General features: G+C 34.5%; 2 protein-coding genes and 1 non-coding gene across 5 annotated transcripts; all 3 read right to left on the reverse strand.

Annotated features, from left to right (window-relative positions):
• Positions 1 to 27,660: 27,660 nt before the first annotated feature.
• Positions 27,661 to 58,170, reverse strand: LOC102805447 (glycine receptor subunit alpha-1-like). 3 transcript variants are annotated; one of them, XM_078013755.2, is made up of 10 exons: positions 57,211 to 58,170; positions 56,531 to 56,687; positions 53,422 to 53,492; positions 53,118 to 53,185; positions 51,874 to 52,097; positions 46,879 to 46,961; positions 38,784 to 38,921; positions 36,906 to 37,135; positions 34,162 to 34,275; positions 27,661 to 30,005 (listed from the first exon to the last, which is right to left on the reverse strand). In XM_078013755.2, the coding sequence occupies exons 2-10, from the start codon at positions 56,608 to 56,610 to the stop codon at positions 29,691 to 29,693; spliced, it is 1,323 nt and encodes a 440-aa protein (XP_077869881.1). In that variant the 5' UTR covers positions 56,611 to 56,687; positions 57,211 to 58,170; the 3' UTR covers positions 27,661 to 29,690. The 3 variants fall into 3 exon arrangements, with proteins under 3 accessions (XP_077869881.1, XP_085352899.1, XP_085352900.1); XM_085496773.1 differs by having other exon boundaries at positions 53,422 to 53,507; XM_085496774.1 differs by lacking the exon at positions 57,211 to 58,170 and having other exon boundaries at positions 53,422 to 53,507; positions 56,531 to 56,840.
• Mir4836 (microRNA mir-4836) lies at positions 33,423 to 33,514 on the reverse strand. The gene has a single exon (NR_038800.1). It is a non-coding gene; the product is annotated as a microRNA mir-4836 (primary transcript).
• A 221-nt stretch (positions 58,171 to 58,391) lies between the features above and the next one.
• LOC144362636 (glycine receptor subunit alpha-2-like) lies at positions 58,392 to 107,828 on the reverse strand. The gene is made up of 9 exons (XM_085497289.1): positions 107,707 to 107,828; positions 107,501 to 107,571; positions 68,377 to 68,414; positions 65,960 to 66,183; positions 65,614 to 65,696; positions 63,357 to 63,491; positions 62,339 to 62,568; positions 59,225 to 59,350; positions 58,392 to 58,655 (listed from the first exon to the last, which is right to left on the reverse strand). The coding sequence occupies exons 1-9, from the start codon at positions 107,826 to 107,828 to the stop codon at positions 58,392 to 58,394; spliced, it is 1,293 nt and encodes a 430-aa protein (XP_085353415.1).
• Between the last annotated feature and the right edge of the window lie 36,351 nt (positions 107,829 to 144,179).

Genomic DNA, 144,179 nt, shown 5'->3' on the forward strand with positions numbered 1-144,179 from the left:
TTATGATTAATTCAATCATTACATTTAGTCGCGAAATTATATATGTTTATAGATTCGCGCGAGAGTTTTAATAATTACTAGGTTCAATGTGTCAATTATGATACATATGTACTAAATAATACATACGATTAACCGGATCTGTTTGCTACTTGAAAACGATTAGCAGTAATTTAATTTTGAATGTTGGGAAATTTAACAAGCTATGACATGAAAACATTAAAACGTAATACTCGAAATTCGTCATTTACTATATCTATAAATATAATCGTAGCAAATTACAATTGCGTTAAATAACGTTTGGGATAGACTTCTGGTGACATAATTTAATGCGTCACATTGTTTTTTCATTTCCACTTACGACAAACAGGCAAAGTTATACTGTGCTGACGAGGCTTCAAGACAATTATAAAAGGAAGGTAAAAGTTTTGTAAAGTACAACAGGTGCTATTTGAACTGGCGACTACACACTCCAACGTGGCTTCTTTCACAAGTATGCTCAGTAATCGAAATTATTCCACGCCAAGAACGTGTAACCCAACCCCGAATAAACATATTGCACCCGGACGGGGTTAGTCTATCGGGCTTGTTTCATTTACAGCAAGGATTAGTAACACCATCCACTGGAGAGAACATTTAGCCAGGGGATAGATAATTATAATCAGGCCAATTAATCGACATTGAAGGGAGTTAATGAACGTTATGCATTGTTAAGCTCCATAAATCACACGGCTCTTCACGCATTGATAGATAGACTAGATCTAGTTGTAATATCCACCTGCAAATAGATGATACAATCATTCTATGCAGTTGATGCAGAACAACAAAAGATGACAATCGCACAGTCATGCGATCACAAATTGATGTGATGGGAATTACAAAACATAACAGGAAAGGGAAGAAAATTACAGGTAGTACAGTGAAATACATCTGTATTTTTAGAAGAATGTGTTATTTTCGTTCTTCAACAATCACAAACCATTGACCATTTTCAGGGGAGGAAATGCACAATTCTAAATCGTGAAAACATTTTTTCTTCCAATGCGACGAGTTGACCCTTGGTATAGAGTAGTTCGCTACTAATAAGAGGAACTGAAACACTTTAATTGGGGCACATCAAGTGGATTCTGGGAAATAGATCACGTGACATGAACAAACAATATACGCGATGGCATAGTTCACATTATTCTGATTTCCATCGTCGATGCTAGTAGACGATCCTAATCATTTGTCTATTTTTACATATTGCACACGAGACCTATAAAACCATACATCTATGTGCTGTAATTGGGGTATCACTCCATATGTTCGCACTGGCATGCAATTGACGTATAATATATTTGTAAATATTTCAATAATTTGCACTTACTATTTCTTCAACACGTAATACAGATATTGGTACCAATTAAGGAGTATTTATGTAACATTGTGACAATCGTAATATGTCATACAGCTAAATTTTTTTTAGGTCAAACATATTTCACTGGGTATGAATACGCAGCTAATTTTGAAACGTATATAGATGAAAGTGCCTTCTAAGCAATTCAACAATTTGTCATCGGTTTGTAAACTTCGTGCACCTCAGTAAAGTTTCGTTCAACTTGCATACATGCGTACGTTAAACTTTAAAAAGAACGACTAATTTCAAGAAAATTTGTAAGCTATATTTAAAAAAAAAATATGGGAATAAGATCACATTCACATATTATATCAATATTGTTTTTCATATATTTGCAATAGCCAAAGTACAACGTTTTACAACGTTACACAGATTACTATAGCAGCTTACTTAGATTCACTTCTATAAATGTTCACAAATGTTTTCATAAACATGTTAATATAATATACAACATCAGAATTGTATGCAGTTAATCCACACTCACATTGCAAGGTACTTCATATATAATAAATTCACCATCACTGTTACGAATTGTGTTCTTATGTAACCGCCACCAAACAACTTCTCCAATCTTCCTTCACCAGCACACTAAAACTAAACAAAGAAAACTAAAACATATAAACAAAGAAAAAAAATACTAATCATGTTACTTGACATTTTTCTAATTAACGAGCTGCAAATTACTCACAAAACCCTCTCAACCGAAAGAATCTCACTAACAGTAGGTGTCAGACGGAAACATATGCTCTAGGCTAGTACACTAAGTACCATTATTACTCCTAATGGAAGAGTACTGGCGGAAATGCATATTCTCACTCTAGAATAATACATTGTTACAGCTCAGACCGTTTTAAAGCACCTTGAATATACATATGACTAATATTGTACAATTGTTGATGAACTTAAATTCTTAGCAGGTGCACAAAACCAAGTATGACGTAACATATAAAGTGCATCATAGTATCAGCTCTGTGACAAAAATATTTATTCAAACAAAACAAAACAAAATATAAATTTCATTTTATGAAAATTCCCTTTTCGCAAAGGTTCTGCTCTTCTGAAGCTGAAGGTGGAACATCCAGCACACAAAACACAGGACGTCGTAATAGTAAGCTTATATTGAAATCGAAGAATCGATCAACTTTATAGAGTTTCCTTCAATTCCCTGGTTAATGGAGCCGATGAGTAAAACATCAGGACGTTAACTGCACTCAAAAACAGTTGTCGTAACACTAGGACACTGTGTACGTTGAAAACCAATACCTTTCAGCTGCGTTTGGCAATCGGAAAAAGGTATACAGAGACATCCTAACAGGATTTTTGCTCTGACTAATGTTATTTAGAGCAGAATGTTGAGACGACGAGCGTGAATACACGTACTGATCACATACATATCAACAACACTAAGCAGTACAACTTGTCACGTTTTGTCGTGTTTTAGTATATTATTTAAATTCATCCTACACGAAACATAACTTATGTAACTTATATACTAACATTTTGAGAACTGTGGGAAAGAACATGTCACAATACTATACTTCAGACTAAAGGACGAGATCTCTTTTAGAGTGCGATAGCCACGAGTTAGCCACGAAGTTGTTGTCTATTGAAATGTGTTCTGACTAACGTAACCATGAAATTTTGGATAGAGGACTCGATGACGAATGAGAATGAAACACAATTCGAGGGACAAAACTAAGTCTCGTGCCTATTTCACTCTCTAATAGATGGTGACATCATTGCGTCTATTGAGTTTGTGCTTGTGACAGAGTATATACGTGTGTGTTTATTGTTCCAACCCCTCGTATAAAGCAGCAATGACTGAATATTTGCTCCATTATTATTCAAATGTTTTATTATTCTCAATAAACTTTATGAAAATAAGTGTTTTCGTTAGCGTTGACAATATACCTTTACAGAATGTGCAAATGTGTTTGATCTAAATTTTGAAACAACAGAAGTCATGGGTAACATTGTCTCCAAGTCTAACTGCTATCCGTGCAGATATTATCACACTGTGAGTTATCACCCACACGAATATTGTTGCCATACCATGCTGTTGATGTGGTAAATGAGATATGTTTAGCAGACGTTTGTTGACTAGTGTTTACTTCTTAGACATCAAATTTTCTACACCAAATATGAATGTAGGTAATCATTGTATATGACTTAGTTTCTAATAAAAATAATTGCCAACATCTATTCAGCCAGGCTGTCACATGTATTCAATCTGACTATTTTAGTTCACTCGACATAACAAACTATATGACGCCATACAGCTTAAAATATAGTACGTTTTGAGATCTACATACCCTATCTTTGACTATTTTCAACGGCTCGGGTTCATTTGCGGCGGATCAGGTCCCGACGGGTCTAATCGGTTTGGGAGATTTGCTGTCGTGACGTATATTATCATTAAAGTATAACCTATAACCTACAGATATTGTAGTGTCGTAACTCAAGCTCTGCTTCTGTATTACACCTTAAAATATAAATGCGACGTATATAGACGTGAACACACAATTGTACGTTGACAAAAAAACATTGTTATTTGTTCTAAGTAACGAATTATACCTCTGAGACTAGAAGGCTAAACACACTCTTCTATGTACACTGCCAGTTGCATTGGTGAGTGAAAATTAAATCAAGCTAATATGTTTATATTAGTTACATAAACTAAATAAAAGTTATTTCAGTACACGTAACAGTAAATCAGCCATAAGGTGTTAGAGCGTAACATCCCGTTGCATTAATACAATCACAGTCGTAATGCCTCAGTCCATCTGAACTGTTCCATTATTCCAGAAGTGAAACAATTTGTTGAAACTATTTGTATAATTCTGGTTATTGATGACGATGTCATTTACTAGAGTTAACGATTAATATGTGATCATATTTTGAACCAATGAGTAGAGCGTCTTTTTTCTCGGATATTGTCAACACTCACTCGCCTACTATCAGGTCATCATCTCGTTTGAAAATAATGATCGAATATACATGCCAGACTTCTTTGCCTAATTGCAACGCACAATTATTGTAAGCACTACCAAATAATGATCAAGTCTTTCAGTGATATCTTTTAGAGTGTATCAACAGTGTCAAATAGCAGTCCATTCTGCAATTAATGATCGAATCTTAATGTGCGTCGTCAAAGCAAACGACGCATGCTGTAGTGCACTTTACGAAACATCAATTCTAGTAACAAGTGACTGATAAAACATGGATTCATGCTTTTTGCAGGAAGATCACCTTTCTTGACAAGGAGGATTCTTCTGAAGATGATTTTATGGAAACTATATCCGGTCACAATGACACTCGAACGTCAACACCAATATAACGATGATCTTTCACAGTGATCAATTCACAGTATCCATAGAATGTTAATGGGACAAAACGTACAGTATAAGACTGAATATTCCAATGATCAACACATAAATTCAAACACTAGTCTGAAGTCATAGCTCAAGTTATAGTTGTTTGGATTTCGACATTTAAGCAGACAATATTCCATGGCGGTTGTAATACGAGACCCATGTGCACAACCAATTAATTAAGTTAACATTTAAATTCTATCCCTATTAAAAGTATGCTGGTTATTCCATGTGGATTGTGTTTCTCTCTTAATGATTGCATGTTACTATCACTTATAACCATGGATGCGTTACATTGTATAACAAACTCTCGATGCAAATTTTATTTAAATCGGACAGGACATACATTTAAAGACAACATTTAATTATGGCAATGATACACAGATACAAACACTAGTGTCGTAAACTTAAACTGGGACTATGCTATCATACAAAAAAGAAAATGATCCTGGTAATACTATATAATTCATCTAATTAATATAATAATCCAATATATAATTTATCGCATTTCAGTCAACTAAAATATGTTGTAGTGCCATTTTTGTCAGTATATGTACTACTTGTATATATTAGTATATGAGGTTATTGACATAATTCACTTGTTTGTAGAGATATGTTGGTATGAGGTAATAATTGATGGATATCGTACACAAGGATGAATTGGGCCATACATAATTAACGTTAGTTTAGACAACTAAAATAACGCGATTGTTGGGTAACTCTTCTATGTGATGTCTGCTAAAATTCAGTATTCTATTCTATTCTATTCTATTCTATTCTATTCTATTCTATTCTATTCTATTCTATTCTATTTTTGTACGATGGAAAACAATATAAGTTATAACAACAATATCTGACATATTGTGCTGTTACATGAACATATAAATATATAATAATGTTCCATTTGTAAAAATGTTTGAGCAACAGACTAGCCTGGGCATGAATATCACCCAATAATACATTTTTAGTGCTAAACAAAATTCTTATCTATGTTGCCGAATATAACAATTCTCTAAATGAATTCCTGAATTAGATATACTTCTATAATCCCCAAATTAGTTAAAATAGTTTTTATTTCCTAACCAGACACGCATAACGTATATATGTGAACGGTATCATAGGCAAACTGATAAAATACGTTTTTATTGTTTACTAGTACCGTCAGTGAATGTGTAAAAGAGTATGTGTGGAAAAGCAATATTTCTTTATTTGGAAAGGTTTAATATATATATATATAACTGTTTAGTCACTAGTTAAGATACAAATTTTCATAGCAAGCGTATCTACGCGTTAATTTATTTTTAAGGAATTAATTCTCACAAAAAAGATAATTAATACATGTTCAGTAGCAATAGCATGTTATATTAGTAAATTCTTGCTTAATATTAATTATACTACATCTATGTGAATGCATTCTTTTATTAAGGATATTTATAAACCAGTTGACCGACGACTGCACTTTTTGGTGCGGTGTAAATGGTTGCCAATGTGTTCAGCTAACAATAGGAGCATTAATATTATTCGAGAAATATATTGCGAACAATACGAGTCAAACTCAAAAATCAAACAACATAAAGCAGTTCCAAATATATAATAGTACTTGTTTGGAAATCCTTTTCTACTATTCCAAAATGTAATGATAATTCAGCTTAATATTCCACAGATCCTTGCCACAAGGGTAGCATATCGTAATTCTCTCAAACCCCTCGTAAATATATGATACTGATCACAGAAAATCTACTACGGTCGTTGGAACTAGTAAATATGAAAGCAGTCATGCATAAAGTTACGGTCCATCCTATACTAACAGATCGTTATCGCCCAAAGTTTACTGCGCTTTTCTGATATGTACCTTAATTTTGAAGCCAACAGACAAAATTAGAGTCGAATTTCAGTTTTTATCCCAAAAATTGGCTATTTTTCCGTCCCGATCTTCTGAAGGAAAATGCAGACTATACATGGGATCATTGTAAATTTGTGATTAAAAATAAGGAACTGGTGGTGAAAAGGTTAGTGTCCGGCTCACTTTTGAAAGACATACATACTAAGCAATTAGTATAGTCCTGCAGCGTTGCTCGCATACCGATGAAATTAGATATGCCCGCCGTCGTCGTTGCTTTTTAGCAGGAAGCATGATCCTTTATCATTTAATTGGAATGGGTTAGTCGAGTTACTGTAGTGAACATTGATGTTCAAGGGCTAGATTCAAAGACTTTTGAATGTCCTCTTATTAATTGAAATAATGACCATGACAAAAACATGCACACATGTACGTGTGCTTCGGGTAGTTGTTGCAACGTCACAAGTATTCCGAAGTATCATGGCAACGCTAAATACAACCGTCGAGATCACGTTATGAGCCAGGGAGTCACGGTATTTATTTCTGCTGCCTCTATATAGTATTGCATGCTTTGCTACCTTCGTGCCTGCTATTCTACATTATATGGCTACATGTGAAAATTCCAGCTATCTTCACATGATATGTCTATTGGTAAAAGTCAAATTACCACAATGTGTCAATAAAACAATCGAATTTGATTTATATATAGTATATTTCGATGTTTCTGGCCTTCAAAACTTAACAATTGTGTCTATTTTATAACAATAGATTATAATTTTACAGTATCCATAATACGGTCCTGAGTGTATATCTATTTCTTCTATGTACCATGCAGCATGATTGTGATATAAATTACTGACATTTTACGAACACATGACTCGCGCTCCAAAAAGGCTAATAAACACTGACTTGCGTGACTAGATGGTCACACGCAAGCCGAATCTCCGACATCACAAACAATCTTCGACGTCTCTGTTTGACCACCCCTATATCAAACTGAATTTGATTGAATCTATGACGTCATTTCCAAAGATGACTCAATTAAAGCCTTATCAATTCTTTTTTTCTAAGATATCTGTTTGAAATATTATGCGTATCAATGCTTCCGATATCTAAATCATGTGTGTGATATTCACAATGCGTTTTCGTGTTGAAGTCGTATACCGTATTCACCGTTACTAATTTCTCCGGGATTCGTTTCCCGTTGTTACGGTTGTCAAATTATCACATGTAAAGAAACCTTTGTATAATTAGTATAACAATGTATATTATAAAAATGATGCCAAGGTGACCCTGAAATCAAAAACTTATTGATATGCAGCAAATCGTTTATCATTGGTTTTGAATTGTCGATGAACGGCGTTCAGGGAATGAAGTATTTGTATGCAAATGAGATATGGAACATACTAGGTACATGTACGTACAATCAAGGATTTATAAAGATAAGTAAGTAAGGGTATGATATTCGATGAAGATCTCATTTGAATTAAAGAAGTCACTATAATTGCGAGCTGATCACAAAATACAAGACAAATCCACATTTTTTGAAATTCTAAGTCTGTGACTGTGACCCGTATTTTTCTCAGACCGTTTTAGGTAGTGCCATTGCATATTTGACAATTCGTCTAATACGTTTTTGGATACGGCGATACTCGCACTTATTTATATCGAACATTTATAAGCTAGGACAATGTTCGATTGATTCGCATGGCATGTGATCGCTTTCAAACGCTCGCAAAGCGAAAAAGTTCACTAGTCTGAAGTTCGCTTTACATGAGATCTTCATCGTATATCACAGGTGTATATGCTTATCTTATAAATAAGATATAATATAATATATATATTCATATCTTGAATTCGCGACCATGTAAGCTTGTTTAGTATTGTCCAAGCTCTTATCGTATATACTTTTCATAGCCTTTCAGTACTAGACTTGTATTAGAACTGTCTCCGACAAACCCAAGATTTACAAGCAATTAAAATCTTGTTTTGGATGAGGGCGTCAACATAATTCGGCGTCTTATAACAAGACGTCTTACATATTCCGTAAACAAGCCATGCATAATTACGAACGTTTCATCAAGGGACTCAATAAACTCAGATCTTTTCCCAATTGGATTGAAAAGATTATAAACGGTGAAGTGTAACCGATGTATGTAAACACCATCAGATTTTCTGATCTCTTACAACTTGAGAACCAATCGAATTTCAAATTTGAGTAGAATATATACAAATATCGAATGACAAGCTGTATATCACGATAAAAAATGAACGTTGCACAATACATCATTTTCATTATTAAAGGTTATTCGTAACTCGTAATTGTTGTAGAAATCACAAATATTTGAGGTTGGGATTACTGTCAAACATCAATCAATTTGCTTTGCCAAATAATTGACTTAAAATATATAAAACTGGTGGACGGTGAATTTCTTGCAAAGTACTATTTGAATCTGTTATGTTTGATTGGCAATTTTGAATATACGCATAATTAAAATATTCACATTTGGGATTGGAATCGCCGACATTGTTGTCATAAAGGTCGTGGAACCGGGCGATGCGACAAATGGTTGTCTGAAAACGATTTTTTAGACGACGTTGCCACACGCATTTTTGCGACACAAATCGTACACACTAGACGACTTATTAGGCAACTTGCGTTGTTTTTGCATTGATCACCGCGTTACTCCATGAATGCCTCTCGTAAACAGCTATTACGTAAGCAAGAGGTCATTGTCCCGACTCCAATTTCCGCGTTATGATTATGTAAATTTATAATACAAAATACAAGAAACGTTTCAGAAACAAACGGAAGTTACCAATGGGTTTAAATTTGCGCTACGAGTATAATAATATGAGTTTATTTGAGAATACCGCAAATTATGCACGAAATCAGTACGAAGACTGTATCGAACGACGAGCAAATGTAAGCATTCGAATGTGACACTTTCGAATACGTCCGTACGGCGTTTTACGGACATGTTAATTCTGCCGTTTTCAATACCAGATTTATAATATTGATATGTATTGATGTATAGTCCCTCGTGTAGCGAACTAGTTTGGTATCATCGTAAATAAGTGGATTATCGTAAAGCGGACGTATCCGATCCGCAGACGAGGAACGACACAGCTACACAAGGAAACAATAGTCAACAATGAATGCGCTCAATAGTTGTTATAATCATCCTCCATGTAGAATAAGTTTAACTTCAACAAAGAGATAATCATTGAAAAGACTTTGGGAACATTAGAATGGAGAGGGGGAGAGATAGCTGGTACAGGTTACGGGAAGTACAAACGGCATTTTACGTTTTCACAGGAAATAAAATGAAAGTTCCATTTACAGTAAAAAAAATAGGTTTTTACGCTTTTTACACTTACAGATAAAGCAAATTCCTAATTACATTTTACATTTTTAAAATAATTCAACAATTTGTGTTTAAAAATCAAAATCGGAAATTGCGTACGAATTACGAAACCAATTTGAAAAAAAAGTTTTATATGATTACAAAAATAATATCTTTGTACAAATTTCGGACAAATAGCTGATTACATTTTACACCTTGCCCATGTCTACGAATTTACGTGTTTTATTTATTTAAATTACATTATTACGAAAATAAAAACAATTGATTACAACCCTCTAGAATTAAGTGGTTTGAGGTCATTGAAAATGTTTTGCTAACGAGGGATCAAAATATCTTTATATTTGTTTTATTTGTTTGGACACAATACCAGTACATACGTTCGTACGACACAAACGAGCAAGTGATTCGAATTCCCGACTCAAATACAAATGCATAAACTATACCACAATATATTTCCATTTAGTCTACATCGCACATTTTGTTTCTGTTAATATTTTCAACTCGTGTTACAGTGGCGTCAGCTCACGTGATAACACCAAATAATTTTATGTTGACTATGTTAGACGAGACAGTGTAATTATATCATCACATGCGTATGATTTGTGTTTAATTAATTAAATGGTGGGCGTATAATGGAAAAATCAAACAAAATAATAAAACCGGTATTCGAAGGTAGATACCTGAACAGAATAAACTACGCAACAATATTGCGTGTGCATCTTAATTTATCTTAACTTAATTAATTCATCGCGTGACCACTAAAACCGCGATGAACCCGGTGAGACAATATATATTTTTAACATTGTGAAAAATATTCATACAGATTATAACAAATATACTGCATTCTGGGAGTAGGTAAATGGTAATTAACATTCGATTGGAACCATTTACTCCCCGTAGAACATAAAAAGCCACATTTTAAAATAAATAGGGGTTGGTAGACAAGACAGCTGCTATTACGAGGATACCATGTTTGTTTTTATTATTAGAGAACGCTTACGCACATAATCATTCCATATTTGGAATTAGCATTTCCTAATATGGTATGATGAAAATACCCCGTAAAATACCGCAAAATTACGGCACGCTGTAACTTATGACGTTACGGTGACAGATGTATAATAATAGTAGGTATTCTTAAACACTGTATGGAAATACATAAACCGCATTATTGAAAAAAAAGTGTTAAACAAAAAGTCCTGGATACTTCTTTACGTGAAAAGACTCCACCATCATTTAAAATGGTCAAACGTAATCTCTTCAAGACACCAATTCTTTATCTGATTTGTTGAGCAAAATAATTTCCTACCCCTTGCATTCCTTCTTTAAAATGGACCTCTAGTTGTATGTGCGTTTACACAGTGGCCAACATTTAAAGAGCTGGTGTGCAAACTGGGTACATAGTGTGCAAACTGGGCAAGGTAGATACGAAAGAAATAGTAAACAACAAACCATGTCGGGCTAGGTCATAGTTGAGTGTTTTTTGCAACCATAAAGTACTAGTTGCGACCATTAGGTATTTACATAACTTTACGACCACACCGTGTGGCTAAATATAAAGAATAATAAAACAGTGGAATTCACACAGTTCTGATGACGGTGTTAATCTAGGAGCCAATCTAATTTGTGATATTTATTTTGAAAGAATATCTATGAATTTTAGCCCAAGTGTAGGCATTTGTAGGCGAAGATTGTATAACCCAATACTGACGACATTTTGAAATATAGAAAATTGTTTTTAACCGACAAATACAAATCTTCAAATAAGATGTCATATTAAAGCGTTGTTGTGATATTGAACCGGCATTTCATTTACAATACATTTTATTTCTTGCATTATCTTTATTACGTTTTTCTATTATAAATGATGGAATATATAAAATACGCGCCATACAATACATTAGATTAGAAACACTTTTGGTAGTTTTGTCTGGCAGTGTGAATAACGTTTTGAGCATTTTCAAATACTTTTGTTTTTCGATAAAACATTTATAGATAAGAAATTCAGGTGAGGTAAACCTAAATCGCATTTGTATTAGAAACATTCTATATTTCGAACGAAAACTGTTCTCTGCTTGTTCAAAAAAAAATCAGTTTGTTTTTGGTTTATTTTTTAGCTAATGTATTTTCAATGAGTAATAGATAATTTTTTATTTTCGACTCATTATTAAAAACTTTTAGTGAACATGATTTCAAATTTTGTACATATATATACCTTGAATGATTTCCTTTAGTCAGTCCTATTGCTTGATATCGGTGGACCTTCATTCCGTGTCTCTAATATTTGCTTATTTCAGAGAGACCAATCCAAGCCTGAGTACTACATTCAAAATTAAAGAAATACACTTGTCACGGATTGTAAGACTACCGTTGATGTCAAGCCCTCAAGTATGCACAAAACACGGGAGAGTAGACTGCAGAGATATCTCTCATAACTCTCTATGGGGTAAGCAAAATTTTGGTGGACAAGGTTCGTAGCAAAATTGTTCTCATTGAACCAGATAAGAATCGTTGTCGTAAATGGTGAGCAATTTTTTCACATGAACAGATGAAATACATTTGAGGTGGATAGAAGTCAGCTGCTACTTAATATATCGGTGAATTCTTTAAAACTTCGCATAGAAATATATGTACCAATTACAACTGTATTTCAACAGCATATATTTTATATTAAAATATAACAATCTATTTTAATCTTGAGTAGGCAATGGCATTATTCGGACAAACTCAATTTGCAGATTTCAAACTCCTAAATCAAGATTTAAATTATGGATATTGCTATACGGCAAATATGTATTATTGAGCGGAGACTACGGAGGAGTGATGTAAATTTACATGTCGTACCATCTGTATTGTTATATTGTACGTGTTAAATCATGCTGCATCAATATCCCAAAACCACTGGGTAGATTGGAATGCATTTTAGTCTATAATACATACACAGGTTTAACCTATCGTACATGGCCCATAGGTTTACAGCTTATGTTTCCTGTATCACAATGATGATTTGCTCAAATGGATTGGAAATTTGTACATCTCTAGATCTCCATTAATAACATATCACCGAATACACAGGCTTCAGATTCATTTGACACTTCACGTGCTTCTAATTTAAAAATGATAAGCGTTTAGTCTGGGCATTGCAATAAGTTATGAAACCCTTTATGAAAATAACACATTTTGAGAATTACATTTGTATGCTTGTTTCTATAGAAATGGTGATTTTATATTTCTCAGGGGATGTTGTGTGTCTTGGTTCAAAGCAATGAAACATTTGTTTTAGTATATATTCATGAAACTAAATTCAAAAAATTGCTGTGACAGAGTCAAATGGATGCGCGCGTATCCCACAATACAATGCCACAATGACGTCATTGTATGGTAACCCATCTCTGGCATAACATCCTATATCTACCCCTGAATTGTACGACAATTTTTTATTACTAGATCAGATTACCACATTTCACATCTAGGTAGGCAGTTTATACCAACCCTCAGAAAATCCGTGGTTCGTTCGTAACATACCCTTCGTTCAGAGTACGCATTCGCGAGTAAATTTATGTGTTGGGGTGTAATATCAGGTTATCGACTAATATAACGTTTTCGTAAACCAGGCTGGTACAAGGGACGTCATGGGATAGTAATAACAATATAGCCAACGACAGCACGGGTAACACCCAACTCTAGTAATAAATCCCTTATCAGGCGATAAACTTTTTATTACACGACCAACAGAAAGAAAAGTAGTAATTTTTCAGAACTAGTCTTACGAATACCAATTTGCAGTAAAACACTGCTGCTCAAGCTTATTGGCAGAAATATTTACCTTTTTATCGATAACTTTTCGAAATAGACTTTCAGTTGATATTATTACGCGTTAATATCATTTCACCATTTGAATAATTGTTATTGTTCAGTCTGTTTGAACACGCATAAAACGCCTAAACGTAAATACTGTGATCATTATTATATCATACCATATAAATTACTGATACTTAAATGTCACATCTGTGAATAATAGTCATGCGCAAAAATACGGTGTGTGAAACACCAGTGAGTACAAATAATGATATTGATAACACTTTAAACACGAAAGGCGATGGCCTTTTGCTGATTGATTGTGCAACCAAGGTATATCCAAGTTGTATGTTATGTCTTGGAGCTTTTGACACCGACTGTGTCTAAGCTCGTCAATTTTGAGCACTTAGTTATATAGCGGTCTGATTGGATCCATTAAATGAGCCGTCGGTTAGTGATGATATTAGGGCTTTATTTTTCCGTCCCGATTAGAACTGACCTTCCGATGTAATCACTGAGATTAACTCTATAATTCTAAAATGCACGCACATGTTGTTTTACTTCCGATTGTAAAGAGCAAACAACAAGGATTACGCCCTGATGTTGCCAAAGTGACAAAAGAGCGTCACAACAATATGTTGTGAGATTTGGGTTCATCGATGTTTTTCTTAAGTCACAAAAAATCCAGATGTCACGTTATTCAAGGTTGATGCCATTTCGTGTTTCAATAGTGTAGTTTTTATAATAAAAGAATCGATAATGTACTCTCATTTTGTGACAATTATTAGGAAAATGTATTACTGAGTTACGATTGTTTGAGGTCCCAAGTATCTTATTTTCGGGAAAACCCATAACTGCTCAGGTAATATATTATGTAAGATCTAATTATATTTTAGTGCAAATCATTGCCTACTGATTACCAAATTAGCATATTTTCATTTTCAGCATATTTCCCCAAATTAATTTTGACAACAACATTCAAATCCAAAGAGCAGTCTTACAACGAGAAAACTATAAATTAACTAAAAACAATATTTAATTCATCACTGTACATACAACTACTGATTTATTTCATTGGTATCCGGGAAATCGACGACATAGGCATATTCTGGGAGAGAACCGTGAGATTCAACAGGTTTCTGATACAAGTACTGTCATTATTTAGTAGCATAATTTATACTGTAAAATTCAGCAGATCAAGGAGTTGGGGTATAGTAGACACTTATCACTATTAATTAAAAAAGTAAAAATATACAAATGTAATAAACTGAGTGATCTAGTTACTTGAAAACAAAACTATCGTTCATGTATATTTAACTAGTTAGCAGCATTTAACATATTGTATTTTCACATTACCTCGTCGTCAAAGTCGGGATTCTTCATTTGTCCGTCATAAGTTTTCAAGCAACGTTAACATGTCATAATATTTGAATTTTTAGTTTTGTGTGTTAATACTAATAATACAATAACAAGTATCCTGGCTTAGTTGTCCAATCCAAAGTAATGCGACCTCTATGGTCGTCCGAGCACAAGAACATATCACCATTCTCATTGCACACGCCCTCTATGGGTCGCAATCGACCACTAGTATTTGATTATATGTTCCATCGATTTACATTAAATTATTAATGGAGTATTGTCTGAGATTCTGTTATGGCAAATATTAAGTCAAAGCGGCGTCTACTCGCGTTGTTTTATCGTGGAAATATGGCTAGCATGCGATTTACGAGAATATTAAAATTATATGTTATTTGATGTGTACCAAATTAGAGTTGTTGATGAGGAGGGTGGTCAATGAGCCGTGATAATATGGATAACGTGGAGGCTGAGTAAATATATTGTTTTGCTTTATATTAAAGACAATACTTTTATTCGTATGTTATGCTTCTCACCGTATGTTATTGGCAACAGCTTGTGTTGTATAGCCTAGCAGCTATACGGATTACCGAGGGTGACACGCTTGTGACACGGAATACACTTTTTCTTCACAACAATAATATAATAGAATATAATAGAAGTACGCCACACGACTCGTATCAAACCTTGACGGGAGTTAATCGACACATGTTGACTAGTAAATGAACATTTAACAAAGCGAATATTTTTCACATGTTTGCGTCACGTGATTGTAACGCAGGTCAACGAACTTCATCAATAAAGCACCCAGCGAACCAGGCCTAACGAACTGCTTATTGTATTATAAATGAAAACGTTGCCGTTGTTAAGTGTTTCATGGTTACATCTATTACACGTTGATTCAGTGTTTGTGTTGCGATCAATAAGTTTATACAAAAATATCGACATGTACTATTCACATCGGCAATTGCATATTCGTATTAACCATCGTATTTTTTCCCAGAAAGCATAGATAAATTGAAAGTAAGTAAAGTAAAGTAAGTAAGTAAGTAAATTGAAAACAAATACAATGTTTTCGCAGGTAACGGTATTATCTACTGACAGTACATTTGTTGAGGTCAGAAGATCGCGCTGTGTATATGCACATTGCACATCAAGTTCATATAAGATAAGGTTATTATCTGATATCACCTATCTGTAGAGTTGGTTGGACAAGTAAGTGAGTTCCAAAAGACAGATATATCGATAATCGGTAGAAATATTACCCTTCTGTCAATATGTTTTCGAAATAAACTTTCAGTAACGGTCGATATTATAACACGCTAGTGTCATTCCACCATTCGAGTGATTGCACAGACTGCGATGAAAATGATACCGCCAAACAATTTAAATTATTTCGCATAAATGACGACTTCGAATATTGTGGCCGTACTGCATTTGCTTGTGGTTTTTCACCAAAAACTTTACAGAAGTGAATCTAATAGTAGTGAAGTGGTCTCTATTAAGAGTAGTGTATAGGCCCTATATACCTGCTGCCCGTTAAATTCACATTTCATTCTCCGACGTTATTATTTGGTAAAAGATGAAGTTGAATAATACTACACCGCTATCTAAATGATATACTGAAAATTGACGTTGATGACCTCTCAATTACAGTTATCACAGTCGGTCCTATACACTTACTCCTGGTATAATTTGTTGTGTAATGAATAAATGCAATTGATCAGGAGTTTATAGTTCACAAAATAATAATACTAGATACGAATATTAGTACATTGCAGAAAGTAACGTTGAATGTAGGTATTCTTTACTTTGAAATCACTTAATCTTGCTGAGTATAATAACTGCGTGTCTGTCATATACCGTGTTAATACGTTCCACGCATTAAGCTGAAGCGACGGTAGTACAAATTAGTAGCTGAACGGATTAGTTTATAACTACCAATCCCCTTAAATTGACTGACCTATCTGCATACCAATTAACGCGGTTTCTCCCTGAGGTATCTGAACAACGTTACGGCATTAGGGACAGACCTTTTAATTTATCTATAAACACGTATGAACTCAATCGGCCTCCAGTGCTTAGTTGTTATATTTGAAGAGTTGTGAACAACTTGCACGAAAGAATGAGGCGATATATACGACTTCAATCAATAGCGGTGGCAAATAAACAAAGTCATGGCAATACGTTAACGTTGTCCAATGTCAATGTGTGCATTGGAAGCCCATTCAGTTGTTTTGTGTTGTACACATGGATTTGGGTTTGACGAAAAATACAAACACCGGATGATCACGCGTGTTGAATTTCTTCTGGTTTTAGTTCTTTTAAATGTTATTTAATCTTACAGTTTTATGCAAATCTATTCGAATCGGCAGTTAGAAATGCACACTAAACTCACACACGTTAATGTGACGCGAAATAAGCTAGGACTTACTAAGACATTGTTCTTCTTTGTTGTGAATAATTATAAATTAACAAGGGCAAAGGAAGTGTTAACATTAAAGACAATACACTGAATGTATGCCTGTTTCCACGCTGTTCACAATATAAAACTGGAGTTCAATGTATGGATAACCGATTAACAAAATAGATCCAAACACTATCTGTCTATGCAAACCGTCACTGTATTCTGTGTTTATTTCAGCCAATGTTTTACTTTATACTTACATACAACAGACATTTGACCAAAAAATCAAATGTTATAAACATAATACTGAAGACGAAGCCAAACTTACATTTGTTTTTCTTTTCAGATTCGATGCTCCTTGAAAAGCGTTTTCATGATCTTCCATACTTATGTTCAGGCAAAATAACAAAATACGTAACTTTCAATGTAATAAATATTTGACATATTTGAAAATTACAAACAACATGTATCACGACTCTGAGGTTAAACAATGGAAAGCTATCTATCATTAATCCTTCAATAAAAAAAATGAAACACGCATGGCATTTTCGGAATACTTCGACATCTGCTACTCGTGCTCCAGCTGCGCCACAGTACTTACGTAATATATTGAATAACAGCTGGTTGTATTGTGTTGGTCGATGTGAATATTTGTTCGACGTAAGAACAATTCAATATTTTGTTGTTGAATGTACGGAATATGGAATGAAATTATCGATACCCTGTTCGTAAATATTTTAAGAAATTGTATTAAATATGACCAATCGACCGATCGAGCTACATCCCATTACATTCATTCATTCATTCCTTCATTCCTTCATTCATCACACAATTTGACACTGTATTTATCAAGTGAGCATGTAGACATTTACATATTTTACTCTTCTGATTAGTTATTATTATTTTTAATAATTTCGGAGAGAAGCATATTATTGTGAGCTTGCTTAATTTGTGAACAACTGTTGTATCTTAAATCTTGTATCTTATCTTAAATGTAATGTAAATGTAAATTTTTTTGAATGTTCGTTTTGAATATTATTATACTTTCGGTTTCGGTCTTTGTATACTTGGGATGTAATTAATTTGAAGATTTTCACTAATTTTTGTGTACAATGTTGTGTCATCAGCATAACCATTCCATAACTTATTTGGTTTGTCTTCCCGCCGAGCAGATACATCTCCTGGTGCTGCTGTAGGAATGTTGAATTCAAAAGTTAATTTCCCTTTCTTTAAGCGTGCCTCGTAAACATGCATGACATTATCGAAGAATAAATTGAAAACAAACGATGTCTAACTTCGATTTATGTGTCTTAAATATTTCTTAAACTTGCATCTGTAGTTCCTGTATTTGTATTTTTTCCATTAATCATATTATAGTGGAGTGCACACCAAGTGCTTCTTGTTCATTAGTTCCGGTGGTTGTTGATCTGGTATCTGTCCAGCATAGTGATTCTTAAAATCATTTCATCTTGATGGAGTCAAAGCCTCTTGTTTTGAATTTATTAAATGGGTTATATTCTACTATTTCCTAAACTTTCCTAAAGTTATCTTAAATTTAAATTAAATTGTAGATACTTTCTTTTTATCGTTTTGTTGATGTATTTTTTGTAATGAATTTACAAGATTTTTCTTTCCATAAAGTGTAAAGTGATGTCATATTTTCATGGTATAATTTTTTTATTAATAATGTATCTAGAATTTAATGGCTGCGTCTCTCAGGGCTAACATTCATAGAATTTTTCAGTCATAATGTTATTGTTGTAGAATAATTTGCGAATCACTTTAAAATGTTAAAATGAACAAAACTAATAATATATCCAAACAATAATGACAGCGGAACTGAAAAACTGTGTGAAATGTTAAAGGTCGTTTTAGAATTCAACCAATTAATTTGAAATTTGATTTGTAACACCTATGAGTATTTACGATAAAACCCGCCACGATTATTTACGTGACATTGCCACCGCATCTTCTCATATACCATCAGAACAAATGATCTTCTAGTCAGTTTGTTTATGATGCAACAATTTTATAGGAAAAAAAGTACATTTTGATTGATCATCAGGTTAGATGACCTCATTTTGCTTATTTAGCCACTGTTTTCCCTATGCCACATATTTATCGGCTTTTATAATAATACAGATTACGCAAGTGGTTGTGGTTAAAAAAACAAGTTTTAAAATATTCTTTCTATGAACTACGTACACAAACGTTATTGTACCAGCTTCATAAACTTGAACGACAAATCATTTGCTGTGAACATGAGTACTTAATTAAAAAGGGCATATACACACTGTACATATTGATGTTATTCAATTTAAAGCATTCACAAAGAGAGAGACTGCTTAGAGGGATATCACTTTATTCGACTCTGCACTAATCAAGTGTGCATGTGTTGACCTATTCCATTGCAACGACCTTGTTTTGAACTGCGTAACCAATATATGTTATATCTTCAACGTTATGTAAATCGAGGCTATTCGTTAAAAGGCTGTGATCCCTTCAAAGCTGCTTCTTACTTTAATTATTTAATTTAAATTTTCTCTGATTGCGCATTATACTGTCTATCGAATGAATAAATCTGCAAGACTAATATTTGAATACAAGTCCTTGAATGAATGCCACTGTGTAAAATTGAATCGCTGTGGCAATTTGATCAACATGGATCAACGCATATTCGAGAAATGGCTCCAGACGCACGAACGGAATCAAAATTACTTTATATGTTGAACGTACATCTATTAGGAACTCGACCATGTTCGCACTTAAATCACACCTAATTTATTAGCTGATAGAACGTAACGCCATCGTGTCCATCAACACGTATAAATGATATCGAAGAAATATACGAAAGTGTAGAAGTGTGGAAATTCCAATCTCCAAGGGTCTGCACATTTCACCAGACGTGTCGAACTCAATATTGTACTGTAATATACAATTGTTGTCCATATTTTGGCACTGCATGGCGTCAGTGATGTACATTGTTATATGATATGTCCTGCATAAAATTATAAAACAAAATAAAAATAGTAACATCTCGGTCGCAGATTATTTAATAAATCCTGTCTTTAATTTATAATTATTCAGGTAAAACCTTCTGTTTTATAAATACGCATAAATACGCACGGCACTTTAAATGCAGATGTTTATTTCAACAAATATGAAGAATGTTTAAGAAGAGTTAAGTAATATAATATGATACTGTGGACCTGTGTGTTTGTATTCGTTGAAATATTGTGTAGGTGAGCAGTGTTGTATATTGTTTTTCAATTTCAGAGTAAAAACGCATTTAGACAGGAACTTAAGTCTAAATAATGAGGTCACGTGTTATGATTGCTAACATTACGATTTCAGCAAATCGTAATGGGCATTTTCCTGGAAGCATACCTGAGACATGGCCCAGTTGAAATTTTGAAGAATGAGCCCCACAATGGATAAAATGCGATTGAAATCGTGGTCACTTCCGCAGTCCGGAAATCAATTCAACATATAGTATTTAAGGTAATTGCAAAACGGGTCTATACAGAAACAAAAGCGCTGGTTTAAAGGAAGTACTGAAGCGCATTAGGAAAGACAATAAGCGCATTAGGAAAGACATATAACATAAAAAGCAATACACATGTACATTTTATGATTAATGAGACAATTATGAGTTGCAGTACGAGTAACTAATGGTATTTTTACGCTGATTTTTCATAAGTAAAAACAAATGTCTAAATAATTTACTACGCAACGTACCAATAGTTCGAAGCGCGTGCGCATTTGGATAGTTAGGTATGTCATCAAACGAACATAATTGGGCGCGAAATAATGCTCTTTATGCTAAATCACAATTTTTTATGTTAAGGCTCATGTATACAGTGCATAATGCTGAGGACGGGCGTTAGTCTATAATGTAAACTCAATGAATAAATATGTTCTAAAGGTGCAGTTCCACTTTTTATGACCTGCATGAAATCTTTCACTGGCCCATGTAAGCACCCATATAAGCGCCATAAGTTTTTGTATAGTCCATGAGAAATATTATCCAACCAAATTCTGAACTCGGATTAGAAAGAAATTTATGAATAAGATAAGCCATGTAAACGTAAAAAATGTACGCAAACAAATGGGTCTGAAAGATTACAATGATAAAAATTATGTTTAATATGGGGTTTAGGCACCACGAGATTTAGCTTCAGTGTTCTAATATTTCAGGATTTGTTGCCAAACTATCTGACTTGATTATTTCTCATCTTGATCAGTTGCAGAGTGTTCTACATATAATACAAATAATAATAATAATAATAATAATAATAATAATAATAATAATAATAATAATAATAATAATAATAATAATAATAATAATAATAATAATAATAATAATAATAATAATAATAATGTTTAATTATTCAAACGTAAAAATATTAGCATCACTTTATAAGTGTATTATTATCGAGGACATAGTTTAAAGTATATCGTACTCATATAGATGTGGAGAATAAGTAGTATTGACTTGTTTAGGCGATCGATGATCTAATGTAGGTGGCCCGTGTCGCACTGGAGAGCTGATTTCATTGCGTATTTCTTCAGTCTCCGTCTCTGAAATATGAAAGACGCAGTTATTATATAATTACGATAATATTTGTCAGTATCCAATCTAATTCCCTAAATTTACCAAAGTCATGTGTGTGTTGCATGACTCCATATAATAGAGACATTATTGGAGACTGGGATTCGACAGTATCAATATGCTACTTGTGTAATTTTATATTTGTAAATGTGTCACGAATCTCGACTTTTGCGATGATGGAAATAGAATATTGAATGATGTAACTTTCGATAGTATGCGCAAAAGTATTTTCAAGTATTCACATTGTGGTTTACTTATACTGCCCGACCTCTAAAATTCTATCCAGTAATTTGTATAGATTATTCCCGAGAACTGCAGGCACAGATTAGGAAATGCTAAAACAGAAGTTGGCAATTTTCATTTAGAATGGCGCCGCCAGGCGAGAAAGCTCAAATCAATGACATTAGAAGCGCGTTGGTCGAAGTATTTATTGTGCATATTTGTGTTAAGTGAAAAGTAAATTACAAACTTATGATGAATGCCAATTGCGTTACTGTGTGACTGGAGATATTTTTGTTATCTAGAGAATACGAGCTGTGATGTATCTTTCATTAATGCGTTTTTTATTCAATAAATTCAATGTGTCAACGTCACACATGGATTGAAAGTGACATTTGTCATTCCAGCTAACTTTTCAATCATTTACTTGCAGATTGATTTGTCAAAACAATTTAAAAACAAAACAACAACAGTTTACTTTTCAATAATTTGTTCACAGATTGATTTGTCAAAACGATTTATGGAAAAGGGACATACAAACACAGATAGTACAGAAAAAAACGATATGATCAAAGCTCGTTGGCTGCAAGGCGGCAATCCTTCTGCAAGCATAAATGTATAGAATAAATTTGATATTCATGCCGATTTTGATACTCGGTTATTGTGATCTACGACAATATGCCATGGAAACAATCTCATCTGTCTTAAATGGAAACGTGGGTATCACTTTGACATTAGCTACAATTTTCACGTGTATCAATACTATATCATTTTGGCTTTGTGGAGATTTATTACTTTCATCGAAATATGAGAACTGTTGTTTGGCGGAATACGCCCTTGATATCATGCCACTGCATGTCACGTTCACATCAAACAATTTCGCACAAAACTGAAGCTGAACCCGGTTTATTATATTCACAATTTCCGCGCATGCGTGTTTTATTTAGCTAAGAACTGATCAGAGTATATTGCTTAAACATGTACTTTGGAACTTGTTATTGTTCATTTTTTTCCTCTCGTCGTTTGTGAAAACGGCTAGTATGTGCTGATGCATACCAATGAGAACAAATGCACCTGACTTCAAAATGGCGATCGGTCAATAGTTTGGTCGTTATGTTGTTTTGAAATTTTCTATTGCTTCTCACTCAGACAGTTTTATTTACTAATGCTTGTTGCGCAATGTCATGCAATATGAATATGCAAAATTCCGACTCATTTCGTCTAGCGGGTCTTGAGAAGAAGTCGATTAAAGGATCCAACTATGACGCAATGTGGGTATGTTTTCACAATTACAGCTACATTTTGGAAACTCATTGAGCACCTGGATGGATGTCTGAGCTACGGAAATCTGCCTCCAGCATTCCAAATCCATCTTTAATTTAGCCAAATAACAATAATTTGTAATAAAAAGTTTAGCGGCACATGACCATGATTTTTCCCCTAAAAACGGCAAAAAAACACACTTGAAAATCCATTTCTTCAGAAACACTGTTTTCAAATTTTGATATTAGCTTATATGTATAAAGTGAACCAAAGTATAATGAGCTTTTTATTATTGATCACGTGGGTTGGCCGCCATCTTGGATTTCTTCTAATGATGATTTACTGAAATGAAATAATGTGGATCAGTCACGTAGTTTGGCCGCTATCTTTGATTTTTGACAAAAATTTTTTTCTCATGAATGTTTCAACCAATCAACTTGAAATCGTGTATATAGCATGTACGACAAAACCTCCTTACGACAAAAATAAAACAATTTTGATCAGTCACGTGGTTTGGCCGCCATCTTTGATTTTTGATAAAAATAACCAAAAGTTTTAGCTCATGAATGCTTCAACCAATCCATATATCATGTATGACCATAGCTTCTTACGAGAAAAAATAATGTAATTTTGATTAGGTTTTTTCACCATCTTTCATTTTGTGTAGAACAGAAATTGTACAATTGCGTGTGTTGTGTTGGTCTGTTTGGTTTGAAATTGTGCATGTGCATCCCACTCCGGAAATGCATTCTTTCCTTGGATTATGATTGAGTGGGTCACGTTGTTCGGCGCTCATGGGGTAGGGTCGTCTGACCTCATCAATATCCATAACTGTAATATCTCAAGCACTGATGCAGATAGCAAGGGGCAACTTGTTTTATTATGAAGACATTGGACAGGAAATATGACTAAACTAAAATATTACCATATATGATCATGTGAACTCATTGACATGCATAACTCTCATATCTGTAACACTTGCAGACGTGCACCTACAATCAATGTCATAATCAATGCATTGAATAAAAGAACTAACAACATATTTATGTAACCTCATTAATATGCATAAGCATATGGCCCATTATATATTCGAAAAGTCAATGACCAAACTGGGTAAATACATGAAACTAGCTGCATTTTGACCTCATGGTACTGATGATTTAAACTTCCTAATGGTGACCTCGTTAATTATGAAAAAGATGTCGTTGGCCCAGCTAATACCACTTGCAGCTTTAATTAGCCTTATTTTCTTACTGACTCAGATAACCCTTTTTTGCATGCAATATCTTACGCATCAGATTGTGTTTAAGTACTTAGACTTCTTGCAAAATTAAGACTTGTCGCGTCATCACTTGTGTTCGTTACCGTGACGACTGACAGTTATCAGTAAACACTCTTCACTGGCAGCTGCACTGTTCATGCACTGAACAAAACATGGAAAAACACCTTTAAGTAGCATGTGCATTTTTTTAAAAAAAGGCAAACAATTCGTACATGACTTGTGAGGCGACATCCATTACGTTTGTGACCAGGTGTCATTCAATTGCGCAATCGTATATTTTGATGACGTAGACGATTCTGTTGGTAATCTCTGGCTTGACGTCATCACTGTAACGGTGTACTATTTCCCTTTTACAGTTTTAACAGACTTTACGTATATGAAAGGGCGGCATGAACTGCTCTTTTCATCGTTTACAAACAATTTAATCCGTGAGCCAAAATTATCTCCTGCCCGTTTAAATTTTCTTTTAATATCACAATTTGACTCGTTGTCGGTCGGTACATTGGTACACGGAATAATTGGTTACTTTATATTGTATTGAGTGTAAACTAGTGTCATAGCATTTGTTCATCGAGAAACCCCGGCTGTACGGTCTTATTTGCATTCAATGTTTGTACGGGTAAATTTGCACAAGATAAAGTAGGACATGTATACGTATATGTTTTAGTAAACGCACACAGGAGATTGTACGCAACGTGTTTGTTATAATCTAACTTATCACGCCAATGTAACTGTGCCATGCGTGATATCGGGGGATGGCAGCTGCACATGTCGCGGCGACCCAATTATGATGGATCGAGCTGAAGAGCGCCAAGAGAATTATCCTTTAACAAAATCCTTGTACATGCATGAATCTTAATCATAACCAGTATATGTCTGCATATTCCTCATTATTTGGTGATAAATGTGAATTTCGATTGTTTATGATCCCGTTTCTACTTTGTAACATTTATTTTACATATTATAACACGCATACATATGTATCAAGTTGATCAAAACATTACAGTCATCCGCCCGAAACTTTGACAATAACTTAAGTATTTAAGTAAGTAACTTAACTAAACACATTCTTGATGATATAAAACACAAATGTGAATGCACTTTTAAATTGAATCAATAGTACATACAGGTGTTCAAAGAGCATGCGCGGTATTTCTACTTATATCTCATTCCGATAAATCGATATATGTTCGTGCACTGCTAACGCAACTGTTTTATAAACCAATTGTAATGCATCTGAAACAAGGTACTTCGATGTATTTTCCGATGCCCACTTGTGATTTGAATAATTTAGAAGTTCGATATGTTTCAGTAATATGAATATTTTGCTAGCAATATATGTAGATTATATAGACGTTAAATATACAAAATATTATAGTTTGCTTTACGCCCAGAGACGCCAGGAGAATGAAAGAAAGTGTTCAATGACAAATTACGCATCTCACAATAACCAGTAGAAATAAAAGTAACTCCTAAAGGTCTAGTACTAATTTATTCTATCAAAACACACATAATTAAAACACGTTGAGGTGCCGAAAAGAAAGAAAAGGTCTCATTTTAAATTACCTTTTTTGCAATTCGTTTATTTCATACCCACTGGGAAACACGAGACATGTTTGTTTCCGGCGATAATTTGTTTTTATTTGTCGTCGCCGAAAAAGTGATGAAGAAGATGAAATCCACTTCATATGGTAACGATCACCAAAGATTAACAATTATGTAACAAAGCCATCTGAATATAAAAGCGTGTGTAGTGTCTTTCGTATCCTGCCAATGCATGTGGTCTACTCTATTAACTTGTCAGTTTATCGTGCGCGTCGTAACTCCTCGTTTTACTGGAAATAAAACCCTAATCATTTTAAAACGATTTAAATATTTGAATAGTCTAACCGAAGCTCGATACACACCAGAATATTATATTAATACATCACAGTCGTCGCGCCCGTTGTCTTCGATATGAGTTCCATAAAACGCATGTAAATAATAAACAATTATTCACTGCGACTGAGGGGTATGTGACAAATCTTCATATTCCCTTACCCTCACATTTAATAATTGTTTCCTCGTCAAATTCGTGTGGTGATTTGAATATTTGTGGTGTCAGCTGCAAGCACTGCGTCGCGGAGTGCAGCAGCCTGGTAGACCAGTTCCGAGACAAGAGTCGTGTCATATACTCGTCTGCATATCCGTTTGCGTTTGCTTACGTGTACAAATTGTGCACGGGAGCGATCGTGTGAAATATTGTTGTGGTTCTCTGCATCCGTATTGATGAGAATTTTCGAATTGTCATAGTTGTCAAGTTTGTCACGCCTGTCTGTAGTTTAACTTTCTAAACATTTTCTTTCGAAGTCCCATTTTACTTCTGTAAACTGGGCAGCCAACATGGTGTGTGGCTCGCGACACAAGCGCAGTAAAAGCGACACAAGCGCAGTAAAAGCCAGAGTGATTTGCATACACGGAGGGGTATATTCTGATTTATTCAATTCCACATGCCAAGCCCTCCTCCAATCTGCTCGACGTATTCGAAATGCGCTGCACGCAAATGTGTCAACTTTTACCTATAAGTAATGTGTCTACCCGTCATTACAACGTACTAATCCCAAATGCAACTCAAAATCGCACGCGTACAGAATAATATAAATTCGACTCCAGCCTAAAACTCGTGGGTCGATAAAATAATGTCGTACACTGCTGGAGTCGATTGAAGCGAATGATAGAAAACACAAACACCAATAATTACAAAAAGAAAATAGTGAAATGAAAGCATTTATTTCATATTTAAGTCATTGTAAACTTAAAATCAAATATTTTTAATCGATTTGTAAAAATTATCAACTTCATAAATAGTTGCATTAAAGCCCGTCTCCAATAAAAAAATAGTGTGCCCATAAGTGAATCTTTGCATGGAAAATAAAACCAATATTATTCAGCTGGTAGAATTGATTATTTCGTGTGACTAAGTGGTTCTTTAAAAAAAAGAAAGAAAACAAGAATATGTGTGTAATGCATATACAATACAAATACACACGTCAGTCATATACACACAATTGGGGGATTTATTTATTGTTTATACTTTTATGAAGGCAACTGTCTTATACATTATCCAACGGGAATTAGTACGATGTAGTTCTCCTTAATTAAAGTAAATGTCGAAAAGACCAATCCTAAGTAACTATTAATAATTGAAGGACATGGAGGATTACCACTTTATTTGTAATTGAAAATGCCAACTTTTTGTTAATATTGAATGTGCATATTTAGTGATTTATAGTGTAAATTGGCGACACGGGGCATCCGTGGGAATTAGAATTAAGAATAGAGAGACTCCCCGGCACACGTTGACGTTAGTAAATGTAATGCACTCAATATAGTATTTATGAGAAATTTGTAATTTGCAACACTAATTGTCAAGGAGCCGTCGTTAACACGTATTATATTGTGACAGTATTCTACAATGTGTCCGTAGAATCAGAATTAAATGGTAAAAAAACGGCGCAGGGGAATAGAATTGTTGCATTCACCGTAAAGGTATGGTAAGTTAATTTAGTTGCCAGCGATTATTATTGGTAAAAATTTAAGTCAGAGTCACGCGATAAAAGAACGTCGATCGAATGAGAATATATTCTAGATTGTTTAATAACACTGATAGATCTATATGTATCGACTATTTGCATTTTCCCATTGTTACTACATTGTTTTCTTCTGCAATCCGGCAAATGTATTCCATTGTCTATATATCCGATTCTGTCAAACATTTAAGTTTATCATTATAGAAAAACACAATAACGGCTAAAATAAATATATCAATTGGTTCTCCTATATCTATGTGTCAAATTACTTCCCGGAAAGCAATTACTGCATTTGATCCAACTATGTGGAAGTAAAACTTCCTCACAGATTAATTGTCACTTGAATTCGTATTTAGATTCCAGCTGAGGGAAAAAAATTCAATACTGTCTGATTGGAAGAAAAAAAGACTTTACAGGAAAGATGCGTCGAATTCAGAATTATCTCTTGACAAGAAATGGGTAAAAAGCAGACGAGAACCGTCATCGATCGGAAGTCAGGCTACTTTCGAAGAATATGACATCATTTTCGTGAACTGTCAGAGAAAAGCAAAACTTGACTGGCATCTTTTCTTCTATACATACTTGTAGAATTCGCGTTTTTAAACTTAGAGAATGTGCTGTATTTGATACCCATGAATATTTTCTTAAGGACCCTCCCATTACCGGTGGATTTCGACTTCCAGCTGAATCGGCATTGCAATTCAATAGATGCCATCTGAGTTGTTCATTAAGTTCATAAACGTCGTTTGATCTCGAGTGTGAATTGCAGATATGCATAGACATTTCAAAGAAAGACATCACTTGCTTGTCAGTTTGGATGTTTTGAATCTATGATTGACTGTGAGCGTATTGCAATATAGTAATCCCCACTTCTAACACGCTGTCATCATTAGGGTGCATCTACGGCACTTAAGTGTTATATGTTTTTTGACAACGTTAGCATATGTCATATGCGAAACGTCCAATTTTTAATACAGAAACAAAAGCATCCGTTCATTCTTTAGAGAGAGAGAGCATGAACGCCATTTTTACCTTTGTCGGATTAAATTGGAATCGCTGATTTCTGCGGGAACACAATTATCGAGAAAGCTGTGCTTCCACGAAGAATTCACCAGAGATGGCGGATTTAGCGTTGGCTGTCGATTTCACACCTGCGCCACGCGGCATGTCAATCGCCCACTATACATTATGGTCATAAATCGGATAAATCTAGCTGTCATTTGCAGCCATCTCCGCATAATACTTTTCCATCGGGTCAGTCCCGTAGTAATTGTGCAGATAAAAGGGCCAGTAGACAGAATTAAAGAACAAGAAAGCTAAGGGGAACAATCCCCTGGAGTATTTATCTATCGTCCTAGAGAGTCTCCTGAAACTTCTTTTTCGGGCAATCCTCGGTGTTTCTGGCGGCCTCCCGTCTTCGATGTTAATCCGTAGTTCTTGGTGGTGCAGTATGTCTGATCTTACTGGTGTGTAGTCTTTTAAATCAAGGCGACGCAATGGTATACTACTCTCCGAGTAATAATCCTGAAACAAGAAATGTAACTGTTAGAATACCATATCTAAATCAACTAGAGATAAAATAGGCGTTACTAATCAAGACTTGTCTGAGGGCGATAAGTAATGTTTTACGTCACTTCTGTTTTTAACCCTATCATCGGTTGGTAAAAAAATATATCTCTCTGACCCGGCCCTAACATTTTGTCGCCAGCAAGGATATCACTTTAACAGTTTATGCAATAGAAGTGTGCATTGTACTGGGTTAAAATACTGGCAACATATGGATCTGAAACGATAGTTTAAACGAACGACCGACTTTTACTGCGCATGCGTCACAATTAACAATAATAAAATAGATTTATTCCGTTCTTTTGTGCAACAAAGAACATAAAGCCCCCATGATAGTGTACATGCACGGAAGTATAATCCCGCCAAAGTACATTTCATATACATGTTAGACCAAAGAACTAAATCGAATTTTAAACGAGTCGAATCTGCGGGCCACTGGGCTGGGGGAGCATGACAAAACAACATTTTAGTTAGTTGGCGCCATCATTTGTGATATTTTGAATAGGCATGTAAGAACAGATCTAATAGTGATCACTGAAGTAGCATGAATGTATTCGAGGGATATACTAAATTTCACAATTATCTTCTTAGCAAAATATAGGGAGACACAAAGCTAGTCTTGTCGGCACAGTGGGATGTCGTAACTCCAGACAAGACAGCGCGCATAGAAATGACATCGATTTAGCCGTGTTAACGTATACATGAATTCAACCCATATAACATAGACTAAGATGAAACCAATATTATAACGGCGTAACCACACATTGAAGTGCCATTTATCTGGCCTTATAAATGAGGTGGCATTGGTATAACCACGTTAACACGCGAAATAATGAGGTTGTTCAGCCATGTCAACGCTTTACAGAATATTTATCTGGCTGTATCTAATCATGTTACTATGCACGTAGTACTGGTATACCTCTAATCGAATAAAAAGATAACATCTAGCAGTGTTACCAAATATAAAATGCACCAATCCAGCCGTGTTAAAACAGCCGGCGTGGAACCTACCCTGGCCATGCTAACTTCAGACAAGATTATTAGTCGACGTCTTAATACACTAAGATGAAATTGACATAGTATTTTTAATAGGCACGTATCTTTGGTACCATGTTTACCGAGTTAAACGATGTAAATCTAGTTGTGTTACTAAAATGTAAATTTGGACCAAATCAGCTGTGTTAAAACACAATGGTTTGGAATTTATTTGCACGTGTAACCGTGCACTAAGATGAAATTGAAATAACATAGTAAATATGCACTAGCATTGTACACTGTGAAGATTGAATTGATGTATTTGGCTTGGCACTGGAGATATGGCACCGACCTAGCAGCCGCGTCAAGATGCATGTTGGCATTGACATTGCTGTATTAACATAGAGTGCAATGGCATCCTACCAATAACATTACTCTAGAAGGAACGTCATCCCATCTCCATGATAACCCACAGTGATGCCCATGATAACTCACAGTGTAGCAACACAGATCTAGTCGATGGAATGGCATCCATATGGCAATGCTAAGATCGTGAACGTGAAATAATGTCCGAATAGCCGTTATGATAAAACATGGTGACATACAAATTCCGTATATCTTCTGCAAGCAATTGGACGGCATTTTCTCCTATTTATTACTCTATAATTTGGTTTAAATATAAAAAAATAAATTGCCGTGAAATGTTTTTGTTGAATAATAATTCAATGACATCATAAAAAGTGAGGTTATAACATATAGCTAAAAGGACGACAGTAGCATCAGTTATATCACATATTGAATCATACAATAAATAATGGGAGAGTGGGAACTATGACGCGTGAAATTGGCTAATTACTGGCATAGTGTAAATCTAATAACTTCTGTCGAGCGATGTTAGTAAATGGGGATGACAGTTAATGTTTCCAAACTTTCCAGCAATCTTAGTCAATGTCCTTAAATAGTGTATGACCTGACTGTCGGAGGCATATCTCATCTCATTCCAATGCTAATGACAGAAGTGTCCAACTTTTATGCTTTATGCTTATTCTTGTTAGCGCAATTGCCGCAGGTAACCATTTCTCATATAGGATTTAAGTCTATGTCTGTGCATATCTATGTCACCCAGTTATTAGGGCTATTCAATGAGTAATGAATAATAATTATATTTTTATTTTTCTATTCAAGTTAAAATAATTGATGCGTTTTGTTAATTTTCTAAGACCGGTAGAAAACGTCTGTCGGGATTACAATTACAATCACATATTTTTCGGTTGTCACGCAAGCCATGATAATGAAAAAATTACAATACACGTATTTTGGCTGAAATGATATGTTTCTCTTTATAATTGAATGCAATTTCTCTTTGAACCCATTCGCTATGTACATCTGTTGTGAAGCGATAATGGGATTCATTGTCACAGTTTTTTTTATGAATTTTATAAATAAACTAGCGTAAAATAAACAGCATTTGTGTTTCTCGTCTAATAACCGGAATCGCGGAGCAGGGAAAATGACTCGTTGTTATTACGTGTATGCATTAAATGCATGCACAATTTCTGAACGTATCTTTCATCACACGATGACGCCTCTGGCCATTTTCAATTGCATCGATTCAACGTCAAATGTGTGGGTATCCGTATTATTGTTATCGATAGTAGCTATAAAGGAATTTATAATGAAAAAATAAAGTGCAATTCCATTCATTTCAAGTTGTGTTGGCAGTGGCGATCATCGATTGGCAAGTCGAGCAACTTGATTGAGGTCAATCTAGGTCAACTTCAAATCACGTGGGTCAGTACACACAAAGAGATGAAAACAAGCCTTCGAACGTGTTTATAATTCTTGGGTGAACAACTTGGAAACGAGCCTTGGGAGAATCGTGCAGTATCATGTAAGTGTAAAAGTGTGTTATTAACTTTACCTTGCAAGACTTTTAAAATATTAGCTTCATTAAAACATTACGTACATACTACTACAAGCGAGGAAGGTTGGTAAGTGCTCATCATTATTAGTATCGTTATTCAGTTTCGCGAGAGGTGAATATATGAAAGTTAATAATGGCTATGTAGTCATGGTTTCCGTATTAATGAACTTCGAAATTACTCGACTTCCTGATAAGCGTAAAACTGCCAACCACTATTTCACATAGTATAAATAGGTACACGTGCCTTCAACGTTGTCTCTATGGTACCAACACGGGGTAATAACACTCATGTTGCAAAATCATACATGAGTAAATACTCAACAACAAACAGATAATATTTATATATATATACATCAATCAAATAAATATATGTCAATATCTTCGGTTGTATTCAACTGCCTCGGTTGATATCAAATAAACATCTGAGAATCACTGTCTTGTCGGGTCGATCAACGCATGCGCAGCGAACCGATGAACGGTTATACGAGTGTCCGAAAAGTTTCAATACCTGAGAAGAACTCTTGCGAACTTCTTCAGGGACCAAAACTTTTGAGACACCCTATAAAGTGGTATTTTGCAGTCGCTCAACTTACAACGTTGTTATCGCTCTCAGAGTAGAACCATCAGCTGGCTTTACATTGCACACACAAAAGATAATACATAAGCTGTGACACGTTTTTTCTTATTGACAATAAGCCCCACATTTATCCCAATTTTATCATTTCAGTCATCGTTTCTAATTCAGCAGACGCCATAACACACTTTGTGTTATTCAATATGGAATACAGCAATACACTTATGTTGGGGATGTTGATCTATGAGGGACTGGGAATAAACCACGTACTCCCAAATACAAATAACGTATAAAAGAGAGAGGACAGTTTCAAACCTATAGAGATACGACATGCATGCATTGCACACGGCCCTTAATCTATTACACGGATTATATTCACAGCAGTCACATCAATACAACAACGCCGACAGCGTGTAACCACAAAACTGATATTCAGTCAACATGCCATGTTCCGGCTAAGCGCAGCAATGGTCACACAGTAAATATGACGAAATAGATTTAACATTTCAGTTTATCAAAAATTAATTAGAACTGAAATGACTTTAGTTATTATTCTATAACACCGAGAGTGGTCACAAGCCAGGAAACCGACTCTAGAAGCGCCTGTAATTATTTATATGAGAGCAAATTAATTGTTTTACCGAGGAATTGTAATACATCGTCTCTGACTTCTTGTGAAGATAACTGGCTACGGCAAACTCCAATAATGCAGCGAAGACGAATATCAAACATACCAGCATCCAAATGTCTATAGCCTGTAACAAAACAGAAATACGCCTATGTCAGTCATTTTTTTATAAATAGCAAATCATATGCGATTTCATAGTTGTTATCTGTACGTGAATAGGACACACAGAACTTGTAACGCGGCGGTGAAAATAACGCTGGGAAATTTTGAATTATATTTACATGAATATATTGTTCATCGATCGAGAAGAAAGAGATAACACATGATCAAAAATCCCCAGTAACAGCAGTACTAATGTAAAAAATCTGTTTATGAATAGTCCTTGTTTATTTTATAATGTTCTCATTGCGACTTAAAAATATATCAGTATCGCTTTGTTAAGCAGATTTACAATACGTATTAGTACGTCACGAATTAAAATGTCGACCGAATATATTTCCTTTTTGGGAAAAATGATACTGAAAAGGCAAGTGTCTGTTTTGAGGAGGGGGCAACTGCGCTATTTGAGTTATCCAGGCCGAATTGACACCCATCTTGATACGGAAAACAATGACATTTCACATTTTATAATCCGTTATTGAATTTCCTTTGCGCGTTTTTTTTCTTCAAATTAATTACTGAATTTAAATGAATTGTGCAAATGGTATACGGCGTGGCAGTCAGTAATAAGTGCATTAACGAATTATAGCACGATGTATTTCATCTCATTTCTTGATCTACATGTTAGTTGGTATTTACCGTATGGTGAACTTCGAACTTTTTTGGATGAACGGGGGTCATGCACTTTGAGGCTGTGTAAATATCACGATATTTGAAAATAATCCACTGTGGCGTACACCATGCTCCTATATTTATAACAATAACTAAATCTAGCTGACTGGTTATTCATATCACCGTGCAGTAATTATGACACGATGATAAGTACGGCGGTCCTTGAACAGTACGTGGTGAGTCGTGTCAGGGCAAATTGACATGTATCGTTGTTTTTAATCCCGTAGTGTTTTGCTGTATATATGTATCTCCCTCGCTGTGATCGGGCGTGAAGGCATTTTTGCAAACTCATAGACTATTTCCTACAACGTGATATTGTTAGAGATATGATTCCTACTCCGCGGTGTGGGCCAATGACATGTTCTTTTCCCATCAGGTTCCCGACTCGAAACTCATTATCCTATCTTGAGTGTCAATTAGTTCATGAATGCTTAACCCGCCCGTGTGTAACAACATAATAATTGCAATGAACACGGCAAGGCCGGACTACTGCTGTTTAATACAAACATATGTTCCGTACTAACCGAAAAATTATAGCAGAAACCGTTAGACGGTAAATATCCACCACGTGCTGTTGCGAGACAGTATGACATTATTCACACTCACAATGTCGACCTATTATGAGCTCCATTCTATTTCCAGTCTGAGTGGTATTAGATCAGTAATAGCTGTTGTTCGTGATTTACCCACTGCACACGTGTCAGATAGTCGGTAAATCTACATAGTGTCTTGCTACATGTGTAAGACTAGCAGTCCCTTAATATATCAAGATTATACCAAGAACAATCTTGACATTTTAGAGCTATAATGTTTTATTCTAAAATATAAACACCAACGTATTATTACATGCCACGCGAATTAAATTAATAGATCAATTTTCCAAACTGAGAAGGGCCGGAATTACACTTAGTTAACCAACAATACAATTGTATACTCTCTGGAAACGGATCTTTATTTGATTAACTACAGTGCCATGTGTCTGGTTTGTGAGGAAAGTCTGCAAGTCAGAACACTGGGTCTTGAATTGTGTCATCTTATTAAATTATCGAGCTTTACATAGTAGAGGGATTTGTATAGTGTAAAGTGTAACTATGGGCTTCCAGTGACAGGAGATGCGTCGTGTGATACATCGAAGTGGTGCTAAATAACGCCAAGTGAATAGAAACACATAAATGACAGCGTTCTGAAGTGAGCGAGTTGGACGTGTGTGATATATGTACTTTTATGTCTTGCATAATGATACTTCTCATGTTTTTGCGAGGTTTATTTATTTGCATGCCGGAGTTGATAAATTAGCAACACGACTCTGTAATTAAGACAGTAAATTAAAACAATCAAACACGACTATTGCGATCGCCAGTAGCGACAATGTTACCTTTGATAAACCACTTATATTGCTCTGGGGATCTGTTAACTCTAACCGCCACTACGTTATATTAATTCAATTTATCTCGACATTCAAAAGTTATATTAAATCATTATCGATTATAATGTAAGTTGACAAATGATTAAATCCATTTAATTAGAAAGCGTCGTGTCGTAATTGCATTTTGGGGGTTTGGTCCGTTTTCCTTAGAGAGGATTATGTCAGGCAGATCAAAAAAGCAAGTGAGGAATTAACTTGTAAAGTAACATATGCGCCGCAAAGTTTTTGCAGTTTTTATAAGTATATGAATTGCCGAAAGATTACAACATTTGAATACGACATTTGAGGATTACACGAATGCATTTACATGCCTGTAACATGATTGATAAACATTTTGTGTAGTTCTGCATACTATTTTTGTAACATGTTTATATACAGTACGTGACAAATAATCCGACACGAGTGGAAAGTTCTACCTATTTACATACGCGGGGACAGTTCAGCGACCCATATAGCGGCGTAATCATAGTGACGTAATTATATATTACAATATGACTCACCTTTGTGTATGATACTCGCGCCATCTGTGCCCTGGCTGACGAGCTTAATGTAGTTAATGTTAGAGCTGTTGTTATTCCCAGACTTGCCCTCGCAGGAGTAGCTTCCACACTTAGCCAAAAAGACACCCATGACAGTATAACGAGTAAAAATGACGGTGCGTAATGTTCCATAACGTAGAAGATTAGTTCACGGTGAAGAGAGAATCGACATTCTAACTGGTCGAAGAAACCTGTCAAAATAAACAACTCACTGTCAACACGAAATCCGATATCCATTAAACATGTGAGCCATTGAATTATTCCGATTCGCAAGGTAATGGCGACACTGCAAAGCAGGTATATGGACAATGCAATTAAATCAGAACTTCCTATGAAACGTGAGATGCATAAAAACGTTTACTGTATATTAGTTCAAAAGAGACTCTTAACAGCCAGTTTGAACTATCTGAACGACATGTTTTGAGGCGAGGCAAATTAAAATGACAGCAACTTGTCAATTTTACGCGTAACTGGTGCTTGATATTTAAATATGCAAAACAACATTTTCATTGAGTAAGATGTATGACCTATGTATTTCATTAGGAAGCTTCTCCTCACATAATATTGACATCCATAATGTACATTGCGAATTATAGACATTGTATCAGAGTACGTTTGTAAAAGTAATTATGTTGACTCTAGTCTAGAGAAGAAAATTCATGTTGAAAGCGAGAGAACATGTTTTTCCAAGTTTACGTACAAACATAAATAATAGTAATAGAATAAATGATGCCGCAGCATAACATAGATCAGGCATCTATTGTAAAAATATCTCATGACAACATCCTGTTAAGACAGAATTATAGAAGACATAACACTTAAAAACAAAGTGTCTTATAGCATCTGCCTATAGCAATAACATCCCTTATATCGTTGTTGATTATATAGCTCATCAAAATTCTGATGAACCAGCCTGTAGTAAAAACATTAACAAATTTATTTGAAGGTCCCTCGTCGTCGCGTCGATTACTTGCTAATAGACAGTCTCGTGGGCGATGGAATAAATGAATTGCACAGCCCGTCATTTATGTATATCTTCAATATATTAAACGACTCTAAATCAAGTTAGGGAATAGTTAGCTGCAGCTGGGGGGAAACTAAATAAGATTCTGCATGACTCGGTTTCATCTATATCTCTTGTCATCATCAAGCGCAATGCATAAACCAGTACGTAGGTAAATCATATAGAGTGTTGTAATTTCCACCTTCACGAGACAGCGTGTATCTGAAAAACATTTGGTCCATCCAAACGTTTTTCAGATGCTACTATGCATCCAAATGATACTATAGCAATTTAGTTCAATTAAGACTTTGCATTGGATATAAGTGATGAATTGTAATTATTTAGTCGAAGGATAGCATAATAACAAAATAGAAATGATCGAGATGAACCAGTGATTTATATTCGCATTATTCCCATCTCCCAAACCCTTCTATTTAATTTTATAAACCGATACACACAAAATATAATCAATAAAACAGTCAAGATTTGATCAAACGTTTACAAAGCTGCCCATTCTGCAACTGAACTACTGATCAAATTTATTAAAATGGAGTTTTCTTTGAAAACATGACGACAGTGTTGACGGACAGCAATAAACATCCCCGCCATATGAAACTTGGGTTTAATCTAAACTCAACCTAGCGAGATGATTGAAACATTGCAGCAATCATTTGTTTCTTAATGGCTTTTTATTAACTTTCATTGAAACAAGGTTCCAATTTGAGTATACCAGCATGGTACCTTTGATTGTTCAAGTTCATATTCATCCTGAAGGCGGGGAAGATGAACAATGTTGATGAGTATGTGGAGTAAACCCAAACAATACAGATACCCACCGACTGTAGGGTAATTCAACGTTTTCTTGAAGACAACCGGGTCACCAACTTGAAATTCCGACATGATCACTTCACTCGCCATGACTGCTGCGAAATCGTCATTCCAATCCAGTTGCATGTCTCGGGTAGTATATCCAACTGTAAGATAGACAAATGGGTCAAAGTCAACTTTCGTCTGCTTTCACAAAATACCTCGCTATAAGGGGGACATTTTAGAAATATCTCTCTATAAGAGGGACATTTTAGAAATATCTCGCTGTAAGAGGAACATTTCAGAAATATCTCGCTATAAGAGAGAAATGTTAGAAATACCTCGCTATAAGAGAGAAATTTTAGAAATACCTCGTTATAAGAGAGAAATTTTAAAAAATACCTCGTTATAAGAGAGAAATTTTAGAAATACCTCGCTATAAGAGGGACATTTTAGAAATACCTCGCTATAAGAGGGACATTTTAGAAATATTCATGTGAATGTGCAAAAATAAAAAAAAAATAGCCGGTGAAAGTTGGCGGGAATAAATAATAATGGCGTTCGTATGACCGATACAGAAATGCGTGTGTGTTAATGGTGGTCGCATTTAAATCTTTGATTTAGCCACTAAAGTATTCTATAGAAATAACAAAAAACTAACGGTGTTGACTCAAGTTGACATGTGAGACGAAAGTGTTCATGTATTGAGTAGACATGTGATGTTAATAATACAATAAAGTCGAAGACACTGAGTGCCCACTTATACAGAACGGGATGCATTTGAGTAGGAAAAACATATACTCGTTGACATATGCCATTTTTTTTTACAAATTTAACTAATTAATACATATGATCTGATAAAACCCACTGTGACGTCATTTGAACTTGATGCACAGTTCTGATTGATATTAGTTGATTTATCCTCTGAACTTACAAAGACATTTTCGACAGGGAAAATATAATTATAAAACAAAGAAAGAGCTTGTCAACAAAGGTGAGTATCCGCTGTTCATTGTAGCGGAAAGACGAGCCGATGGAATTGAACACCCTATCCGTAATCTAATAGGTTAGACAGTTGAGATATGTCATTGAGTACTTGATTTTTTTTATATAAAACTGTCACGGAAATCGATTATCACAGTAAATATTTCCAGCTGTTCTCAAACTGAGATGTTTACCCTGGAACAATTAAGCCACCGTAGTAAGTAACAGTCGGTCGCGTGCACCGTAGAACGACTGTAAGAAGATGTAACACTAATCAACCAGCTCGGCGCTTTTCATTCACACATACACTTATATACAAAATATATGTGTGTATGCGTCGTTGGCGTCGCATTTTAAAGTAGTGGCAGCAGTAATAGTGTAATATGTAAATTCAAAACACAAATGCTTCATACATTGTACGTATGAAATAAAATAAAATAAAAAACGCAAATAATCCTCCCGGGACATTCGCAATTTATTTAGTGGAGAAGCAAACTGTGTACAACCATACTCGTGTGGAATAAAGGTGACTTCGTCAGTGATCTCTTGCTTTACAAACATAATCAAAGCGATGAAAAACAACATTCGCGAAAAATAAAACTATCGGATTATTGGAATTCGGTTTCCATTAATCATACGAGATTAACTTTAGATGGATCGCACGGAGAATAATGATGGATAGGCAGAATTGTAATAAATAACCTAGGCTGAATACAACCCGCAACAAAAGAAAGATGTGTTGGAATTACTGCAACTTAGTAGAGACTCTGTGAATCATTATACATGCATCAATTGGCTCATCTATTTCAGGGTGCATCTTCTTTTAATATTGCATTTCTGTTGATTTTCATATATTTATTAAATGTCTGTTTCAGTTTTATTAGTACTCCTCCGTAAACGCCATTGGTTTACATCTCTATGGGTTCCAATCGCAATCTCAGGATGTTGATCTCTGAAATACGACTTGATTACTTTGATGCGTGTCATATTGAGTAAAAACAAAAACAAACACGCACTGTTTTGGGTGGAGTAGCGTGGAGGTTTCATAATCCAATAAAGCTGTACATGATAGCAGCAGTTGAAACGGTGCTTGTTTTATTTAAATTGTGATGCTCATTACCATTGGTAATTTGGCGTTTCTAACGACAGAAAAAGCAATCAATATCATCTGCACCATAAAAGGTCAACGCTACAAATGTAAGAAAATATACTACGGCTTATGTCGGCTATTCTATAGAGATTAACGCTTCGGTAAGTTTTTAAATAAGCCAGCTACTTCCTTCAACTGCCTGTTCAGTTTTCAATAGACTTGTGACGTAGTTACTGTGTATCAAAACCTCGGAAAATGGAGAATTAACAAGAGTACTGAAGCATGAACACTTTTTCGAGAAGAAATACACAAGTCTATTGTGGATGTATTCACAAAAAGCAACTAACAGTTTCGCGATATGCAATCAAGAAAAAAGACGGATGTCACATTTAAAACTTTTGTTAGGGTGATTTCTTCATCGATTTTGCTGCTGTTATCTGACCTAAGATATAATGGTACATCTGCACGTGTTGTGGCAACACACCGCAAAGACGAAATGCTAATTCTAAGATGCGTTTTCCCAACAGAATTATTGATTAAGACCTGTGAAAAGCAATTAAGTTATAAGATCCATGTTGTTACATTTACCTCGCGGTTGTGACTTTGATAATATAAATTTGAAAAGGTGAATCGGACTGCAGCTGCACGTATCTGCGAATAATAATGTTACAGCATTCGACAAAGAAGCTATATGATGGATGGTTATAGATATGTAGATATCACACAATAATATTGATGTTGTTGTCAGCAAATTTAAATTTTCCGTATTGCAACAAAATATCAATTATATGTTTGCGGCCACGTGTCCAATGACGTCATTGCAACTGGGGCGTTTGTTCAACATTTGTTGTGATACCCATCAGAGGTTCACGATATCCGGGAGATGTCAAAGTTCACCTAGTCCTGCATGGAACTGCAAATACGACGTACAGGTAACATCAGAGGTGTAAACAACCATGAAAACCGAAGGTATATTTAGAAATAAAATACATGACACGCCTAAAATGACATGCGTTTTTTTAACCTCGACCCGTGAAACATTATTCCGGCCATATTGTGCCCGCAGATTCATATTTCAAAATGATCGATGAATATGAATATCATAAATAGCTCCAATATAATTCACATACAGATGTTTAATGCATGTTGACTCTGAATACGGTATTATGCTATTGTAGGTCTGAGAGCTCAAAAAAATACTGCGCGTTTGATTTTCACGAACTAGCAAAAAACTTCAGGACAGAGAATGATTTGTACTAAGGAAAGATGTCCAAGGGAGATTGTTAGGGAGAGATGAAAACACGCCACGGGGTATGAGTGTAGCAATACGCCCCGAATCGATAAACAACACATGCTGATACATAGATTAACACGGTTCTACTGTTGGTTGTCATTTCCCAATGCCATGGAAACAGTCAATTTAATATCTCTGTAATCGACGCAATTGTGCCGAGGTGGCAACATAGTGACTTGGGCCGTGAAATACGAGACGGTGACAGGTAACGGGATGCGGTAATATAATATTTCCCAATTAGTTGACATTGCACTGATAGCGATGGTAACTCGTTACGTGGTTTGGTAACTGAGAGACGCGGTAACATGGCAATTAGTAATGTAATACATGCTGTAACGAGCTTACAAGTGATGTTGTAAAAGGGAATTCGCAACGCGATTCACCATTAGAAATAACACCAGTTGCTAGGACGACCAAGTGCGCATTTTACACCATTCTGTAGTAGGCGATGTACTTGACACCGTATTTGTGAAATCGATTGCATTTATTGTTTTAACTGGAAGGCATGGCTGTCATCAATTCACTGATTTACAGCAAAATACATTCCCCACAAAAATGCATTGGGTAAAACGTATATCTCGCTTTTAACAAAGACTACTACCATTAGCCATGGACCATTAGGCACGTTTATCTGTTGAGTAGCAGCAAGATAAATACGGAATATCCACGTACTCAATATCATACAACATATGCTTGTTTCGTGAACGTGCTGAGCTGATATCATGACATGTTTTCGGGTTTTCAGATCTTTCCCAATTTGCGTTACACCAATAGATGACAACGATGCTCAACGTTTGGTCGACACATCATAGGACGTCTTATATATAATTAAATAGTCATTAATCTGATATATTATCGGAGAATATAACTGTGTTTTCATTACACTATTCCTATTACCGCTGATTTTCAATGTAATTTTTATTTTCATAGCAGCACACGAATGGAACCCGCGAACGTGCATGACAAGTGAGGAACAATGGAATTAACCAGTTAAAATGAAATAAAACGTTGAATGGGGATATTCCTAATATTACTTATATTGTTTGTCAAGCTACTGACACACAAATATACACGATACAGGATTCATCGGGATTTTCGGTGCATTTGATAATGCCAAAATAGTTCATTTCTACAACTTCACCAATTACCATTTTCAGTGGTACTAATATCAAGTACATTCAATCAAAACAGATTTGGTGACGTGGACAACATAATTAAACGACTCTATTGCTAGTGGGTCTTTTATTAAGGATTCGCCATGTTCAACACTAGCCAAGGCGGAGCCAGTAAGATCATATAATTTAAATTGGATATCCACAACGACCAGCGTGGCATACACATCAAAGTCCAGCTGGCAAGGTATGACGAAATGCACAGCGTGTGTATATATTAGATCAGGTACGGCATTTACGCTGCCACTATTTAGTTATATGTATTGACTCACGACCACGGTCATGCAAACAGTCTAATAGCTTAATATGCAACTGAAATAATTTAAAAATTCGATTTTCGCCAAATTTGTACAAGGTATGTCGCAGTACAAACCAGAAGGATGTATGTATATATGGAAGGCCTTATATTTGGGGTAAGACAATATTGAAAACACTTTGTAAGGCACCAGGACTGAAATATGACATGTAGATGTAGGGTCCATGTGCTATAATCTACGTACGCCAGGCATACAACATCATTCCTAATGTTTGTCCACACATATAACAACAAAGCAAATCGCTCAAATCCTTTTGCGACAGTAATTCTGAGTGCTATCTAGGTAAATACCATTAAGCAAATCGTACTATCGTTTTGCAACAAGTTACAATATCTCATCTAACGATCGTATAGTGTTGTTAAAAGCATGGGAGTATGCCTATTTTGTGAACAATATTGATATTGCAATCATTCGAGCGATGGTATTTAGAGAAACAAGAGTCTCGTTTCAGGAAAGAAAAGCAACTTGATATAATAGGGCAAAGCAGTGAAATTGACGTGCACATTTTAACATGTGTTTCGAAACATTACGGATCACTGGTTTTGATGTCAATAAAATAAAATGTCAATGTCACCAAAGTAAAATGTCAACGTCAAAATGACAATGGAAAAAGTAGATAATGGAAATGTTGAAAATTACACTTTTAGGGTATAATGCCATGAGACGATTTGCGTTGAGTTGGCTTTTCAAGCTTTCCTTCCTTTTTTCAGAACTGAACATAATTGGTACATATTTGTAAAGGTTAAAGTTTATGTTCACAAAATCGTTTCCATATGTTATCATTTTGCTTGTTTGGTTGTTCGTTACTACTTTTTAAAAGTGTAGGTTGACTACGGTCCATGTAAAAATAAAACCGAAAGTTCAATTTTTATTTTTGAATCAGGTTTATTGATAATTAACGTCAGAATATAGACATGTATAAACAAAACATGTTAGTTCATCTTTTTATTTAATTTAAGTATACATGAGTACAATCTTGTAGGTATCTAGTCTCGGCAGTCACCGCAAAATACGCTCGAAACTATTCCCAGAAACATGACCAGAATACATAACTGATCTTTTTAAAACGGTACTTAGTAAAATTTCATTTGCAGCTCTTGAAGACATAAATCACGTCACTTCCGTTGCAAGGAAACGTACAGCTGGTGCAACGCCGCGCTGATTTACACCTGTCTAACTATAACGGACATATATAACCGTAAGAAGGCAGCTCATGATGCATATTAAATACTAATATCCTCAAGAATATCCTAAAGTAATAATACAAAGTTTCCCTGAAACAGCGCATCGAGAATCGGTGTAACAATAATCAACAGGCACAGTAAGAGTCCTTCAGTGGGTATTCCCAATAATGTTTATGCATTAGATAAGAATATAGCATATTATGTATAAACTGTAATGGTATCTATGACCCTAAAGTGACTTTTTAAGTACGTACCAATTAATATATGAGATGTTCAATATATGATTGTGCGTGTGTGTAGCTTTATTTAAATCTTAGATACCATCTCAGCCTTTCAATGTAGGTGAATTTAAATAAAGAAAACGAGCAATTCAAATTACAATGAATTCAAACATAGTTCCGTTGTTATTAAATATATCTGACATATTTTCAACCAAATAACCGGTGGATATATATACAACCATTACTTTGCATCATCAATATTGAAATATCTTTTACGTTCATTGAAATGTTTATATAACCGGAATGTTCTATGATTAAATCTGCTACAGATTTAATCAAGAAATCAAGAATAATAGAAGACATAGCGAAGACAATTTATTATCTAGAATTATGATGTCAGTTTGTTTAAGTTGTACTCTTTACAGATTTGATATTACAATAAAACAGCTAAAGTAGCTTCAATAATAGCGTTTTGAACAAGGTTGCGTACTCCATAGACTCGTATATGGCATGTCAATCATGGATTTATTCGTATACTTATTGACTAACGTTTTTCATAAAGATGAAATGGAAAAAGGAAATTTGGATTTGCTCGACGATGATTACTCAAGAGTTGATTGACAAAAAGTGGATAATGGTATCCTTGAGCATGGGTTCAGACTGAATGTCTATTTTGAGGTTAATTGCTATAAACTGACACATTATTTTTTTCGCCTAACCCATGTGCCCTGAGGTCAAATACACTTCTGGACAATCACGCGACTCTTCTAAAATCTTCGATTTTCTCCCTAAATGTAATTTTAGTCGCCAGGAGACACAAATGAAACTAAATACAGGTGTGGACAGTCATTAGTGAATATATTGAATTTCAGTATAGTGATTTCAGCAGTCAGAACACACATATCGGCACTGACACCAATTATACGGCGGGGAAAATATGATATAATGTAAAATGTTTAGGAAAGCGTACTGTGCTAATTTTAATTACATACCATCCGTAGTCAGATTACATAGTTCGTAAGGTTGCATGGTTCACCAAATTGTAGGAATATTATCGCTTTCGTACTCCCATGCTTTCAGAATTCGGGTTATGTAACCTTTTAATGTCTGTAAGATATCGATCTTCGCTTTCATGTCACTAATACATTGCGTACACTGCATGATGCATTGTATCAACAATAATCGCACATAAGGTTGATAGATATACTCTATCAACATACGTGTTAATTTTAACAAAGTACACGCGACATCTAACGCCCAAGGTAACAGCGTCTCTTTAAACATTATACTGCGACGGTATTGCAATACAAATGTTCACTTTATTAGAAGTTAATCTTGCGTATAGCCACGAGGCACTTGGGTGATACAACTTTTATTATGGACATACTTGTTCAGTATTTAATCAATCAGCTTGATAATTGCCAGTGGGGTTGCCGCAATAGATATGCATGTATCCACAGTGATGCGCCGATGCAATCCTCTAAACATGGACATAATTGCTTTCATTCAGGGTTACCACGCTGTTATTGACAAATAGATTCGAAATTAAAATCTCCTACAGCCTATAAGGATATAAGTGGTTCAGCAATGATGAAAACACCGTAGTCTAGCATGGAAGTGGCCGATATCACTTCACGCTCAGTCTTCTTACATGTAACTGCCTGATTAGAAATACTGGAATTGATGACAAGCTGATCAAGGGGACTTGACTGATGGATGTTGGATATAGGTACCTATGCAAACGAAGTATAATCAAGCCTCATCTAGTAGGGAAATTTAAAAACACACCAATTTAAAGAATAGAGAAAGATACCTCTCCAACTGTTTCCTTCATTACTAACAAATTAATTTCCTTTACTTACAGCTTTCAATTTGAAGACCACATGTCTGCTTATCCATCGGAAAACGATGTAAATACAAGTGACAAATAAGAACCAGGCTGACTCTGTGAAAGCAATGAGACAAGAAAAATAAGAAATCAAGGCGTAGAAAAGCATATTTTTTATTATTATTTGACGACAATAAATAGGTAATTATATCACACGTAATATGCAATATTAAATTACCCAAATTATTAAATGAATTCTATTCTTTGCACATTGGTAATGAATAAATAACTGCGGCATTAATGTTTGATACATGTTAAAAAAAAGGCTCGAATCTTTAACGTGTTGCGCCGCTATATAACTGTTCATTTTATTGTGCCTGACCTTCCATTAAATATAATAATGATTTATCATCGAGGTATATATATATTCGCCGCACGAATAGACATAACCTTTTTGAAGCCTGTTACAAGGAATTCCAAGTTATTAAATCTCGCACAAAAACAAGCCGTTGAACATTATACAAACCACTACTAATGCATCAAATAAATCGACAATAAGTACGGTCTTTGAATGAGCATGACCAGACTGCTTGGAATTCTAAAGAAAATCACGTTTCGCACTTTGTAGCGTGCATGCTCTGAATGGAACGCTAATAGTGAATGCCATGTCATCGTGGAACAAACGCCATTGTTTCAATATAAATATGGTATATTACGGTCAGCGAACTATCATAACAGTGTTTGGGAATTCAATGAATGCCAAGTGCGTTTATATGTATATTTAGTAATAGTTGTCCTTTCAAATATAAACCAGCTTAGACGGAATTCATATTACCCATGCTGGAATGACAACATGGCAATGTTATCATATATTGCTCTGTGTAGGGGGCTACTGTGATTCGTTAATTTTTCATTTCAAACGCAACACGATAACACCTAGTGGTTATCAAAATTCCGAAGTTATTTACTGTGACTCTATGTGTGCGACGGTTTACAATATCACATGGCAATATAACTTGCTAAAACATTATAACAGTCTAAGTGGTAGACGCATATATTGATAGACACATTGTGTATATACAGAATATCTGTGTAACTGTTATTGAATCTTTCTAATTCGTGGCTGTTATATTTGAACATTGTTCCAAGGCATAAATATAATGTATCGGCTTCAGAATCAATACAATTGAAATAATAGGAAATAATAATGTTCTTCAAATGTACAAGTCTAAAATTGGCCCATAGTTTAAAAAACAGAAATCGGTTATTTCTAAACGTTGGGAATTCAAATTTGTGGGCGTAGAACACGTGCCAGTATAAACCGGTATTACATTTACTATAAAATGATAATAAGTCCCCGTCATATAGTTATCCCTTAATATGTCAATCTTTACATTTATCGACACCTTAGAAAATGCATGCGAAACACAGCGAGGATTGTCATACTCTACGTGCCATATGTTCTAGTGCTAAGCTTCCCTATTAAATGCCATCGTCAAAAGTGAATATGAAAGCAAATCCACCAGAACACAATGCGATAATTTTAGCCATGCGATTGTAAGTGTAATTCACGGTCGTATAAAATTTAAGTATACGAATTTTCTGAAACTGGTGTTTCCATATTAACCTGTAGATCAAGAAATGATATTACAAACGTACATATACATTATTTCATACTGAAATAGACCCATAATTATGTATTTACTTATTATGTCAAATAACTTAATTACAAGTGACAATAATTCGACATATGTAGATTTTGTTAGAATCAATCGTGCATTCAATTTTGGTTTCACGCTCGATACAAAAATTCACAAACTATAAATTGTAAGCCATCGTTGTGTCCAAATAAAAAAATCATATTTTTGTTTTTCGATTACGTGTGACCGAATTTACTATAATCGATTTTTATACTATGGACGTAGATATGTCTCGTAACGACGGATTTCGCTATTTGCAAGAGGCGTTAAACTGTGAAAAAAATAAGCCGTTAAGTTATTTTTGATCGCGTGGTAAAATTCATAATATTAAATGTTAATGTGTTATTCATGTAAACGGGATGTTATTGAAACATTCGGCTGCATGCTTGGCTGAGTAATTTATGTTGTTTTTGAAGAATAAATGAAACCCAGGTTCAAGAACTGATTCGATGCATGGCATTGTATTTCGAAGCCTCGCGAATTTATTTTCACAGTGTTCACACCTTAATAAGTTCAAATTGGGCTTAACAAATGTGTAACATATGACTATATAAATGGCTTTTTAACATTTCAGTCGAACGAATCTGCATCTACTGATGATTGTTTTCACAACATACAGTAGCTCTTTGTGCGCATGATCAAACTATTCTGTCAAAACAATACGCCACATATCTGTTAAGTTGCCTGAACTTGTCCGTAAAATAGTCGGAATCTCATGTTCAGACATAGCAATAGTATTTATTGTAGAGCTACAATTGTGTCTATGTATTTAATTTCCTGTGCATTGAATATTTTAGTAATCTATTTGTGGCAAGACGTTGTTGTCTCTATCAATGGCTCCAAAAAAAAAAAAAAAAACAGTTGCAGTAGATACACAATGCGTCTTATAGAAACAATCGACCAGTTTCTAAATATTTATCACCGTTAAAACAAACTTGCTAGGAACTCCATTATTAACATTTTGTTGCAATAAAATAATGCAAATTTACTGTTATATTCCAAACTGAATACAACGACAAATATGATTAATATCCAAAGAAAGTTGTCATCATCTCTTACTTTGTTCCCCGTGTCAAAACAAAGATTTAACTACTGTATTATTGAATGCCATTCCCGTTTTTTATTTGAGCTAATATTGAAAGGTTGTTCCATCCATTTCATGTAAATAAAATACTCAATCTTACTAGCATATTTCTGAAACTATGCATTTTCATATTGATTTCCGTTTTTCTGAATGGAATGTCAAAGGTTTTCCATAGGTTTCTACGCTGATTGAATAAGTTCACATGCAAACTGTGCAGCAAATATGACCGTTAGGAAACACTCTTCATGTCTACTTGTGCTACCACTCTAACATATTAACAGAGCTGTAAAAATCCATTTGTAGTAAACAGCCAGCAATTTAATCTTGACGTTCTTTCAAAATTCCAAATTTTAGGACTTAATAAATGTGTAATTATATCACACGTAATATGCAATATTAAGAAAATAAAACCGGGTGGTAAAAAAAAAATATTTTTTAACATAGATACACATTGTCAGTATAACATAAAAACATTTGTCAAATTTAAATACAGATCCATAGATAAAAGCTTTAAGGTATTTGTATTCGGGTTTCATTTTTAACTGTGTGTTTGAACAAATGTCTCTTGAAACCTGGGTCTCATTTTAAAACCATCTTATCGAGTGCTCAGCGTTCTTTGATTGACGCAGACCGCGTCACATTAATTGCGTCACTGATTATAAACCAACAATACTAAAAACGGTGCGCATACTAAACAGTTAATGTTGCATTAAATGAACACCATATAGTATATCTTGTGAGATTTTCAACCGTAATTGTATACGTGCCAGTATTTACAATTTGGTGCCGTGGGTTGTAACGGTGCTCTCTCGATAGAGTACATAAATGGGCGACATGATAGATAATAGTGAAAAATGTTAACAATCTGCAGTGTACATAATACGTATCACAGATTAACATACAGTAGTATGTATCATCGTTTGATTAGTATGTATTACCTAAAGGAAGCTGTGACATATGCACTTGATATAATAATTATTTAGATGGTAGGCTATCATGTACTATATTCTAGAAAATAAAACGATTAGGTAACGCTAATAACTCGATGCCATTCTACAAAATAATCAACCTTAAAACAAATGCAAGTGGTTTATATTTTTTCCCGTATCCAATTGCACATTTTAGTGTTATTTTCTATTAACGTAAATGTTATAGTGCCTTGAGTTATATAACGGAAATAACCTTTGACCTTTACATATTAAAGCATCCCTTAGTGAATCCGAAAATAGTTATTAGATGAAAGTGTAATTAGATCTGCGGATATCAGTTCGGCATCTAGTCTTTATTCTCAGTGATGAATGAAAAAAAAGTGCAACATTTGCAGTTTACATTCCATAACCCGAGTTGTTGTCAAAGAAACACGATATGTACTCCCGGGAATTTTGTTGCGTAATTCTCTCAGACTTTGAATACCGGAAATCAATGTGCATCTTAGCAGTAGAGTCAGATAACGAAATGTTACATATGAACTGTGTATGAATTAAAACGATCACTGGTTTTAATGTTTCCAGTGAACTAGATCTAACGATATGATCACTAGCCTAAAGTAAAATATCAATTGATACTACAATGCCCAATCTAGAATGGCAAACGCATTGTGTAGGTCTTTTCTGTTTTACATTGTATACAACAAACTGAACAAGAGCACGACTAACATTATTTTGCTAAAGGAGATAAACTGCAAATCAAATTCAATTCAATTCAATAGGCAAGGCAGCATAGTTTTTATTTATTATTTCGTCATTGTTAAGTCTTTATACGAAACATCGTTCACATAAAAAGAAATTAAATTTTACCCAGCATGATGTCAAACACTTGTCAAAATGCCACTCACGTCATGTTTAAATTTTCTTTTTGTATTACTCCCTGACATAAAAGTTAACTTGATACTAATATTCTACATTTATGACTATAACACCGTACAATTCATAACATTTGCATGTTAATCCCCACATAAATTGTCATGCCAATATTCATCAATAAGCCAGAATAAATGGGGCGACCTAGTCAAGGTAGACTACAACACGAATATTTCTTGCATTTAGGAAATGTTTGTAACACACTAATGGAATGATGACAACCATATTCCTGGTATTTATTATAAAGACTCGACATATCCGGGTCGATCATTTCTACAGATAGACTGTTGAATACATCAATTCTAGACTTATTCATTCTATCCGTTTATGTGGCAATCCATGTGGGAGTTGCCTATTTGGAAATCAAATGACTCATGCAGTCATACCTCATGTCATAGAGAATTCTTCCGTCTGGATTGATTCGTATATGCTTGTTATTCATGGTAACTTGATGCAGTTTCCCTTCTTTCACGTTCACAAAATACAAATCCGGAGTCCAAATGTGGTCCAGTAATTCTGAGCCCGATCTAAGATCAATGGGCTCTGTGCCATTGAATGCAAACCGCGGGTCGTCCCACTGAAGAGATAGGAATAGCGTAGCACCATAGTCCTGTGTACAAAAAACAACAACAAAATAAATGGCAACAAAAACCAATAACGGCGTGAGATATAGCGCCACGTATTCTTTCCATTTCTGGAATTAATATATGAGCTGTGACAGTAGCTGTCAAATATTTAGTTACATCAACTTGAACTCGACTCCATGGGCAGTAATAAGGTCCAAAAACACATATGGAAATTATTATATCGAGAGCACAAGAAGGATTGAACTTAAAGTCATATCATGTATATTTGATTAATATTTGAAAGGACATGCCAATCAAGGTTTTGAGTCAATTAATTAGATTTTGTTTCAGAGACAGAAATAAAGTCTTCTAATCTCTGACCTACAGCGGTTTAACGGCGCGATGAGAACGTAACGCAAGGCATCATATTTTAATTTCGTTTCGTAATCCGTTTCAACACTTTTGACCTCTGAGACTTTTAATTTACCGCGTTCAGCATATGCAAGCATGAAACCGACATTCATAGCAGAGTGCGTTTAACCATCTCCGTTCCATTATTATAAAATATCTGCACGCATGCTCTTCATACCTAATTTCCTTTGTAACTTTACTCGTCTAATTGGATTTTACTTTAAACCTAACGAGAAAGTCCACGCTGTTCACAGAGATCAACACTACTAACCAATGGTCAACGAGGCAAAACTTCGATATGCTTTGTACGCGCTTTGTTTTTTTAATTTTCAAACATACGGATTTGATGCCATATTCAGAATTTAATTTTTCAATAACGTGAATAAATATTTTCAGAATAACGATTTAGTTATCATGTCTAAACCAACAGAAAGTAGATTTAAAACATTATTTATCAGTAATTAAAACAAATGCGTTCAAAATAAAATCGTAGATCTCTTTAATTATGTCTATGTTAGAATCAATGAGATATAATGTTTTAAAGTAGCCGCCAGACGACCATAGAAAGATCAAATCAGATAATCGAAAATCACGTGATACGTCTTAGTTTTATTGCGTTATCTCGAAACGTGCATTTGGAAACATATACTCACCATAGAAACCTCGGATAACGAGTGTATACTGGTGAAATAAACAAACACTGATATATTGACAGGTGGGCCTACGTGATAAAAAGTAAAAAGACTATTATCGTCTGAACGTAGATAACCAACTTATCGTGATATATATTATATCTAGAATCACTTTGGATTTCATAAAGCTTCATTTTAGGTTCAAATATTCCAAGTTGATCCATTCAAACAATAGTAGATAGTCTAACTAGAATGATTGGCAAACTCGTTTAAAACAAGAAACGAACAACGGTGGCTGAAGACATGCGTAAATTGGAAAACTTACCTTCAGCGTTTGGCCTCAGTTCTTTATCGTACTCCGGGTCTTTGATGACCGCGTACAGATTTTTCTTGTACCTGTAACGAACAGAGCTTTTGAAAAGTACGTATTATGTAGAGTCACGTGAGGCCAGTATTGTATGTCGAAAAATAAATTGAAGTTAAAAAGAAGCTAATTCGGTAATATCGCAACATAAATGAAAAAAGCAAAAACAGGGCATGCGTCCTTGTGTAGAGCTCACACAAATTTTACATTGTTCATTAGGCATTACCGCTTTAAACAATTGTATATTGCAATTGAAGTGTACACACCCGATATTCCAGTTTAGTGCTACAAGTTGTAATTATACCAAAACACCGAATTAAAATTGAAAGCGCATACTTGAACTTAGCACGCAGGTGAGTGAGCGTATGACGGTGATTATTATATGGCATATGATCGTAGCTTAGTGAACATAGTTATGCTAATATCATGCATTAACGTGGGGACCAAGTGATAAAACATTATCAAAAATAAAGTCGAGTTAGATACAATGTCAATGTGAAAAAAACGTACATATATCGCCAGATTAACGATATTAACAAGTAATTCAAATCATTCTTTGCTGCCAGCATTTGTCTTTGATCTACTCGATTCAATATATTTCAGTCGGCAATGCATTGTGCTCTACAGGTCATTATTTGTTTTGTATAAATACAATTCATGAATCCAAATTAACATCGAGAGAGTGTGGATAATTGTAAAAGGTGTTTGTTCCCCGCCGACACGCCAACGTGCGATGTATATATATATATCACTGGCGTTGGCATAGTAAAGTTAATTTCACAAACGACACTTCAATGGCAATCCAGCATATTATTCATCACTTGCCTGTTATGCGTGATATACGGATTGGGGGTGGTTTTAGATTATATTGAATTATGTGTTTACTTTAGTCATAAATATGAGGTCGGGGTTAGGATATCTGAGTGAGTTGAATTGATTATAAAAATTGCATGGTTATTAATGATGGCCACATTCTATGTAAACAATAGCCATAATCCACTGCATGGATATGTATATAATATAATATACCTACACCATCGATGAATTGACGATACATATACAATTATTATTTTGTCCACCTCTAGTGATGTCGGGATTAATAAATAAAACAAATGTAAATGCACCATCAAATAATGGACACGAAATGACAATAAGCACGGCCTGTTACACCTCTCCAATAAAATAAACTTGTTTTAGCGACAATGGCGAATTTGTTATCTAGGAGCCAGAGTGTATCTGACATACTTTGGTTATTTCAAATCAGTATCATGTCATTCAGGATCTAATTTTGATCTAAATCCCACAAAAAGCGCGCAGGAAATCGGGTAGAGAGGCGAGGATTTGCTCCGCCGCCATGTCAATTTCGACCTGTATTCTGATTGTTACGTGTCAGTAACAGCAGGCAATGAACAGATATATGTCGACATGATATAACATTGATTCTATGTTTTAGTGGAAGTAGTTGTGTTATCAGAACAACGCCCAGGGTTGGAGATCGTCAATCCTGTAAGCATAGATTGCGTTTTCGGATATACGGACATAATGGCTCCTCGGGCGTCTCAATCAAATGAGACCATAGTAAACAGCCAGTGTGACCAGCAGGTAACCCGATCGTATGAAAGGCCGCAAACGTCATAATCGTGTAGTCGTATTTAAACACAATTTACCCGAACAGTTCGACTAACAGCTGTAATAACCTATCAGCGGGAGGCCTCTGTAACGTCCCTTTTGCTTTTAAAAAAAATGACTGAGAGTGAATGTGTTATAAACACAATTATTGAACTGGTTTGCAATGGGTGTGATGTAGCGGTACGTTTAGTCACACAACGAAGTGAAGTTTATAGAGTGCCATTTCCCTGGCTAATATAATACAGGTGCAATTAATTGGCACTCTATAAGTGATCCCAAATAGTAACGTAAATTCACGGAGGTACTATAAACGCGTAGAGCTAGATTGAAACACTTTGCATATATTACGTTGACCCTTTTTAAATTCAATGCGGCTCGCACGAGCATTTCGAATAAAATAACGCGTGAGTTTTCGTATTATTAGAAGTACATATAGCTAATGAGAAAAACTCACACAACCCACGATCGTTGTTCGACAATGCTAGAGGCTACAGTTCGTCATTAAATGACGGTGCATATGTTTGAGCACGGCGCGAGTATCCACCGTGAGGATTGCATTAGTAGCTAGCGCAAAAAACAGAAATTTTGTTTTAGTATTTGTCCATCAGCCATAGTAAGCATCACCACAGGTAACCACCATGGTGGAAAGTTTTCATCAATTTCGCATTATTTCTGATGAAACTGCTAGTTCCAGGTCAGCCGGAAAGATGCAATCGAAAATCTATAACTACGTTGATTCTTTTCTACAAATAAACTCAAGAAGCTCGCAGTGTGTTTATGTTATATACAGCTTATTATAGTTGACATCAGCCCTTATCAAGCCGATGGGGTTTTAAGAAGATCAAGCAAATATTTCGATTATATTTTACTGAGCTATGTCGTCATATGAAATTATAGACAGCAAAATGCAGTGCCGTCTGTTGAATATTGATTTGGTATTTATTCGATGAAACCATAGAACTAAACAAGTTGTTGTCCGTGAAATTGAAATTGAAATTACATGATTATTTCAATAATTTAAAATTTGTGTATGCATTAAAACATGCATCGTGGATATGAAGACATGGTAACCATAGTTAAGAGCCAGTCTAGATATGAATAACATAGAGATAGATGATAAGCTATTGGCAACACCTTTCATAGCAAGCATGTGATACAAGTAACAATGTGTCAGCCACAGCTTGTATAAAAATAGAAACAACTATGGCTGTTCTCATTTTTAGCGGTGGATAGCGTGAATTGTTTACTCCAGGTCCGGATGCCATTAAAGTGCGGCATTTCTACAATATATACTGCACTAACGCGACGTATATATAACGGATGACATGCGTGTAGCACAAGCCATTGAAATGTGATGCCTGTTTATATCGTGTTCCTACTCCGCGTGGCCATATCGGCAGTGGTTGTACGTGTTCACTGCAACCAACTTGATGTAACCTACCTGATGTTGCCCGTCGCTGACGTTCCCAATATATAAAAAGCAATAATGACACCGTGTAAAATGATATTCTGTGGCGACATCTTTCTTCGCGTGTAGCGTCACTGATAAGGGATGGCAAAAGTACGGAAAGTATGTCCCTCACGCGGTGTAGTGGGAGCTGCAATGTAGGAGAGTACGTTTAGAAACATTTCTGACGTCGTACACAGCTGGACCAATCAAGGAGTATGGGGAGTACATTGGCGGGTAAGAGCGTACATCGTTCCGCTATGTAATGTGTCACCCGGCAGAAATCACCTTACCTGCTCCCTCTTCCACATACACTAAGCCATTGCGTGAACAATAAATTACGCCAGGTTTATTGGACGACTGATTTCACCATTACCTCTGTCGTCGATTCATGCATCTAATTCCTTGTAAAGTTCTTTGATTAAACCAACTCTATTTCTACGCCACACAAAGCATTTTAATACTTTATTCATTACCCAACGAATTAGCTTCCCCAGTCTCATCGCAGCTGTTACTGAGAGATTTATCTGGCCAAATTAATCTTTGCCATACTAAGACGGAATAATATCTAATCGTATATGTCATATTTTCTGAATACAGAGCATTGATTGGTCACGAAAAACACATTGGCGATAAAGGATTTTTAAGTACTAAATGATGGCAAAACTACCTACGTGGATGGGCGCTTCTTCTCTTAAAGAATGTCTCTTCTTCCCAATCTCTAGTCGGTCACGTGACAGTTTCTTTAAACACCTGACCCCTTTGTGTCGTTATCGTATATACGAAGACGTCGTCACCTAACACGCTATCGGGCGATTATCGTCGTTAGTGGGTTTTTTAAAGCGAGCAATCAACAGGAACTTTGTTAGTCTAATATACGGCGACATTGTTACCGATAATTAGCAAGTGATTTTGTCCGTACTCGTACATCTAAATTCAATAGTAGCTGGAAAGCGTGCACGAGGTGTCAGTGAAAACTGTCCATTAAATTAATAGATACTATAAATACGTTTTCCTACTCTGTTATAAGTAAGTGTAATTATTGTAAATGATCTTGAAACGTCGGAATTAATCTAGCACGTCGAGGAGTCGACAAACCCGACAACAATGGAACACAAATAATATGTGATTGACGTTGATATTTACGTGACGTCTCTGTTTAGTAGGAAAAGTTGCATCTTGATGCACTCATGATTGCCAGTGTATTGTTGAATTGAAATCCTATGCTGATGATGAACGTTCTGATCTTCTCTCTTTTATGCCTAAATTAAGCAGCTTCTCTGGATGTTACCGTGACAACGTGGCTAGTGAAGTGTTTCCAACGGAAAGGTATGGCCTCAAATCAAGACGTCGGTCGATGAGAACAGGTATAGTGCGATAGCAATCAATAGCGTCAACACGCCGTGATCAACCGACGTGATAAAACACATTCCGTGTAAGGACAGTGTATAGAAACCCAGTGGTTAATCGGCTTTGTGTATCACGCATTCACGTCTACGGATACAGGGTAAAATTCCTCAGTCGCAGTCGGTAGTCTGGATCTCTATATCCATCGTGGAAGACTACAAGAGCACAGTGAGCAAGTAATAACGCTGACGTTGATCGTTATTTAAGTAAAAATGTATTTCCAAAATGCAGTGTGTTCCGCTTAATTAACCTCCTCTTGGTATAGCGCTGCGATTGGATGATATTATAATAGTTCAGCTGGCTATCACGTGCCAGTGTGTTGCCAGCCAACATGTAAACATACCGCGTGTGCATACATTTAAACCATAGATTAATATTCGGATGAATTATTCAAATACTACGTTACCAATGTAAAACAAAAAGACGAATCATATAATCGTTGATAATATTAACCGTAATAATTATGTAAATAATAAGGCCAATATACAAAATTGAAGGCTGCAAAGGTGACAGGAAAAATAGTACGTGAATATCTGTCAATTCGTCGAGAGATTAGTTTATATCCTTTATTTCGTAACGATGGCGGCTCGTCGTAGAAAGAATCCTCCATGTAAATCCGTGTCTCATGATTGCGGTGTTGCAGTCCTGATTTACTGGTTAATTCTAAGAGTTCGTGTTCATGGGGAGGCGTCCTTCTGTCCACGTTAAGGCTCTGTAGGGATGAAGCATAAGAGAAGGTTTGAGAAGGTGGAAGACCCAATTATTTTAACTGCTTTTCTACACACTAATCATGTCATAGGGTTGAATGAAATGAACGTCAGTTACTTGGAGGGAGACTGTGATGTATGTGCGATACGCAGAAAGGGGCGTGTGTGCTTGAAGACAAGTAAAATAATTGCATAGCTCCCGGGGAATTGTTATTAACCATGCGTATATTTTTCCGTCGGACATTTTGTGCTGTGTGTGTTGGTCGATTTGTTTTGCTATTTTGTTTTCACCATTTGCAATAAAGTGCTATTCAATGCATGTCTGACTGAATTCGAGAATTAACGCCCGTAGTCATTGATTTATAGTGAATATGTTTTACAGAGCTGCTTTTAGCTATTTTACACAAGTCTTCACAGCGGGAATCCAATATACAGAAAATAACATGATCTTTGTGTCTAACAGGTACTTGATATTGAAAAAAAAGTTTAGCATAAGGAATTTATAATAGGTACAGTGTAGAAACGAGCAAGGGCGCTCTGCATATGCATTTAGCCAAAACATCGTCTCCCTGACCTGTCGTCTCCTGGCCTTGTGAGCATCACAGGTATCCGTGGCTTTATGAAGATAGCTGGCTACGGCAAACTCCAGTAGAGCCGCGAATACAAACAACGAGCACACTAGCATCCATATATCTATTGCCTAGCATAGAAATGAAACAAGCAATATTAATAATTAAACCTAAGAACAAATTATACGTCTGGAAAAATAATTTGCTCACGTTCACACCCGACCGCGTGCCTGCAATGAATTTGAAATTTGAAATGCCACCGTGAGAATATCGGCAACTAGGCACGTGCGAGTATAATTGCTTCACAATCATTTTTCAGTTCCCCGGCAACATCATCTTCACTTAACCGCCAAGTTCGATGTACTTAGAAATCTACGCAACATACTCGCACACAAAACGAATTACCTTAACGTTTTTAATGTCATTTTAAAAAAGAATGAATGAATGAATAAATAAACCGATTCTGTAGTACAAATCGATCTATGCCAGAATACAAATTTAAATTGTTATTTTTTCAAAAAGGAACTTTGACCTCTGTATCATTCAAGCGCCAATATGTAAAAAAAAGTATTTTAGAAATATCAAACTCATGTGGCGGGCAGAATTTAATTAAGAAGATGAATCACTTCGTCGCACTGGTCATTAATAACATTCAGACAAATGCCGTGTAGTGTGCTTTGCATTTAATTTAACTATTTGCGCTATTCGTTACTGCAGTGCATAACAGAACGTATTAATTGCATTACGAGGTCCTGTCTGGTTGGGTTATGGACTGTACGTATGCAATACGGAAGCAAACCGCCAGTCAAATCCCATAGCTCACGTACTTATATACAAATAACGTGAATACGAGGAAATTGAAAAAATCTTATTCTCAGCGGCTAATTGGGTCGTGTCTCGTATGTTTAATCGCATTCAACCAGGGAGCTTTATCAGAGTTTTGGGAAGAAAAAAGTAAACAATACGATTCCGTATGGTCTAATCAGGCTAAACTTTGATAAATCTTAACGACGAGAACGAACATCATGAAAATCCAATTTACTCGAAAGTAATTTAATAGTGTATTTTTTAACAATTGGAGATGAAATAAGGAGTTGCTTTCATTGATGAGTGTGCATTCTTGAAATAAAGACAACACAAAGCTTATCACCAAATCGTATTACTACATTGATGGTTGAACGTGCCCAATACAGTATTAATAACGCGGTAATCTTAGCCTTGAATAATTCAGAAGTGATTTAAATGCATCAAAAGTGATGAAAAAAAATGAGGAGGCTGCCCTCCACGCAACTATAATTCAATCCTTCTTCTGACAAATGCACGGGTCGGTTTCTGTGTGATGGCAAAATTGCGAGTTGATTAGGCGAGCTTTGTGGATTTGGTCAAATGACAGTTGACGAAATGTTAGTAAATCCAAGAGTTTTTTTTTCGCAGCAGCTTTTTGGATAAGAAAATCCACTACGTAATTCAGTGTATGTCATGGCTCTTAATTTTGCTATCCACTTCAGATCATCTATAAAATGAGTTTTGGCAAGCCTCTAAGGCTGTATTATTCTCAACTGGCGGGCGAAAGATAAATAACTTATATTTTATTTTCCATTTGAAATATCATCGTAAGTATTTGGGACAATTCCCAACAGAATTTCTTATTATTCAATTAAGCCGAGAAGCTGGTGAATCAGAATAACACGCGGAACATATGGACACATAGCCATAATAAATGCCTGAACGACTACGGGGTGAACAACACATTATAGTAGATATTTAAAAAAAGAAGAAGAAGTGACCGGGTGGACTTACTGATTTGGCAATCATCTGCAAAGAGCCACCTTATGTTACAAATAACATGAATATAAAAATATATTCATAATAATTTGCTTTTTATTCATCAGTTCAGAAATATTGAATTATAAATTTAACTCGCATAGCAGCCAGAAATAATGGCCACAAACATGTCAGATAAATTAACCTGTCAAATAGGTAAATTTGTACTCGTCAAAATAACGACTGAATACACTTATAATTGGGTTGGTATGGTTTCTGACGGGAACCGTAACAACTTTAAGATCGCCAATTAATAATACATACTAAATTCATTTTCGCTCTAAAATGGCGTATAATGATTGGCATATGATAATAGGTGTACTATAATGTCCATATTACTGGTGTTCCAATAACCGACTTATTTGTTGTAATTTTAACCTAAAATTAATTATATATTTTAACACATGCTGAATATTTGTTGCTATCAAACTATACTAGTATTATCATTGCAACTATAAAAACAGCTGTTATAACTGTTGTAACTAGCGCTGTCTAAGGTAAACACATCGATGTTATTTCTATGTACATTGTTTGTCTTGAATGTTTAAATAAAATATATTGAACGGATATTTAGAGTTGTAACTTTCATTTCACACGCCAGTATGTCAACGTATTTCATGCAAAGTCGATGCCACAAGGACTGATTTCTCAACTTTTTGTACTGTTGTATCGAATTATTTTAAGAATTCAATGCCTGCCGCCAAGTAGAGAACGTTTCTGTTTGTACGCGTGACGTACATTTTTTTTTATGAAATAAAGAAATTAGCACCTCTTCCGGTTAACGTCACTGTGAAAAAGCGCCCACAGAATATCGAGAGAAAAAACAACACATTAATTCATTGTAGCATCAGAATGCGATGCATTGATTTCCATCTTTAACACTTCTAAAATGACGTACTGCAAAAATCCGGTCTCAACAATAACCATTGCATTTCAATAGGAATCACAAATATCTCAGCATTTGTGGGGGGGGGGGGTCGCATCGATATGCAAAATGAATGCAATATTCCACACAAATGAAACTCATATTAATCCAAGTGGTTGAGATGTAGAGTGGTTGTTATTGATCGCAGCGCAAATAGATTATTTTCTATATGTATAACCGCGATAGACACCCAGAGATGAAGAGATTGCAATTTACAAACGCGTGTGTGCTATACTGTTATCCCAAGAGGGCGCCATGCACAGCAAGTATAACTGAAAAGCTTTCAACATCATTAATGATATATTATCATTCTCTAAATCTACCTCTACAGAAAACCACAAAATATTGAACATTGTATACGTTACTCTACCTTGGTATAAGAGACTTTTGCCAGTGAAGTTCTTGCTGTGGAACTCAACGTAGTTAAGGTTAAAACTGTAGTGATACCCAAACTTGCCCTAGCTGGTGTTGCGTCAACACTCAACCAGAACGAAACCCATGAGAGTATAACCAATAAAAATGAAGGCACATAATGCTCCATAACGTAGAAAATGAGTTCTCGGTGAAGTGAAAACTGACATTGAAGCTGGGCGTAATATCCTGTTGAATTTTATAAAGAAAATACATGACATAAACAAGAATACTATAGGACATGTGACATATGTACGTGTAGAACGCGTGTTCGCCTAATTCATTTCGTGATATTAGTAGGAAAAACCTCAGGCCGAACGAAACAGCACCATCTCGGCGCACTCATTTTAGCTGGCGCGAATTACTATCATACATATATTCGAAGGAAGGGACATATGCCATCAGTACTACACCTTATGTCGTGAAATCATGTCGACACGTGCGTACTGTGTAATTGAAATGTAAAAATAGAACGCTGTCGCATATGCCCCAAAGATAACTTTATTTACACGCCAACAGAGGGGAGAGGTTCCGTGAGCATCAAAATGGCTACTCCGCAAATTAAAAAAAAATGTTGAAATGTCATGACTTTAAACAACATTTGCTATAGAGTACAGTAACCTCACGCGATGATGTTAAAGTAGAGCAGAATGATATTGAATATATATATTTCTATGATGAGTGCGATTACAGTAACAGCGGTTTTAACAATACAATGTATCGACTTACTCTTCTTTCAAATCTGACATCGTTATATTTTGACACATCAATAGCGATAAAAGCGGACTTGCTTTTATTAATTTAATTTATGATAGTGACAAGCTTTATATAGAATTCTAATATTCGGCCATTATAAGAAGTTCGAATATTGTTATAATATTTCGTTATCACACGCGTAATTTGTGGTTGCAAGTGTGCACCACCACTCTGCCCCCCCCCCGTCGTGTTGCCGTATTAACACACGTTTCTTTTCTTACCTAAGGGGTACCGTCTCATTCCTTTACTTGTGACAGGGAGTCCTACTGTAAATTCGGGCATCACCACTTCGGGGGCGATGATCGCTGAGAAATTGGCATCCCAATCAAGTTGTATGTCCCTTGTTGTATAACCAACTGTCAAAATAAAGAATTAGCAATAAATTATTTCTCGTGAATCCGTTTCTTATCAGTATAGTCTACTCACATTTGATTACAAAAACGCCCTCTAGAGAGAAAGACGTCAATACATTCAATATACTTGAAGTGGCGAGGACGCAAAAAAGCGTGCGCGATGTTATCGAAAGTAAGATTATGTAGCTATATATAACCGCATTGACTTAAATTTGTCTTATTAAATCGTCCTGATAAAATCAGATGCGGTATTATACTTGTGATGTGATACTAATACTGGATAAATTGGAAATTGATTCTACTACTCCACACCGATATGGACGTTGAATTTAATCATGTCAGGGTGATGGAGAGCGTCTCACGGAGAACGCTTTGCCCTAGTATCGAAAAATTATCCGTGTTTCAAGTTTTAAAAAGTAGACAGAACTCCACACTGACGTCAATCTATGTTCAGGTGTAGACGAACGCGCTCGCTCAAAACAGTATTTAATTAGGTATTATTTTACTAATAACGGGAAAGCAATTTAAATCGAAATACCGAATACGTATCGTTTGCCAATTGGCGTAGTATCATTATCCAAATATCACAAAGAAACCGATGTACATTTCAGAGTATCTTGAAATTCTTTGAAACTGTTTACTGAAATCACGTGACTTATACCATCAATGTACATCGCTACTGAAGTGCATCGTATCAATTGAAACCATTTTAAAGGGCGGCAGTCGTCTTGCCGCGTCCTGTTCGACATGGGACTCATAGCGACGTATACAACGCGTGTAAAATACATTTTTTATTTACATAAAATTCGAACACGCGCTGTGCGACGACCACAGCCCTTTGAGTCATGTAAGTTAACACAAGAAGAGATTAATTAATGGTACGACTCCATACTGGATGCATATACACTTTGTGAATTGTAACCATACGTGGCTGAACCACCCGGTGCAGTTGCATACACACTGAACAATGATCGAATAATAAACAGTTCACTACGTGCATCATACTTTTACTGTAAATAATCGCGTGATGAGAACAGATGGATAACACTGAGTTAATATGAGTATTATATTTAATTCATATAGTAGTACACTAAAACCACGCACCAGTTGACTGCAGATTTCTGAAGAGCGCTGATCGTATTATATTACCACTCTTGGTGGGTCTAGCTTGGTCTCTCAAGTAAGACTGTTCTGAACACGAGGTACTGGAATCGTTATCAACATTACATATTTTCAAGTACATATTTCTTTGGTGAAAATCGTACACATTGGTGGTGGACACGTGACCTATTATGCGAGTACTCTCACGAAACGCCTCACCCATACAGGCGTGTTACTAGTGTAATATCGCCCTCTTTTTCTTTTACATGGAAAAAGATTCCCGAGTATATTGCAAACTTCTACGGTATATATTCCGTGTAATACGTTTCTTAATATATGTGTCTGTAGCAGAATAATTGACAGAACACCAATGGTCTTTATTCCAATTAAGTAAATAGAGCAAATACAAATACTTTGCAATTGAGAGAATACTTTTCAAGTCCGGGTGATGAGTAAATTACTTTGCTAGTAATTACTAATCGCTCTATGTTATAGTATATTCTACACTATTTCCTTTGTTACATTTCGTGACATTGTTTGGCAAAATCGGATACCATAGTGAAATGTACTAGTACTCAGTAAAGTCCTAAATGCACACTTTCCATTTCCGGCATTATTGAATGTATGTTCAATTGACTACAGTACGCAACGGATTAATTTAAACCTTTCACGCCATGAGCGACTAATCTCATCAGTTTTGCACATGTATACAAGTAGTGTTTGTCAATGTGTCCCCGACGTCCTATTAGCTTAACCTCCTAATGACGCATTAGCTACACAAGTGTTAGACAATTTAAACTAATTTCGTCCTTTGGGTGAGTCAATGAACACGCCTTACAACAGATTTTATTTTCAATCCTTGTTGTGCAATGTTCATTTTCAATATTCGATGACTAAAACGGGGTCAATGCTCGGGTTATTGCTCTGAACATGCTCTTAAATAACTTACAACCCGCTGCATCGTTGAGGGCAGTCAAATATAATTATATCCAAACTTTTCAAATTTCGAAACGTAATTACTTACAACTTTCCAGCTCAATCCCACACGTTTGCTTATCCATTGGAAATCGCTGTAGGTATAGATGACAAATAAGTACAAGGCTCACTCTAGGAAGTAAAAGAAATGCATGTTGGCATATGTACATTCTAACAGCTGAGAAGAAATAATTGTAGATTAAATAAATACCAGGCAAGCCGTCGAAAATCAATTTATGACAAGTATGCAGTCATTATGAGAAGTCTAACTTACAGAACGAATTTCATATCTTCAATGCATAGTCATATTAGTCGCTCCAACATGAAAAATAATAGACGGTTTAACGAATGTGTTGGCAGTTTATGGAAATTCAAATTAATTTGGTTGACTGTACCTCATATCGTAGAGCACATGGCCATCTGGATGAATGCGTACGTGTTTATTGGTCACAGTAACCTCATGTATTTTGGCCTCTTTTACGTTTGTGAAATACAAATCGGGTGTCCATATTTTATCCAGTAAATTCGACCCAGAGCGTAGATCAATTGGTTCAATTCCAATGAAACTTAGTCTTGGATCATCCCATCGAAGGGATAGGAAGAGTGTTGCTCCATAGTCCTACAACAAGAATATTGTATCAAACTTATAGAGTTAATAACAAATTTAAAATAAGGCTACAAACAAGATCATACGATTAAACTGACTTTACTGCTTGTCAGAAATCCGATCTTGGTATGTTGTACTTATTATCCAGGTAATAGACTTGCGGCAATAGTTTACTTGGCGCGACAATGGTGCGCCTTCAACAATTGTTATTCTTAATATTGTTAACTGTGTATTAATTGCTCAGTACACTGGCTAGTTTGAGCAGTTCTACCATATCCCCAACTTGACCCAATTTGGCAGTTACATGCCGCATTGTCACAGACTCCAATCATACCACGCTTTGCTAATCGAATTGTATGTCTGATATTTGAATAGCTGTCAAAATAGCTTTACCATATTTGTATATCATACTATGATGAACCCATCACGTGATATATTAGATCATTCTATAATAATATATAGTTATCAAAAAACGTGGTCACCCATATCACATAGCAGCGAATATTTGTATATTGCTCGAGCCACGTATGCATTATTTAGCATGGATGTAAAGTGTGTTAGGCTTAATGTTGACAACAATCGCCACTACTCTTAACAAAACATAACATCAAACTTTTCTGTTTGAAAAACAGACGATAATGTAACATATGAACAGCACTTATAGTACGTTAAACCTTCAAGACTTGCGCAGATTGTTGCGTAGTTGACTGTGGGTCTTAAATTAAGCGTCAGTGAACTGAACATTCGAAAATGTCTGATTGATTCTTTACACTCCTTTTAGGTCAAGTCATTCTATTTTCCGGCACGACAGACATAGCATTTTAGAATGATTAAGTTTCTTTGAGTATTTTTCTTTTGTTTGTGAACCACTTTACAGCACGCACCCATGTACGTAAGTGTTTATTTTATTGTACTACGACAAATGTCGAGCTTCATTGTTAGCACACATCTTTGTGTCAGAAACACATGATTACGCGAACTTTAGAAATTGTGTGTGTCGTTTGTGAGTGTGTACAATTATGTACGGGTAAATTTGACAGCCTTCTGGAAATGAATTACCTACATTATTGAATAATTAAATGGGTTGAGTCATAAAATTAAAAATTGGTGTTGTGATTCCATGAAAGCATTTGATCCAAGGTATGAATTTGTTATTACAGACAATACTCATTTAACTGTGGATCACCGTCAACAACTTAAAGCGAACTATCTTGAGAATAATGACCATATGTAATACACAGGAAAAAGTATACCACATATAAACTTGTATACATGCGCCCTCTTCAGTCAGACAGGGAAATTACTTCTGTAATTTGTTAAACATATGAGTAACTATTTATCATAGAGTAAAGAAGCATGGCGCTACTAACAAAAGAAAATGAGATGTTTACCTCATTAATATATTACATGAAGTTAGTTCAAATTAAAACCAAGCTTGTTTTTAGATTTAAATATTGGCTTTCTGTTTTTTATAGTTCTACTTTTGACAGTCATTTTAAATTGTAAAATATTTCAAATACAAATCAATTATATATTTACTAGTATTTCATTTTCTCGTCCAAATTAGCTGTTTTCCCCCTAAAACGAAGGTATTTCACATTTTGGAAAACGCAAAGCTGTTATCATAGTATTATAGGAAGAATCCAACCTACCGACCCAACGTACCTACCAATCCTAACCTACTTATAAAAACTAAAAACAATTACACGAGTATTGATTCTTTGGTGTTTGGTTTCAAGTACAGTTATTAGATCAGTCTATTAGCATCCTATATTGACTCAATTCCTCAGCACTACTTGAAGTTTAAATTACCGGACAACTGACGTGACATGGGTTTATATAACACTTAGACTGTCAAGGAGATTCACTCAGCATGTTTGGTCACATTGTGTATTGCGCTCAAATGGGCAATGTCACTAAAGCTCTTAGATACATTTATTTTCCCATCCATCCAATATACCCGCACATAGGTCGACATGTTAAGTTGAATCTATTTTAACTCCCGGTGACATTGCTATTAATCCTGTCTTCAACAATAACTTTCATTTGACCATCCGTACTGCGAACATCAGCCAATCACATCTATCAAACGACAGGCTGTCATCAAATATTTGACTGAAACACATAACCATGATTGTCACATGGAACGTATTGTTCCTACCGTGTTTTGCTTCAGACAAGGACACTTTTACAGTAAGTACGAACTACGGAGAGTTTGGAAAGAATTTTTAAACGTACAACATCTCATTGAAAGGTCTATTGATTTGAAAAAAATGTATATACTAGGTAGGAGAGAAAATGAATAATAAACGAAATTACGACACGTTGAAATTCTAAATATTATCAAAAATAAACACACTGTATTTTCACGTAGATGGCGACGGAGATTGCTAATATACATTAAAACGAATCACTCAAATGAATATTATATTAAATAAACACTGGCGATTTGTAGCCACAACTTGCGCGCATTGTACAACGGCTTATTCTGTTCATGTAACTGTCATCGCACATATACTTGTTATTGAATATTGAAAGGCATGTCGGCTTTAAGGTGAAGGGTGTTGCCTTGAAACGGCGTCGATACCACTCACATAATGGCGTCAATAGGACGCTGATCTCTGTAGTCTAGCCATAGTTGAAATTGTGTTGTCACTGTTAACTTCCGTTTCTGACGCACACGCTGGTAAGTTTGATTGACATCCCCGACAGCTGCACTCACTGACAATACCACAAATCGCCTAGTGACATTCAAAGAAGTGAGCGGATATAACAAAAATACTATAGTATAGTTTAGAGTTGTAACAACACTGACGGAAGTTAGAATAATCCGGAAGGATAAGTCATCGTACGCTGTCAAGTGTATGGGTAATACACAGTCGTATGTTACCGAGTTGTCGCTAATTAACAAAAATATAATCAACAAATTAATAAAACGCGGTATTAAAATAAATGAAACGTGTACACAGTATTTTCGAATCGCTGTCTTGTAGCTGATATCAGCTCATTAATATTGTACATGCAAAATGTCGTTCACTTCAATATTATCAATGTTATTAAAGTTAATTAAAGTTATTCAAAATATAAAGAAATGTTCTCCAAATTTGAGTTAGCAATTATATACTGATACCAATAATCGGCCTTATGCCCGGCGTCGCCAATTGACAAATGACAAATTAATTAACCTCGTTACCGCAACAGAAGACAGACATTTAATCTTATATAATGACAATCGCATATAAACGCACACAGTCGCTGGTCATAGGTGTCCTTTTTATATCCGATTGGTTACGTTAATGTCACAGGAAGACATTGCATAGTGTAAAGAAAGTGTCTAAGAGACATTTGTTATGCCTATTCACAGAAAGTAACAATATGACATTGTTTATAGTAGTACATATATTATTTAGCCTATCATAAAATGTCTTTGTAACAAATGCAATGGTTTCCATACATACCATTCTATACCCGTTTGTTCGACGTTGGGACTGCTAATGTTTTGGACAAGATCTCATCCATATTTGAGACGCCCAACTATATATCTTATCATCTTGTACTTGATGATGACAATACCTTTTTTTTACTCTTCAGTGTATTTGGCTATGATGTAGCGAACATGTATTGGGAGATATTTGAACACTGCGTGCAAAATTAGAACAAACATAATTTTAGTTAACAAATTTGATTTAGTAAGTCATTGTTAAATTAATTCCAGCAGTAGAATGACATTTTTCGCCTCTCGGATTTAAACAACAAGAAAGTAAAAAAAAAAGTTCACATCATTGACGTTATTAAATAAATAGTGTGAAATTTATTAATTTTGAGAATAGTTGTCTACGACAAGCCATACTATTCAATATTACTTGAAATCAGAACTAGCCTATCAGTTAGAACAACTGAAGTTGTCATGCCCTTGATTCCTGGTTGAACTACAGTTTACTGTTTGGCATTCCTGGGAGCAGGTGTTTAGAGTTCAAATGTCCACAGTTTAGACGCTAGTGTCCCTGGGTATATGTCCGCCATGTGGCCGCCACCGTATGATTGTTATGATTTATTATTTTTATTTATTTTTTATTATTCTGTATTTTAGTTTTTCAAAAAAAATGTCCGTTTACGTCACGCGTACGTCTCAAAACATTGCGGAGTATAATTAAATATATTATTATTAGTAGATATTTGGATTACGAATGCTATCACAAAATGTCACAATATGCCCACCATATTGGATGCTATGTTTACAAAATGAATGAAGAGTACACTATGCTTATATGGTATGGATATGAAATACAATCAATCATGTCATCCAGGCGAATCAGTCATGTACACACAAATTTTACAAAAACGACAACATGGCTAATCGAAATATCTCACTCATAAACACCGTGTACATTGCAAACGGTATACAGTTACATTTACACTGAATGAGCAAATCGGAATAAATCAGACAAGGTACACGGAGAACATATTGAAGAAGTAATGTCAGGTGTTTCGAAGTCAATTAACTATGCATTTTCCACTGCCGCTAATAAAAGAAGAAAAAAACCCATAACATAATGGGCGAAGGACGTTCTTTATGCGCAATGTCGGTCCTAGATGAACGCAGGTGGTCGTAATATCCACGTAAGTATTTCTTGTTTATGGATTTGTCTGGTCGTGTGACTGATTGTCACAGAGGGAGGGAGCAAATATCAGTAACACAGATAATATGCAAATTATGACAACGATTTGAATTCTGTTTTTTTTATAGTTTACATGATGCTAATATCTGTTGTCATATGCAATTGCATTAGTATGTCACCAGTTCATTTTAACCTGTATTCGTGTCGCATATAATTATTATATGCATTTCAATTATATCTATTTATATACAATATAGATACGGTGACTGCATGGGCATAAATCAATATTACAAATTCTTATGTCTATATAAATATTATATATAGTAATTGCAGCAAGTCCGAGTATGTCATACAAGTATGTTTCGTAACCAGTCGTGCAATAATTATTAAAACAAAATTGCATTTGTGCATAAGACGATGTCCGTGCGCGCACAAACTAACTACGAGCAAAGCCACATATTGGTGACGTATTAATAGTACATATCACACTCACTAAAAATACCATCAAATGATCCTTTGAATACGTTGCTTTCAGAGTACTCGACATTCAACTGACAACGCCATGCAATTGATTGAATATTGATCTGTGACAACAAGGTGTTTACTGTCGGACAGATTAGCATATTTAAACTTGATATGATCAATAATTACCATCATTTAACAGTTACAGTTTGCTCAATTAGTAATAGAATTTGCAAAATGTATATAGAAACATATTAAATATAAAAAAATGTTAATTATTGATGTTATGTTTATTAAAATCAGACATTGTTTAATTTATTAGCGAATTCAGAGAATCTCTTAAAATTCACACGTCTCAGTCAGTTTCAGTAACACATGCTGCCAAATATATATCAATTATAGACTGCCATGTTAGCAAATTTATTAAACTGACTGCCTGCAATTGAAATATCTAAAACCAGTAACTACGTTGTGTAAGATTTGCATTAATTGAAACACAGTCGCGGTAAAGCGACATAGGTAAATGAACTTTCGTATAGCATCAGTGCTTGACGTTAAATTGAAGTGCCACTTGTTACATGTCACTGACCCCCCCTAGCTACGACTTGTGTATATAGAATGAAAACACAGACTGTTCTTGTGTGTCACATGTTTACACAAATCGAACATCACAAATATTTACGGTAATTTTTAACATCAACTATTACCATACACTAATCGTTTTCTTGGGGAGGGGATTCTATTACAATTAAAGCCGACAACTATGTTAACATTCACCTGGTAATATATTGTATATTTGTTACTATTACGTTGATTTACTCTACGATTGTGAGTCTGTCCTATTTATTAGACACGGTGGCGTGACACACTACGAGGTACAATGGTATCAGGATAACCGGGATAAGCAACATCTGCCGATTTACTGTTTATTTAAAGTCGCTCAATCACAAAATAAACAATATGTACTTTATATATTTCTAATATTTTACACATTAGAACATGTGAAACACAGAATGCTGAACATATCAACATCCACTCTGTACAAAATGAGTAGTACTACGCACGTTTCTTTGCGTGTCTAATGACTATATGTAGACACAACATAATAGTATGCATGTGAACTAAAACACTGCTATATTGCACACAGATTTAAAAGTTCATAAAGTCATATCACGTCTCAGTGATCCTATCCTACTATTAAATAAGAGTGCGTGTAAACCAGGGATAATAACAAACTGCAACAAAACACAAGAACTTAGTTCATCAGGCACTAGACACGCGTTATATGTTACATTGCCCATATATAATACTCACATCTAACATTTCTTAATCCGCATATATCTTAATCCGTTTTTATATTAGTCAACTAGGTATAATTTGAAAATGAAACCATTTGAGGATAAATAAATTTCGCGCGTCAATAATTGGTTAATATGGATGTGTAACAGAGATGTGGTCAATTATTGAGAATAATTCAGGTATATGAACCTTGTTAAAACTAGAACCCAGCTATACACTATGGTTTGTTAAAACGTGCGTGTGAATTGTTTTCGTGTTCATATAGATATGCACAACATGTTATTGAAGTAAACCTGTTTGAGAAACAGTTTACAACTATTGTTTAATGTCTCACAGATTTTTTATAATTTGTCGTTTGGTACGTGCTTAATTAGCATAATAACTTGGGTGGTGGTTTCAGTTGCTGAAATAACATGGTCGTTAGAAATGTCAATGTCTATAAAGACAGAATTATAGTAACAGCGTTATAAGAGTGGGTGATACTAAAATATACACCGCAGCTCCGTAGTATTATCACTATTATTCGCAGTTAATGATAATTTATTAAACAATTAACATTTTTTTTTATTCTCAGAATTTGAAAAATAATTTGTAAATCTATAAATAAATTCAGTTCCATAGTATTATCATTAATATCCTCAGTTAATGACATTCGTTAAACAATTAACATTTTTTTTAATTAAGAATATAAAAAATAATTTTTAAACCTATAAAAAAATATTACAGATGAAACAACTATAGTCTTGTTTGTAGCAACCACATTTTTATTTTATTGATGACCTATGTGTTTTCGATTAATACTGAAATCATCACTATTGTTAAATGCCCTATTGAGTAATGATTGGTTTCGAACGAGAGAGGCCTTTTGAATTAATTTTGAAAGGCTGAACAAAAATGGTATACAGATTATATCATTACCCATCATCAAAATATACTGAGAAATGCTGAATACTGAATATCCAAGTTTGCCATTGCTAACAGATTTCCAATACATTATGTTCCTAATTTTTATTACTAATAAGTCAATTCTTTTTTTATATTGGTTGTGTTTTATTTGTGAAATTGGGTTCTTTCTACCTGATATATCGAGCAATATAATAATCTATATATAGCGTAACAAAGTGCGCTTTATATGTTAGTCTTCTCGTCGCTTCTTTTACTAAAACAAGACAGTTAATCATTCACCAATCAATACAACTGAATACACTTAATGTGGATCAGTGTGAGACTGCAATTACTGTAATTGTTTTATTACGCGCATTTCAGTGTTATGTATGTATATACATATATTTACACTAAGCTGGAAAGCTCATTTACTCTAATGCAAAATGCAATAGTGATACGAGTGTTGTCGCTATCATTTTAAGTATGTATACACTGTTAGTGCTTCTTTGTTGTTTTAAAGACTCTAAATACCTTAATGTTCCCCAACAATATTTTAGTGTTACATTTTGTAGATTTGAATATATTTTCTCTAATTTCTTTTGAAATGTTAGACCAAATGGAGTGTATTGACAATTGTTTACTGGTCTTCCTCAAATGTATAAAAAATGAAGGTTTATTTTGTTGAAGGGTGTTACAAATTGTCTACGGTGGTCAAAAGTTTAAACAGGCATAAGGTTTATTGCAAAGTAACTGAAATTGATATTTCAGCCTGGCAGCAGGAAGTGGTCATATGCCTTTGTAGTAAACGACGAATATCGTATTACTTATACATCGATTTCGATATTCTGTGATATATATCTTTGTAACCTATGGTGCTGTCGTATTTGTATTTCTGTTATTGTAATTTTTTGACCTTTTGATCCCATCATATGATAAATAACATAAACAAAATACTCATGGAGTATATGAGGCAAGAGAACATAAATTCCCATATTTTGTTAATAACCTGAATATTATATATCTTTTTACATAGGTTTGGAAAAAAGGGCCGGATAAATAATCACTTTCGCTATCAGAGTGTTTCTCAAGGCGCCGTCAGTGACGTATTCTCATTATTCATAAACAAACGCAATGCGCACGCACTACACTGGCGCAAATTTTAAGAAAAATCTCTTTAGAAAGCCTTATTGCATGTATAGCGGAATACAGCCGCCTTGCAATTAACGGAACTCGTTGATAACCACTGCCTAAATTATTAGTCAGTTCTTACAACAGCATTATACAATTCTGAACGCGGTAACCCTGACCCTCATTGCCCTAGTACAAAAAAAAACAGCTGACTGTGGACGGTAAAGCGGCATTCAGCGTGCAAATGACAGTTGTTTACTTGTATCAATATCACATGCAGACCCCACACTTCACAGACAAATTTTTAGACTGCTCTCTCTCTCTCCCTTACGTCTTGTTGTACTGTACTACTGTGTCGCTTTGCGTCTCGGACACATGCGTTTTACTGCCGCTGTTTGTAACGGTGGCAGATGCATTTTACGCGTCTACACATATTGGCATTCGACAATTGGAACGTTTACACATTGATGAAATTTAACGTTTTTCTTGACTCAATGTCAGTATATCGTTTTGCTTTGAAGAGCTCTCATCAGAATGAAATATGACACTAAAAGGTTTATATGTGAAATACATGACACGTGTCACCATATACAACACGGTGAGCAACGAAATAACAGATTGTTTGTTTTAATCAACAAAACTGAGCAACCGCAAGTGATGGGTGGAATGTCACAAGACAAATAACAATGATTTTTACTAGACCCGAGATATTGTAAATGACGTATGACATTTATTTAGCACTGCATTGTGTATTTACAGATCAGAGCCCCTCAAACCACAATTGTATTTTGCATTCCAGGATTTGAGAAAAACAAACATATATACAGTTTATTCATGGTTGTTTCTTGAACACATTTTCAATTTCTGAAATATGTTTAATGACAAGAAATAACACCATTTCAATATTAAATGTAATGTACAATGCGAAGGACAATAACAAAATCTCACTGTTATTAAACCAGTTCATGAACATATTTAAACAGAAGCATTTGTTCAATTGTAGTTCAAAACAATCATAATGCAAATGAAATTTTAGTTTAACCATGAATATACTTATTTCGACGAATTACTTCAAAACGCTTCAGTGGTTACACAGCACACAAATCTCATATGAACAAACAATGTACTTTTCACTCGGACAATACACGTCGAATACAAGGCGGGGTGACAACTGTAGCGCGTTAAGCTATCCACATTAGAATGTTATCAGTATGTAACTGTATAATAGTGTGCTACTATGTGCACAGTACGTAACTGTGTAATAGCGTTATGTTACGTAATCAGTATGTAGCCTTGTAAACAATGTAAACGTGTAAAGCTACGTACTAAGTATGTACCTGTGTAATAATGTGATACTTATTTCTCAATATGTAACGGTAATAGCATGATACTATGTGCCCAGGATGTAACTGTAATAGCGTGATACTATGCGCCCAGTATGTAACTGTCATAGTGTGATACTATGTGCTCATGTGATATTATGTGTCCAGTATGTAACTAGGATAATGTGAAATTATGTACCCAGTATGTGAACATAATAGTGTGACACTATGTGCCCAGTAACTATAAGTGTGATACTATGCGCGCACTATGTAACTGTAATAGTGTGATATTATGTGCCCAGTCTGTAACTGTAATAGTGTGATATTATGTGCCCAGTATGTAACTGTAATAGTGTGATATTATGTGCCCAGTATGTATCTGTAATAGTGTGACACTGTGCCAAGTATGTAACTGTGATAGTGTAGAACTATGTTCCAAGTATGTAACTGTAATAGTGTGATACTATGCGCCAGGTTTAACTGTAATGGTGTGATATTATGTGCTCAGCATGTTACTATAATAGTGTGATACTATGTGCACAGTACGTAACTGTGTAATAGCGTTATGTTACGTAAACAGTATGTAGCCTTGTATACGTGTGATGCTACGTACTAAGTATGTAGCTGTGTAATAATGTGATACTTATTGCTCAATATGTAACTGTAATAACGTGATAATATGTGCCCATTATGTAACTGTAATAGTGTGATCCTATGTTCCCAGTATGAACATGTAATAGTGTGATATTATGTGCCCAGTATGTAACTGTAATACAGTGATATTATGTGTCCAGTATGTAACTATAAGTGTGTTACTATGCGCGCACTATGTAACTGTAATATTGTGATATTATGTGCTCAGCCTGTAACTGTAATAGTGCGATATTATGTGCCCAGTGTGTAACTGTAATGGTGTGATACGATGCGCCCAGTATGTAACTATAATAGTATAATACTATGCGCCCAGTATGTAACTGTAATAGTATAATACTATGCGCCCAGTATGTAACTGTAATAGTGTGATTTTATGTACCAAGTATGTAACTGTGATAGTATAATACTATGCGCCCAGTATGTAACTGTAATAGTACAATACTATGCGCCCAGTAAGTAACTGTAATAGTGTGATACTATGTGCCTATTATGTAACTGTAATAGTTTGACACTAGGTGCCCAGTATGTAACTGTAATAATGTGACACCATGTATCCATTATGTAGCTGTAATAGTGTGATACTATGAGCCCATTATGTAACTGTAATAGTACAATACTATGCGCCCAATTTGTAACAGTAATAGTGTGATACTATGCGCCCAGTTTGTAACTGTAATAGTGTGATACTATACGCCAAATTTGAAACTGTAATAGTGTGATTTTATGTACCAAGTATGTAACTGTGACAGTGATATTATGTGCCGATTATGTAACTGTAATAGTTTGACACTATGTGCCCAGTACGTAACTGTAATAATGTGACACAATGTAATCAGTATGTAACTGTAATAGTGTGATTCTATGCGCCGAGTATGTAACTGTAATAGTGTGACACTGTGTACAAAGTATGTAACAGTAATAGTGTGATACTATGCGCCCAGTTTGTAACTGTAATAGTGTGATACTATACGCCCAATTTGTAACTGTAATAGTGTTATATTATGTGCCCAGTATGTAACTGTTATAGTGATACTATGTGCCCAGTATGTAACTATAATAGTGTGAAACTATGCGCCCAATTTGTAACTGTATTAGTGTGATATTATGTGCCCAGTATGTAACTGTAATAGTGTGAAACTATTTGCCCAGTATGTAACTATAATAGTGTGACATTATGTGCCCAGTATGCCATTGTGTTAGTGATACTGTGTGCCCAATATGTAACTATATGTGCCCAATTTATAACTATAATAGTGTGATATTATGTTCCCAATATGTGACTGTGATAGTGATACTATGTGCCGTGCCTAGTATTTAACTGTAATAGTGTGATACAATGTGCCCATTATGTAAATATAATACTGTGATACTATGCGCCCAACTTGTAACTGTAATAGTGTTATATTATGTGTAAAGTATGTAACTGTGATAGTGATATTATGTGCCCATTAGGTAACTATAATAGTGTGAAACTATGTGCCCAGTATGTAACTATAATAGTGTGATATTATGTGCCCAGTATGCAACTGTGATTGTGAAACTATGTGCCCAGTATGTAACTATAATAGTGTGATATTATGTGCCCAGTATGTGACTATAATAGTGTGAAACTATGTGCCCAGTGTGTAACTATAATAGTGTGAAACTGTTTCCATAGAATGTAACTATAATGGTGTGATATTATGTGCCCAATTTGTAACAGTAATAGTGTTATATTATGTGTCCAGTATGTAACTGTGATGGTGATATTATGTGCCTAGTATGTAACTATAATAGTGTGATATTATGTTCCCAGCATGCAACTGTGTTAGTGATACTATGTGCCCAGTATGTAACTATATGCGCCCAATTTGTAACTGTAATAGTGTTATATTATGTGCCCAGTATGTAACTGTGATAGTGATACTATGTGCCCAGTATGTAACTATAATAGTGTGATACTATGCGCCCAGTATGTAACTGTGAAAGTGATATTATGTGCACAATATATAAATATAATAGTGTGATATTTTGTGCCCCGTATGTACCTGTGAAAGTGATATTATGTGCACAGTATGTAAATATAATAGTGTGATATTTTGTGCCGAGTATGTAACTGTGAAAGTGATATTATGTGCACAGTATGTAAATATAATAGTGTGATGTTATGTGCACAGTATGTAACTGTGATAGTGATATTATGTACCCATTATGTAACTATAATAGTGTGATATTATGTGCCAAGTATGTAACTATAGTAGTTTGATATTATGTGCCCAGTATGTAACTGTAATTGTGTGATGTTATGTGCCCAGTATATAACTATAATAGTGTGATACTATGTGCACAGTACGTAACTGTGTAATAGCGTTATGTTATATAAACAGTATGTAGCCTTGTAAACGTGTGATGCTACGTACTAAGTATGTATCTGTGTAATAATGTGATACTTATTGCTCAATATGTAACTGTAATAGCGTGATACTATGTGCCCAGTATGTAACTGTATTAGTGTGATACTATGTGCCTAGTAAGTAACTGTAATAGCGTGATACTATGTGCCCAGTATGTAACTGTAATAGTATGATACTATGTTCCTAGTATGTAACTGTAATAGCGGGATACTATGCGCCCGGTATGTAACTGTCATAGTGTGATATTATGTGCCCAGTATGTAACTGTAATAGCGTGATACTATGCGCCCAGTATGTAACTGTCATAGTTTGATATTATATGCCCAGTATGTAACTGTAATAGCGTGATACTATACGTCCAGTATGTAACTGTAATTGCGTGATACTATGCGCCCAGTATGTAACTGTCATAGTGTGATATTATGTGCCCAGTATGTAACTGTAATAGTGTGATACTATGTGTCCAGTATGTAACTGTAATAGTGTGATACTATGTGCCCAGTATGTAATTATAATTGTGTGACACTTTGTGCCCAGTATGTGACTGTAATAGTGTGATACTATGTGTCCAGTATGTAACTATAATAGTGTGATACAATGTGTCCAGTATGTAACTGTAATAGTGTGATATCATGTGCTCAGTGTGTAACTATAATAGTGTGATATTATGTGCCCAGTATGTGACTATAATAGTGTGATATTATGTACCCACTATGTAACTGTAATAGTGTGATATTATGTGCCCAGTATGTAACTGTGATGATGATATTATGTGCCCAGTATGTAACTATAATAGTGTGATATTATGTACCCACTATGTAACTGTAATAGTGTGATATTATGTGCCCAGTATGTAACTGTGATGGTGATATTATGTGCCCAGTATGTAACTGTGATAATGTTAGTATGTGCCCAGTATGTAACTGTAATAGTGTGATAGAATGTGCCCATTGTGTAAATATAATACTGTGATACTATGCGGCCAATTTGTAACTGTAATAGTGTGATATTATGTTCCCGTATGTAACTGTGATAGTGATATTATGTGCCCAGTATGTAACTATAATAGTGTGATATTATGTTACCAGTATGTAACTATGATAGTGTGATATTATGTGCGCAGTATGTAACTATAATAGTGTGAAACTATGTGCCCAGTATGTAACTATAATAGTGTGATATTATGTGCCAGTATGCAACTGTGATAGTGAAACAATGTGCCCAATATGTAACTATAATAGTGTGAAACTATGCGCCCAATTTGTTACTGTAATAGTGTAATATAATGTGCCCACTATGTAACTGTGATGGTGATATTATGTGCCCGGTATGTAACTATATTAGTGTGAAACTATGCGGTCAATTTGTAACTGTAATAGTGTGATATTATGTGCCTAGTACGTAACTATAATAGTGTGAAACTATGTGCCCAGTATGTAACTATAATAGTGTGATATTATGTGCCCAGTATGTAACCGTGGTAGTGAAAATATGTGCCCAGTATGTAACTGTAATGGTGTGATATTATGTGCCTAGTATATAACTATAATGGTGTGATATTATGTGCCTAGTATGTAACTATGATAGTGTGAAACTATGTGCCCAGTATGTAACTATAACAGTGTGATATTATGTACCTACTATGTAACTGTGATGGTGATATTATGGGCCCAGTATGTAACTATAATAGTGTGATACTATGCGCCCAGTATGTAACTGTAATAATGTGATATTTTGTGCCCAGCATGTAACTGTAATAGTGTGATATTATGTGCCCAGTATGTATCTGTAATAGTGTGACACTGTGCCAAGTATGTAACTGTGATAGTGTAGAACTATGTTCCAAGTATGTAACTGTAATAGTGTGATACTATGCGCCAGGTTTAACTGTAATGGTGTGATATTATGTGCTCAGCATGTTACTATAATAGTGTGATACTATGTGCACAGTATGTAACTGTAATAGTGTGATACAAAGTGCGAAGTGTGTAACTGAGATAGTGTGATACTATGTGCACAGTATGTAACTGTAATAGTGAGATACTATGTGCACAGTATGTAACTATGAAAGTGTGATACTATGCGCCAAGTATGTAACTATAGTAGTGTGATATTATGTGCCCAGTATGTAACTGTAATAGCGTGATACTATGCGCCCAGTATGTAACTGTCATAGTGTGATATTATATGCCCAGTATGTAACTGTTATAGCGTGATATTATGTGTTCAGTATGTAACTGTATTGGCGTGATAATATGCGCCCAGTATGTAACTGTAATAGTGTGATACTATGTGTACAGGATGTAACTATAATAGTGTGATAATATGTGCCCAGTATGTGACTGTAATAGTGTGATAATATGTGACCAGTATGTAACTATAATAGTGTGATATTATGTTTCCAGTATGTAACTGTAATAGTGTGATATTATGTGCCCAATATGTAACTGTAATAGTGTGATATTATGTACCCACTATGTAACTGTAATAGTGTGATATTATGTGCCCAGTATGTAACTGTGATGGTGATATTATGTGCCCAGTATGTAACTGTGATAATGTTAGTATGTGCCCAGTATGTAACTGTAATAGTGTGATAGAATGTGCCCATTGTGTAAATATAATACTGTGATACTATGCGGCCAATTTGTAACTGTAATAGTGTGATATTATGTTCCCGTATGTAACTGTGATAGTGATATTATGTGCCCAGTATGTAACTATAATAGTGTGATATTATGTTACCAGTATGTAACTATGATAGTGTGATATTATGTGCGCAGTATGTAACTATAATAGTGTGAAACTATGTGCCCAGTATGTAACTATAATAGTGTGATATTATGTGCCAGTATGCAACTGTGATAGTGAAACAATGTGCCCAATATGTAACTATAATAGTGTGAAACTATGCGCCCAATTTGTTACTGTAATAGTGTAATATAATGTGCCCACTATGTAACTGTGATGGTGATATTATGTGCCCGGTATGTAACTATATTAGTGTGAAACTATGCGGTCAATTTGTAACTGTAATAGTGTGATATTATGTGCCTAGTACGTAACTATAATAGTGTGAAACTATGTGCCCAGTATGTAACTATAATAGTGTGATATTATGTGCCCAGTATGTAACCGTGGTAGTGAAAATATGTGCCCAGTATGTAACTGAAATGGTGTGATATTATGTGCCTAGTATATAACTATAATGGTGTGATATTATGTGCCTAGTATGTAACTATGATAGTGTGAAACTATGTGCCCAGTATGTAACTTTAACAGTGTGATATTATGTACCTACTATGTAACTGTGATGGTGATATTATGGGCCCAGTATGTAACTATAATAGTGTGATACTATGCGCCCAGTATGTAACTGTAATAATGTGATATTTTGTGCCCAGCATGTAACTGTAATAGTGTGATATTATGTGCCCAGTATGTATCTGTAATAGTGTGACACTGTGCCAAGTATGTAACTGTGATAGTGTAGAACTATGTTCCAAGTATGTAACTGTAATAGTGTGATACTATGCGCCAGGTTTAACTGTAATGGTGTGATATTATGTGCTCAGCATGTTACTATAATAGTGTGATACTATGTGCACAGTATGTAACTGTAATAGTGTGATACAAAGTGCGAAGTGTGTAACTGAGATAGTGTGATACTATGTGCACAGTATGTAACTGTAATAGTGAGATACTATGTGCACAGTATGTAACTATGAAAGTGTGATACTATGCGCCAAGTATGTAACTATAGTAGTGTGATATTATGTGCCCAGTATGTAACTGTAATAGCGTGATACTATGCGCCCAGTATGTAACTGTCATAGTGTGATATTATATGCCCAGTATGTAACTGTTATAGCGTGATATTATGTGTTCAGTATGTAACTGTATTGGCGTGATAATATGCGCCCAGTATGTAACTGTAATAGTGTGATACTATGTGTACAGGATGTAACTATAATAGTGTGATAATATGTGCCCAGTATGTGACTGTAATAGTGTGATAATATGTGTCCAGTATGTAACTATAATAGTGTGATATTATGTTTCCAGTATGTAACTGTAATAGTGTGATATTATGTGCCCAATATGTAACTGTAATAGTGTGATATTATGTACCCACTATGTAACTGTAATAGTGTGATATTATGTGCCCAGTATGTAACTGTGATGGTGATATTATGTGCCCAGTATGTAACTGTGATAATGTTAGTATGTGCCCAGTATGTAACTGTAATAGTGTGATAGAATGTACCGATTATGTAAATATAATACTGTGATACTATGCGGCCAATTTGTAACTGTAATAGTGTGATATTATGTTCTCGTATGTAACTGTGATAGTGATATTATGTGCCCAGTATGTAACTATAATAGTGTGATATTATGTTACCAGTATGTAACTATGATAGTGTGATATTATGTGCCGAGTATGTAACTATAATAGTGTGAAACTATGTGCCCAGTATGTAACTATAATAGTGTGATATTATGTGCCCAGTATGCAACTGTGATAGTGAAACTATGTGCCCAATATGTAACTATAATAGTGTGAAACTATGAGCCCAATTTGTTACTGTAATAATGTAATATAATGTGCCCACTATGTAACTGTGATGGTGATATTATGTGCTCAGTATGTAACTATAATGGTGTGGTATTATGTGCCCAGTATGTAACTATAATAGTGTGAAACTATGTGCCCGGTATGTAACTATAATAGTGTGAAATTATGCGCTCAATTTGTACTGTAATAGTGTGATATTATGTGCCTAGTACGTAACTATAATAGTGTGAAACTATGTGCCCAGTATGTAACTATAATAATGTGATATTATGTGCCCAGTATGTAACCGTGGTAGTGAAAATATGTGCCCAGTATGTAACTGTAATGGCGTGATATTATGTGCCTAGTATGTAACTATAATGGTGTGATATTATGTGCCTAGTATGCAACTATAATAGTGTGAAACTATGTGCCCAGTATGTAACTATAACAGTGTGATATTATGTACCTACTATGTAACTGTGATGGTGATATTATGTGCCCAGTATGTAACTATAATAGTGTGATACTATGTGCCCAGTATGTAACTATAATAGTGTGATATTATGTGCCCAGTATGTAACCGTGGTAGTGAAAATATGTGCCCAGTATGTAATTGTAATGGCGTGATATTATGTGCCTAGTATGTAACTATAATGGTGTGATATTATGTGCCTAGTATGTAACTATAATAGTGTGATACTATGTGCCCAGTATGTAACTGTAATAGTGTGATACAAAGTGCGAAGTGTGTAACTGAGATAGTGTGATACTATGTGCACAGTATGTAACTGTAATAGTGAGATACTATGTGCACAGTATGTAACTATAAAAGTGTGATACTATGCGCCAAGTATGTAACTATAGTAGTGTGATATTATGTGCCCAGTATGTAACTGTAATAGCGTGATACTATGCGCCCAGTATGTAACTGTCATAGTGTGATATTATATGCCCAGTATGTAACTGTTATAGCGTGATATTATGTGTTCAGTATGTAACTGTATTGGCGTGATAATATGCGCCCAGTATGTAACTGTAATAGTGTGATACTATGTGTACAGTATGTAACTATAATAGTGTGATAATATGTGCCCAGTATGTGACTGTAATAGTGTGATAATATGTGTCCAGTATGTAACTATAATAGTGTGATATTATGTTTCCAGTATGTAACTGTAATAGTGTGATATTATGTGCCCAATATGTAACTGTAATAGTGTGATATTATGTACCCACTATGTAACTGTAATAGTGTGATATTATGTGCCCAGTATGTAACTGTGATGGTGATATTATGTGCCCAGTATGTAACTGTGATAATGTTAGTATGTGCCCAGTATGTAACTGTAATAGTGTGATAGAATGTACCCATTATGTAAATATAATACTGTGATACTATGCGGCCAATTTGTAACTGTAATAGTGTGATATTATGTTCTCGTATGTAACTGTGATAGTGATATTATGTGCCCAGTATGTAACTATAATAGTGTGATATTATGTTACCAGAATGTAACTATGATAGTGTGATATTATGTGCCGAGTATGTAACTATAATAGTGTGAAACTATGTGCCCAGTATGTAACTATAATAGTGTGATATTATGTGCCCAGTATGCAACTGTGATAGTGAAACTATGTGCCCAATATGTAACTATAATGGTGTGAAACTATGCGCCCAATTTGTTACTGTAATAATGTAATATAATGTGCCCACTATGTAACTGTGATGGTGATATTATGTGCTCAGTATGTAACTATAATGGTGTGGTATTATGTGCCCAGTATGTAACTATAATAGTGTGAAACTATGTGCCCGGTATGTAACTATAATAGTGTGAAATTATGCGCTCAATTTGTAACTGTAATAGTGTGATATTATGTGCCTAGTACGTAACTATAATAGTGTGAAACTATGTGCCCAGTATGTAACTATAATAGTGTGATATTATGTGCCCAGTATGTAACCGTGGTAGTGAAAATATGTGCCCAGTATGTAACTGTAATGGCGTGATATTATGTGCTTAGCATGTAACTATAATGGTGTGATATTATGTGCCTAGTATGTAACTATAATAGTGTGAAACTATGTGCCCAGTATGTAACTATAACAGTGTGATATTATGTACCTACTATGTAACTGTGATGGTGATATTATGTGCCCAGTATGTAACTATAATAGTGTGATACTATGCGCCCAGTATGTAACTGTAATAGTGTGATATTTTGTGCCCAGCATGTGACTGTAATAGTGTGATACTATGTTTCCAGTATGTAACTATAATAGTGTGACACTATGTGTCCAGTATGTAACTGTAATAGTGTGATACTATGTGTACAGTATGCAAGTATAGTAGTATGATATGTTTTGCCCAATTTGTAACTGTAATAGTGTGATATCATGTGCTCAGTGTGTAACTATAATAGTGTGATATTATGTGCCCAGTATGTAACTATAATAATGTGATATTATGTGCCCAGTATGTAACTGTGGTAGTGAAACTATGTGCCCAGTATGTAACTGTAATGGTGTGATATTATGTGCCTAGTATGTAACTATAATGGTGTGATATTAAGTGCCTAGTATGTAACTATAATAGTGTGAATCTATGTGCCCAGTATGTAACTATAACAGTGTGATATTATGTACCTACTATGTAACTGTGATGGTGATATTATGTGCCCAGTATGTAACTATAATAGTGTGATACTATGTGTCCAGTATGTAACTGTAATAGCGTGATACTATGCGCCCAGTATGTAACTGTCATAGTGTGATACTATGTGTACAGTATGTAACTATAATAGTGTGATCATATGTGTCCAGTATGTAACTGTAATAGTGTGATACTATATGCCAAGTATGTAACTGTAATAGTGTGATACAAAGTGCGAAGTGTGTAACTGAGATAGTGTGATACTATGTGCACAGTATGTAACTGTAATTGTGAGATACTATGTGAACAGTATGTAACTATAAAAGTGTGATACTATGCGCCCAATTTGTATTTGTGATAGTGTGATGTTATGTGCCCAGTATGTAACTATAATAGTGTGATGTTATGTGCCAAGTATGTAACTATGATAGTGTGATATTATGTGCCCAGTATGTAACTGTAATAGCGTGATACTATGCGCCCAGTATGTAACTGTCATAGTGTGATATTATATGCCCAGTATGTAACTGTAATAGCGTGATTTTATGTGTCCAGTATGTAACTGTAACAGCGTGATACTATGCGCCCAGTATGTAACTGTCATCGTGTGATATTATGTGCCCAGTATGTAACTGTAATAGTGTGATACTATGTGTACAGTATGTAACTATAATAGTGTGATAATATGTGCCCAGTATGTGACTGTAATAGTGTGATAATATGTGTCCAGTATGTAACTATAATAGTGTGATATTATGTTTCCAGTATGTAACTGTAATAGTGTGATATTATATGCCCAGTATGTAACTGTAATAGTGTGATATTATGTTTCCAGTATGTAACTGTAATAGTGTGATACAAAGTGTGAAGTGTGTAACTGAGATAGTGTGATACCATGTGCACAGTATGTAACTGTAATAGGGAGATACTATGTGCACAGTATGTAACTAATAGTGAGATACTATGTGCACAGTATGTAACTATAAAAGTGTGATACTATGCGCCCAATTTGTATTTGTGATAGTGTGATGTTATGTGCACAGTATGTAACTGTGATAGTGATATTATGTGCCCATTATGTAACTATAATAGTGTGATATTATGTGCCAAGTATGTAACTATAGTAGTGTGATATTATGTGCCCAGTATGTAACTGTAATTGTGTGATGTTATGTGCCCAGTATATAACTATAATAGTGTGATAATATGTGCACAGTACGTAACTGTGTAATAGCGTTATGTTACATAAACAGTATGTAGCCTTGTAAACGTGTGATGCTACGTACTAAGTATGTAGCTGTGTAATAATGTGATACTTATTGCTCAATATGTAACTGTAATTGTGTGATAGAATGTGCCCATTATGTAAATATAATACTGTGATACTATGCGGCCAATTTGTAACTGTAATAGTGTGATATTATGTTCCCGTATGTAACTGTGATAGTGAGATTATTCGCCCAGTATGTAACTATAATAGTGTGATATTATGTGCCCAGTATGTAACTATAATAGTGTGAAACTATGTGCCCGGTATGTAACTATAATAGTGTGAAACTATGCGCTCAATTTGTAACTGTAATAGTGTGATATTATGTGGCTAGTACGTAACTATAATAGTGTGAAACTATGTGCCCAGTATGTAACTATAATAGTGTGATATTATGTGCCCAGTATGTAACCGTGGTAGTGAAAATATGTGCCCAGTATGTAACTGTAATGGCGTGATATTATGTGCCTAGTATGTAACTATAATGGTGTGATATTATGTGCCTAGTATGTAACTATAATAGTGTGAAACTATGTGCCCAGTATGTAACTATAACAGTGTGATATTATGTACCTACTATGTAACTGTGATGGTGATATTATGTGCCCAGTATGTAACTATAATAGTATGATACTATGCGCCCAGTATGTAACTGTAATAGTGTGATATTTTGTGCCCAGCATGTAACTGTGATAGTGTGATACTATATGCCAAGTATGTAACTGTAATAGTGTGATACAAAGTGCGAAGTGTGTAACTGAGATAGTGTGATACTATGTGCACAGTATGTAACTGTAATTGTGAGATACTATGTGAACAGTATGTAACTATAAAAGTGTGATAGTATGCGCCCAATTTGTATTTGTGATAGTGTGATGTTATGTGCCCAGTATGTAACTATAATAGTGTGATGTTATGTGCCAAGTATGTAACTATGATAGTGTGATACTATGTGCCCAGTATGTAACTGTAATAGCGTGATACTATGCGCCCAGTATGTAACTGTCATAGTGTGATATTATATGCCCAGTATGTAACTGTAATAGCGTGATATTATGTGTCCAGTATGTAACTGTAACAGCGTGATACTATGCGCCCAGTATGTAACTGTCATCGTGTGATATTATGTGCCCAGTATGTAACTGTAATAGTGTGATACTATGTGTACAGTATGTAACTATAATAGTGTGATAATATGTGCCCAGTATGTGACTGTAATAGTGTGATAATATGTGTCCAGTATGTAACTATAATAGTGTGATATTATGTTTCCAGTATGTAACTGTAATAGTGTGATATTATATGCCCAGTATGTAACTGTAATAGTGTGATATTATGTTTCCAGTATGTAACTGTAATAGTGTGATACAAAGTGTGAAGTGTGTAACTGAGATAGTGTGATACTATGTGCACAGTATGTAACTGTAATAGTGAGATACTATGTGCACAGTATGTAACTGTAATAGTGAGATACTATGTGCACAGTATGTAACTATAAAAGTGTGATACTATGCGCCCAATTTGTATTTGTGATAGTGTGATGTTATGTGCACAGTATGTAACTGTGATAGTGATATTATGTGCCCATTATGTAACTATAATAGTGTGATATTATGTGCCAAGTATGTAACTATAGTAGTGTGATATTACGTGCCCAGTATGTAACTGTAATTGTGTGATGTTATGTGCCCAGTATATAACTATAATAGTGTGATACTATGTGCACAGTACGTAACTGTGTAATAGCGTTATGTTACATAAACAGTATGTAGCCTTGTAAACGTGTGATGCTACGTACTAAGTATGTAGCTGTGTAATAATGTGATACTTATTGCTCAATATGTAACTGTAATAGCGTGATACTATGTAACTAATAATAGTGTGATATTATGTACCCACTATGTAACTGTAATAGTGTGATATTATGTGCCCAGTAAGTAACTGTGATGGTGATATTATGTGCCCAGTATGTAACTGTGATAATGTTAGTATGTGCCCAGTATGTAACTGTAATAGTGTGATAGAATGTGCCCATTATGTAAATATAATACTGTGATACTATGCGGCCAATTTGTAACTGTAATAGTGTGATATTATGTTCCCGTATGTAACTGTGATAGTGATATTATTCGCCCAGTATGTAACTATAATAGTGTGATAGTATGTGCCCAGTATGTAACTATAATAGTGTGAAACTATGTGCCCAGTATGTAACTATAATGGTGTGATATTATGTGCCCAGTATGCAACTGTGATAGTGAAACTATGTGCCCAATATGTAATTATAATAGTGTGAAACTATGCGACCAATTTGTAACTGTAATAGTGTAATATAATGTGCCCACTATGTAACTGTGATGGTGATATTATGTTCGCAGTATGTAACTATAATGGTGTGGTATTATGTTCCCGTATGTAACTGTGATAGTGATATTATGTGCCCAGTATGTAACTATAATAGTGTGATATTATGTGCCCAGAATGAAACTATAATAGTGTGAAACTATGTGCCCAGTATGTAACTATAATAGTGTGATATTATGTGCCCAGTATGCAACTGTGATAGTGAAACTCTGCGCCCAATTTGTAACTGTAATAGTGTAATTTAATGTGCCCACTATGTAACTGTGATGGTGATATTATGTGCTCAGTCTGTAACTATAATGGTGTGGTATTATGTGCCCAGTATGCAACTATAATAGTGTGAAACTATGTGCCCGGTATGTAACTATAATAGTGTGATATTATGTGCCCAGTATGTAACCGTGGTAGTGAAACTATGTGCCCAGTATGTAACTGTAATGGTGTGATATTATGTGCCCCGTATGTAACCGTGGTAGTGAAACTATGTGCCCAGTATGTAACTGTAATTGTGTGATATTATGTGCCCAGTATGTAACTGTAATAGCGTGATACTATGTGTCCAGTATGTAACTGTAATAGCGTGATACTATGCGCCCAGTATGTAACTGTCATAGTGTGATACTATGTGTACAGTATGTAACTATAATAGTGTGATCATATGTGTCCAGTATGTAACTGTAATAGTGTGATACTATGTGCCCAGTATGTAACTATAATAGTGTGATACTATGTGTCCAGTATGTAACTGCAATAGTGTGATAATATGTGTCCAGCATGTAACTATAATAGTGTGATATTATGTTTCCAGTATGTAACTGTAATAGTGTGACATTATGTGCCCAGTATGTAACTGTAATAGTGTGATATTATGTTTCCAGTATGTAACTGTAATAGTGTGATACAAAGTGTGAAGTGTGTAACTGAGATAGTGTGATACTATGTGCACATTATGTAACTGTAATAGTGAGATACTATGTGTACAGTATGTAACTATAAAAGTGTGATATTATGTGCCAAGTATGTAACTATAGTAGTGTGATATTATGTGCCCAGTATGTAACTGTAATAGTGTGATGTTATGTGTCCAGTATATAACGATAATAGTGTGATACTATGTGCACAGTACGTAACTGTGTAATAGCGTTATGTTACATAAACAGTATGTAGCCTTGTAAACGTGTGATGCTACGTACTAAGTATGTAGCTGTGTAATAATGTGATACTTATTGCTCAATATGTAACTATAATAGCGTGATACTATGTGTCCAGTATGTAATTGTAATAGTGGGATACTATGTGCCTAGTAAGTAACTGTAATAGCGTGATACTATGTGTCCAGTATTTAACTGTAATAGTGTGATACTATGTTCCTAGTATGTAACTGTAATAGCGGGATACTATGCGCCTGGTATGCAACTGTCATAGTGTGATATTACGTGCCCAGTATGTAACTGTAATAGCGTGATACTATGCGCCCAGTATGTAACTGTCATAGTGTGATATTATATGCCCAGTATGTAACTGTAATAGCGTGATACTATACGTCCAGTATGTAACTGTAATAGCGTGATACTATGCGCCCAGTATGTAACTGTCATAGTGTGATATTATGTGCCCAGTATGTAACTGTAATAGTGTGATACTATGTGTCCAGTATTTAACTGTAATAGTGTGATACTATGTGCCCAGTATGTAATTATAATAGTGTGACACTTTGTGCCCAGTATGTGACTGTAATAGTGTGATACTATGTTTCCAGTATGTAACTATAATAGTGTGACACTATGTGTCCAGTATGTAACTGTAATAGTGTGATACTATGTGTACAGTATGCAAGTATAGTAGTATGATATGTTTTGCCCAATTTGTAACTGTAATAGTGTGATATCATGTGCTCAGTGTGTAACTATAATAGTGTGATATTATGTGCCCAGTATGTAACTATAATAATGTGATATTATGTGCCCAGTATGTAACTGTGGTAGTGAAACTATGTGCCCAGTATGTAACTGTAATGGTGTGATATTATGTGCCTAGTATGTAACTATAATGGTGTGATATTATGTGCCTAGTATGTAACTATAATAGTGTGAATCTATGTGCCCAGTATGTAACTATAACAGTGTGATATTATGTACCTACTATGTAACTGTGATGGTGATATTATGTGCCCAGTATGTAACTATAATAGTGTGATACTATGTGTCCAGTATGTAACTGTAATAGCGTGATACTATGCGCCCAGTATGTAACTGTCATAGTGTGATACTATGTGTACAGTATGTAACTATAATAGTGTGATCATATGTGTCCAGTATGTAACTGTAATAGTGTGATACTATGTGCCCAGTATGTAACTATAATAGTGTGATACTATGTGTCCAGTATGTAACTGCAATAGTGTGATAATATGTGTCCAGCATGTAACTATAATAGTGTGATATTATGTTTCCAGTATGTAACTGTAATAGTGTGACATTATGTGCCCAGTATGTAACTGTAATAGTGTGATATTATGTTTCCAGTATGTAACTGTAATAGTGTGATACAAAGTGTGAAGTGTGTAACTGAGATAGTGTGATACTATGTGCACATTATGTAACTGTAATAGTGAGATACTATGTGTACAGTATGTAACTATAAAAGTGTGATATTATGTGCCAAGTATGTAACTATAGTAGTGTGATATTATGTGCCCAGTATGTAACTGTAATAGTGTGATGTTATGTGTCCAGTATATAACGATAATAGTGTGATACTATGTGCACAGTACGTAACTGTGTAATAGCGTTATGTTACATAAACAGTATGTAGCCTTGTAAACGTGTGATGCTACGTACTAAGTATGTAGCTGTGTAATAATGTGATACTTATTGCTCAATATGTAACTATAATAGCGTGATACTATGTGTCCAGTATGTAATTGTAATAGTGGGATACTATGTGCCTAGTAAGTAACTGTAATAGCGTGATACTATGTGCCCAGTATTTAACTGTAATAGTGTGATACTATGTTCCTAGTATGTAACTGTAATAGCGGGATACTATGCGCCTGGTATGCAACTGTCATAGTGTGATATTACGTGCCCAGTATGTAACTGTAATAGCGTGATACTATGCGCCCAGTATGTAACTGTCATAGTGTGATATTATATGCCCAGTATGTAACTGTAATAGCGTGATACTATACGTCCAGTATGTAACTGTAATAGCGTGATACTATGCGCCCAGTATGTAACTGTCATAGTGTGATATTATGTGCCCAGTATGTAACTGTAATAGTGTGATACTATGTGTCCAGTATTTAACTGTAATAGTGTGATACTATGTGCCCAGTATGTAATTATAATAGTGTGACACTTTGTGCCCAGTATGTGACTGTAATAGTGTGATACTATGTTTCCAGTATGTAACTATAATAGTGTGACACTATGTGTCCAGTATGTAACTGTAATAGTGTGATACTATGTGTACAGTATGCAAGTATAGTAGTATGATATGTTTTGCCCAATTTGTAACTGTAATAGTGTGATATCATGTGCTCAGTGTGTAACTATAATAGTGTGATATTATGTGCCCAGTATGTAACTATAATAATGTGATATTATGTGCCCAGTATGTAACTGTGGTAGTGAAACTATGTGCCCAGTATGTAACTGTAATGGTGTGATATTATGTGCCTAGTATGTAACTATAATGGTGTGATATTATGTGCCTAGTATGTAACTATAATAGTGTGAATCTATGTGCCCAGTATGTAACTATAACAGTGTGATATTATGTACCTACTATGTAACTGTGATGGTGATATTATGTGCCCAGTATGTAACTATAATAGTGTGATACTATGCGCCCAGTATGTAACTGTCATAGTGTGATATTATATGCCCAGTATGTAACTGTAATAGCGTGATACTATGTGTCCAGTATGTAACTGTGATAGTGAAACTATGTGCCCAATATGTAATTATAATAGTGTGAAACTATGCGACCAATTTGTAACTGTAATAGTGTAATATAATGTGCCCACTATGTAACTGTGATGGTGATATTATGTGCCCAGTATGTAACTATGATAGTGTGATATTATGTGCCCAGTATGTAACTGTGATAGTGATATTATGTGCCCAGTATGTAACTATAATAGTGTGATATTATGTGCCCAGTATGTAACTATAATAGTGTGAAACTATGTGCCCAGTATGTAACTATAATAGTGTGATATTATGTGCCCAGTATGCAACTGTGATAGTGAAACTATGTGCCCAATATGTAATTATAATAGTGTGAAACTATGCGACCAATTTGTAACTGTAATAGTGTAATATAATGTGCCCACTATGTAACTGTGATGGTGATATTATGTGCTCAGTATGTAACTATAATGGTGTGGTATTATGTTCCCGTATGTAACTGTGATAGTGATATAATGTGCCCAGTATGTAACTATAATAGTGTGATATTATGTGCCCAGTATGTAACTATAATAGTGTGAAACTATGTGCCCAGTATGTAACAATAATAGTGTGATATTATGTGCCCAGTATGCAACTGTGATGGTGATATTATGTGCCCAGTATGTAACTATAATAGTGTGATATTATGTACTCACTATGTAACTGTAATAGTGTGATATTATGTGCCCAGTATGTGACTATAATAGTGTGATATTATGTACCCACTATGTAACTGTAATAGTGTGATATTATGTGCCCAGTATGTAACTGTGATGGTGATATTATGCGCCCAGTATGTCACTATAATAGTGTGATATTATGTACCCACTATGTAACTGTAATAGTGTGATATTATGTGCCCAGTATGTAACTGTGATAATGTTAGTATGTGCCAAGTATGTAACTGCAATAGTGTGATAGAATGTGCCCATTATGTAAATATAATATTGTGATACTATGCGTCCAATTTGTAACTGTAATAGTGTGATATTATATTCCCGTATGTAACTGTGATAGTGATATTATGTGCCCAGTATGTAACTATTATAGTGTGATATTATGTGCCCAGTATGTAACTATAATAGTGTGAAACTATGTGCCCAGTATGTAACTATAATAGTGTGATATTATGTGCCCAGTATGCAACTGTGATAGTGAAACTATGTGCCCAATATGTAATTATAATAGTGTGAAACTATGCGACCAATTTGTAACTGTAATAGTGTAATATAATGTGCCCACTATGTAACTGTGATGGTGATATTATGTGCTCAGTATGTAACTATAATGGTGTGGTATTATGTTCCCGTATGTAACTGTGATAGTGATATAATGTGCCCAGTATGTAACTATAATAGTGTGATATTATGTGCCCAGTATGTAACTATAATAGTGTGAAACTATGTGCCCAGTATGTAACTGTCATAGTGTGATATTATATGCCCAGTATTTAACTGTAATAGCGTGATACTATGCGCCCAGGATGTAACTGTCATAGTGTGATATAATGTGCCCAGTATGTAACTGTAATAGTGTGATACTATGTGTCCAATATGTAACTGTAATAGTGTGATACTATGTGCCCAGTATGTAATTATAATAGTGTGACACTTTTTGCCCAGTATGTGGCTGTAATAGTGTGATACTATGTGTCCAGTATGTAACTATAATAGTGTGATACTATGTGTCCAGTATGTAACTATAGTAGTATGATATGTTTTGCCCAATTTGTAACTGTAATAGTGTGATATCATGTGCTCAGTGTGTAACTATAATAGTGTGATATTATGTGCCCAGTATGTAACTATAATAATGTGATATTATGTGCCCAGTATGTAACTGTGATGGTGATATTATGTGCCCGGTATGTGACTATAATAGTGTGATAATATGTACCCACTATGTAACTGTAATAGTGTGATATTATGTGCCCAGTATGTAACTGTGATGGTGATATTATGTGCCCAGTATGTAACTATAATAGTGTGATATTATGTACCCACTATGTAACTGTAATAGTGTGATATTATGTGCCCAGTATGTAACTGTGATAACGTTAGTATGTGCCCAGTATGTAACTGTAATAGTGTGATATTATGTGCCAAGTATGTAACTATAATAGTGTGATATTATGTGCCCAGTATGTAACTATAATAGTGTGATATTATGTGCCAAGTATGTAACTATAGTAGTGTGATATTATGTGCCCAGTATGTAACTGTAATAGTGTGATTCTATGCCCCCGGTATGTAACTGTCATAGTGTGATATTATGTGCCCCGTATGTAACTGTAATAGCGTGATACTATGCGCCCAGAATGTAACTGTCATAGTGTGATATTATATGCCCAGTATGTAACTGTAATAGCGTGATACTATGTGTCCAGTATGTAACTGTAATAGCGTGATACTATGCGCCCAGTATGTAACTGTCATAGTGCGATATTATGTGCCCAGTATGTAACTGTAATAGTACGATACTATGTGCCCAGTATGTAATTATAATAGTGTGACACTTTGTGCCCAGTATGTGACAGTAATAGTGTGAAACTATGTGTCCAGTATGTAACTGTAATAGTGTGACACTTTGTACCCAGTATGTAACTGTGATGGTGATAATATGTGCTCGGTATGTAACTATAATGGTGTGGTATTATGTGCCCAGTATGTAACTATAATAGTGTGAAACTATGTGCCCGGTATGTAACTATAATAGTGTGAAACTATGCGCTCAATTTGTAACTGTAATAGTGTGATATTATGTGCCTAGTACGTAACTATAATAGTGTGATATTATGTGCCCAGTATGTAACCGTGGTAGTGAAAATATGTGCCCAGTATATAACTGTAATGGTGTGATATTATGTGCCTAGTATGTAACTATAATGGTGTGATATTATGTGCCTAGTATGTAACTATAATAGTGTGAAACGATGTGCCCAGTATGTAACTATAATAGTGTGATATTATGTGCCAAGTATGTAACTATAGTAGTGTGATATTATGTGCCCAGTATGTAACTGTAATAGTGTGATACTATGCGCCCGGTATGTAACTGTCATAGTGTGATATTATGTGCCCCGTATGTAACTGTAATAGCGTGATACTATGCGCCCAGTATGTAACTGTCATAGTGTGATATTATATGCCCAGTATGTAACTGTAATAGCGTGTTACTATGTGTCAGTATGTAACTGTAATAACGTGATACTATGCGCCCAGTATGTAACTGTCATAGTGTGATATTATGTGCCCAGTATGTAACTGAAATAGTGTGATACTATGTGCCCAGTATGTAATTATAATAGTGTGACACTTTGTGCCCAGTATGTGACTGTAATAGTGTGAAACTATGTGTCCAGTATGTAACTATAATAGTGTGATACTATGTGTCCAGTATGTGACTGTAATAGTGTGATACTATGTGTACAGTATGTAACTATAGTAGTATGATATGTTTTGCCCAATTTGTAACTGTAATAGTGTGATATCATGTGCTCAGTGTGTAACTATAATAGTGTGATATTATGTGCCCAGTATGTGACTATAATAGTGTGATATTATGTACCCACTATGTAACTGTAATAGAGTGATATTATGTGCCCAGTATGTAACTGTGATGGTGATATTATGTGCTCAGTATGTAACTATAATGGTGTGGCATTATGTGCCCAGTATGTAACTATAATAGTGTGAAACTATGTGCCCGGTATGTAATTATAATAGTGTGAAACTATGCGCTCAATTTGTAACTGTAATAGTGTGATATTATGTGCCTAGTACGTAACTATAATAGTGTGATATTATGTGCCCAGTATGTAACCGTGGTAGTGAAAATATGTGCCCAGTATATAACTGTAATGGTGTGATATTATGTGCCTAGTATGTAACTATAATGGTGTGATATTATGTGCCTAGTATGTAACTATAATAGTGTGAAACGATGTGCCCAGTATGTAACTATAACAGTGTGATATTATATACCTACTATGTAACTGTGATGGTGATATTATGTGCCCAGTATGTAACTATAATAGTGTGATACTATACGCCCAGTATGTAACTGTAATAGTGTGATATTTTGTGCCCAGCATGTAACTGTGATAGTGTGATACTATATGCCAAGTATGTAACTGTAATATTGTGATACAAAGTGCGAAGTGTGTAACTGAGATAGTGTGATACTATGTGCACAGTATGTAACTGTAATAGTGAGATACTATGTGTACAGTATGTAACTATAAAAGTGTGATACTATGCGCCCAATTTGTATTTGTGATAGTGTGATGTTATGTGCACAGTATGTAACTGTGATAGTGATATTATGTGCCCAGTATGTAACTATAATAGTGTGATATTATGTGCCAAGTATGTAACTATAGTAGTGTGATATTATGTGCCCAGTATGTAACTGTAATAGTGTAATACTATGCGCCCGATATGTAACTGTCATAGTGTGATATTATGTGGCCAGTATGTAACTGTAATAGTGTGATACTATGTGCCCAGTATGTAACTGTAATAGCGTGATACTATGTGTCCAGTATGTAACTGTAATAGCGTGATACTATGCGCCCAGTATGTAACTGTCATAGTGTGATATAATGTGCCCAGTATGTAACTGTAATAGTGTGATACTATGTGCCCAGTATGTAATTATAATAGTGTGTCACTTTGTGCCCAGTATGTGACTGTAAAAGTGTGATACTATGTGTCCAGTATGTAACTTTAATAGTGTGATACTATGTGTCCAGTATGTAACTGTAATAGTGTGATACTATGTGAACAGTATGTAACTATAGTAGTATGATATGTTTTGCCCAATTTGTAACTGTAATAGTGTGATATCATGTGCTCAGTGTGTAACTATAATAGTGTGATATTATGTGCCCAGTATGTAACTGTGATGGTGATATTATGTGCCCAGTATGTAACTATAATAGTGTGATATTATGTACCCTCTATGTAACTGTAATAGTGTGATATTATGTGCCTAGTATGTAACTGTGATGGTGATATTATGTGCCCAGTATGTAACTGTGATAATGTTAGTATGTGCCCAGTATGTAACTGTAATAGTGTGATAGAATGTGCCCATTATGTAAATATAATACTGTGATATTATGCGGCCAATTTGTAACTGTAATAGTGTGATATTATGTTCCCGTATGTAACTGTGATAGTGATATTATGTGCCCAGTATGTAACTATAATAGTGTGATATTATGTGCCCAGTATGTAACTATAATAGTGTGAAACTATGTGCAGAGTATGTAACTATAATAGTGTGAAACTATGTGCCCAATATGTAACAATAATAGTGTGAAACTATGCGCCCAATTTGTAACTGTAATAGTGTAATATAATGTGCCCACTATGTAACTGTGATGGTGATATTATGTGCTCAGTATGTAACTATAATAGTGTGGTATTATGTGCCCAGTATGTAACTATAATAGTGTGAAACTATGTGCCCGGTATGTAACTATAATAGTGTGAAACTATGCGCTCAATTTGTAACTGTAATAGTGTGATATTATGTGCCTAGTACGTAACTATAATAGTGTGAAACTATGTGCCCAATATGTAACTATAATAGTGTGATATTATGTGCCCAGTATGTAACCGTGGCAGTGAAACTATGTGCCCAGTATGTAACTGTAATGGTGTGATATTATGTGCCTAGTATGTAACTATAATGGTGTGATATTATGTGCCTAGTATGTAACTAAAATAGTGTGAAACTATGTGCCCAGTATGTAACTATGTACCTTCTATGTAACTGTGATGGTGATATTATGTGCCCAGTATGTAACTATAATAGTGTGATACTATGCGCCCAGTATGTAACTATAATAGTGTGATATTATGTGCCCAGTATGTAACTGTGATAGTGTGATACTATATGTCCAGTATGTAACTGTAATAGTCTGATACTATGTGCCCAGTATGTAACTATACAAGTGTGATACTATGTGCCAAGTATGTAACTATAATAGTGTGATATTATGTGCCAAGTATGTAACTATAGTAGTGTGATATTATGTGCCCAGTATGTAACTGTAATAGTGTAATACTATGCGCCCGATATGTAACTGTCATAGTGTGATATTATGTGGCCAGTATGTAACTGTAATAGTGTGATACTATGTGCCCAGTATGTAACTGTAATAGCGTGATACTATGTGTCCAGTATGTAACTGTAATAGCGTGATACTATGCGCCCAGTATGTAACTGTCATAGTGTGATATAATGTGCCCAGTATGTAACTGTAATAGTGTGATACTATGTGCCCAGTATGTAATTATAATAGTGTGACACTTTGTGCCCAGTATGTGACTGTAATAGTGTGATACTATGTGTCCAGTATGTAACTTTAATAGTGTGATACTATGTGTCCAGTATGTAACTGTAATAGTGTGATACTATGTGAACAGTATGTAACTATAGTAGTATGATATGTTTTGCCCAATTTGTAACTGTAATAGTGTGATATCATGTGCTCAGTGTGTAACTATAATAGTGTGATATTATGTGCCCAGTATGTAACTGTGATGGTGATATTATGTGCCCAGTATGTAACTATAATAGTGTGATATTATGTACCCTCTATGTAACTGTAATAGTGTGATATTATGTGCCTAGTATGTAACTGTGATGGTGATATTATGTGCCCAGTATGTAACTGTGATAATGTTAGTATGTGCCCAGTATGTAACTGTAATAGTGTGATAGAATGTGCCCATTATGTAAATATAATACTGTGATACTATGCGGCCAATTTGCAACTGTAATAGTGTGATATTATGTTCCCGTATGTAACTGTGATAGTGATATTATGTGCCCAGTATGTAACTATAATAGTGTGATATTATGTGCCCAGTATGTAACTATAATAGTGTGAAACTATGTGCCGAGTATGTAACTATAATAGTGTGAAACTATGTGCCCAATATGTAACAATAATAGTGTGAAACTATGCGCCCAATTTGTAACTGTAATAGTGTAATATAATGTGCCCACTATGTAACTGTGATGGTGATATTATGTGCTCAGTATGTAACTATAATAGTGTGGTATTATGTGCCCAGTATGTAACTATAATAGTGTGAAACTATGTGCCCGGTATGTAACTATAATAGTGTGAAACTATGCGCTCAATTTGTAACTGTAATAGTGTGATATTATGTGCCTAGTACGTAACTATAATAGTGTGAAACTATGTGCCCAATATGTAACTATAATAGTGTGATATTATGTGCCCGGTATGTAACCGTGGTAGTGAAACTATGTGCCCAGTATGTAACTGTAATGGTGTGATATTATGTGCCTAGTATGTAACTATAATGGTGTGATATTATGTGCCTAGTATGTAACTAAAATAGTGTGAAACTATGTGCCCAGTATGTAACTATGTACCTTCTATGTAACTGTGATGGTGATATTATGTGCCCAGTATGTAACTATAATAGTGTGATACTATGCGCCCAGTATGTAACTATAATAGTGTGATATTATGTGCCCAGTATGTAACTGTGATAGTGTGATACTATATGTCCAGTATGTAACTGTAATAGTCTGATACTATGTGCCCAGTATGTAACTATACAAGTGTGATACTATGTGCCAAGTATGTAACTATAGTAGTGTGATATTATGTGCCCATTATGTAACTGTAATAGCGTGATACTATGCGCCCAGTATGTAACTGTCATACTGTGATATTAAATGCCCAGTATGTAACTGTAATAGCCTGATATTATGTGTCCAGTATGTAACTGTAATAGCGTGATACTATGCGCCCAGTATGTAACTGTCATAGTGTGATATTATGTGCCCAGTATGTAACTGTAATAGTGTGATACTATGTGTCCAGTATGTAACTGTAATAGTGTGATATTATGTGCCAAGTATGTAACTGTAGTAGTGTGATATTATGTGCCCATTATGTAACTGTAATAGCGTGATACTATGCGCCCAGTATGTAACTGTCATAGTGTGATATTAAATGCCCAGTATGTAACTGTAATAGCCTGATATTATGTGTCCAGTATGTAACTGTAATAGCGTGATACTATGCGCCCAGTATGTGACTGTAATAGTGTGATAATATGTGTCCAGTATGTAACTATAATAGTGTGATATTATGTTTCCAGTATGTAACTGTAATAGTGTGATATTATGTGCCCAGTATGTAACTGTAATAGTGTGATATTATGTTTCCAGTATGTAACTGTAATAGTGTGATACAAAGCGTGAAGTGTGTAACTGAGATAGTGTGATACTATGTGCACATTATGTAACTGTAATAGTGAGATTCTATGTGCACAGTATGTAACTATAAAAGTGTGATACTATGTGCCCAATTTGTATTTGTGATAGTGTGATATTATGTGCCCAGTATGTAACTGTAGTAGTGTGATGTTATGTGCCCAGTATATAACTATAATAGTGTGATACTATGTGCACAGTACGTAACTGTGCAATAGCGTTATGTTACATAAACAGTATGTAGCCTTGTAAACGTGTGATGCTACGTACTAAGTATGTAGCTGTGTAATAATGTGATACTTATTGCTCAATATGTAACTGTAATAGCGTGATACTATGTGCCCAGTATGTAACTGTAATAGTGTGATACTATGTGCCTAGTAAGTAACTGTAATAGCGTGATACTATGTGCCCAGTATGTAACTGTAATAGTGTGATATTATGTGCCCAGTATGTAACTGTAATAGTGTGATATTATGTTTCCAGTATGTAACTGTAATAGTGTGATATTATGTACCCAATATGTAACTGAAATAGTGTGATATTATGTGCCCTATATGTAACTGTAATAGTGTGATTTTATTGGCCCTGTATGTAACTGAAATAGTGTGATACTATGTAAATGTGTGGTGCTATGGGCTCAGTATGTAACGGTGTGATATCAGTAAAATCGAATAGATACAAACAATACTCCGCGCAGGTAATTGGTTATTATATAAATGATATGTGCGAAGTTGATACGATCCCTATATGAATATCATTGATCGTTTCTACTTGACTGACATGCCACATTGAAATGTAACGCATATAATATCCTTATCTTTGGACGCACATATATCCATGTGTATAGCGCTACTGCCACGTGTAACAATGTATGTTGTATTCGGCCATTCACTGACAATTAAAATTGATTGCAGTATATATGGCAAAATTGGAAGATACATTTCACTTAGAATTTGCGTACAGTGATTTCCAATTCCCACACAGCCTAGTATCTCTGAGTTTATATGTCTGTAAAATATTCACGATGCAGTAACTTAAGAAAGCAATGATCCCAAGTTTGACGTGATACCTATGTCCATCGGGAATATTGTATTCTCTACGATACCTTCTTTGGAAAGATGGGAGAATAGCATGTGCCTAATTGACCATATTAATTTAAATGGAATGCATTGATAGTAGGTTACGGAGGAGTATATGAATATTTTTTAATATGAAATAACATGGTGTTGTTAAAAAATTGGTACTTACCATAGAAATTTCGGATAGGGTATGTATACTTGTGATGAACAGACTGGCGGATATATTAACTGGTCCAACTGAAATTAACGAAGGAGTCGTGTAAGTCGAATATAATACATACGTTCATATACATTTACGTACAAGATCATATGCCCTTAAATGCCAAACATGGGAGGCAAATTCCTAACATTGATTTTTTTACAGTTGATGCTGCTTACTAAACACTGTCACGAGCGTAGAATTGTGTAGACAAGCCGGGAGATATGGATGAATAAATGTGATAACAAGCGTAAAATTGTAAATTTACTTTCCAATGACTGCACAGGTAACAATGTTTACTGATCGTCAGTAACATGGCGCTTGCAAATTATTTATCTGACAGAAATACAAACTGATTCCCCTTCGATTTTATAACAACGTCATTGAACAAATAAAAACGAAAGAGCGGAATCCATTTTTAAACATAGATAGGTTTTTCTTGATATATTTAATATACATAAGTGAATTGGGTAATCGTGTGCATAATTGACACTTACCACTATAATAATTATAACAAAATCAATCAACGGTTAATATGTTGAACGTCAATAGTGAACTTCTGTCACCTTAAGAACTGGAATATTTTTTACCAATTCATATTTGTTCAATATTTTGATCACGACCTACAGCCACTACGGAATTACGTTTATTTTGTTCATAATTAACAATACTACATAAAAAATGTTCAAAAAAATTAAATGTTAAAATTTACCTAAAATACGGCATTCAAAATAGTCAATGTCAAATATTACGCATCCATTTAACATTGGTAAAACCGTATGAAAGCCACACTGTATTTTCTTCATTCAATATGTTATCAAATCAACGATATCAAAAAAAATGCGAAGATCTTATCGTGTAAACCTGTCATACCAAACCTTTTGACCTATTAATGAACTTGGCAAAGATTATCTGTCATCGATTAGAATGCAGCACAGAATGTAAATCTGCTAATATTTCAGAGGTCTATTGGGAGCATATAATGGTAAGGATTTTATTTTCATGATATTATTTATTGAGTCATTCGGGATTGCCATTACTTTGATGATTTTTATTATCATACACTGATCACCGTACTCATTTCCTATGGACTTCTCATTTATCACTAACAATTCCACGGGGAAACCACACAGTGGAAAGTCAACAGATTTAATAGTTTTGTCACTATCGAAACATTGATGTTACAATTGCTTTTATTTCATGTACCCAGTAATTTAATCACAGAAATAAAATATACGAGCACAAATAGCCCGTATTTATCATGGTTGTACTCCGGCTGAACACGTTTTGTGTGGGTACGTAAAACAGCATGAAACCTACTTAAACGTGAATGCTACAACATACAGTCAAGTTTTGTTTTTATACACAGTAGTATATGCGTCAATGTATAAGCAAGACATTGAACCATAACACATCTGAAGTAATCCACACCGAATTGCATACACTATGTTCACAGTTTAAAAGGTCATTCACTCGTACGCAGATCTGATTTGATAATGCCGATGGTTTCAATTAAGATTAGGAGTGGACACATTTTCCTGTTCACTAAACAGTACAGTTTCAACACATGTTCCACGAACCCGTTGTACCGGTGAATTTTGTAAATTACGTGCATGCACTTATATACCGAAGGTGAATTCATCTTCAGTATCGCGCAGCTTAGCAACAAATATAACACTGCTGTAGTATGTGAAGTACAAAATTATGCTCATTATATTTTTGCAGGTGGATACGATTCATTGTATCTAGGAATAATTCTGCTTTGCGGTTACTAGCACGACTTTATGATTAAACTGAATGTTCGGAAACAGGTAGTGTGCAGTGTTCACAATCTCCGCGCTGAGAGCGAGAGCGCTCGTTGTGGTTTCCATAGCAACGCGATTCTAGTTCTTTTTGCTGAACCCATTTAATTTTGTCCAAGATCTTGGTGTTGACGACTGAACAAAATCACTTATAACAATTGATGGCACTGTGTCACCAGAACTCGTTTATACGGAATTGCAGACAATTGCACAGCTCGATGGACAGTGTGATAACGGTACAGGTTTCTCTTGATGTATGCTTGAGTGTGGAAATTACAAATGTATTCTACTAACACTGAATAACATACTTTTGTCAGCGTCTACACAGTGGCTAAACATTCAGGAAAACGAATATAAATAACAATATTAAATCATTAAGGGACAAATAAATTCGTGCATATATTTAGTAGTTTAGTGTTATTTATTGCGTGTTTCAAGTTTCTGTTTGTCAAATCCACACGAACATAACCCTAAAGATAGAGTGACCCAGATTCCAATTTTAAATACCATGACATACAGATGGTATCATGTTTGTGTAATAAATACATAACTAAATAAATACACCCCGAATGAGCTTTGTAGTAAATGGATAAAGATGTCAATGCTGCAATAGCCTGGTCAGTATTGCCTCCAATACATACTTTGGTAAAGAGGGTCATATATATGGGATGAAGTGGATCACTTCATTGCCCATATTGAGTGGGTGTGTCTAAGTGAATGTGTATCAGTTTTTATGAACTGAAACGGAGGTATTTTATTCTTTAAACAGAGCAGTATCGCTTTGAATAACTTTACTAACGACACATCGCAGCTGGTTCTATCCTGGTCTATCAACTAATGCTACGGTATTCCTTTAATATTCACATACCAATAATATAATGCACATTAAACAATATGCATATAGACGGCCTTTAAGCTCAGTTGTAATCCCATCATCGTACCCGTTAACGTCATCCAATGGCGATCACAGACTGCATATTTACGGCGATTTAATTGTTTTTGTGTGACTTGCGAATCAAGATGAAGAACTTTTTTTTATTGTGAATTTGTTTACTATGCATGTGTGTGACACCTGCTTTTACAGCCTAAATAATATACGACCCTCTAAGTCGTATTCCAATATGACGTAAGTGCAGTTCAGCACCTTATAATGTGGGATTATAATCAGCCTAAACATATGTTCATCATTTCAATTACTGAACAGTTACCGTAGTTACACCAATGTGATTGTCAGCCAATAGGATAGGATGATATACCTATACACTACGGGTGTAATTTGCTAACAGTATTTATTTGAATACTAAGATTCTGTTGATAGCAAAATCCCCAATTTTGAATAGTGTGCCTATTACACATGCATGCGATCCTCATTATATCGAGTCGTTAGGAAATGCCCTGAGCTTAGCGAAAGCTGTGCTAATATTTATTTTATTGCGTTTTAATATCACGCGATAAAAAGGAAATAATCTACGAATAAACTATGTAACTAGGATCCATGTCCCCTGGCAGTGTTATAAAAATCACACGCTGTTTATTTTCATACTGTATTTGGTACGACCGCGCTCACTGCGTAATGAGTTCAAATGTACAACAGATTTAGTATATAGAGATTTGATATCAGATAAAGTAAGCCTGATTTTTCCCTAGTGAATTTTATTGATTCTCGCTACCTGGCGAAATCTGCCGATAAACAGACAACGTGGCTGAGTACAACTAGAAATGAGTTTAAATCCCGTAGTTTAGGTTAGTTTACAGTTTTGTCCAGAAATGGTGCTTGTGACAGATCCTTATCTTGTAGACGAATGAGAATAATAATAATAACATCATTGCTGCAAGTGCTGCTGCAGATAATTACTTTCAGTTGTTATTATTGGGTTTGAATTTTGTTAAACCCACCAAATAGGCTGCTAGTATAATTTAGTTATGTGGCACTATTATATATGAGTGTTCAATAGATTTCAATATACGAGATATCTTTGGGTCTTAACAATGACTATATTTTACGATTGGCATACAATATATGTTGGCCTTGGTTTCAGTGAGTAATTTTATTCTAACAAATCGAGTAACTTCAGGGTTACTACATTCTAATTACATTCTACTATACTGAATCGTACACTCAACCATGGTTGATTTCAGAAATCCACAAATGAGCCACGTGTTGTGAGTATCTGAACATAGCCTCACACCCAATGATTAGATCAAGATATTATCAAACATTACTAGTGTGTGATTTTCGTTGAAATCGATTTTAATCTGAATAGAAGATTGTTGTGTATAATGACTTCCTTTTTCTACGTTCACTGCTTTGATGTGACCGATGTTAATGACGAACATATTCTCTATTAGAAAGAATGCCAGTCACTGAAAACACGAGAGGGAAAAACACGAGTTAAGGCACTTACTTTCTGCCGAAGGTCTTTGTTCGTGATCGTAATTTCCCTCATGTAAAATCTTGTTAAGAACATCAGAATGCCTGTGAATGGATATGGAAAAAAGTGTTTAACTGATCCTCAAGTTACAGACACATACATTTACTATTGTTTTGAAGCATTAGAGATTCATTTTCCATCATACAAAGACCTGAACACTGGCCACACTTACCACCAACCTTGGTATAGCATTATACAGCTTTTGATTTTTCACACAGACGCAGTGCTCCGGGGTGTCATACACTTCTTCATTAAGGGCGTCAGTTGAATAACGATTGTTTGTGTACCCACATGTAACCATGGTCACCGATATTTACATCTTTTTTAAATCTGATCTATATCAGCAGATGACCAATTATATAACACGGCAAGAAGTAATCAACGCACAGCTGCAATTCTGTCTAGATATGTCTACTTATAAGTACTTGACAATACTTGTCATTATACCATATTATATCAAACAATTTGACTAATATAAATCTGTTTCCTCGATAATGAACTCTTAGAGATCATTTCTGACCTGAGCTTTCAACGCAACAACACTGATGATAAAACGTTAACCACGTATATAGCAGTGATATTACCATATCAGTTACAAAGTGTAAGATTAAAACACCGTATTTATATCGTGCAAAGACATATAATGACCTACGTCCAGTTGTTAACAGTAATCAACTTTACGAGAAAGAAGTCACGACGAATCAGTCAAGATATTAATTGAAATTTGGGGCACTTGGTGGCATCGATAATTAAAAGCAAAAATAGAAGAGAATACCCGTGTTCATGTCTGTTCTAATTACTGTATCCGCCCTTTCGAATGAATGAATAAGTAATTATTCACATCACGTGCAATGTTCTATTGTGTTATTGTATACTGATTACTGGGGTTTGACCTGAATTTAATCCTCACAATGTACATGTCAAACTAATCGACAACTTTGTATCGTTATTGATTTCCAGACTGTATATTTTTAAGGAGTTTAAATAATTTTTATATATCATATATTTTGAGTTTCATCTGTAAATCTTCATTCTGAAAAATCGGCAAATTAGCGAGAAAATGAGGCGATCAATCGATTCAAACAAATAGCACCTGCACTCTGGTAAATTTACGAATTTGTGAAATTATGGAATATTATTGGTTTATTTCAATAACAAAATTCTGTACTGTATATCGACAAAGCATCCAGGCGGCTAGTTTAATAGTTAATATATACAAAATAGAATGCATATTCTAGTTTCTATCATTAATATTTCAGCATTTTATGATTTTTTAGGTAAGCGCCCATGGGTTTGGCGATAACGTTGGAAACTCCATTCAACGAGTTACGTATCATTTTTTTTTATAAATGTGATACACATGACACAAAACTAAACATAACAATAACAAAATTAATTAATATATTAACATATAAAGTTGACTGAAGTGTATGTATTATTATTTATCTGCTAACCAATCCCTTTGGTATCGTACAGTAAGTATGGTGTTCACATGGATAGACTGCGTCACTGATCAAATAGTGAGTTTATTTTATTGATGAGATATGTTATACCATGCAAGCTCCCGTCCCTGAGACGCGTGGGTTAGCGTATCTCCAGCTTAAAAGAGAAACATTTCCTCACAATAATCAATTACAAAGGTGTGACAAGTCCCAACGGCGGATGATTAAAAACCGTACATAGATGCGAGGTCATTCGTAGACATGTTAGAATGGTCGAATAGATTCTATACAAACGAGTACCTGACGCAATGTTTATTGAAATAAATTACAAGTTATAAAATACACACACGACACTGTCTAATATTAAATTTGAAGTGAATTCTAACAATTCCTTGATGTAAGTGTTTCCATGTGCCATGGTTCAAATGTAATATAACGTGTATACCATACGGGTATTCACCAACCTACACTCTTGATAACTCGAATCTGATTATAGAGGGTTGATACTTTGATTATTATCCATTTTACTGATTGTGAAGTTACTTTTTTTACAGTAGAAGTTGTAAGGTTCATATATTGAGACGTATTATTACTGAGTTCACTCAGAAGTTTTCATTACGTGAATCTGTCAAATTGATTCAAAACGATTTCCCACTTCACTCTTCATGCCGCTTGTTTAGTATTGTGCTATTATTTGCTGGGGTGTGTACCGGATATGATCACAGAAACTAAACACCCAACTTACCGTGCATATATATTACGTCACGTAGCAGGATCGAGCGTGCTCGGACTCAGTAATGCTGGGTAATCACGAGAGTATTCATGTAAATATAACCATGACGTATTTCCAGCAAATATTGTCACACTGCATAAATCTGGTCTCGCTTGCGTCAGATCCCGGAGCCCAGTGGGTTAACTAATCATAACTAGAGAATAGTTTGTCGACGCTACTTGGATAAATTGGATATATAGACAACTAAAGTCTAAATCCCGTGAGCAACCCTGATATTTCATGGGACACAAGACCACAAGTGCAAATAATTTTACGTTACTTGTGATCTAGTGATGATTATTAGGCTATCTAACGCATGCCACAAATGAAATCCCGTCCAGTCCACAAATATATAAATCAGTTAATGATGACGAAGCCTGCATGTGTATATACGTATAAAACATCAGATTAAAAAGTGTATGAATGATGCTACACAAGTAATCTAATCTGATCAAACTTATAGGGACGTTTAATAAATAGGAGCAGTTAAATTCCATTATATTACGTCGAATGACCCAGTTTTAGATAGCCATACACTGGCAACATACACTTTTCAACTGAGTAAGTGAAATATGTAATTGACCTAGAAATGCAATATAATAACATCAAATAGAAGGAATCGTCAATATAGATCACCTTATCTAACGAGGAAGTGCCACAACGTATTGTTTCCTCAATGAGAAATAGTCAGTTCAAATTTACCAAACGGAATGTAAACTTAACTTATGACTATTATGTATCATTACAATGGCATTAATAGTGTAATAAACCAACTATGATTTGGATGATGTAAACAAATCTTATCACTAAGAATTGTACACTTAGTAATAACTAGATCAAACGAACATGATGATGATGCCGTTCTTGGAATGATAACCTTGGTGATAAATATGGTGGTAAAAGTATAGGGGAATATCCAGTTCTATTTAATGTACCTGTCACACTACTTCAGACTATTACTAACTGCCACAGGACATATTAAACTATTGCGTTATCTCCCACTTACAAGACATAAAATCGAATAAAGCAATAAGTATAAAACCCACTGTGACGTAACTACTATCGTTTCTAATTTAGTTGCATAGCTGCCTACATAGACATGGCACTATCGTTGAAACATGACCGTCCAAGTGGCGTTTTTAAATTGCATGCGAAAATAACAAAATTATTTAAAGAAATTTATTTTATTTCACTTGGCTTGTATGCAATAAGAACAGATTTTATGTACAGAATGTGAATATATGCTATACATAGGGGATTAGATGACATGACTGGTAAAATATACCTATGAATGTGATGTGATGAGGAACCCTTTACATATGCTGTCAATCAGTATTTTATTGTTGTTGGAAACATATACACTATTTGCGCAACGTACTCGATCAAATGACCAAGTACATCTAAACATATCGGCGGAGGACATCAATAACTGAAAGAAAAAAACAATGCGGAAAAAACTGTCAGCCGAGGTGTTTTTTTTTTGTACGAGGATGGGCAGTATGACCAAGGACTTCAAGATGTTACGTTTTGTTCTCCTACCTAACTGGTCACTTACACGTGCGTTTAACATTCACGTAGTCCAATTATTATACCGTACGATATGAACAATCGCGTACCGGCTTGTCAGTATAACTATATAAAATTAGGTATTAGTATTATAATAAGCTAGAGATGTTCTGGATGAATTATCTCACATACATTATTGATACCCAATATAGCATATTGCTACAGAAATAGCACATTGATGTGCACTTTGTGCAGTGATATAACATACCATGGTAGTTTTCAGATGAAACGTGATCAGCATGGGACAAGTATTCGACTTGCAATCATAAATACTCAATGATAATGGAAACAGGGAAACAATGTATTTAATCTAAATTTTATGCAGAATACGCCCTCTGTGTAGTTAGATATATGCTGAATGCGTGTATTTGACCTTCACAGATACGGTAATGAAAAAAACATTTAAATGAACAATATTACACTATTGTATAGTCGAGTGTAGTAATTGAAAACACGATTATATACGACTGTAAAGTGATATTAGATTTTAAATAAATCTAATAAATTCTATAGTATTGTATTATGATATGGTGTGTTGTGGCGTTAAACATAATACATAATGCAATATAATTATATATCTACCTTTCTAGCACAATTCGATTACGAATTATTTTAAATAGTTACCTAAATTAGTATTTATTTTCGAATAAATCATGCAGTGAAGTATTAAAATTATGTGTTTCCAATTTCAAAACAATGTAACTTTTTCAAAGAGAATCTAAAGAATTATTTTTGGAGGTAGTTTACCATACCATTGTTCTTTTGGCGAGTATGCTTACCGATGAAAGAAACGTATTTTAATTTTATGAACAATGTTTTATATGTCGCCTGACAAACCTCATATCCTGAAACCATAAATAAAATGAACATACATATCTGTTCGTAGAACAATATTTCCCAGCGCACGTATAACGTGTGTTTCATATGACGTCACTGGGCATTACGTCACGTGGTTAATTATTCACGAAGACGTTCATGGGAGCAACAACGTAAATGCAGTTGGTGTTGGGGTTACCATCAACACACTTCGTTCTTTTTTGGTCTCTCATGCGTTATGTCACATTTCAAGATTAGTTACATCAGTTTCTGTCTATTAAGATATTGTAATCATGACAATCTCTGCCATGTGATGAAATAATGCCGTTCAATAGTTAACATATTCAAGCAAAATATAAAAATCGAAAAGTGTAAAAAAAACAGACAATGTATTTTGTCATGATAATATAATATATCAAGTCATTGACATATGTAAAACTGTAATTTCTATGTTATTTGCATAATAGGTCATATTAATATTGATGATACGCAGTAGTTTTCTATATAATTTAGTGTCGATCGTAATCAAATATTTCCACAGGCAAATGAAAAGCGTCATTTATGTCAAATGCATAAAGTAGGTTTAAATGCCTCGCTATAAAACATATAATCACACATGTCGTACATTTTAAAATCAATTATGCCTGTGACTGAATGAAGTAAATGTCTCACGGTCAACCGGATATGTAAGTTGATTTCTCAAGGAAACACAACGTAATTTAGTCCAATCACAAGCAAGAATGCAATTCATTGTAATATGCAGACTACCTAATTATGCGCACTAAGAAAGCCCTGTAGACATATACAGATTGAATATGAATTTTAAAATTCACCATCTTTGTGATAGAATTGCCACTCCTAAGTACAAAACTAGGGAAGCAGTAGGCAATAATTTGATATGATCAAAATGATTTCACGTTCTTATTACTCAATCGATGTCTCGACTTAATCAAGCCTAACTTGTCATTACATTGACCGGCCTTACAAATGTTATGTTTACTAATCAAGTAGTAGTACCGACCTGAATTTCGATGTGTTTTTGTTTTGATCTGTGAGCTTTTGAACACTAGCACAACATGTCGTACACTCAAAACATTAATGTTCAACGAATTGATACGTTAGTAACGTGTTTTGTCCTGTAAGACGTGTTATCTACTCGATATACCAGCAGCCGACGCAGGCACTTCAAATGTATGAATTCATCATTGTTTCAAAAAATTATATAATGAAATATATGACAGATAGTTTGTTTATATTACTGAAATGCAATTTATAGGCCAATCAAAGTTATCTCATTATACTGACTGACTGACTGATCGAATAAATGTGTACTGACTGGATGCTGTGTAGCTACATTATTCCAAGATTTGATGAGTATTTTGTAATGAAGAAAGAAAAGTTCAAAAAAAATTATTCTTAGAACTGAAATCGTAATTGACCTATAGTTCAAAAGAAAAAAAAAGTGGCGAATTACGCACGGCAATACACAAGGGAGTATCGTGAGTGTGATGTTTATCGAATCTTACGTTTGTATTATTTCTATATTTGTGTCTAAGACGGATATTTACATGGCAACTGTAAATGCGTGACAATGTATAAGCAGGGACAAACTAAATCAATATATGTACTGTATCACTTAAGAACAGTGACACCAGTTACGTGTCAACCTGCGATTTAAAATGTAACTATTTTGTCTAAACGTTGAATATTCATCACGTTAGAAATAGGTTACACACCGGTCGACTTGCAACGAAATTGAATTGAAAATAACCTACACAATATCCGGTCGCTCACCGTAAATTAGAAACAGTCATACTGACTGCGACACGACTAAACGGGCAGATTAGTCGGTTAGTTATAAACTGTAGTATCAAGTGAATTATTTTCATTTAACAAATACGGGGTTTTAATTCAGTATAATATTGAAAAAAAGGAGCTCTTTAAACTGATTTTAATGAGCGGGGATATCTTTTGAAGTTCACTAATTGCAATATCTTATACAATATCTATCATTACATGTGAATCTTTTTAGTTTATTGCACAATATATCGATTTAATAACAGTGTTAGTGTAAGTGACATTTAGTAAAAAAATTATCGCACATTAAGGGCATTCGCGTCTGTATTCATGAACAAAAATCATAATATATACATATGTGTGTGTATGTGTGTTTCCAAATACATCTTCCGTTTTTATATATATACAGAACGGGAAATACGACATATATCTGTCCCCCAATGTATGTCGAGATATTGGGGGACATATACCTGTCGTATTTTCCGTGCTGTATATATTACATATGTTGAGACATGGTCATATGTTCAGGATTCAAGGTCAATTGTTGAACAATAACGATGACATTATTATTTTCATACCATTATTACTTAATGATTAGCTTCGTTATCTATAATTATAAAATAACTAATGTCTATAACCACTAATCTAATCGTTAATACTGAATTTAAAAATACAATTTCACAAAGTGAACAAGCAATAGTTTCAAAAGAGACGTCATTGTTACTTTCGTAAGGCGATTACAACAGGGAAATGTGACCACGTTCTCGCAATAGTGAACAGCGACTGTTTATTAATCGAGGTTTCACCCATTCATTCCTATCACATGGAGAAGCGATTAGCGTTATCCGTCAATTTTAGAAAGATTACGAACGAAATCTAGATGTTCTTTTCTTTTCACCGAATACGTTGCAAACACACAGGGACGTACGCCGATTCCTGCTTCAATCTGAAGACATTGTTGAAAGAAATACAACGAACAAGCATACGATATGTAATGTCGAAGTACAATCGAGCGTGAATTAATCGACTCACCTTGCTCCGGTCGATACTGTTGTTATGAAGAAAATAAAACCAACATTGATTATGGCTGGAGGCATAGTCATAGATAGATGAACAAACAATCCAATATGTAGCTTCTGGTCAGACAATTGTACGCGTATTTCTATTAGAGAATGAAAAAAAATAACAATCACTAGCTTCTAAGCTGATCGCATCATACATGATAGCGTTACCGCCTCCTTTAAATTCTGGGAAATCATAACGCTACAGATACATACGGATTTTTCTGCTTGGAATGAAAATCATTGATTCGCAACTAATGAGAAATCGTAGCACTGTGAACGAAGCGATCCAGTTCAGCCAACTGACTAATCTCACATGTGAAATAGATAAGTTGTATACCACGGATTCAATCGTAAAATCACATTTTGCCATAGATACACGTGTAGCACTAGCGATTTTGTTATTGAAGTAATTATTTGTATGTACAACTACCTCGCTGGCATTTGGTCACGTTCCTTTACCATGTCTCCGCTATATACGCGTGTAATTGAAGCGTTGTGTGGTTAAAATTTAAACTGCATTAAGTGAGCTCTTCAACGCTGTTTTTATTCAATCACACAGTGATCGAATAGGCAGGGCAATACGATAGACATATAGACATAAATATATTTACAAACTGTAGTTTTCTACTCACCCTTTCGTAATGTAACGAAGCCTCGTGGTTGTTGAATGAAGACGATCCATACAACGATTCCCACTCGTTCATAGCAACAGTTCACGTGATCAGCGATGTAACGGATGCAGCTGAGTCGCGCGCATTCGGGTGTGTATCCAACCGCCAGTCATAACTCCACATGACGCTTCATTTTACATCCTGGATAGTGAAAGAGACAGCTATGTGGCAAATGTCTTTTATACACACAACACCATACTAAATATCCACGGGCACTGCCAGCTGTTGAACCAACCACTGCGTTCTAGATTCATGCACTTAATGGAAATGGGCACTTACGTTGCATGTATAGTTTATTAGTTTATTTAAGGCCGGTGAATATTAAACACGACACACAAAGGACACATCAGCCAACAATGAACTGTAGTTCTGTTTTATGATTGACCATCAAAAGAAGGAGAACTGAGACAACGGGCGAGTGTCTTCCAGTAAGCCGCGCTGTCCACTCGCCTAATCAATTACACATGCAGGCGTGACTTCCTATTACTGAAAACGCAATATGGTTTTTAGTAATTGTTTTGTTCATGGGTTGAGGAAATTAATGTATCCAATAGTATTGATTCAAAGACTTTAAAAACGAAGTAATAAATCAGACCCTCGTATCATAGTTATATAGACACACCACATATCACAGTTATGTCTTGTGTACAATGATGAGATGAAACATTGATATAATACTGAATAATTGATTTTTAATAGTACAAACACGCTGCGAAATAACCCGCTGTTATATTTAGCGGTACGCGCATCACATACGAACTGCATTCAATATATATCCGCTGAATTGTAATGAGCAATTATGCAGTTCGAATTATTCAAGATGTCTCAAAAGTATCTTATTTTCTTATTACATTTGCGTGAATTATTCTAACGATAAGACCCTTACAGTTTTATATTACGTTTTAAACTTATTTTATTACCTCTTTATGTTTAATGCTATTCCTCAGCCTCTGGTCATCGTTATCACGCAAGCTAAGCAATGTCTAGTCAAACCTAATATGTCACAATTATTCCGTTTCGTTTATTATTTCATTTAATATTACCAACATGGCGTGCCTGAATACAGATATTTTCATAAATGCTGTTATATAATGTATATCTATGCCGTATATGTTATTGCCGATATACAGCCTTGGAAGTGGTTCAGCGGACACGGTAATAATCAGCAAACGAGCTTACGATCGAATGACCATGGAATCACACCGTGAAGCAAGCCAAGTGATTATGCAACAAGAAAACTAGATGTTCGTTTAGTATACATTGCATACACAATCATTGCCCGTAAACCTTTTCAGAAGTAATATTTTCTTATTGACATTTTTTATTGCCAATGATTGTCCGATTGTTGAGCCCAAAAATATGATTTTTTTAGCAATGCAATAATGGCAAAAAGTTTTTAGTAAAAGTATTTTTGGTTCTATAAGTAGCACGCTGTAGACGGTTTACATGCGGATTATATATATATATATATATATATTTAATAATAAAAAAATATTATTATACCAAATAAAAATAATCACTACGACGTATTACGAAGGGTGATTGACATGATACTAATGAAATAAAATGAACAATTACAAAAAAAGGATAAATTTCATAATAATCCAATGATAAGCGTTTTGGAATACTGCTGTTAACATATGGTTCCACGTAACGTTTTAACGAAAGTTTGTTACTTAAATACCTTCCTCGGTCCAGTGAACTAGGCAAGCAGGATTGCTTTTAATATCTGACCATGCATTGCATTGCCTTACATGCAACCACCGTTGGGATATTTGCTCGTCACTGAAGCGAATTTTTTCAATGATCGACTCATTACACGCATGTGAGTACAATAGTAATCGCATCTGACGATTTTATGTTGGCATCCATATAAATATATGTTGTTACGTGACTACCAACCTCAATGACCCTTCATTTGATGTATCTACAGTTATATCAAGCGGGCTAGAAAGATTACATCGTTATGAATAAAACGTCAGCTATGCATAATTCATCATATCATATCATCAAGGCTATTTAAGCTACTGGGTGTACAATTGTTACAGTACAATGGTATGTATAGGCATACAAGTAAATGTATATGATTGGGTAACTTTTCTTTTTTAAAATCAATTCCCTTTAGTGTTTAATTTTTCTGCTGGCTCTATACGAACACTATAAATATAATAATTAATAAAATGTATTCTTGTCAAAAAAATTGAGTAGCACGCAAAACATATTATCCACAACATTATCATAATGTTACATGCCAGATGATTTTAATTTCAGTATTATCAATCTTCCACACACATTTATAACAATCTTCCACACATTTATAACAATATCCCGCTCTCTCCTACCTATGAGATAAATATTTTCCAGCTTTCGTTATTTGCTTGTAGTACGTTTTTAAACTTTTTGAAGAGCCATGATCTGATTTCGTAAAAAATATTAAACTAAGTAGAACGACAAGCCTTTACAAGTTTCTTTTGGCAGATATAATAAGCTTGTCATTCAGAAACCACTTGATTACGACCCAGAATGATATATGGTCGCTATCGTATATGGATGAGAATGTGTTCACTGTTTGCGAAACATCTTACATCACTTCATGTATACCATGGAGTCTATATATCTTTCTCTTACTTATTTAGCTATGTAGTGTGGTTTACTTGTGTCAGTTGGTTTGCTTTGTGCTTGTGGGTTGTTTTGTCATTGGCTGTCAATCACTTGACGTTTGTTCTTGGACTTCTTAATTTCTCAATATGTCATTTGTCCAAGGATCTACAATTGTGTATGTTATTACCACCGTGCTAAGCAACGGATTAATAGTATGGCATAGTGAACACAGCTGATACATGTCACCCATGGTATTCACTATTATGTTTCAGGATTTTAATTAAAGTACATTTAATTAAAGTATCAGTCAAGTGGTTTGAGAATAAATGCGTTTAGTTATCTCTTTGAATACAACTCTAATTACCGATTGAAGTCTATATTATCGCAAAAGGTTTATAATCGGTTTCGATCGGACATTAAGGTTATTATGTAACCTTTGAATGAATGGCGATCTAATCAGAATTTGAAATTCCCTCTTAGTAGTGCGACTTAAATTTCCTTTTCACACGTAAAGTTTAATATATTTCCTTGAAATTAATAGTCAGAACGGAGTGGATTGAATACTAATTACAATACAGCTTTGCAATTGTAGTACGATTTCTCAAATTATATAATTGTCAAAGTAGAAGTCACTGGGGTGTTGCAACACGAACATGGCAATGTCAATGGGAAATGGAGATGCTATCACGTGTTAATAGTTCCGCCAATGAATCTGCGCGATGTTATAAAGTTGTTTTTCCGTTCTCCATGCACGAGGGACATTGTGGGTTCGATTCTTTTAGTCAACAACTGCTCAATCAACTGACTGTATGAGTCAAAATGCAATCTTTTTTCCTAACACAAGGCGATTATGTTGAATTTTAATATTAAGCTAAATATTTAAATGATAAGAAACCATATGCTTATGGCCATCAATTCATTGCATCCAATAGGGGTACTCAATTCCATATCGTTTTGTTGTTTCCCATAATCTTGATCCAACCATTGCGAATCGTATTTCTTGTTTCACATTGCACATGTTAGATTATATGTCGCCGAAATTAATAAAAAAACAAACTCATAATAACGCATGTAACTGAGACTGATCATTAGTCAATACGCTTGGGTTGAAGCAATACTTTGATTTGTGGCTCCAAAACAATGAACGTCGGACCATTGGTTTTTGATTCTTTCCATAATGATTTTCGTTTCTCTGATTATCATCTTTGTGATACATATATGTTGTTTGTTCTAGTTCAACCGGAGAATATCGTTTGTACCATCAACAACACATACATGACTATCACCGATCATCTTCAATGTTATCATGCTTCAAACAAGTAGTAACAATAGTAAGAACACTCAGATATTATTTGCCATCTACAGTAAATTGTTATATGTATATTTGTATTAGATATAGTATTCATGTCTATTAAGCTCTGTGGCGTACAATTTCAAAGCCCCATAGAATGACTTCAACGCCTGTGATGCATTGTTTATTTGTGGATGGACCTGATAGTCAAGTTTGATTCTGATGGGTTTTCTATTCACATCAACTATTATATTGAATTGTTACATTATAGGCAAATGAACCCTGGTAGTTTGCAAGCTTTGCATATACACCCCAACCCACAGACACATTGTTATATAAAATTAACTTTATATAATAATATAAATTTAATAGTAAAATAATGAATTATTGTTAGACATTGGAATGAATATTTTATAGAAGAAACAACCTAGTGGGAACAAACTAGCGGATGGTTCGCCAAGACACAATGTTTGTTGCGTAAACACATAGCACGTAATATGAATTCGAAAGCTAAAGCAGCAAACTCAAACGCAATGTAAACAAAACTAGAGATTCAGCTGCAGGGTTTGGGTGTATTCTGCCATACTAATACTTGCCTTTGTCATGCGATACTATTTCGCGATTAGCCGTCTTGATGGCATTATTGAAAGTGAAGTGCAATAACAAATAGTATTGGATCATAAGAGTATTTACGAATTCATACGCTGCTAAACACAAATACAGATACACGCGTACCTTGCCTGGTATATATTGAAATGTTGAATTCACAACCAACCACTGTGTGACAAAACATAGAGATTAAAGTTTACGATCACGTCATATAACCTGAACTGAATTTGCATTCTGTAAATTGGTACCCCAGAGCGTCAGTCTGAACAAATACCTGTTTAATATAAACGAAGCTGACATTTACATTTGTCAATAGTATTCTTACGGCACGTGTTGCTATGGCAACCGAATAGACAAGATTTGTTTCGGTATTTTTTCATATTATTGTGTTCAACACCAGATATATCTATAGACTACTTTTGCCTATTCTGAAATCCGGTTTATTGCGTTGTACTGAAATCAAACAACATTGTCTTATCTCCCTGGTAAATCATTCATGTAAAATATTAATAAAATATTCAAAATTACTTATATTACTACGCTTGGTGACATGGTCAAATATGATTTTGTTATAACTGTTATAATGTATAACCGATTATTTGTCTGTGCGCATGTCTCGTATGAATTACTTATTACTACCATAAACAAAGCTGAATGTCATTTTCAAACAATATAAAACATTGTAAGATCAAAAAAGAAATGAGTAAATTGACTTCAAACTCAGATATTAAGTCGAAATAACAACACGCCAAAACTATATCCACGTACATATCAAAGAAAATCTACAAATCCCAAAACGCATGGCAAGTGAAATCAATAAAACATATGGATATCAGGAGATAGCAGATGATATCAGGAGCACATCTCGCTCTACAAATGGAAACCGCCTTATATTTTTCATAATCAAATGATATTTTTTTAATCTGAGACGGACAGATGGCATTGAAATTAAAATCAGATATGTAACATTATTATCACATTTATCGAAGTCTCATCACATAACCAAAAACAAACTTATTTGAATGTTAAGGATAGTCATCCCCTCTAAACCTTTGATTTCGACGAGTTTCGATAAGAGAAATTAATGCCTGCATATGTTCTATAGGATCTAGTATAACGAATGAGCTGGAAATATATGTGTAGAGATTTGAAAGCTATAAGCTTGAAATAACATTGCCTTATTGTACGGCATCGGTTATTGTCGTCTAATTCACCACAATTTTTCTTCGTGCTGTTTTTTTGATAGGTAATTGTATTGTTGATGACTAAAATTGACAGTTTTAACTAAGACGAATCATTGAGTGAAAATGCCATGTCAGGATGTTTATCGCGGAAACGTTAAATTAAATCCAATTATAGTGTATCGATCGTAACGAGTTTTACGCCGATAACTGATGTTGTGTAATGGCCTTGTTGATTTATCTGTTTTTCGAATAACAAACTGTCAACTGCCACTTCGAATAGATTATGCGTTTTATCGACCGAATATGTGGAACATGTGGAAGACTTGATTTACTGACATGACTATGTGAGTAGGTATAGAATAAACCTGCCAGAATCCCACATCTTCAATATACCAATTACCACGACGAACTCGCGCAAACTATAAATGTTTATTGTTTCAATCGCTATGTACTTCTATACATTACGTTTCTTCTGAAGAATTGTTAGCGCTTTCAGTGACATGTATGTTGTTTACTCATTGACAGAGCTGAACAAGGTTCTACAAACCACTGCCTTAATCAATGCATGATCTCCGTGTATATGCATGCCATGGTCTTAGCAACCCGTAACGAAAAAGTAACCCACCATCTTCTACAGCTTACGTTTCGAACGAATATTGTTGTTACATAGCAATTGACGACTGTACAGACAAACTTGTAATTATTACTGGGTATTTAACATAAACTCAGTTTATATTCTGAGAATGACCTAATTTAATTAATATTATTCTATTCCTACTGTAACTACATCTTATAATTTTTATTTGTTCACATCTCACCCCTTCCACGAAGGTCGTGGAATGAATACGTCAGATGCCCTTAATTAATTTTCTGTCATATTCAACGATTCACCATGTTATATGAAATCCATATACTAGTAAGTCCTCGATCAACTCACCGTCTTCGATAGTTAACAAACCGGCAAAATTAACCAATTCAGATTGGTTTAAGTAGGATCACCACCCGTTAATTATTGTCGTAAATAAATAATTATTTCACCTATATACTGCATTGCTTTTCGTACAAGCATGCCGTTGTATTCTAGGCTGACAACTATTGTTTACATTATTTAAATAAGGCCAATACTTTCAGCATCTACTTTATATCTTTCAACTGCACTTGAAGATCATATTTCGATATGTATGACGGATTGCTTTCTAAACCAAATGAAAAATGTTTCAAAAACATGTTTTCGAAACATATCACGTGATTTTTTAGCGCGTTATTGTGAAATATAACATTATAAATAATATTTCACACTGTGTGGCTATAAACACGATGACGTCACCCGTCTGTATGTGTTCAACCAGTAGCGAGGAAACAAAATCGTGCGAAGTAGCACTTTTATCACTGCGATGTGAGCATTTCAGACTGGATAACAACAATTACTCTAAGGGTGCATGAGAATAACTCATAGCAACTGAAAATTTATTTAAAATAAATTTCAGACCATTTCGAAAACCATCGGCGGCCGTAACTGCAAATTGGCGTCCACCAGCGCATTTAAGAATTACGCCTAATGAACACAACATGGCGATTTTTGAGTCGATTTGACATTCGGAGTTGAGCATGTTATAAAATGGATGTCACCTGATATCACGTGTTTGTAGAGCTGGTTAACACTAACCCATGACGTCACTCATATCAACCTGCACATAGTTAATAGTTAATTGTTACCGTTTCCAAAATATATTCTGATCTAGTTAAATATAAACATTAGCTTGGTAGACTGATGTTTTCTGTACTAAAGGTTGTTTTCAATGTATCGGAAACTATCCTCCTAAAATAATCTACCTGAATAGCTGTGACATAAAAAGGGAAAATATTTATAATTCTAGAAGATGAAAAGGACTGCACAACAGGTCAGACACGAGTAACATATATACTCGGTAGTATTGTGTTATATTTTGTGTTTTTACTTGTTTCTGATTGGCTGACTGCTTTGAAATGATTATTTGCAAGCTGGTTCGATTTTAAAGACTAAATACCGTGGCATCATGCTTTTAGAAATGTACACAAGAGACATTGAAATTCGTACATGATTGCATTATATGTTCCGTATTTGCTTAATGTGTGTGTTGTGAATGTACTTATTCTGACTTGCATTGGTTGTCCAATTCTATAATGAGCTTTTATAACCCCGGCAAATCATACACACACTCACCGGATTAGAATATTTACGTTAATAAGTTGAAAGGTCAAAATGAACTTCCTTAACCTTCAAAGCCAAAGCTCTTCCTAACTGAAATGCAGTGTGTGTTATTTGAAAGGTGAACATGTCGGAATAGCTTTTATCCTGCTTTCGGGATTAATATATTTTATATTAATGCAATTATTTATATAACAATTATATTTTCTTGCGATGGGATCTAGTTTTATCTCTTCACTAAAGAATGGTAAACATTACGTGTTACATGTTTTAGATTTATGTTACACTGACAGTCTGTTTTTGTTCGATATTTTCCAGAATACTAGTAACACATCTGAGGGTCCAAACTATTCGGGATTCAATGTCAATGCTGTTCAGTGGAAACATGATCCCGTGTAATGTATGTATGTATTCAATTCACGATAGTGGTGAAACCAGATCTTATTCCTATTTGTTGTATGGAGGTACATCTATTTATGACAATCTAGTCTATGATTGACAGTTTAATAACACACTAATTTGAAGTGTTTGAAATATGAAACAAATGCCACTGGAATTTGAAGCTTACCCCAATATAAGATTATATATATGTGGCTTAATCTGCATGGTTTATGGTTTAGAATTACAGTAAAGGTCGACAGACTGTAATTCGTAAATGACGCCAAAATGATGAGTTCAACTGAAAGCGGATAAACCTGTTTGTTGTCCTAGGGCGTAATCCAAAGCATATCCACTAAGTGGATGGTATAAATATATACAACAATATGTGTAAGATAATCAACACAGCCATGTATGACATAGATATAGCAGCATACACAAGTATGGTGCATATTGGTAGATTTAAATGCCACACACATTTAGTGGTTCATTTCTGCCAATGTTGAGTATAAAGCACTTGTAATAAGCGGCCCATTGATTTATATTTATATAAGTGTATGTTATCTCAAATTGACAAATTGTAGACAAAATAACCAAATGCACCTGTAAAAACATGTCTGGCATGGGGATCTATACTGCTTTCATAAACATGGTATAATGGATGCGATGCATGTGATAAGTCGAAATGAACCACACTCTTCTGTCATGCATTTCATTGTCATACCCCGCCCAGACATTGTATGCAAACTGAGAAGACTCTATACATACCTTGATGGGTGATATGACCTCATTATAATGGTAAACGAGTTACAGTGTCATACGACGACTAACGTCGAAGCGTTCATACAAAAAAACCCACATATTGATTTCTGTACGTATAGAAACACGAATTAATCCTGAATATGTAATCTCTATCGTCAAATTAATTAAATCCAGAACGTTGTTATCGCCGAGTAAAATGAAGAACATACAGACATACAGCAAACTAGTAATTGATTCGCAGACGCCATTATTCTGATCTTGGCAAATATGAATTGTAGATTCTGTGGCAGATGTACGTCCACAACACATACGTGTAACAAAGTGTGTTTGCTTAGTCGGAAACCGACGAAAAGCGTGACGCAAAACCCTTTAACAATTATAATCCTTCGTCATTATAAAAAATCGTCGTTATTGTAAATCTATCTAGTTGCAATTTACTATATGTGAATCAATCACAGGGAGACTGCATATGAAAGGGAGAAATGACGCAAAACTGGCGAATTTTTAATAACACGGTCGTCATTCGTTACACGTAGACAGTTGGTTGCACCTTTATATCACTGTGGATTTCATCATGTTTCTCTCTTGGTGCGCGCATGCATTGTTATAGAATTAATGCGTTAATGAATTAATTCGCCCCATGTGAAAGTACAAGTATTCATACTACCCACATATTTATTATTAAAAATTGTGATATTTCAATTATTTCATCAAACTCATCAATATTTGGCACAACGACTATCATTTTGCAGCAAAATTGACATCTCATAATGACTATATAAACGTTTTACCATTAACAACTAAAATGCATGTATAAATAGAATTTCAAATTCACTCAGGCATGGCAGTGCAGGATTTGGAGACAATCAATTCACCCATTTAGCTTCACACACCTTATTTAATACGGTATATATATGCGCGAATCTTAATGGACCGGACTATTTTTTGGAAGTAGGATCCTTGACTTTTTCCGAGCAATTAATTTTCTTCCAACAATACAAAGGCATATTAGAAAGATTCGGTTCACCTGCCTACAGTTCTCCGTTCAAATGTAATTCATGTAATTCCCGACCAATAGACCTTGTAATGAAATTTATGGATGACTTTGACGTGAACACAATGCATTTCCATCAGATATATAAAAAAAGAGGTCGATGACTTTTACAAATTGTAAACAATTTGTTTCATGTTTGTTTTCATTTTTTGTTTCATTTATTTTGCAAATTTTCACATCTAACATCAAGTTATTTATACATTTCTATCATATACTGATATGAATATATAAATTAAGGGTAAGGTTTATGTATTCGGGTGTCATGTAATTGAGGATTGTTAATATTACAACACAGCAGAAATAAGAATGTTTAAAATGAGAATGTTTGATTCTTACATGTGTCATTGTCTTCGATAAAGGTTTCCCTTACGAGTTACTATAGTTGAATATTACATTAATTCAATGAATCATGGTTCAAATTCATATTTATTACAATATAATTACAAATATTATATATATTATAGTACTAGTATGCATTAAGTTGTTTTTTAGTATAATATTGTATAGCATTGGACGGTGAGTAGCTCGAGATCGTGTGTCATGGAAATACATTGTCGTTTAAGTGAAAAGGAATTCAAGTGTACACTACTAGTTAACATATACAGGATTTACAGTTATATTATACATAGTATCATATAGTAGAATACATTCGTTCGATCACGCCGTATGGAGTCGATGCCTTCCTTATAAGGAAATGTCAGATTCTAACACGTTTATTTTACATTGGATGGAGTGTCATTGTAACGCGTTATTGAACGTTACTTGACACAACCTGGTACGAGTCCTTTCACTTGTTTGTGAATGAACAGTAATAGGAACCTGTTGTGTATTCTAATTTATGTAATGTTGATATCAAGTATAGGTATACGTAATGCAAGCCAGTTTAAACTGTGTTCATAGTAATATTTAATCCAATAGTTGTAATTAATCATACTTTCACTATTATTACAACTAACACAAATGCAGAATGATTGAAGAAACACTGGAGTGTATCTCATAATGAATGTCAGTCGAAGTAGGCCATATCATATATGGACCTTCATGATATTTCACATTTCACTGTCTTAAGCATGCTATGGTTACCACCAGAGTGGCGTCATTACTCGCCCACGTCACGGTCTGTTACGCAACAATGGTTCTCATTGACGTCAAATTTAAAATCAATTAAATGGTATTAAAATAAAACATCCCTGCACACAGCCGCCTGAGTATACGAACTAAATGCATACTGACATCGAACTAGCGATTTAATATTCTTGATAATTACCCAAAACTTAGTATTTATTTATTTATTTAATTATTTATTTACACAAACAACCCTCCCACCCACACTTCGACGAAGTCACAGCCATCCCGTCCAAAGTCCAACTAGCACACATATTCGCCTAATTTAATTTTGATTGGTCGTGCAGTTGAACAAATAACGATCGGTGATTTCAGGCAAGGTTATTGTTAGCTAGAAAATAGTTTTCTGAATACATTCTGAATACAACAGGGATAAAAATATAATCCATCATGATACAAAAAGATACATAGCAGGGATACAAATCACAATGCCATAAACACTTTTTGTTTCTTTGCAGATCTGAAATAATTGGGGACGGTCTGACAGTGTGGAACCTTTCAGTATTTCATGACTTTGGAATAACGAATAATTAGCAAAATACTAGCGATTTTTTGAGAGATCACCTTAGAAATTGTGCGTACTAGAAATACAAAAAAGGCCTAAAGCATAATATTTATGTATTCTGGAGCTAATTTTACGTAGTGTATAATAATAGTTATAATTTAATAATTAATGTTATCTGTGAGAAATACATTTTGTATTGCTTTCAAGTTATAGATGTTATCATTTTACTTATTTATTAACTGGACATTCGAATTTCCTAAATACGTTTACCACATACCAACTTTGTACTAATATTTAATATTAAGACGCCACACACGCTGCACACGAGTGTAACGGCGATAATCCATCATCTGTAACTGATTCAGTATTCAAATTCGCTAACCCTGAGGCCATACACGAATAGAAGATACATATTCCAGCGAAGTAATGTGATATCGTTTACTCGGTTTTAGTTAGACTCAAATATGAGAATTTGAATCACCTTATTGTATATTTAAATCGCCTTATCATATATTTATAATTGGCAGTCATACTTATCAACATGCAAATATTTAATAGATTAATGAATTACGTTGTATTTGAGGTATAAACTATAACAAAACAATAAACATACATTAAATCAACTGCATGTCAAAATAAATGAAACTTTGTGAATTAAAAAGTATAGTAGATATTTTGACATAACGGTATGTCGCTATGTCATTTAAAAAAAATAAAAATCGTGATTCCCGATTGTTTACTTTGCTTGTATACACACGGTTGATTAAAAATATGTCGTTGAACCATTGACCTGGCTGTTAAAAACCAATTAATATTTAATAAAACGACAACTATCCATACGTGTCAATGGAGATTTGAGCATTATTGTGATATTTCATCTAAAATAATGTGATATCTACACATTTATTATCACCATATGTATATACGTTGTAACGATCAAAATTATGACAAAGAAAAACATGCATTTTCAACCTAGCATTGAACATCATTGAGGGCCTTTGCCTAAGTTTTGGTCTCGGCGTCATGCTACTAAGCGTTTTTTCTGCCGAAAATGAGACATTTATTGAACAATATTTACATTCTCTTTTATAATTCATTATAATAATCATAAATGTGATAACAAACACTTTAATCTATATGCAATACATTTAATCTACACATGATTTAATTGCCTTGCAAATAATATTTAAACTTATAACTACTTGAAAAAAATATTTAGAAAAATGTGTGACACATTTTCATTGTCCCAAATATATGCGGATATGAACTTAGAATCGTAACTTAAAATGCAAAAATAAAGAGAATTTGTTACTGCAATACACACATTCTAGACTGTGTAGAGCATTTATAGACTGCTTAGGGCATTCAGAGATGAATTTGAATTATGACATGGGAAAATAAAATATTGTTCGTGTTCATATCATTTGGAGTTAAGACGGCAGATGCATTTAATTCAACGGATTTTTAGATTGTGCCGTAGACTTTATTTCTTGACATAACCATTGCAAGATAATTGATTTTTGCATGAATTCATTTGCCAAAACAATATGCTTCAGGTTAAGCTATTTAGTATTATATTATTTATCATTTGTAATAGAACATGACTGAAATTATACTATTTAATTATATTATAATTATAATTAAACATTTGGTATGTAGACGTATAGGTTCTCTATAGTTCTCTGGTGAGCCGACCGTATATTTCACGATCAATGTAGTTACGCCAGAGTACAATACAAACACATACAAATAATATAATAAGTAGTTGATAATAAGAAATAATAGCTCAACCAGAACTTGATCTTCAAGATTTTATTTCTTTCGACGTTTTGTCAAACAACTGCTGACTGTGAAAACGCAGGAGCCAGCAGTTGTTTGATCCTAATGAAGGCAATTGTCGAAACGTCGGTAGTTCTGGTTGAGCTACGATTTCTTATTACCCACTATATTAACCACTTGGTGTGCTCCCGTACTTCAATGAAGACTTCTAACGTTGTAGTTGGACAGACTCTATTTTTTTACTAAGTAGTTGAGTTGACGATTGGCGCAAAAACCGTGCACAACATGGGTTAATCATACTTGCATTCCTTGTCATTGTGTTTTTGTATGTTTGTATGTATACACAAATGTTAAAAGGTTGTCAATAATGTAACCAGGTTATTACATATATTGCGTTATTCAATGGCAAGGCAAATTATATTCAATATTAAAGAATGCGAGTGAAATCAGGGTTGTTAACAATGACAACTTGATTTAATATCTAAATGGCGATGTTCAAAAAAGCACTTTATGATGTACAGATTTACCCTAATTGTTATCGTGTTTAAGTTGTATTATGTCAATCCTTACATTGTTCACATTTTGTTTTGTGATTTCTCTCCATCTGCAACTTTACTTATTACGTTTTTGTATTTTCTTACTCCCGTCGTGAGTGACTGAAATTTGGCGATATTGACATACAAACACCGATGTTATAATATTATCATTTAAATACTTATGCATGACAACTCATACGTACTAGTGAAACTGTGATTTCTTGTAAAGTTTTAGTGAGTTGGACATGTCGGCACTTATTTCAATCCGACACATCAGATCAGTAACAATCATGGTATTCCATTCACACTATTTGGTGTCATTTGACTTCGTGCTAATAATAACGGGCCAACAAATATAAACGGCACACAGAGCGCAATATTTTTGCCAGTTGACCACTTTGTAAAAACTCAAGTAATAAGATGAGGTTATTACAAGGATACTGCAAAGTATGCACGTATGTAAAGACATACCATATATGGAATTTGCTTTTCCTAATATGGTAGAATTAAAATACCCAGTGAAATACTGCAAAATTACAGCACCCTGTAACTTAGGGCGTTGCGGTGACAGATGTATAATAATGAATGTTAGTAAATAACATTGTTATTGACTATTCCGAGTGGCGACCAAACGTTAAAAGTCAACTGCATGACGTCTTCCTTACATTGGAAATGTCCATGGAAATGTGCTGGTTGTGTGCACATTCAAAATTGATTTGCAAATTTACCATTACAGATTCAAACAATCTCAAACACTATTAACGAAATAAATAGTTTTTTTATATATATCTTGAGTAAGTGCTTAAAATAGTAGTAGCATTCTTCTCGCGCTACGTGCCCGAAAAATATTATTAAAGTTTCCCACAATACAAAATATTACCCCCGGTACTATCAGAAAATAACCTTAAAGTTGTATTCAGTATAAATAACGAGACTAATGAGCAAAGTGATCATGAACAGTCTCAAGGTTGAACATTCATGATTTGTTTTGCATGTTTTATGTATTTGCCTCTCTCAACCACATATAGTTACGGATCTTCCCATATCCGACTATTCTATCTCTTTTCAATTACGGCGCTGGTGTTTGTACATGCACCTGTGTACTTTGAATTTAAAATAAGCGCCTATGGTGATAGGCTGACATTACAAAACTGTCGACACACGCTTTTTCAGCGTGCAAGGAAATTGCTTTTTACGCCGTTTATAATGACATCATCCAATATGTATAATACATATACTATATTTGTGTTTGCTTCAGATGTCATCGTTTAAAATGCGATGTAAGATACTGTGAACAGTCTTCAACGTTTCATTGATAACTTTATGTCTTTGAACATATTTTGAATTGGCGTGTTAGAATTAAGTGTTAAAAATGACGGTCAATATTTGTTTTGTTGTTTATGTGTAAGTACATTCATTCCTTATTTTAGAGTGAGTGATTTCTTTCATAGTTTTAAATCAGAAATTAAGTACACTTCGTTATTAAATGCTGTTAAGAGGAGACTTAAAACTTGTAAAAAAATGTAGCTTTTTCAAACTACTGATATTTATAATCAATAATGGATTACGATCTTTGTATTATTCTGATTCACATGTTCTGGTTACTGAAACGCATTTGTTTCTGAGCAGCACGACAATTCAACAAAGACTGAAAGTTTTCAATAACAACGTTTATAATTTATAAAGATTACAACTTGAAAACTTGTACATTTACATGTATACATTGGTATGATACTAGAGAGAAGGAAACACGGGGTTATCGTGTGGTAATTACATCGAAAATGAAAAGATAGCGGGAGACCCGAAGACTGCTTAAAATACGCAGTTAAAATAAACATCCTATATTGAAAAGAACAGCAGAATGCATTTCCACCACAATGTTGTACCACGTGAAAGAGGTTTTCAAACGAATGTTTCACAAACACATTTTATCGGTAAGCTGTAGCAAAGCAGGTAAGATTCACATACAGCGATTTGCACTCAATCGACCCTGAATATGATACCATTATGGCAACGAGATTAGTTTGCTCAGTGTTTAATGGGATAACACTATATATGGTTTAGCTTTATGGATATATGTGGTCAATTGTTTAGATGCCACTGTAAACTATTAAATACAGATGGAAAAACACTCTTTTCAATTATCTATGTTTTAGTACTGGTCACAGAAAATCAAATTTACTCGCCAGAAATTGAAAAAACACAGGAAAGCAAAGACATACTCACCAGAAATCGAAAATTCCATTCTAGGAATAAATCAAACTGATTACCTGGAATAAGAATTAAAATAGTCCATTAAAATTCCATCTCCAGGAAGTTTAAATCTCGTTCCACCCATTTGTATTCGCCTTAATTATGCCATTCTTTAAATACTTTAGTATAAATGTGTTGTACTGTTATCTCGGAAAACGCTGTAGTCCCCACCCTTTCACATGTATATTCCTCTTGGAAAAGTATGGTATCCAACAAAATTATTTTCATTATCAACATACAGTGATTACACATTCTAGTGTGATTTAGCGGGCGCATTTTGGTGACCACTTTTCGAACTATATTTATTTAAGGCAATACTTGATAAGGTAAAAACAGGGGACAATATATTTTCTGGATTTTCTGGATCTCGCCAGTATTCCAAGTTTCCAAGTAAAGACCTTGTTTAAGAAGACTTTTGTTTCCATGGCAACTCCAGCAGACCCCGCCGGGTATGATGTTGTTAACAAATTATGGTAGAGAAGGCTAGTCCACTTGATACACTACATCCAAGTCTGATTCAGAGCTCTCTACAAACCACATCCTGGAGCAACAATTCATATTAATGAGATTGTTTCATTTATGCCCCACTAGAAGATTCGTTGATTGGGATGGTGTTCTTATCGATAAATGACTTTTATTAGATTTGACTTGACGCCAAAACATATCGTAAAATGGTTTGTATCACGCATAGAAGCAATATTTGTAAGCGTTGTTTTCAATATTTTCCTTGCACGTATTGATTTTTTGTGATGACAATAGCTGTAGCACACAATATAATATGAAGTGGTATTGGTACATTGTATCTTTTCTTGTTCATTATCCCAGTTCCATTTATAAAATTTGATACCAATCATAAGGATATTTCTTTCCGTTGAGAAAACCACCGAGTAAATTCGCATAGTATTGAAATACGAGGATGCACAACTGCGGCTAACAATCTAGCCGTTTCGTCTGTCTTTGGAGCAATCATAGATAATAATCGAAGAATGTTACAAAATACAATATAAACGTGCATTGAACGTTATACGTATAATATTTCTAGAAACTAAATCTGTTTAAAGATGTGAAGAACCTCGTGGGAATGTGTGATTGAAAATAGCTGTTAACAGTTAACTTCCATCTACAACAGTTCACATAGAGCAACAGAATTGATTACAAGAAATTCTAGCATTGTGCATTTTGCTTGACAGTGAATGGAACATTGTATACATCCATTGGTAGGCAAGTCGCGTCATATTTTTCTTAAGCCGATTATATTGGTTTCTAAGACTTAGTTTTGATATGGAGATTAAGCGTAAACATTGCATTTGACAGCCATTTCATGATGATCTCAGATATGTAGCGAGTACAGTTTTACCTATTTTGTTGAGCCAAAACATGTGAAATCAATAGAAAAAAAAACGCGCAAGAATAAAAACATGAATATTCATATTAGGTGAATTGGTAGTGTAGGAGAACGATTTCCTAATAGCATTACACTATGAAAATTCTCCACTTCTTCTCATTAACTATTATCATAATTTATTCAGATGACCTTCCAGTTTGTTTTTGTATGTTTTTAGTTATTTGTCGTTGTCTGCCAAGGTATTCGACTATTTACCGGAAGCCATGTATAGAATCGGTTAACAATTATGACAAGCGATTGAAGCCAGGGGTGAAGCGGTCATTGTGGGTAATTACTGTGACAGTTATACTGATTTGTGTGTCAAATTACGTATTATTCAATCTTCATAATCGGTTATTATAGAGCTACTCTTTAAATATCGGTCTAATTATCTTATACGTTTCAAAAAGTCTTAGTTTTAAATTTACTGCTTTTTGGGTATTTTGAGGTTATATATCCCTATTACAGCAGTAATATAGGTTGACAAAAGCTCCGAATCGATAAAGTGTCAGTTCCTACAAGATAATGTCTCAATTCGCCTGAGATGATATAATGTATTTAATAACCCCTTGACAGTGGCAGGCTTCTCTTGAGCAGACTTCGCTACAATGTAAATTATATAGTCCGGAAATAATGCTGATTATACGTCGACCTGCGAATACCCCTATGTATATACTGTTATATATGCTATTTTCACTGCACAATTCCGTACTCATTTAGACATATATACCACAGCCCTCAATTAAAAAATAAATAGATGAACAGATGGAAATATTAGTTGGAGTGAAACAATGTAATTTAATTGTGAAATTTGTGGTCTATACTAAATAATAATAAATACGTCACGTAATCAGTAGAACATAAAGCAAAATATGCATGTAATTACTGTCTGAGTCATATTAAGCAATTAGAAAATAACTGAAGTAAGCACGATCGACAATCAGGCACCGAATATTATACCAGTATATACAAAAGTTCCGACTAGCAACCAATCAGATAGTTTCCGGTTCCACAATCGTTAATATGCCTCTGTGGCGCGTTGACTATTTCGGTAGCATTTGTGATCGACACAGAATGCACAGACTATCCTGCTTTGTCGTTTAGCGTGGATGCTCATGTGGTAAATATAAACTACAAAGAGACGGAAAAAAAGAATAAAAACTGTCAAAAGTGTGAACAAATACTTTGATTTAACATACGAAAGTATATTTTTATTAAAAAGGAAATTATTATATAATTTATAACCGTGTAGGTAAAAGTAGTTTTTTTTTCAGGAACATTTTTGAGAGAAGACGATTACAAATTTAAAGAAATACATATTATATGAATACAAATATATGCATCTAAAATATATACATTTTTGCATTGAATAATTTATATAGAATAATGGAATTCCGATATCAAACTTTACCATGGTGGATGGCAATATGTGTATCCAACTATTTATGTAACGGATGAAGCATTCTACGTAGAACTGCAAATATCCACATGCAATAGAAGAATTGAAAGTACAAAATTACATATGTTAAAACATTCGTATCTACTAATTTAGAATACTATTACTGTATCTTTGTTAAATGTATCAACCACATCGCTTGTATCTGAATCCTGGCGTTTCTTGGCAGGTCACAGGTCACAGGTGTGTTCCACTAGGTCTCTTTAATATGAAATGTTCTCCGTTTGTTGTGCTGATCGGCTAGCATGAAGTTTCTTTTCATATAACTGTGATTTGATCGTTTCTTCTTTGAAGTGGGTTTGGATTAAACAATTGGTACGCACTTTTACTGACGATGAAGCGATTTTAGCAAATAAACCATGCACAGTGTCCCTGGGTGGGTGTGTAATTGTACAGTATTTTTTGTGATTACCTTTGTTTTTAACTCATTGTACCCAATTAAATGCATATTGTCATGCCACTGTAATTCCATGAAATATGGAATTACAAATTGGAATCGAGATTCTGTTCTCGTTCATAATAGTAAACAACACCCCCTGGTTAAATAGAGTGTCATTTAGATATCAACATTGATGATGGGTGTAAGGTTGTCGTACCGTAGCAACTATGACCATGGCCATAGTAACCAGTTCAAAGCAATTATTTTGGCTCATTAATTCCAGTTCACGGCAGACTTTGGCGGATTGAAGATGGAAGGTTATGTGACGTCACTCACAAGCGAAAGTAAAATTCTAAGACGTTATCAGATCTAGCTATATCCCTAACAATTAAATATTGAAAACAATGCGACATGTTAGGTTGTCATATCCTAGCAACCATAGTAATGCCCATAGCAACAAGATCAAAGCATTAGCTCCACTGTCATCAGAACCTTTTAAAATCCACGGCAGTGCATACGGGCCATCGGCGGGGTACACGTGACCTCAATAATATGCAAAATCATAATTCTAAGTGAGTTATACTACCAAGCGAATATTGACAATATTGAAGATGAATTTCCGCCGGGCCCTAAGCAGTCGTTGCCACGTAATCAATTTAAATAATATTTCTTATTGTCATTTTACCTCTGCTTTTCTTCTGAAATATGTTCTATTCGAGAAGAACGAGAACATTTGGAATAAAATGTATGAAGTTATACAGTTACCGCAAAAAATCTGAACCTTCTCAATTGAAGCAACGAACTAGCACATCATCACGAAAAATGGGGAGGATTGAAAACTAATGAGACCTTAGGGAGCTGTCAAGGAATACAATAAGTCAAACACAACTACTCGACGCGACTAATACATAAGACAAGCATATGCTAGCGTTCTACTTGACCGCAGAATGTAGGACATACGATTGTTAATGACAGTTATGTGGCGAGAGCGAGTAATATTGTTTTAAAATAATTTTTGAATGCAACAACATCATCTTTCTTATGCATTTCAAAACGGGGTATTCGACTATGGCTGATATATGACGGTTTGCTTATGAAACAACGTCTGCTCAGTTGTTTTGTAACACATGGCGTTGTATTGTATGCGTATTGTCACATATTTGATTGTTATTCATCTGATTTATTCAGTTTTCTGGAAATTGTTATTTTGTTTAATGAATTTGGATATCAATCGGTCGATATCGGACATCATTCAATTTCAGAACGTTGGGTATAAACATAAACATTTTAAAATTTTAAGTTGAATTTTTGCTCAAAGTAAATGTCAAAATAAAGCATAACATTTGAATATAATATACAGGTTGAAACAGATTAACATAATGTGTTCCTATGAAATTTAATGTACCTTCAATTTTTACAATATTTCAAATAAAGACGACTTGTGAACGAACCTTGTTTATACGAACATATACCATGTGAAAAAACAAACATTATTTAATAAAAAAACGAAGCTGAAAATAGAAATCATGTTTCATGACTTATCAATCAAATATGTTTCTATAATTTACCTGATTGATAATCTTTCATGATTGCAGCAGAAACTTAGAATAGTTTTTTATTGAGATGTATCATATTCATCTAAGTAGTAGTTAGTATTTTCTTAGATTGTTGATGAATTGTAAAATGATTTCGTAAAAACGTACTAAAATAAACTCTGATGCTGAGCTTACGATTTGCAACTGCTACAGTGAATGTACTTGTTAAGTCAGTATGTACATTACTAAATACTTGCCATGGCCACTTGATAATCAGTGATTAGGCGTTGCACCTAATAGCGTAGCAGCAAACTTTCGCTTAAATGCTGATATAATATCTTGATATATTTTTAGATATTAATACGGAACACTGTTATGCAATAACATATGAAGATTGTCACCGCAGATTCTAATCACAATGCACTCAATACAGGTTGCCGGTGTTAACAAAGGAATACAACAATACAGCTACATCTATGTATCCATTCATCGCTCTAAAATATGATTTTGATTAAGTATGCCTTCGATACAGAAGCAGATGTTTCTAACACGAAACCAAATTTACAGTTAATTCTATTACTCAGACTCGATATTAGTTTCGATTGTAATATTTTCATGAACCATTCAAAACTACTTCCTCTAATTACGACAACATATCATTTGGAGCTTCCAAAAATACGCGTTATATTAATTTTGTCTCATATAATTCAGGACGTGTCGAAATCCATCTTCATTATAGTTAGCTATTAACACAAGGCCAACAGTCGAGAGTTATTTCATTCGTGTATAATGTGCACCTTGAAGTGTCTGCATCATTAATTCATTCTAGATCACAAGCTGACAAAGCATGCGAATAATTCAAATTATGGACTAAAAACTCTCTATTGGAAGAAGTGTAATCAGTTCAATTAGAAGTGTACTCATTGATAGCAATCAGTGATGCCAAGTCTCATCATACCTAGTACAGATAATCATAATGACCCTGACATGTAAAATTGTATATATGCAAAATTAACTTGCGCATGATTTTTTAACCGATGTCTTGCATGTGTATCATCTGGAAAATATGCGATTTGATCTTTTGAATATATACACTGTTGTGAAGCATGATAGTTATTTCCACTCGTTATGTGACATCTTCCGATCGAAAATGATTATTTCAACACTCCCAGGCGGTAGGGTGAGGTATTACATAAATTTACATAGAATAATGTTCGATATGTTTTATATAAGAACACAATATTTAAATTTATATCTTATGTGTTGACAAAACTGAAAACAGAGCATCATCAGATATAACTCACTGTGACGTCATTAAAGTATTTACTCTGGTAACCATGTACCCGTTATGCATAGTAGTTATACATAGTCCTGTTATTCCTCTATTCTGACGTCACACCATAGGTGTATACCTCGAATGAATACATCTTTGAAATGGTCAACGGTGACAACTTTCTATCTGCAAAGTTTTGAAGCATGAACCTTGGAGAAATATGCGGTGTAAAACAGACAAATTAAGATGATTTTTTGATTTTCTTACAATTATTTTCGACATTTTTCGTCATCCGCTGCAGTGTTGGCCGGAAGTGTATACAACTACCCGATATTTCACCAATAATCTGATCTATTGATATCTAAAGAACCATTTTAAGCATGAACCTTGACGTGTATACGACTGACAGGTAAAACATTTAAAGTGTTTGTAAGCTTGCCCCACTTTAAAAACACATATATGTTTATAATCTGCATAATTACGAACAGTGATATGACGAAAACATTGTAGCCAGTATTTATATTGCAATAGTGATGTATTTGCACATTATGTAAAGTATTTCAAATAGAAAACCCTTTTGTATAACAGTTGCTTATTATTACAACACTTTTAAAGGTGTTTTTTTACTAGACACACATTTTGTAAAATGTTTATGATCACAACACGTAGACAAGTGTCTCAACTAAGGAAATGTTTTAATGAAGTGTTATCACAACTCTTTGAAAATTGATTTCACTAGACACAACACATTTTGAAAGTGTTTCCACCAGAAATATGTATTGAAAAATTGGTTATCATAGCATCACTTTGATAAGTGCTTCCACGAAAAACACAAACTGAATATTGACAAGTGCTTGTAACAGAGATATGTTAAAATGTATTTCCACTGATAACATGGTATAAAATCATTACCATTTTTCAAAGTGTTATTGACAAAATATATCAAATGACGCGTTTCATGATCAAGCACCTCCCACTATTGTACATTAATCATAACATGCAATACACAAACCACATAATCAAGTAAGTTTCTATTCGTAAATATAAACGTTAATAAAGTAAGTTTGTATATAACATTAAAAAATAGACAATATATTTGTTGCAAAGAATAATAACAAGCGCATGAAGAAGTGTCTTCGACATAAGTGGGAAATTCAAACTCTTCGTGAAACTGTAGATATTATACCAAACAATAACATTTTAAAACCTTTTTCACTGAAATGAATGAAAGCGCCCAGTCTCTTCCAATATGGTATTCAGAGAAACATGTTCTCTAAATATAAATTTACTCTATTGCAATCCCACTCAATCCTCGGATCTGCATATATGCACTACAATTCATTTATCTTTCACTTTTCCATCTGTCAAATTATTTGATTTGCATATTTTCACCACTTTTAAAATCACTCTTAAAACGGGGTATTACACGTTTCGTAGCGGAGGAACAATATCAGTGTATTTTTATAACTTTGAATAACTTCTAGTTTCCATCTTTCCTCAGAAAATCGAAAAGCCATCATTAGGTCTAAGTTGTTGCATCTTTAACGAATATGCCCCTGTCCACATACTCGTAATAGTATAATTCAATCGGTGAATAAGTGTGCGCACAAGTTACGCAACACATAATAGTGTTCATACGAAAAGTGTCTCAAAATGTTTGCAAAGAAGTAGAAAACTGAATTATTGTTCAATATTTGTCTCAATCCAACGTACTAACGCAAGCTTTGATAATACCACCGTGCATGTTAAATATGATAATGTGTGATAATCTACTTCCTCTACATAGAGAGTCAAAGCCTTGTACTGCGAATAGAAGGATTTGTCTTGCAAATTAAAAGTTTTCTCATGCAAATATAAAGATTTGACCTGCGAAGTTTTATTCTGTGATTTTAAAGTTATGTTCCGTGAATCTAAAGTTATACTCTGTGAATTAAAAGTTATGTCCCGTGAATCTAAAGTTATGCTCTGTGAATTTAAAGTTATGTTCCGTGAATCTAAAGTTATACTCTGTGAATTTAAAGTTATGTCCCGTGAATCTAAAGTTATGCTCTGTGAATTTAAAGTTATGTCCTGTGAATCTAAAGTTATGCTCTGTGAATTTAAAGTTATGTCCTGTGAATCTAAAGTTATGCTCTGTCAATCTAAAGTTATACTCTGTCAATTTAAAGTTATGTTCCATGAACCTAAAGTTATGCTCTGTCAATCTAAAGTTATGCTCTGTGAATTTAAAGTTATGTCCCGTGAATCTAAAGTTATGCTCTGTCAATCTAAAGTTATGTTCCATGAATCTAAAGTTATACTCTGTGAATTTAAAGTTATGTCCTGTGAATTTAAAGTTATGTTCCATGAATCTAAAGTTATGCTCTGTGAATTTAAAGTTATGTCCCGTGAATCTAAAGTTATGCTCTGTGAATTTAAAGTTATGTTCCATGAATCTAAAGTTATGTCCTGTGAATTTAAAATTTGTGTTCCATGAATCTAAAGTTATGCTCTGTGAATCTAAAGTTATACTCTGTGAATTTAAAGTTATGTCTCGTGAATCTAAAGTTATGCTCTGTCAATCTAAAGTTATACTCTGTGAATTTAAAGTTATGTCCCGTGAATCTAAAGTTATGCTCTGTGAATTTAAAGTTATGTGCCATGAATCTAAAGTTATACTCTGTGAATTTAAAGTTATGTCCTGTGATTCTAAAGTTATGCTCTGTGAATTTAAAGTTATGTCCCGTGAATCTAAAGTTATGTCCTGTAAATTTAAAGTTATGTCCCGTGAATCTAAAGTTATGCTCTGTCAATCTAAAGTTATGTTCCATGAATCTAAAGTTATACTCTGTGAATTTAAAGTTATGCCCTGTGAATTTAAAGTTATGTTCCATGAATCTAAAGTTATGCTCTGTGAATTTAAAGTTATGTCCCGTGAATCTAAAGTTATGCTCTGTGAATTTAAAGTTATGTTCCATGAATCTAAAGTTATACTCTGTGAATTTAAAGTTATGTCCTGTGAATTTAAAATTTGTGTTCCATGAATCTAAAGTTATGCTCTGTGAATTTAAAGTTATGTCCTGTGAATCTAAAGTTATGCTCTGTGAATTTAAAGTTATGTCCCGTGAATCAAAAGTTATGCTCTGTCAATCTAAAGTTATACTCTGTGAATTTAAAGTTATGTCCCGTGAATCTAAAGTTATGCTCTGTCAATCTAAAGTTATACTCTGTGAATTTAAAGTTATGTCCCGTGAATCTAAAGTTATGCTCTGTGAATTTAAAGTTATGTTCCATGAATCTAAAGTTATACTCTGTGAATTTAAAGTTATGTCCTGTGATTCTAAAGTTATGCTCTGTGAATTTAAAGTTATGTTCCATGAATCTAAAGTTATGCTCTGTGAATTTAAAGTTATGTCCTGTGAATCTAAAGTTATGCTCTGTGAATCTAAAGTTATGCTCTGTCAATCTAAAGTTATGCTCTGTGAATTTAAAGTTATGTCCCGTGAATCTAAAGTTATGCTCTGTCAATCTAAAGTTATACTCTGTCAATTTAAAGTTATGTTCCATGAATCTAAAGTTATGCTCTGTCAATCTAAAGTTATACTCTGTGAATTTAAAGTTATGTCCGGTGAATCTAAAGTTATACTCTGTGAATTTAAAGTTATGTCCCGTGAATCTAAAGTTATGCTCTGTCAATCTAAAGTTATACTCTGTGAATTTAAAGTTATGTCCCGTGAATCTAAAGTTATGCTCTGTCAATCTAAAGTTATACTCTGTGAATTTAAAGTTATGTCCTGTGAATCTAAAGTTATACTCTGTGAATTTAAAGTTATGTCCCGTGAATCTAAAGTTATGCTCTGTCAATCTAAAGTTATACTCTGTGAATTTAAAGTTATGTCCCGTGAATCTAAAGTTATGCTCTGTCAATCTAAAGTTATACTCTGTGAATTTAAAGTTATGTCCTGTGAATTTAAAGTTATGCTCTGTGAATTTAAAGTTATGTCCCGTGAATCTAAAGTTATGCTCTGTCAATCTAAAGTTATACTCTGTGAATTTAAAGTTATGTCCCGTGAATCGAAAGTTATGCTCTGTGAATTTAAAGTTATGTTCCATGAATATAAAGTTATACTCTGTGAATTTAAAGTTATGTCCTGTGAATTTAAAGTTATGCTCTGTGAATTTAAAGTTATGTCCTATGAATCTAAAGTTATGCTCTGTGAATTTAAAGTTATGTCCCGTGAATCTAAAGTTATGCTCTGTCAATCTAAAGTTATACTCTGTGAATTTAAAGTTATGTCATGTGAATCTAAAGTTATGCTCTGTGAATTTAAAGTTATGTCCTGTGAATCTAAAGTTATGCTCTGTGAATCTAAAGTTATGTTCCGTGAATCTAAAGTTATACTCTGTGAATTTAAAGTTATGTCCCGTGAATCTAAAGTTATGCTCTGTGAATTTAAAGTTATGTCCTGTGAATCTAAAGTTATGCTCTGTGAATTTAAAGTTATGTCCTGTGAATCTAAAGTTATGCTTTGTGAATTTAAAGTTATGTCCCGTGAATCTAAAGTTATGCTCTGTCAATCTAAAGTTATACTCTGTCAATTTAAAGTTATGTTCCATGAATCTAAAGTTATGCTCTGTGAATTTAAAGTTATGTCCCGTGAATCTAAAGTTATGCTATGTGAATTTAAAGTTATGTTCCATGAATCTAAAGTTATACTCTGTGAATTTAAAGTTATGTCCTGTGAATTTAAAATTTGTGTTCCATGAATCTAAAGTTATGCTCTGTGAATTTAAAGTTATGTCCTGTGAATCTAAAGTTATGCTCTGTGAATTTAAAGTTATGTCCTGTGAATCTAAAGTTATGCTCTGTGAATTTAAAGTTATGTCCTGTGAATCTAAAGTTATGCTCTGTGAATTTAAAGTTATGTCCCGTGAATCTAAAGTTATGCTCTGTCAATCTAAAGTTATACTCTGTGAATTTAAAGTTATGTCCCGTGAAACTAAAGTTATGCTCTGTCAATCTAAAGTTATACTCTGTGAATTTAAAGTTATGTCCCGTGAATCTAAAGTTATGCTCTGTGAATTTAAAGTTATGTTCCATGAATCTAAAGTTATACTCTGTGAATTTAAAGTTATGTCCTGTGAATCTAAAGTTATGCTCTGTGAATTTAAAGTTATGTTCCATGAATCTAAAGTTATGCTCTGTGAATTTAAAGTTATGTCCTGTGAATCTAAAGTTATGCTCTGTGAATTTAAAGTTATGTCCCGTGAATCTAAAGTTATGCTCTGTCAATCTAAAGTTATACTCTGTCAATTTAAAGTTATGTTCCATGAATCTAAAGTTATGCTCTGTCAATCTAAAGTTATACTCTGTGAATTTAAAGATATGTCCGGTGAATCTAAAGTTATGCTCTGTGAATTTAAAGTTATGTCCCGTGAATCTAAAGTTATGCTCTGTCAATCTAAAGTTATACTCTGTGAATCTAAAGTTATACTCTGTGAATTTAAAGTTATGTCCCGTGAATCTAAAGTTATGTCCCGTGAATCTAAAGTTATGCTCTGTCAATCTAAAGTTATACTCTATGAATTTAAAGTTATGTCCTGTGAATCTAAAGTTATACTCTGTGAATTTAAAGTTATGTCCCGTGAATCTAAAGTTATGCTCTGTGAATTTAAAGTTATGTTCCATGAATCTAAAGTTATACTCTGTGAATTTAAAGTTATGTCCTGTGAATTTAAAATTTGTGTTCCATGAATCTAAAGTTATGCTCTGTGAATTTAAAGTTATGTCCTGTGAATCTAAAGTTATGCTCTGTGAATTTAAAGTTATGTTCCATGAATCTAAAGTTATACTCTGTGAATTTAAAGTTATGTCCTGTGAATTTAAAGTTATGTTCCATGAATCTAAAGTTATGCTCTGTGAATTTAAAGTTATGTCCCGTGAATCTAAAGTTATGCTCTGTGAATTTAAAGTTATGTTCCATGAATCTAAAGTTATACTCTGTGAATTTAAAGTTATGTCCTGTGAATTTAAAATTTGTGTTCCATGAATCTAAAGTTATGCTCTGTGAATTTAAAGTTATGTCCTGTGAATCTAAAGTTATGCTCTGTGAATTTAAAGTTATGTCCCGTGAATCTAAAGTTATGCTCTGTCAATCTAAAGTTATGCTCTGTGAATTTAAAGTTATGTCCCGTGAATCTAAAGTTATGCTCTGTGAATTTAAAGTTATGTCCTGTGAATCTAAAGTTATGC

The sequence above is a fragment of the Saccoglossus kowalevskii genome, chromosome 3 (assembly GCF_978046115.1).
Source record: "Saccoglossus kowalevskii chromosome 3, keSacKowa6.1, whole genome shotgun sequence".
NCBI lineage: Eukaryota > Metazoa > Hemichordata > Enteropneusta > Harrimaniidae > Saccoglossus > Saccoglossus kowalevskii.

Excerpts from the sequence above, each read along its gene's own strand:
- LOC144362636 (XM_085497289.1), bottom strand. The coding sequence starts at position 107,828 with ATGGTTACATGTGGGTACACAAACAATCGTTATTCAACTGACGCCCTT. Across the intron at positions 68,415-107,500 it reads ACAAAGACCTTCGGCAGAAA|ATGTTGTACGTTTAAAAATT; the intron begins GTAAGTGCCTTA and ends CCTTTCAATGAG. Across the intron at positions 58,656-59,224 it reads ACAAGGCCAGGAGACGACAG|AGCCTTAACGTGGACAGAAG; the intron begins GTCAGGGAGACG and ends TCATCCCTACAG.
- LOC102805447 (XM_085496773.1), bottom strand. The coding sequence starts at position 56,610 with ATGTCGCCACAGAATATCATTTTACACGGTGTCATTATTGCTTTTTAT. Across the intron at positions 38,922-46,878 it reads TGGTCTTCAAATTGAAAGCT|TTGGATATACTACCCGAGAC; the intron begins GTAAGTAAAGGA and ends TCTATCTTACAG. Across the intron at positions 30,006-34,161 it reads CGATGTATTACAATTCCTCG|GATTATTACTCGGAGAGTAG; the intron begins GTAAAACAATTA and ends TTCTTGTTTCAG.